General features: G+C 35.7%; 10 protein-coding genes and 1 non-coding gene across 20 annotated transcripts; 5 read left to right on the forward strand and 6 right to left on the reverse strand.

The window, feature by feature from the left end:
• Positions 1-14,965: 14,965 nt before the first annotated feature.
• On the forward strand, positions 14,966-21,577 carry LOC108206254 (serine/threonine-protein kinase BSK2). Its single transcript, XM_017376493.2, has 10 exons — positions 14,966-15,379; positions 15,710-15,945; positions 16,198-16,333; positions 17,054-17,187; positions 18,401-18,506; positions 19,110-19,195; positions 19,483-19,671; positions 19,766-19,924; positions 20,120-20,233; positions 21,011-21,577. The coding sequence occupies exons 1-10, from the start codon at positions 15,313-15,315 to the stop codon at positions 21,260-21,262; spliced, it is 1,479 nt and encodes a 492-aa protein (XP_017231982.1). The 5' UTR covers positions 14,966-15,312; the 3' UTR covers positions 21,263-21,577.
• Positions 21,578-23,439: 1,862 nt separating this feature from the next.
• On the forward strand, positions 23,440-26,960 carry LOC108206454 (ent-kaurenoic acid oxidase 1). The gene is made up of 8 exons (XM_064087149.1): positions 23,440-23,835; positions 24,915-25,395; positions 25,488-25,748; positions 25,830-25,919; positions 26,055-26,133; positions 26,238-26,344; positions 26,452-26,576; positions 26,700-26,960. Exons 1-8 carry the CDS (start codon positions 23,591-23,593, stop codon positions 26,797-26,799), a joined length of 1,488 nt encoding a protein of 495 aa, XP_063943219.1. The 5' UTR covers positions 23,440-23,590; the 3' UTR covers positions 26,800-26,960.
• Positions 26,961-27,099: 139 nt separating this feature from the next.
• LOC108206455 (glycine cleavage system H protein, mitochondrial) lies at positions 27,100-29,665 on the reverse strand. The gene is made up of 4 exons (XM_017376758.2): positions 29,388-29,665; positions 29,219-29,307; positions 27,487-27,657; positions 27,100-27,392 (listed from the first exon to the last, which is right to left on the reverse strand). The coding sequence occupies exons 1-4, from the start codon at positions 29,476-29,478 to the stop codon at positions 27,264-27,266; spliced, it is 480 nt and encodes a 159-aa protein (XP_017232247.1). The 5' UTR covers positions 29,479-29,665; the 3' UTR covers positions 27,100-27,263.
• A 13,003-nt stretch (positions 29,666-42,668) lies between these two features.
• On the reverse strand, positions 42,669-48,291 carry LOC108208423 (uncharacterized). 2 transcript variants are annotated; one of them, XM_064087150.1, is made up of 5 exons: positions 47,947-48,291; positions 47,826-47,858; positions 47,180-47,690; positions 46,862-47,087; positions 46,141-46,780 (listed from the first exon to the last, which is right to left on the reverse strand). In XM_064087150.1, the coding sequence occupies exons 1-5, from the start codon at positions 47,949-47,951 to the stop codon at positions 46,308-46,310; spliced, it is 1,248 nt and encodes a 415-aa protein (XP_063943220.1). In that variant the 5' UTR covers positions 47,952-48,291; the 3' UTR covers positions 46,141-46,307. The 2 variants fall into 2 exon arrangements, with proteins under 2 accessions (XP_017234445.1, XP_063943220.1); XM_017378956.2 differs by lacking the exons at positions 46,141-46,780; positions 46,862-47,087; positions 47,180-47,690 and adding exons at positions 42,669-43,255; positions 44,747-45,125 and having other exon boundaries at positions 47,947-48,290.
• A 1,943-nt stretch (positions 48,292-50,234) lies between these two features.
• Positions 50,235-56,003, forward strand: LOC108205725 (protein phosphatase 2C 29). The gene is made up of 4 exons (XM_017375764.2): positions 50,235-52,191; positions 52,354-52,467; positions 54,225-54,489; positions 55,471-56,003. Exons 1-4 carry the CDS (start codon positions 50,380-50,382, stop codon positions 55,596-55,598), a joined length of 2,319 nt encoding a protein of 772 aa, XP_017231253.1. The 5' UTR covers positions 50,235-50,379; the 3' UTR covers positions 55,599-56,003.
• Positions 56,004-58,025: 2,022 nt separating this feature from the next.
• TRNAM-CAU (transfer RNA methionine (anticodon CAU)) lies at positions 58,026-58,110 on the reverse strand. The gene is given in 2 exon segments: positions 58,026-58,061; positions 58,073-58,110. It is a non-coding gene; the product is annotated as a tRNA-Met (tRNA).
• Positions 58,111-58,669: 559 nt separating this feature from the next.
• LOC108207344 (uncharacterized) lies at positions 58,670-64,746 on the forward strand. The gene is made up of 12 exons (XM_064086824.1): positions 58,670-58,811; positions 58,927-58,981; positions 59,116-59,289; positions 59,365-59,595; positions 59,704-59,763; positions 59,869-59,925; positions 60,012-60,962; positions 61,061-61,519; positions 61,607-61,859; positions 61,961-62,093; positions 62,175-62,979; positions 63,104-64,746. Exons 1-12 carry the CDS (start codon positions 58,803-58,805, stop codon positions 64,744-64,746), a joined length of 4,830 nt encoding a protein of 1,609 aa, XP_063942894.1. The 5' UTR covers positions 58,670-58,802.
• Positions 64,747-66,968: 2,222 nt separating this feature from the next.
• On the reverse strand, positions 66,969-69,455 carry LOC108208511 (uncharacterized). The gene is made up of 9 exons (XM_017379046.2): positions 69,315-69,455; positions 69,148-69,227; positions 68,646-69,065; positions 68,269-68,530; positions 68,122-68,195; positions 67,729-68,047; positions 67,581-67,622; positions 67,401-67,498; positions 66,969-67,332 (listed from the first exon to the last, which is right to left on the reverse strand). Exons 1-9 carry the CDS (start codon positions 69,370-69,372, stop codon positions 67,102-67,104), a joined length of 1,584 nt encoding a protein of 527 aa, XP_017234535.1. The 5' UTR covers positions 69,373-69,455; the 3' UTR covers positions 66,969-67,101.
• Positions 69,456-103,991: 34,536 nt separating this feature from the next.
• On the reverse strand, positions 103,992-111,065 carry LOC135150612 (uncharacterized). Of its 5 annotated transcripts, none has more exons than XM_064087151.1 (11): positions 110,946-111,065; positions 109,905-109,998; positions 106,602-107,033; positions 105,744-106,013; positions 105,343-105,658; positions 105,079-105,258; positions 104,889-104,993; positions 104,723-104,801; positions 104,535-104,636; positions 104,360-104,450; positions 103,992-104,253 (listed from the first exon to the last, which is right to left on the reverse strand). In XM_064087151.1, exons 5-10 carry the CDS (start codon positions 105,381-105,383, stop codon positions 104,364-104,366), a joined length of 594 nt encoding a protein of 197 aa, XP_063943221.1. In that variant the 5' UTR covers positions 105,384-105,658; positions 105,744-106,013; positions 106,602-107,033; positions 109,905-109,998; positions 110,946-111,065; the 3' UTR covers positions 103,992-104,253; positions 104,360-104,363. The 5 variants fall into 4 exon arrangements, 2 of the variants coding, with proteins under 2 accessions (XP_063943221.1, XP_063943222.1); XR_010288771.1 differs by lacking the exon at positions 110,946-111,065 and adding an exon at positions 110,587-110,939; XR_010288773.1 differs by lacking the exon at positions 110,946-111,065 and adding an exon at positions 110,859-110,902.
• Positions 111,066-118,077: 7,012 nt separating this feature from the next.
• Positions 118,078-125,149, reverse strand: LOC108204030 (uncharacterized). Of its 5 annotated transcripts, none has more exons than XM_064087153.1 (11): positions 125,034-125,149; positions 123,993-124,086; positions 120,688-121,119; positions 119,830-120,099; positions 119,429-119,744; positions 119,165-119,344; positions 118,975-119,079; positions 118,809-118,887; positions 118,621-118,722; positions 118,446-118,536; positions 118,078-118,339 (listed from the first exon to the last, which is right to left on the reverse strand). In XM_064087153.1, exons 5-10 carry the CDS (start codon positions 119,467-119,469, stop codon positions 118,450-118,452), a joined length of 594 nt encoding a protein of 197 aa, XP_063943223.1. In that variant the 5' UTR covers positions 119,470-119,744; positions 119,830-120,099; positions 120,688-121,119; positions 123,993-124,086; positions 125,034-125,149; the 3' UTR covers positions 118,078-118,339; positions 118,446-118,449. The 5 variants fall into 4 exon arrangements, 2 of the variants coding, with proteins under 2 accessions (XP_063943223.1, XP_063943224.1); XR_010288774.1 differs by lacking the exon at positions 125,034-125,149 and adding an exon at positions 124,675-125,027; XR_010288776.1 differs by lacking the exon at positions 125,034-125,149 and adding an exon at positions 124,947-124,991.
• Positions 125,150-133,914: 8,765 nt separating this feature from the next.
• LOC108207346 (protein FAR1-RELATED SEQUENCE 5-like) lies at positions 133,915-136,441 on the forward strand. The gene is made up of 4 exons (XM_064086825.1): positions 133,915-133,957; positions 134,074-135,111; positions 135,327-135,766; positions 136,079-136,441. The coding sequence occupies exons 1-4, from the start codon at positions 133,915-133,917 to the stop codon at positions 136,439-136,441; spliced, it is 1,884 nt and encodes a 627-aa protein (XP_063942895.1).
• Positions 136,442-144,179: the final 7,738 nt, after the last annotated feature.

Raw genomic sequence — 144,179 nt, forward strand, 5'->3', positions numbered from 1 at the left:
TAAGAAGTCCGGGGTGAAGCCCCTATATGAACTGCGCTTTCGCTCAAAGGAGTGTGGTCTGGGAACCGGGTTTGTGAGCCCGGTTATGCATCAAAGTTCACTGAAGGGCTGGAACGGTGAGGTCCTCATGCTGAAGGGCCTAGACCTGGGTTTCATGCCTTATATAGAGGTAGATGATAAGGAGGTGAAGACGGACTCTGGGGCGCCCGGAGCTACTGGGGAGTTCCGGGCTCAGTTGGTCGAGTTTTGTAATTGTCTCGGGTTTCAGCTGACCCGGGATACGTTTATGCAGCACAACAAATTGCATGAGGGCGGCTGTGAGTTGCATCTCTTCCTTAGTCTTTTATTTCACTTTTGTAGTCTTGTCCGGGTCTTCTTCGTCTTACGTCTGCTCCTGTTTTGTCCGGGTCTTCTAGTTGGTAATCTTGTGTTGCTGTATTGTCCGGGTCTCTTTGCTTGTGATGTGTATGTCCCTTAGATAATTTTTGTTGCCATATTTCTTTGTATTGACCCGGGTTCTTTGGTTCTTTGGCAGGTCTTCCCTACTTCGACCCGGATCTCTGGAAAGATATGTCTGCTAACGACTCCTTTGCTGCCGCTTTGAGGAACTTGGGGGGAGTTCATACCCTTCCCAAGCCTCAGCCGAAGGATAAGTCGGCAAAAAAGAAGAAGAGGGCTGTGAAGAGGGGGGAGTCCGGGTCCTCTCGTCAGGAGACGGAGGGGACTGGCAACTCGAGTGCAACTCCGGATCCAGAGCTGCAGGTGAGGGACCCGGAGTTGGATTCTGAAGCCCTGGAGGTGGAGAGTCCGGTCCTGGAGCCAAAGAGGAAGAAGAAGAAGACTGATTCTTCTCAGAAGCAAGTGATTGATATGACGGGAGGGGATCCGGGAAAGTCTGCGATGGAGGTGGTGGACTTGGGGGTCGAACTCGAGGGTGGTTCCCGCCCGGCGCCCAAGTTTGGGAAATATCCGGTCAAGAAAGTGATTGGATTGATGTCCGAGCTCCCCTCTGACCGAGATTGGGAGATGATGGAAGATCAGGGTCTGGTCGAGAATTTCAAGGAAATCGGGGACCTGTGGGGCCAGGTAATTTTCCTATCCGGGTTCAGTTTCCTTTCGTACTTTGCTTTGTCTTCCTTGTTTTTTATAATTCTGGTTTTGCTGACCCGGGTCCGATGTTTCTCTGTTAGCTCGGTGGTCGCTTAGCCGGGTTTAACACCCATGCTTTGGCAAACTTGAAGAAGGAGAGAGATTTCTCTATTGCTAACCACGCCAAAGCAGTGAAGTTGGAGAAAGACCTTGACATTGAGAGGTCGGCCCGGGAGGCGTTGGAATCGAGTTTGGCTACCAAAGTCAAGGAGGCTGAAGTTCGTAAGGAAGCTGAGCTCGGGCAGAGAGTCAAAGACGCTGAGACCCGGGCGGATGCGGCTGACAAAAAGGTGTCCGGGTTGGAGAAGGAGATTGCGGATCTGAAGTTGCAGCTGGAGACCCGGAAGGCTCCTGAAGAGGTCATTGCCGAGTTTCAGGAATCCACAGCCTATGCAGATGCTTTGGCGAAGGCTGCAGCCGCCGAAGTCATGCGCTGTTGGACTGTGGCTGAAAAGCATATCAAGACCGACCCGGGTGCCAATGCCCAGAGTTTCATCGACCTTTACATCGCTGCGAAGAATAAGATTTCTGCAGGCGGGGGGGAGCCCGAACCCTATGTGGACCCGGATCAGGAGGTGGACTCTGATTCCTCTGCCGACTCGGAACCCCTGGCCGATGAGACTCCTGCCAATGATCCTCCTGTTGATGATGTTCCTTCGGCTTAGTTTCTTTTTTCTTGTTTTGAAGTACAATCATTTGTAAGGCTGAATTTGTTTCTGCTTGGATTTGGATATTTGTCCGGGGTCTATGTAGACCCGGGTTTATGGATGGTTGCTTTTGCTGTTTCCTAACAAATATTTCCTTGTCATATTTGCCTGTGAATGCTTTCGTTTGCTTTACATGATTGCTAGGATATGTTTGCACTTAGAAAATTTCTATAAGTAAATAAGAATAGATGGACCCGGGTAACATCTACTCGGGTTGACTGCTGTAACATGTTTGCACTTAGAAATTTTTCTAAGTAAATAAGAATAGATGGACCCGGGTAACATCTACCCGGGTTGACTGCTTGACTGTATTTGCCTTCAGAATTTTTCCCAAGTACATGAAATGGATGGACCCGGGCAACCTCTACCCGGATTGATTGCTTTAATGCGTTTGTATTTAGAAAATTTTTCGATGTAAATGAAATGGATGGACCCGGGTTGATTGCTTTAATGAGTTTTTGGTTGCCTTAGAAATTTTCTAAGTAAATGAAATGGATGGACCCGGGTAGATCTTTCCCGGGTTGATTGCTTTATATGTTTTTGGTTGCCTTAGAAATTTTCTAAGTAAATGGGATGGATAGACCCGGGTTTATCTTTCCCGGGTTGATTGCTTTATATGTTTTTGGTTGCCTTAGAAATTTTCTAAGTAGATGAGATGGGTGGACCCGGGTAGATCTTTCCCGGGTTGATTGCTTTATTTAGCTTTTATGCTTAGAAATTTTTTCCGAGTGATGGTATGGGTGGACCCGGGTATGCTTTCATTTGCTTTTTATACTTAGAAATTTTTCCAAGTTAGTGATGGTATGGATGGACCCGGGTATGCCATGCCCGGGTTGTATGCTTTCATTTGCTTTCTATACTTAGAAATTTTTCCAAGTTGAATGATTGCATGGATGGACCCGGGTAGATCCTTCCCGGGTTGGTTGTTGATATTGCTTGGTTGCCTTAGAAATTTTCTAAGTAAATAATAACATAGATTCATCGGCAGCAAAGACTTCATTGATATTAAAACTATTACACAGCTTTAGAACGATCAAAATACATGATTGCTTTTAGGGATATGTAGCTGTCTTCTAGGATCCTTGTCCTTCTTCCTCATTCTACTGGTAGAATTTTCTTAATCTGAGTCCGTGCCAGGTGTTAGATACTTCTGACCCGTCCATATGCTCCAATTTGTAGGTGCCCGGCCTTAGGACTTCTTTGACTTTGTAGGGGCCTTCCCACTTAGGCATCAGCTTGCCAGTGTTGGTTGGATCAGAGGCTTCGGTGTCTCGTAGGACCAGGTCTCCTGCTTGAAAATTTCTAACCCGGGATTTTTTGCTGAAGTGATCCCGGGTCTTCTCTTTGTATTTTTCCATCCTTGCGATTGCCTGGTCTCGGACCTCATCTACCAAGTCCAGGTTGACCCGGAGTCCTTCCTCATTCGCAATTTCATCAAAGTTGATTGCTCTGTAGGAAGGTGACCCGACTTCGATTGGGAGCATTGCCTCCGTTCCATAGGCCAATTTGAAGGGAGTTTCTCCGGTGCTTGTCCGAGGACTAGTTCGGTATGACCAGAGGACATGGGGTAGTTCTTCTGGCCACTTGCTCTTGCTTTCTTCAAGTCTTTTCTCAATTCCTCTCAGGAGGATCCGGTTGGTGACCTCGACCTGGCCATTTCCTTGAGGATAGGCGACTGAAGACTTCTTGTGCTTGATGCCTCTTTCAGCCAGGTAGCTTTCAAAGTCCGACCCTATGAACTGGGGTCCATTATCTGAGACCAGGACTCTTGGTAGCCCGAATCTCATCAGGATGTTGTCCATGAACCGGATGACATCTTGCTGATTGATCGTCCGCATTGCCTTGGCTGCAACCCACTTGGTCATATAATCAATGGAAACAAGCAAGTATCTGAGGTCTCCTTTAGCCCGGGGAAAGGGTCCCATGATGTCTATCCCCCATACAGCAAAGGGGATCGGGGATAAGACCGAGGAAGGTAGGACAGGGCTTACCCGGGGCACGTTGCTGAACAGTTTGCAATTTTTGCACTTCTTAACGAACTCGACGGCGTCTTGATGAATTGTTGGCCAGTAGTAGCCTTGCCGGATGATTTTATATGCCAGGCCTTTTGCTGACATGTGATCTCCACAGATCCCTTCGTGAACTTCTCTCAGACAATATTCGGCTTCCTCCGGACCTATGCATTTCAGGATTGGGGATGAGTAGGTCCGGCGAAAGAGTGTTCCTTCTTTGACAAAAAACTTGGCCGCCTTAGCTTTCAGCCGTTGTGCTTTTCCCTTGTCTTCAGGTAACTCTCCCCTCTCTATGTAGTTGATCAGGGGAGTCATCCAGGTAGGGTTGTTGTTGATTTCGAAAATTTCTTCATGATCTATTGTTGGCTTGTGCAATTCCTCGAAATAGACCGAGCTATCCAGGTCTGCTGAATTTTGGACCAACCTGGAGAGGTTGTCCGCTTCAGCATTTTCTTCCCTGTTGACTTGCAAGATCCTGCATCCGGGGATCAGAGTGAGGTAGCCTTTTACCAAGGCCTGATACTTGGTCAGGATCGGGTCTTTGGCAAGGTACTCCCCATTGGTCTGTCTGACCACGATCTGGGAATCACTGTAGATGGTGAGGTTCCGGATTGACAAGGTCCGGACCAACTTTAATCCCGCTAATAGGGCTTCATACTCTGCTTGATTGTTGGTTGCTGGGAAGTTGAAAGAGATTGCTGTTTTGATGGTGAACCCATCCGGGCTCTTCAGGATTAGCCCGGCTCCTGACCTTTCGGTTGTTGAGGAGCCGTCAACATGGAGTATCCAAGACTCCGGGTTGGGTTCTACTGGAGCTTCCGGTTCGGTTTCCATAGGAGTTGACTGGTTTTCTGGGAAGTTGCATTCCACTACAAAGTCTGCCAGGACCTGGGCTTTGACTGCTGTCCGGGGTAGGAAGGTTAGGCTGAACTGGCTAAGTTCGATCGCCCAGTTTACTAGTCTCCCGGAGATGTCTGGCTTGTGAATGATTTTCCTCAAAGGTTGGTCTGTGACGATCCTGATTTCTCTTCCTTGGAAGTAATGTCTGAGCTTTCTGGATGCGGTGATCAGTGCGAAAGCAAATTTCTCTAAGTTGGGGTATCTGGTCTCCGCATCTTTGAGGACCTGGCTGACATAGTAGACAGGCTTCTGCTGCCCGGCTTCTTCCCTGATCAGGGCTGCCCCAACGGCCAGAGGTCCGGCTGACAGGTATAGATAGAGAGGTTCTCCGGGTAAGGCTTTTGTCAGGATCGGGGGTTTGGACAGGTATGCTTTTATTTCGTCGAGAGCTCTTTGGCAATCCGGGCTCCATTCTACCAACTTCTGATTTTTTGCCCCTTTTAACAACTCAAAGAACGGTAGACATCTTTCAGCGAGTTTGGAGACAAATCTCCGAAGTGCTGCTAAAGACCCTGCTAGCTTTTGGACTTCTCTCTGAGTCCGAGGTGGTTGCATCTCTTGTACAGCTTTGATCTTCTCCGGGTTAGCCTCGATACCCCGGTTGCTTACCATGAAACCCAAAAACTTTCCAGCCTCTACCCCGAAGGTGCACTTGTCCGGATTGAGCTTTAGTTTAGTTCTTCTCATGTTCTCAAAACACTCTCTGAGATCTGAAATGTGACCCGGGACTGATGTAGATTTGGAGATGATGTCGTCGACGTAGCATTCCAAATTTCTTCCAAGTTGGTCCTTGAAAATCTCGTTCATTGCCTTCTGGTAAGTAGACCCGGCGTTCCTTAACCCGAAAGGCATCAGCTTGTAGGCATAGACTGCTCGGTGGGTTATGAAGGCTGTTTTGGCTATGTCCGCTGGGTTCATCTTGACCTGGTTGTACCCGGAGAAAGCGTCCATGAAACTTAGCATCAGGTGTCCGGATGTGGCATCGATAAGCTGGTCAATGCTTGGTAGAGGATAAGGGTCCTTGGGGCATGCCGCATTCAGATCCGTGTAGTCGACACACATCCTCCACTTTCCATTTGCTTTCTTGACCATGACTACGTTAGCTAGCCACTCCGGGTATTTGATCTCGCAGATGATATCCGCCTTCATCAATTTGCCAACTTCCTCGTCTATTGCCTTCTGCCTTTCTGGTGCGAAATTTCTTCGTTTTTGTTTGACTGGTTTCTTCTTGGGGTCCACATCCAGGCTGTGCATTGCTAGTGACTCGTCCAACCCGGGCATGTCGTCCGGGCTCCAGGCAAAGACATCTGCGTAGCTCCGAAGTAATTGGATGAGTTCTTCTTTAAAAACGGTATCCAAGCCTTTTCCAATTTTGATTTTTCTTGTCGGGTTGTCTTTTTCGATCAGGACCGACTCGGTCTCTACCGCAGCTTCGACCTTGGTTAGTTCTTGTGCTGAGATCATTTGCTGGATTCGGGCGTCAGTGTTCTTTTCCACGAAATCTTGAGCTGAGCTCATGGTTGCTTTTTGGTTGCTCTTTCTGGGATCAGGGTTGGTTGCTCCCGGGTTGATGTTACCCGGGTCGAGTTCGATCACCTGGACTTCTCCTTTGGGGTTTGTTTTCTGGTGAGGCCGATGTTTTTTGTTACTTCTCTGTTTTTGGAAGACGGTAGCCTTTCTCTTGTTGTCCATGTGGGTTTCCGCCATAACTAAGGCTTGGCTGTAACACACCCCGGCTGTTTCCGAATCTCCTTTGACTTCGCCTACCCCGAACGGAGTTGGGAATTTGAACTTCAGGTGCGTGACAGAGGTGATGGCTTCGATTTTGTTTAGGCCCGGGCGGCCAATAATCACATTGTAAGAGGAAGGAGTGTCTGTAACATAGAATTTGATCATATGGACGACCTGGGTTGGTGCTGTTCCAAAACGAACCGGGAGGTAAAGGGTGCCTAGGACCGGGACAATGCTGTTCCCGAATCCGTATAAGGGGTCCTCCCTGTAGTCGTTCATCCGGATGTTCCCTAGTTGCATTCGGTCCATGGTATGCTTGAACAAGATGTTTGCTGAAGAGCCGTTGTCAACTAGGATCCGTCTGACCTCATTCTCGGCTATATCCAAGGTTACCACCAGGGCTTGATTGTGACCCCGGGTGACACCCTCGAAATCCTTGCTGCTGAAGGAGATGACTTGTTCGGGGAAGGCTTGGATGGACATGACTTCTTGACAGGAGTCCGGGCTGGGAGGAGGGGAACAGGATCCGCCCAGTACTACGTTGACAATGTTCTTTTGTTTCCCCGAACCATCTCCCTTGTTTGCTGTATTCCGGGCTATATATTGCCCCATGTTTCCTTTGCTGATCTGTTCTTCAATGAAGTACTTGAGGGATATGCAATTTTCAGTTTTATGACCATGGGTACCATGGTAATCACAGTGCCTGTTGGTAGGTCTGCTTTCAGGAGGAGTTTGCATGGGTTTTGGTGGGTAGTAGAAGGGTTTATCCCGGACTTCTTTGAGTATGTCCTCGCGGGATCTGTTTAGAGGAGTCCACTCGGGCTCTGGTTTTGGTTCTCTGGTTGCTTTGTTTGGACCGGGGTCACTTCTGGACCCGGATCCCTGTTGGCTGGTTCTCTTAGAACCTGATTGCTGGATGAAGTTTGTTTGTCTGTCTGGCTTGAACTTCTTATCCTGATGATATTCTTTTCTGGGTCTATCTTCGACCTGTTTCCCTCTTGAGCTACCCTGTCTGGTCATTCTCATTGCTTGTAGCACATCGGTTTCCTTAATGAATTTTGCAGCCATGGCGTAAGCAGCTGCCAGGCTCTGGGGTTCTTTGTTGATCAGCTCGACCACATATCTCTCATTTTGTTCCGGGTCCAGGTTCCTTCGGAATATGCTCAGAGCTTCGCGCTCATCCAGGTTGGAAATTTTGTTGATTGCTTCCTGGAAACGTTTCATGTAGTCCGCGAGTGCCTCATTGTCATATTGGCGAACCGTTTCCAGGTGACACATATGGAGTTCGTGTGTCTTGTTTGCTCGAAACCTTCTGAGGAAGGCTTCCCTGAAATCTTTCCAGGACCCGATGCTCCGGGAGGGGATCCGGCTGAACCATCTTTGTGCCCCTCCCTTGAATGTGGAAGCGAAGAAACGGCACTTGGTCAGATCATTGTAGTAGTAGATCTGGGCTATCTGTTCGAAGTAGTGCAGGTGTTCTTCCGGGTCTCCCAGTCCATTGAAGGATTCAAAGTTGTAGTGCTTCATGCCTTTTTGTCGGGGGATGGACTCCAGGGAGTGGCTGAAAGGAGTCAGGGTTCCCCCAATTTCAAGCCCGGCGTCATTTCCGATTTTCCGGTTGAGCTCATTGATCATGTCTCTCAGGTTGGTCTCCCCGTGCTCATTATTTTCATCGTCAGAGATGAGCTCGGGTGTTGGTTCCTTTCGGTACCGCTTGGATCGGGATCCCTTTATCAATTTCTCTTCTTCGAGTTGCATCCGGATGGCAATTTTTTGTTCAAGTTTTTCCTCTTCCTCTTTTCGGATCTGTTCTTTTCTTTCAGCTAAGATTCTTAGCCGGGTTTCCTCACTATCCTTCTGTTTCTTTTTCTTGGCTTTGTCTCCGATCCGGTCGAAGACGGAACCCCGGGATTGACGGCTGTTCCCGGAGTCTTCGGACTCACCGATGTCCTCAAGTCTACGGTTGCTTTCCCGGCGATCATGGTACTGCCGGATGGCTTCAGCCAGCTCTACATTGGTGAGTTGGGATAGGTGGAGGGTGGTGACCGGGACATCGGTGTACTTGTATTGGTTTGCTTCGATCGTGACCCGGGCATCATTGGGGTTGATTGTTTGGTTCTCGTCTGGGTTCACATGGGTGAAAAGGGGTCCTGAGGCATGATCCTGGTTCGGGTTGTCCTGGTCTGTCTGAGGGTTGTCCGGGTTCTGGGGAAGACCCAGGTGGGAGCGTGTCCTTTTCGCCATGGTTTCAAGAACTCACACAGGGTATATGGTTGCTGTTTAGGTGGTAGTGCCCACAAATAGTGTAGATAGTGACAGGGTGACAGAAATAGTGTGTACAGGTAGTCAACTTACTATTTTCAGAAATACTATAAGTAGTTAAGTGACAAAATGTGACCAGGTGTGAGACAAAAAGATTTTATGTGCTACAGACAAGATTAGGGTTTTGCTCAGGCAGGGTTTGCTATCATGCACACATCAAGAAAAACCATGGCTGAAGGTTTTGAGGAGCTGGGTGTTTTATGAAAGCTTACTGGTGTGATTCGGACCCCCGTTTCGGGGGTTTGTTGAAGAAGACGAGTCCAGTGGCACCGTGACCACAGGACAGAGGACACCTTCCCCTCCTTCTAGCGCCAAATGATAACGCCAATCTCCGATCCCGGTCCTTCCTCCGCCGTGACTGGTGGTTCCGTGGTGTAGCTGCTGGATGGGAGCCTACAAAACAACGCCGGCGGGGGGGTTTTGCCCCAAAGCGCCTCCGGCGTGAGAGTAAGCGTGGGTTTCGGAAGGATAAAGAGTAGAGAAAGTGCTATCTATGTGTGGTGGGTGAAGGTGTTTGGCTGGTGGTTGCTGATGGTTGGTGGCTGAGAGTGTTTGAATATGTGCTGAGTGCAAGTATGTGTGAGAATGAGTGTAAAAAGAGTGTAACCCTTAAGCCCTTGGTCCTTGGTCTATTTATAGGCCAAGGATTAGGGTTTAGGGACGCGTACCTGGATCCTGGTCCTACACGTGTAGAGGTTTGATCCCCTGCACGTGTCCAGGTGTCAGCGTAGGAGTAGTATTTTGGAATGTTCCTTGGCTTGTCTCTATCGCCAGTAGTTGACCGTTATGTTTGTCCTATTGTATCAGTCTGCGCCTTGTGCAGTAAGTGTCGGCTGGTACACGTTTGGACCCCGGTCGAGGGGTGTGGTTAGAGGGTACCCGGGTCCGATTCCTATCCCGGGTGATGTACTCAAGTAGGGTCCGAGATGCTGTGCTTTTCGAGGACCATGGTCCTAGAGTGGACCCCGGGTCCGGGGAACCCGGGTCATTCCATATCATGTGACATCTTTTCCAAACGATTAACCAATGTTTTTGGCTAAAAGCAGGTGACACACCATATGGTCCCGGTAATTTATCCAGGTGCATCTGGAATAACGCTCTCTTGACTTCCTCGTCCTCAACTGTCTTTAAGAGAATATCATTATGTGCCTCTGTAACTGTATGCTGGACACATTCGACCATATCCTCCCAATCAGTATTTGAGGCTTGAAACAACTCAGTGTAATATCCCGTGATTAGATCACCTAAACCATCATGCCACTCGAGCCACTAACCTGCAGCATTTTGAATTTTATTAATTTGGTTGGTATGCCTTCTGGAACTAGCCGATATGTGAAAAAATTTATTGTTTTGGTGTCCTGATTCAAATCACAATTGTTTCGATCTTTGACGCCAGAAAATTAACTGTAGTTTCTTCTTCGTCTCCTTATAAGCTATCTGAGACGGGATAGCTAGCTTGCTTCGAAGGCCTTTAAGTTTTTTCCTTTCATTGGTTTATGCGAGTACTAAAGCTCTCAGTTATTTCTTTCCCCCAAATTGACAACATATCACTACAAGTTTTGACTTGTTGTTGAATATCAACACATTTACCTCATGTCCAACCTTATTTGACAATTTGTTTACACATCGGTTTAGTTAACCAAGCATTTTCAAATCTAAACCGATAAACTACACCATTTTGCTCCACCTTCTTTGGAATTTAGAATATCATATTGTGATCTGACGATGACCCCTCTACATTATAGTGCCTTGCCTTTGAAAATATTGCCAACCAAGAGCAGACATAAGTGATCTATCAAGTCTGACCTCTATCCAATCTGCCGTACCTCTGCCTCTTTCCCACATATATTGGGAACCCATAATTTCCATATATATCAGCCCAGTGTCAACGAGTATCGTTAAAGCCATCAATAAGCCATCTCATATATTGTTTTCCTCCACGCTTTATTGTTGTGATGTTATGTTATTCGTGTCCTTAATCACGCACCATGGTAAATTTGAGTCATGAGCTAAGTACCTCAATAAATCTCGTGTTTTCTTTCGTTGTGCCCGGTTTGGCTCGCCATACATACCTCTCAGCCTCCAGTTAGTCATTCCTCCTATACTCACCTCCATTTTGATATGATGTCTGAGGTCTGAGATTTGGCTCGCCATACATACCTGCACCTATTTATTCTCTGAAGATGTCTGAGGTTGGCATGGAAGCTAGCTGGGTTGCTGAGGTGAGGTGATTAGGAGAGCTTGAAGAGAGAAAAGTGCACCTATTTTGTATGGTATTAATACAAGCACATTGTTGTTGCTCTAAATTTTATGGTTATTGACTAGACATTTTTATATGCAATGTGATACTACTGAATCATAGACAGAGTCAGCTTCTGTTCCAATGTATTCCCGGAAAAGTTTTGAATTTGCTGTTCTTAATCGATGTTAAAACAAGAAAAATAGAACAAGTTTATAAGATTAAATAAATCAAGCTACACTGTAACCGATAAAAATGACAATGCTGATGACACTCAGACTTTTGGGTTTGGGCCCCAAATAACCAAATTTGAGGTGGAAATGCCCCAAATATCAAAATACCCGGAAATTGGCCCTCACTGACCAATAGAGACGCGGCTGGTGTAGCGTCTTTATTAAAAGATGTAAGACGCTACATCGTGTAGCGTTTAGGTCATTTGATTTTTATAAAATCAGGAAGACGCTACTTGATATCACGTTCAACCTGAATTCATTTGCTGCTTTATATTTGATGGGCCTTTGTAATGGGCTTCTTTTATCTGCCAAAACGTTATACACAATAGCGTTTAATGCATGTTTTATTGTTTTGGGGTTTTTGTTAAGATCAAACGCCACCTCATGTGACGTTTCTCTTTTATTATAAATTAAAACGTTAATTCCCTTGGCGTTTGTTTTGTTTTTTTGTTCTCAAATATTAATTTTTCTAAAATCAGTCCTAAACTCTAACCGTCAGTCAATTTAATTTAAAATATAAATTAATTATTCTAAAAACCCAAACATAAACCCTAAATGTTAACGACTGTTAATTTATTTTTTAAACTGGTTTCTCGGCTTTAGGGCCTTCGGCCCTGCAGCCTCGCATTAATTAGGGTTTAGGCTCGAGGGAGTAGGGCCTACCGGCCCTACACCCTCCATCCTAAACCCTAACCGTCGGCCAATTTAATATACAGTACGAATAAATCATTCTGCACCCCAAACCTAAACCCTAAATGTTAACGGTTGTAAATTTATTTATTCCGCCGGCGTCTCGGCTTCAGGGCCTTCGGCCCTTCAGCCTCGCTTAATTAGGGTTTAGGCTCGAGGGAGTAGGGCCTACCTGCCCTACACCCTCAATCCTAAACCCTAACCGTCGGCCAATTTAATATACAGTACGAATTAATCATTCTGCAACCCAAACCTAAACCCTAAATGTTAACAGTTGTAAATTTATTTATTCCGCCGGCGTCTCGGCTTCAGGGCCTTCGGCCCTTCAGCCTCGCTTAATTAAGGTTTAGGCTCGAGGGAGTAGGGCCTACCGGCCCTACACCCTCAATCCTAAACCCTAAGCGTCGGCCAATTTAATATACAGTACGAATTAATCATTCTGCAACCCACCCTAAATGTTAACGGTTGTAAATTTATTTATTTCGCCGGTTTCTCGGCTTTAGAGCCTTCGGCCCTGCAGCCTCGCATTAATTAGGGTTTAGGCTCGAGGGAGTAGGATCTACCGGCCCTACACCCTCAATCATAAACCCTAACTGTCAGTCAATTTAATTTAATGTTTAAATTAATCATTTTAAAATCCAAATATAAACCCTAAATGTTAACGACTATAAATTTGTTGTTAATTTTATTTATAAATAAACATATAATAAAAAGTTTATAAACACTACTTCAAGTAGCGTCTTCTCTTTTGTTAAAAGTAGAAGACGCTACACGAAGTAGCGTGTTTTTATTATATAAAAACGCTACTTCCTGCACGTCTCTTATGGTCATTCACGACCATTTTATCAAATTGAGGTAATCTGGGCCTTACTTTTCATATTTTGGTTATTACGGGCCATCTTTCCAGACTTTTATCATTGTTTTATTAGAAACAAAATTAACATGTATTTTGAATGAGATTTTGAATGATTTTATTAGACTTTTATGTGAATAATTTTGAATGAAATTTATAACTAATTCTTTTCATGTATACTATGTTTTTATATTTTTCTAACATATATGATATACTTTTATAAAGATTTTTATACTTTTTTGTTACGGATACATGTGGAAAAAAAACCCAATATTTAAAATTGGTCAATTACGATATATAATATGATTTTAACCATCAATAATAAAATACTGAAAAGGTATATGTGAACATAAGTAGTGACATATAGATATTTTAAAGGTCTTAGCACAAATAATGTGAGCTTCATTCCCTGTTTTTTTTTTAAAAATGTGTTAAAAAATATAAAAATAATTTAATACTTTTCTGGAATAAAAAAATAACAATTTTTTATGTAGTCAATCCTTCTAATATTACTCTTAAATTTAGATTATCATTATTTAAAAATTATAAGTCCGATAATTAATGACATATTTCTTAAAAATGGTTCATTCGTATCTATCTAAGGTAGTAGATATATGTTATTTTGACTTATTATATTAAAAATGCACATCAATCAAACATTCACCAAATGTACATGATATTGGTAATATTCAAAAACAAATATTAAAGTGTTGGTAAGATTGAATTTCTAAAATCGTATCCCAAATAATTAAATTTCAATGATGCAGTACCAGTGAATATACATAATATATTAAATAAAGATTAAAAACCTAATATTAATATTGGTTTAATTTATTTTCCGACCTCATTTTAATGAAAATTTTAATAATTTACCCGCACGCGAAGCGCGGGCATAATTCCCTAGTTTATTTTAAAGAGTAAAAAGATTACTTTTCGCCACAAATATTAACCAGAGTAGCATACGGTCAAAGCTGTAATTCGAGTCGGGCGCCTGGCGAGCTCGCCCGGCTCGAACTCGTTTAACTGGGTTCGGCTCAACTCGACTTGTTAAACGAGCCGAATTCAGGCAAAGGTTCCGGCTCTTTTAATTAAACGAGCCCGCTTGACTCGACTCGTGAAATTAAACGAGCCGAGTTCGGGTAGAAGTTTAGACTCGATTAAGTGTAAAATTATACGAGCTGGCTTGCTCGACTCGTTAAAACCGGCTCGTTTAGCTAAACGAGCCAGCTCCACTCCACTCGTGAAATTAAACGAGTCGGCTCGACTCGATTAAATTTGGCTCGAATTAGACTCGGCCAGGTCCGGCTCGAATTACAGCTTGGTTCAACTAGTTAAAAGAGGGGACTTGTATCATCTTGGTCACATGTTCGACTCTCGAAGAGAGGAGAATTTGTAATTATGCCTCTCGAGCCAGAGCCTGTCGCTTAAGTATAGTTTACTTTGGTTCACGTGATTTGCAGGTTATCACGTGACCTCGTGCTTTTACTCGGTACGCACCCAAAAGGTGGCGGCAGCAGGTTCTTACGCTGAAAAAAACACGTGTGGCATCACGCAGTTATCATTTCGTATTTGCGTTATTTCCATCTCAATTTGCTTTTGCTGTTTAAAATACTCAACTTGCTCGTTTTCTACGATATGTTTGTCTTAACTCTTAATATATAAAAATACACATTTTGTTTATATTAGGCTATAGCTTATAAACAAATGTTAGACAGCCATAATACAAATGATTTATGATTTAAATTTGTACGAGGCATAGCAAGATTGATGCCGATAGTCGATAGACATGGAATGTTGAAGGTCATGGCAATGAACAACGAAGAACAAGGAATTAAGGACCAATATATATGTTGTGTTCTAAAAGTCCGTTATTCATTTGTCTAACTGATTAAATATTTTATTATTTAATTAATTATTTTATTAATCTTCGATCAATTTAATTAATCTCTGATTAATTCATATTCCGTATTCTTATTAATTAAATCTGAATTTCATTTTATTCCATACTCATATAGATACGATTTTAAAATACAAGAATAATTTTAAATAATTGTGACTTTATACAAAAGTTACAAGGAAACCTTCCGAGTTCCGAGTGTTAACAAAGGCAATAAAAGTGTTGAAACAGTGTCCTCCCACTCCATTGTCCCTTGTTTTCCTCTCTCACAACCTGTCACTTTTCACAGATTTACTCCCCTACATCTTTTGTTCGCAGCCTTTTCAGTTGCTTTCTCCCCCATAACATCTCTCTCTCTCTCTCTCTCTCTCTCTCTCTCTCTTTCATACACAAACACACATTTGCTAATTACTACTGCAGCTACATCTCTCCATACTCTCTCCCAAGTTTCTGTTTGCGCCCAGGAAAACACAACTCCAGTTTTTAAGTATTTATTTAATAATAAAAACTCAGCTACTACACTTTCTGCTGGGAATGTCAATGCTTATTTAAAATAACTCATACATTTTATTCAGTAATATGGGTTGTTTCAGCTCCAAAACTGCTCACCTCCCTTCTCCAGATAACCCCTCTAAACCTGAATCAGGTAATCTTAAATAATTATTCATATTAAGTTTTTGGATAAAGCTTCATAAAATGTAATGTAATCAAGAAAATACTAATTGGGTTATTGCATTTTGATGTTCTTATGTCCAAAGATTTAATCTTTTTTTTAGAAAGTAGATTTGAGCTTTCTTGAGTTTACTGATTAGTTTTGACATGAATCTTCGTAAAATAAAATTTAATCATTAAAACACCAACTGGGTTCTTGCATTTAGATGTAGTTTAGTCCAAGGATTTGAACTTCTTCAACTATTTTCTTTACTTCTTGATTAACATATATTGACTTTGTTTTGATATGTATATGTATATGTAGTGAATGGAGATGAATGTGTGATTGAAGAAGTTGAAGTGAATCAAGTTCAAGTTTTTAAAGAGTATGAACTGAACGAGCTTAGAAAAGCTACAAATGGATTCAGCAGTGAATGTATTGTCTCTGAGAGTGGTGAAAGAGCTCCAAATGTTGTTTATAGAGCTAAGCTTGAGAACAATCACTTTGTTGCTGTTAAGCGTTTTTCCAGACAATCTTGGCCTGATCCCCAACAGTTTTTGGTATGAATTATCAATTTTAACTTCTAAATATTTACTTTGAGATTGACAAAAAGGGTTAGTTTTGAAAGCAAGGTTAACATTGATTGCATTAGTTTATTATCATTAATTATAAGATATTGGAAATATGAAATTGTCCAGATGAGGGTTTAGGGTTACTAGTTGCTGGTCCGCTGGATATTGATGTAGTAGCAAATGCAATGTAGTGGGTTTTAGATTCTAAATTGATGTTTTTTAATTGAATTTGATAACCAGGCGGAAGCAGCTGGAGTAGGGAAGCTTAGGCATAAAAGACTGGTGAATTTGATTGGGGCTTGTGCCGAAGGCGATGAGAGACTGTTGGTGGCTGAGTATATGCCAAATGATACTCTGTCTAAACACCTCTTCCACTGTATGATACTCTTTTACATTGTTTACCCCTTTTTGTTTTGTTTATCTGTGAATTAAAAGGACAGTTATTAGTTAAGATATATATATTTTTGGTAATTATGTTATACTTAGAAGAGTTACTTACACATTTGCCTCTATCTTGTTATTATATTTAGTTAAATTCTGATGTACATCTTTTGCGATTTGAATGTTATCTGGCTTATTAAAGTACCCAGCCTCCAGTTCTAGTTGGCACCTTAATTCAGTCTTCATTTAAGAGTTTATCTTAAACTTTTTGAATGTTATTATTAAATACACACACACACACACACACAAAAGTTACTTATTATATTGGTCCAGTTCACATCTATTATTAGTTTCTTGTCTATTTGAAGACAGGTCCTGTGACTCTTATCTAGTTACTATTTTTCTCTGTTGTATTGTCTCAAACCACAGGCGATAATTGCTGACATTGCAGCTTTGTTTGTTGCATACTGATATTTTGTGCTAAAAATGTCTACTTTCTGTTACAGATACAAATTATTGTTCTTGTTCTGATATATGAACTCATGTAAACTCTATTATGATACATTTATACCTATGCACACAAGATATTCCCAACTGTAAAAAATTGCTATATTGCATGCACCAAATTAGACGTGAAAAAATATCTATGTTCCCATGCTTTAGACTTTATTAAAATCAACTTTGTTTGACAAAAATTCAATTTTATTTTTTTTAGGGGATAAACAGCCATTGCCATGGGAAATGCGTGTACGAGTAGCATATCATATTGCACAAGCACTTGATCATTGCAATATGGAAGACCGGAAGATCTATCATGATTTGAATGCATATAGAGTTCTTTTTGATGAGGTATAATGGATAATAGACATGCAAACATTTCAGTTACAACTTTATCTAACTTCTGAAGGGGTTGTTATATATCTTTCTGTTATTTGTGAGGCAGTGGGGACAGGAAGGAACCAGTTGCATGAGAAAAATGATTAAAGTGTGGTGGAAGATGTTAATTAAATGAGCAGTAACTGAATTGTACAGAATTAGTGCAAAAATTAATCATGCAGGGGATGCACCACTTGCTAACTAATTATTTTGGAGTTAATTTAAAATGTAATTCACAATTATAAATATATAAATTTGTTGAGTGAACTCATTGAGAGCTACACATGTTGGATGAGTAAATGAAAATAATAAGTCCTGAGATATAGCTTTCATGAGATAATAGAGAATCACAGAACCAGGACAAATACATGTGTCATAGTCTTGCTGTAGTGATAGAAAATTATAGAACCAGGACAATACTTGTTCCATAGTCATATATTACATACCAATATACCATAGACCCACCCAGCTTTTACTTTTAAAAAATTAATCATTTGTCCTAGGAAATTACCACATATACTATTGTTCTTCTTTCTTTACCTTTTGTTCTTTTCTTATATTGATAAACTTGCATGTTCAAACGCACAGGTTGCGTAAACTATTTTTTTTTTAAAAGCCCCCTTGTTTATGAAACAAAAAATTTCCGAAACAATATTAACAACTGTAACTAATATGTGAGGATTAACTATTTTGATACAGGTATGTTTGAAATACCCCTTTACTGTTTCCAAATTAAATACAAAGATTGTTCTAGTGATGCTCATTGTTACATACCCTTTCCACGAGTCAAATTGGAGAGCAGGAAAGTAGTCAAAGATAAAGGATGGAAGAATATGTTTGTTGTTGTGATCAACGTGATTTTATACACTGTATTAAAGTTATTTCTGCTGCAGAATGTAACACTTCATGCCAAAACAAAATATAAAATCATACTTTTTCTTAGATACCATCGAATATGATCTAGACGCTGCACATATTGTACTTGCAGCACTGTCCCTAAGCAATGTACTTCTTAGATACAGATATGAATTCGAAGGAAAATTATCCGTTGTGATTGCCCAATTTCTAGGATGTATATACACAATTATACTCGGATGATATGTACATCTTGTCGTAATCCTGGTATCATAGTACATCCATACTGAAATCTGGCATGCATATTAAATTGTCTTTGCACATCTGGCAGGATGGTGAGCCTTGTTTGTCAAGTTTCGGCCTCATGAAAAATAGTCGTGATGGGAAGAGCTACAGCACTAACTTGGCTTATACACCACCTGAATTTTTGCGGACTGGTAATATTTCCGTAGGCTGCTTATCTGTTATGCAGCCACTTTTCTTTTACTTTTTTCAACTTCGCCCTTGGATGCCTGCTCAATATATTCTCTGGAATTTGGAGCAATGTATATAATAATGTAGTAGATTTTAATGAAGGCTTTAAAGTTCACTATAGTGAGAAAATAGTCAAACACACGATAAACTTCAGTATGATATAAAGGGATGCTAAATTATATACTTCCCTGTTCCTGAGATTCCTGTGCTTGGACCTTCTTTGTTAAAGTGCACTTAATAGTTTCTTGATTCACCGTAGCGAACTCTTCTAAAATTGGAAGTCCATAAATATATTCCTCTCGTAGAGGGTATATTCTTGAGGAAAGTGTTGCTACGTATATTCATCTACTTTTGCTGTTTAATAACTTTGCAACATAAATGTAAGGTATATTTTAGTTTTTTTTTTTGCGTTCTCTAAGGCTTATATGAAGTAAATAGTAAATAAAGTATCCATACGGATATCTGGTCTTTCCTCGACTCACCATAGTCTCTATCATTGACTATACTTCCCATATTTTGCTTGGCTTCATGGGGTTCATAGAAAATTAAAAATCCTTGCTTTGCAGGCCGGGTCATCCCTGAAAGTGTTATCTACAGCTACGGAACAGTTCTTCTTGATCTTCTTAGTGGGAAGCATATCCCTCCAAGCCATGTATGAATACTCAATTCTAGAATCAAATATTAATTACTAAATTGTTTCTTATTTTTAGCTTCAGTTGTGTTCTACTGGTCATCTGAACTGCATATACATTTTCTGATTATATGAGGATGAATGTCAGAAGTATACTATATGCAAATGCCCATTAGACTTGTGCCCTGTGCACTGTTATGCCCTGCTGTTCATCTTTTCTAAGTTAAAGGAAGTAATCCTACTTTTAATCTTCTTTCCTTAATACTGTAGTATATTATGGACAACTGTTCCAACAAATTCTTTTACAGGCACTGGACTTGATAAGGGGAAAGAATGTTTTACTCTTAATGGACTCGTCAATGGAAGGGCAGTATGCCAATGATGATGCTACTAAATTTGTTGAACTTGCTTCAAAATGTCTCCAGGCTGAGGCTAGGGACCGACCTGATAGCAAATTTCTTCTAACTGCAGTTTCCCCATTGCAAAAGCAGAAAGAGGTTAAAAATATTTGTACTAGAAAGTTTCTTTACTCAACAGTGGCCATACAATTTTTCATATCCATAATTTCAAATTATTGATATGCGTGTTCAGGTGGCATCTCATGTTCTAATGGGGCTTACAAAAACTGCACCAGTAGTCCCAACCATTCTCTCTCCTCTTGGAAAGGCTTGTGTGAGGATGGATCTTACTGCTGTGCATGATATACTGCTTAAAACTGGTTACAAGGATGAAGAGGGTGCAGAAAATGAGGTACATTAGCTCTAATTGCATATATTTTAATAAAAAAAATTCCTTGCTATACACACTTTCCTAGTTATACGAATCACGAACACATGTGATGATACCATATTGGTAAAATCTGGCTATTGAGTTTTTTCCTTGGCCTTTCAAGTCTTCTCACGTAGGTTCATTTACCATCTTTAATAAATTAATCTTTTGATGTAGCTGTCATTTCAAGAATGGACGCAGCAAGTGCAGGACATGTTAAACACAAAAAAGTTTGGAGATATTGCATTTAGGGACAAGGATTTTAAGAGTGCAATTGATTACTATTCAAAGGTATAAATCCTATTTTCTCTTCAACTCTTCTCTACACATTACCTTGAGAGTACTATATTAATCAGTTGTATGAGTCAACTAGTCTGTTGACTTTTTTATTTACCCTTGCACAGTAAGACCTGTCCAAACTCCAAAGTTCATATTAGTGATATGCAAATGTTGTTGCATGATGCTAAAACTTGATCTAGTATGTGACCTCGCTTTATAAACTTCAACTGTGCGACTTAGCTCAGTCTGATGTTTATATTCTTTTGTTTATGAATATGCACCTGTATGCAACAAAAAGCCTCCGAACATCTTAAAGTGCGTGACTGCAATGGATAAACCTTCTGTGGTTTGTATTGGTTTCCCTTAATATTAAGGCCCGTGGGAGTTTTAAGATATATATCATCTACCTCAGTATTATTTAAGACGTGATGCTACAAAATGAAACTTCAGTTGTAAATATCCATTTCTGAGAACTTCCCTTTATATGAATACTGAAACTTCTTGTTCACTTTCGCCTTCTTTTGGCACATAGTAACAATAGTACTTGTCAAAGTTTCACATATTGACCAGTTGCACAGGCTTTTAACATCGACTTGATAATATATTTTATGTACCCACTACCCAGGCAAACTTTATTTACAAGTTTGCTGCAACCTGACTTGTTAACTTTAGACGTATAAACCATTATTCTTTACTTCCGTGCTGCTTATCAATCTGGACACCTCGCCTATTTGATATTTGCTATTTACTAAAACGAATCTCTTTTTATTTTTTCCCGTTAATAAACAGCTGGTAGTGATGATGCCTGCTCCCTCTGCAACCGTCTTCGCACGAAGAGCTCTTTCCTATTTGATGAATGACCAGGCGGAACTTGCACTACGAGATGCAATGCAGGCTCAGGTTTGCATACAAGAGTGGCCAACTGCATTTTATCTGCAGGCTCTTGCACTCTCCAAGCTTGGCATGGAAACCGATGCTCAGGATATGCTTAACGATGGAGCAGCATTTGACTCGAAGAAGCAGAACAGTTGGCGGAACTGAGACAGAGATATACATTTCAAAACTGATAAACCTTCCTTTCATCTTGTCAAATTAACTAGTATTAAACACCAGTCGAATCAGGTCACTGCTAATGGTAGGTGCAAGATACATTATCTAATCTTTACAAGAAAAGTCATGCCCCTGTAAGGGTTTTGACCAGTATACAAGTAATAAGTTATCAAGCCTTTATCGGAGCTGTGATGGCTATAAATAGGCTTCGAATGCTCACTTGTATGACGGGATATTATGGAAGAACTAATTTTGCAAGAATATACTACCAAAGAAAACTAGGCTTGTCGAGATATATTCACGAGAGATTTACATGTTATCTTGTTGCTGGTGTTGCTAATAGCCATGCTTAAATTGCAAATGTATAACCTATAAGTTTCTGCTGTCTTCTAGCATTATTTTATCATTGAAGTGATATTCCAAGAGGTCAGTATCATACAAGAATCCTGTGTTATGAATTTTTTTTTTTTAAAGACGGTCAGTATCAGAACCAGGTCAATAGACAATAATGCTAGGTCAACAGACAATAATGCTAATACTGGTACTACGAGAGTGTCCTCCACGAAGCAGGTCATTTTTACAAGGTCAAACACTATATACAAAATCTCATAGATGACAAGCCGAATGACAGTAAAGAGAGTGCTCCATGAAATAAGTAGTTTTTACAAGTTCAAACACATTAGAGTAAAATGTTACACGGAAATAGGTCTTCAACATAGGCCAATATAATGGAAGAATCTGCATTCGATGTGCCGAAATGGACAATAACATCAATCTACAAATGCTAATTTAATAACGTTTTTTCCTATGGTGTGCTCATGGGCACATATTAAGTGCTAAAATGTATGGATTTAGAAATTTTTGATCGGCTTACACCCTCTAATAATGATGGAACCCTTTGCATTTACAACAACCACACCAATCAAAATCATCCAAATTTATAGAATTTAGTGATTAGTATGTGCTAATGAGCACACACTAGACAAACCCATTTAATAAAAAGATAGAATTTGATTACTCCGTCGGTCCCTCTCATCTTTTTATAGTTTTTTATATTGCTTGACACACATTTGAGGGCACATGTGAAACATAGTTTCATAACTTATTTTGAAAAAAAATTGTATAAAAATTTAAAAATTAAACTTTTAATTGAAAAAAAGTTCAAATTAAATATTAATATGTGCGCCGAGTTTCTATCGTTCAGGTAAACAATAGAGGGGGACGGAAGGAGTACAAAAGTAGCAAGGGAGTAATATTCTACATAACAGGCAGTACTTTTTCGTAAAATTTTAAGTCATACAAGAATCCCTTGTCATGAAATTTCTTTTAAAGGCAGTCAGTATCAGAACCAGGTCAATAATGCTGATAATAGTACCACTAGAGAGAAAGTCCTCGACGAAGCTGGTCATTTTTGCAAGGTCAAACACTATATACAAAATCTCATAGATGACAAGCCGAGTAACAACAAAGAGAGTGCTCCATGATATAGGCCAATATAATGAAAGTATCTGCATTCGTTGTGCCGAAATGGACAATAATATCAATCTGTAAATGCTCATGTAATGAGCAATAATATCAATCTATAAATGCTAATTCAATGAAGACAGAATTTGATTACTCCCTCCCTCTCATTTTTTACGGTTTTTTTACATTTTTTGGCACGTATTTAAAGGCATATATAAAATATAATTTCATAACTTATTTTTGAAAATTTTATTTTTATAGTATTTTAAACATTAAATTTATTCAGAAGAAAAAAAATTAAAAATAATTTATTAAATTATATATTATAAGAATATTGATATACGTGCCGAGTTCCCGTCTACAATTGAGTGGAACGGAGGGATCAGAGTCGAACAACTTTTTCATATTAAAGGAGTAATACTTTCGGGAAATAGAAATGCAGAATGCGCCAACATCTTTCAGCGTTTTCTCTTGTTCTGTTTCTGATTACCAGTTCAGAGAATTCATTTTTTTTGACATCAAACATTTAAATTGTAAATATCGTCTCATATCGGATATCAATGCACGGTTAATACGTTCAAGGGCGGCGAGCGAATAAGAATATTACAGTGCGGCTCGGTTGACGAGCATCTAACATTGATCAAGAACAAACAAACCTGATCCAACAATAGATTAATAGCGCATATATAAATAGTTACGGATCAAGTGTTCCTCTGCCACACCGCTGTGAACTAAACTAGGCAACCACTTAACATATATTATCCATCCATGTCTATGACTATGTGCATGTCTGATTAGATAGGATAAGAATAAACCTACATTGTGTTCTAATACTCTACTTGGTGGTGCTTGTGAATGGAGTTTCGTGACAGCTACGATTTGCGGTTCGGGGTGATCACAGTCCTGGTTGGGATGGTTGTTGCAACATTTGGGTTAATGAGATGGGGAAATGAATGGTATTATGAGAGAAAATTGGGTGGAATCAGACAGTTTCTTCCTCCGGGTGACATGGGGTGGCCTTTGATTGGGAACATGTTGTCTTTTGCCGTTTCTTTCAAGAAGGGCCATCCTGATTCCTTCATCGAAACTCTTCATACCAGGTACCTTCATACTTCCTCTGTCCCATTTAATTTTATACGTTTCTTTTTCACTGCTCGACACACATTTTAATGTTTTCATAAAGTATAGTTTTATTGAGAAAATGAAAATCTTAAAAATAATTTGATGAAGTATACTTTATAGGAGCATTAGAGTGTGTGCTGGGTCTCGTCTCTCAATGTATACTATCTAGGGGTACGGTGGAAGTATTTTCCTATCACCTTTTATTCTTTGCATGCTTGATAAGTGCATAAAATTGTTTTCTAGTATCATTCTAGGATGTCTGCAACTCCATAGTCCATAGATGTGCGGTGATGGTTTCAGTTTACGTCTGTTTGGAGGAATATGCTAGTTCATATCCGAGTAGCAGATATTAGGGTATGTCGTAGTTTACAAGATGGCGAGGCACCTTTTATTTTTAAAATCAAAAAAAAAAAAAAAAACTGAGGTTAGGGTTCCTTAAATTAATAATTTTCCTTAAAACATATTTTGTCATATGACTGTTCTAAACTATTTGATACAGGCTATCTAGTTGACTACACCAAACTACAAACTATATAACCAAAATTTTATATTTGGATCGGATGATGGGAGTTTTTGGCTAAAGCTTAAAAGTCCGGCTTCTGCGTTTATAAGTTGGAAGCACTTATTCGTACCGTTTGTGTAAAAAGTCAAGCATTACTTAAAATAAGTTAAGAATAATAACTTTGTTTCATGTCTTCTACTTCTTTCCCAAATACTTTAATCACTTATAAGTCTTACCTTGATTCTGACTTCTACTTCACTTTTTTACTTTAATCAAAAAACACATATTTTAACCTCACCCGAACGGCCCGATATCATTTCAAATGATGGATACTGTTAGATACCCTGTAAAATTATAATAAGAAGAAATCAGATATACAATTGTTCAATTTCATGACATGCAATTATAAACTTTGGTTCCGGACTTTGAAATGACAACTCGGATAATTAATTTGAAATTCGTCATTCGTGATGAATTTTGTAGTCCTAAACTAAATCTTAACGTATTCTGAACTTTTGGAACTCTGGCATTAACATTACATTTGAAATATAACAGGTTCAATCGGACACATATTTACAAGTCTCACATGTTTGGAAGCCCAAGTGTGATTGTCACATCTCCGGAAGCATGTAGAAAAGTGTTGATGGACAATGAAACCTTCGGCCCTGGTTGGCCAAAAGCAGTTACAATACTACTAGGAGATAAGGGTTTCCATGGCATCACAAACGAGGAACACAGGCGTCTTCGCCGCCTCACGGCTGGATCATTATCTGGTCAAGAGGCCCTGTCTTTCTACATTGAGTATATCAAAGACATAGCCGTGACTTCTTTGAAAGATTTGTCCGAAAAGGAGAAGCCCATTGAGCTGTTAACTGAAATGAGAAAAAATGCTTTCAATATTATCATGTACATTATATTGGGCATTGAGACGAGTCCTGAGTTGGAAAAGCTGGAAAAAGAGTACCATCTCTTAACTCATGCACTTAAGGCCATGCGTATTAATCTGCCCGGGTTTGCTTATCACCGCGGCCTTCGGGTGTTTGTGCCCTTTCTGGCGTTTCTTATCATTGTTTTTATCATTTCTTCTCATTGCTGAAATGTTATTTGTTAATATCTTGGTGCTGACAGGCTCGGAAAAAGCTGATAAAAAAGTTTGGAAGTCTAGTAGAACAACGGAGGGTATCATTGGAAAATAAGCAGACAAAAGGAAAGAGATTTATGGTGGACTTACTGATGGAAACAGAAGAAGATGGGAAGAAACTGAGTAACCAGGAAATTGTTGATCTGATAATTATATATTTACTAGCTGGACATGAATCCTTTGCTCATGCTTCAACTTGGGTACTGATTAATCTACTTGAACATCCACAATATTACCAACTAGCCAAGGTAAGCACTGATGAACAGCCACGAGTTAAAATTTTAGTTTTAATTTGTGCATTTCTCAGGTTTTACTAATTAATTCTGTAGGATGAGCAAGAGAAGATTGTAAAGAAAAGAGTGTCTGTAGAAGATTCACTTAACCTTGCAGAAATTAAACAAATGGAGTATCTGTCGAAGGTATAATTTTGTAGATTTTACATCGGATTCACATTACTCTGCCAATGTGAGGAGGCACTTGTGCATTGTAAACGCGACCTACAAATGAGATACAATTTTGTAATTGACTCAATGTCTTTGCATTGTATGTTCAAGGTGATCGATGAAACATTGCGGTTGGCTAATCTTTCATTCACACTATTTCGTGAAGCAAAGACAGATGTTCATATGAATGGTTAGTCCTTCCTTGCCACAGTTTATTTTTAACTTTTAAGTAAATGTTTCAATTGAGATAAGAAACTGGATATCAGAAAAAGAAATAACGTCTAACTAATTTAGGTTACACGATACCCAAGGGATGGAAGGTTTTGCCATGGATTAGGAGTGTACACATGGATTCTCAGAATTACAAGAACCCGAATGTGTTCAATCCTTCTCGATCTGAAGTAAGTTTTACATGGTTTCGATAAAGATCTATTGAAAAGTTTCAGTAATGTCTTCATTGAGTCTTGAATCATCAACGTCTAATTTCTGATGTGGTGAATATACTTAGGACAATACAAGCAAGGGAGCAGGAATGTTTATGCCTTTTGGAGCAGGAAGTAGACTGTGTCCTGGAATGAATTTGGCAAAGCTTGAAATCTGCATCTTTCTTCATTATTTTCTCCTTCACTACAAGTGAGCACATAGAGCCTGGTTTTCTTCTTTTTGCCCCTTGCAATCTTTATAATTTTCTTTCTACTCTTGTATCAATGAGCCCTGTTTTACTCCTGGTACGTGTTTCTTTTTCCATTGTTGCAGGCTAGAACGTCTTACTCCATATGGAAAGGTGGCATATATACCAATCACACGACCTTCTGATAATTGCATTGCAAGAATCCAGAAGCTGAGTTCCATATAGTACCACTTTGAGTCTGTGAAATTTGGTGCCATATATTTACTCTATCCATGTATTATAATTACAAAATGGGATGAAGGAAAAGTTGCCAGGGATAGAGGTAGACTGAGATTTCATATTATACTTCCATGAAAACGTTTTTGACATTGCTTGCACAATTCACATCTGGAAAACATCTTTTCAACAGATTATATATATATGGCAAACAGTGTGATACAATACTTGTAACATAAAAAAACACGATTAGCGTCATTTTAGTAGCATATGTGAGGTTCTAAACAGGTAGTCGAAAGACTGCTCGCATCAAAGTAATAATAGGACTGCCATTAAGAGCGGAAAATGAGGAAGCAAATGAGAGTAGGAACAAAATAAGAAAGTTAAATTTGAGGTTTCCATTTGTTGTAACAGTTGAACATAACCAGTTCAACCAGTTAATTCAAGCAAATAAACAGAGCATAATGCAAATTCTAGTGTGCAGCATCTTCCTCTTCACAGAATTTTGTGTACTCTTTTGGTCCCATCAAGGATTCTAATTCGGATGGATTGCTTGGCTTCACCTTGATCATCCATCCATTTTCATATGGGCTCGAGTTGATCTTAATCCAAAAAAGTAGAAGATAGAATAGTTATGCGTGTGAATACTTCTTCATTAACTGATATATGCAAACTTGAATCTAGTTAGGAAGTTACCAGTCCAGGTGTTTCAGTGAGCTTTGTGTTGACCTCGACAATCTCTCCAGAGATTGGGGAATTAACATCACTGGTGGCCTTTACACTTTCCACAGCTCCAAAGCCACTGGCTTGTGTAACGGCGCCACCAGGTTCTGGCAGCTCCACAAATACAACTTCTCCGAGATGGTCCTGTATTTTTAACATTTATGTCAACTCTTCTACCAGAAATTCCCTACATCTTTATATTACACATAATCACAATTAAATCACTGTAAACACACGAAGAGCTAGAATCTATCCATCTGATATCAAAACTCAAAGTGACAGGCACAGCTCAAATTATGCTTGCTATTTAAGTTGTTGTACAGGATAAATATGAAGGGCAGAAATCTCTCAACATTGTACACAAACACAAGTCAAGAGCTACATTCAAGCATGACCAGAAGCAGTCTTGAAATTCGAAAACAGTAACAAGCACAGCACAAGCTTAGTAACTTACTGCACATATGACATAACTACATAGGTGCCAGCATACATCCAATCCTTGTCAAACTCAAAAACATATAAGAGCATCTCCATAGGTTGGTTATAAATTATAGGCTTAATGACCTTTTAGTCTTCGAAGTTTGGATGGATGTTCTGGTGCGGCCTCGATGTTTGAAGTCGTTCGATTCAACCCTTAAAGTTTCACTATAGTACCTTTTAGCCTTTTTTTCAAATAACGGTATATAACAGGGGGGTAAACTTGACAGTTTATATTCAAGGTAAAGTTTGGGCGTACCTTTTAACCCCTAAAGTATACATCTCGTTCCTTTTATCCCTTAAAGAATACATTAAAATACATTAGAAGTTCCTTTTAACCCTCGATGTTTAATGCCCTTTTTAACCCTCACGTGTGAAATGTCAACTTTGTCCACCCCGTTATATACCAGTATACTCCATAAGGGCTAAAAGGTACATTCGGAAAACTTGGAGGGTCGAATCGAACGACTTTATACTTCGAGGCTGCATCGGAACTTTCACCCATACTTCGAAGGCTAAAAGGTCATTAAGCCTAAATTATAATGGTCTAAATTCAACCTGCAAGACATTATTGCTTTGATAGTATTGGATATATTTTAAAAATAGTATGTTATTATTATTTTAAATTGTTATAAATAGAATGTATTATCTTAATTTTTTTTTTTTTGACAAATATGGCTTATAGCCTTACAAATGAGTTTTAAATTGTTATAAATAGAATGTATTATCTTCATTTATTTTTTTTTGACAAATATGGCTTATAGCCTTACAAATGAGTATCTGTTCTACGAAACTCTCGGGGTGAGCCAAGGTCGAACCCAGGACCTGGGACGACAGAGGATAAGCTCTTTACCAGTGAGCTATCCAACCAATGACGTGACATTTATCTTAATAGGTAACCAATGACGTGACATTTAATATAAATCTGCAATGATTCAACAAATATAGTCATCCATATGAGCTTGACTATAATTATAGACAAGGGGAAAGTATACTAAGGGATTATCTATATTTTTTATTTTTAGTATGTCAACTCATTCATTTTCTGGAGCTAAAGATTTTTCATATCTGGATTTGCTTTAAGGTTAGAATGTATCACATCTAAGTGTCTATCTTATAGATAGAACTCCAGGAGCAATGAAGAGAACTTATTAAGCAACAAACACACACAAACACAAAGTTTTATCTAAATATGTTAGGCATTACATTTTTAGCAATAAGATAATACCTGAGCATGTTCAGTTATGCCAATAGTAGCCACTGACCCTTCATGCTTCACCCATTCATGTGAAGTTGCATACTTGAGTCCATCCAAGACTGCATACACAGAAACAAATTAATGCGCAATTATATATAGAGAAATAAATGGAAAACAGGTAGTTCATAGTTGCTAGTACCAGTGGAGAAGCATCTGGAGAGAGGGAAGGGTGGTGCAGAGGAGAGTCTAAGTGCATTGGCAGCTGAAGAAGCCCACACCCTTAGAGCCATTTCAACTGTTTTAGTTTTTTTACACACTTAGTTTTGGTTGATATACTAGGAAAACAAGGGCTTCTTATTTTGAACAATGTGCTTGCTTGCTCTCTGTTATCTTTGATGAATGGTGCACATACAAAGCCTCATCCTCCTCTCCCACTCCCTCACACTTTAAACTTACAGTACCAAACTCATTTGTGTGCCATCATTACGCTCTTTTTTTTCTTCTATTTTTATAATTAGCCCGGATGTTCCTTTTAAATGTCTCGATAGATATTCTTTTTGAATAATTTGACTTTTTTTATTAGAAAAATAATTTAATAATTAAATAAAAGCCATACAAAATCTAAAAAAATAGTCACGTCGAACAAATACAAAACGGAAATACATAAAACAGAAATAAACTCTAATAATCCATTCTTCCTAGATTTACGCGATTTGTTCAAGATGAGATATTTACAAGTACTATCAGTTGGAATTAATCATGTTTGTTTGAGTTATCAATCATGATTGTAATCCGTTAATAATTTTATCATTAAATTAAAAATGATACTTTGACAAACAAAGGAGAGAAATAACACAAATTCTCATCAAATGAGAGAAACAACTTACCTCTCACCAAAGAGGGCTACACCAAATCAATATAATAAAAAGATAAATAAACTTTAGATCTAAGCAGAATCATAAAAACAAGAGAAATGTATATAACTAATATACAAACAATGTTTTAAATAAAAGTTATTTTACTTTGAAATTAACTGTTTTATTTATGTTTTTTGATTAAACTATTTCAAAGCCACGGATGATTAATGAAATATGGCTTTACCACTGAGTCACTCTCAACCCATAACTGTTTTATTTATGCTGCTATTAAAATAATAAAATTTTTATATGCTATCATAAGAAAGTTGGGAAATGCAAAGGATCAGAGGAAAATAGCTTGAGGAAACTTACATAATGGGCCTTCATTAAAAGTTTGGATCTCAACTATAAGTTAAACTTATGCTTGGCCCATGGAAATATTTTCTTCACTACTTGTCCAATCTCGAGGTACAATTTCAGTTGTCCTTATGAGTAAGTCAATTGCGATGCTACTATGTTCACAACTCATATAGGTTGGATTGTTCGAGATTTGATTGTAATACTTTTTAGTATAAAGAATTTAAATATTCTATCTGTTAAACGATCTGAAAACAAAGCGGCTATATGTTTAGCTCGTTTTTTGTTTCTTAATCAGGTTGTAATTGACAGTTCGAGGGTTTGTCTCGGCTGGGTTTCAGTTATCTATTAAAATTTTTTGCTTTTCGTCAAAAAAAAGAAAGAAAAATATATATAGATCATATTTGGAAGTCAAAGTTTTGAATAAAAATTCTTTAACAAAAAGATTTTTAATAACAATATAAGATATGTAGATAAAATTAATGATTTTATCAGATATATTATTTGGTATAAATTTAATAGAATATCAAATAATTTTCAAAGTCAATTATTGAAAATTATTTATATATTTATCTATTTGAAATATAGAAATATAATTTGATAAGTATTAAACAAAAATCTCATTCGTAGAAAATTCAATAACAAATATGAGAAAATTCGTTTTAAAATCCAGTAAACATATTTTAAATTTTAGACATCTATTTTAGATGAAGATACAAATTTATTTTTTCATATAAAATACTAGGATATTTGATCTGGTTTTTAATAAGCAACTAGATATTTCCGAACAAGAACCTTTGATGCGTGTGTTATAAAAAAAACTATTTCTAGTATTTTTTTGTATGTCAAAAATTATCAACGGACTCCGACTGATACTTTTTCATAAATATTTTGTATGATTTAGGGTTTAAGATTTCATCTACTATAAATAATCTAACAATTAAAGTCTAAGAGAAAGTTCTATAAAGTTATTATAATTTAGAGATTATGAGACGGTTTGACTTTAAAAAAGTGCTTATTATTTATGCAATAAAATTTAATTATAAGTGAGAAGTAATTTTATTTTATGTATTTGGTAAATTTTTCGATATTTATAACTTGTATATAAAAATTATTGTTATAATAATAAATAATTAAAGAGTATCTTTTAAAATGGTCATGTACGATTCAAATTTCAAAAATAAAAAATAATTAATTAAAAGAGATAGAATTTTAATCTTTGACTTATAAATCGATGATTAATTTATAAATTTATTTTACAGTACGAATATGGTGCCTGCGACTTAAATACAAGTCTACAATGATAAGACTCATAAATTTTTAAGACGTTCAATTCAGTAAAAATTAGAAGGGAAATGTTTTAAAGCTATCGTCACCTATTTTGAGACTACGATTCTGTCGCGTATATAAGATTGGCAAGTGGCATATCCTTTTATAAAACAAGACAATCTTCTTCCTTTGTTATAATTTTGTGAAGAGACTTTCGTCAACTTTAATGGTGGTTAGTTAGATTGAAATATTGCTGTGATCATCATTCAAATTAAACTAATAAAAAAACAACTCAATTGCTTAACTTCGCAAAACACTTTTTAAGAACATTGACTATCACTTAAATTTGTCTGCCAGGAGTAAATCCAAAAGTTAGACTAATAAAGATAATCAATAATAATAGTAATCTGAAACACAGACTGCAAGAAAAGGATATAAAATTTATTTTGTAATGCAATATTTGTCGGGAGATGGCGACATGGTGAGCGTTATGGTTAGTTTTTCCGGATCCCATATCACAAAAGTCATGTCACGCGCAGTGTTGTATGATTTTTCTTCCAAGACCAGTGGCCGTAGTTTGAGTCTTTGAGATGCAAAATATTCTTATTCATAACATAAATTGAATACCATGGAAAGATTGTACTTACTGTACATATTTATATTAAAATGATAAGACGCATTAAATAATGGAGCCGTTTGGATGAGTTTAAGATAAGTGCTTGTTTTTAAAGTAAAATAAAGTGGAAGATAGAAGCAAAATAAGACTTATAAGTGATTAAAATGTTTAGGAAAGAAGTAGATGTCATGCAACAAAAACTAGTATTCTCTATTTTTAAGTAATTTTTGACTTTTTACATACACAGTACAAATAAGTGTTTTAACTTATAAAACCAGAAGCCTAGCTTTTAAACCCCGGCCAAACACCCCAATATATAGTTGAGATCAGAAATGTTTGTATGTATACTAGGACTATTCGAGTTATTTTTAACATTTACATTATAATATTATAATTCTATTTTAAAGATAAATATATGTGTTTGTGTGTGAGAACAGAACAAGAACGAAAGAGACAGATTAAACAGAAGAATATGAAGAAAATCTGAATACAGTGCGAAACTGTTTCCTTAAAGCGTATTCGCCACCGTATGTGTCGAACGAAGGCTTCTCAGGATAAAACGGATTGCGATGCAGTGCAGCATCTTCAGCGAGCAAGAACAGGCAAGAAACTATCACCGACAGAAAACGAGAAAGAGGATTGGTTTTTTATGTGCGGTTGTGTGTGATTATTACCCTAATGACTCTATAAAATTGTATTTATAAAGACGCTGGAGGGTTCTAGAACACTTGTGCGCTACTCTTCATAATTAATTAAACGCGCATGCGGAAAAGCCCAAAGCGCGCACGTAGGAGATGAAGCATAAGAGCATCTCCAACCATTGAAAACCTTTAAGTAAAATGTGAGTTAGTATATCAAAATCAAAAAATATAGCCAACCTTGCTAAGCCCTCACACTCCAACCACATTGACTCCTTGTCTATAATTTTAGCCAAATCTCCTATGTATGACTAAATGTGTCGAACGTCACTGGAGATGTGCTAACATATTAAACACAAGTAAACATCACATCGGTGTTTAACTATATAAAGGCAAGAAGAGCTCGTATCCTTTTCAATGTGAGATATGAGTTCCAAACTACATTTTCCACTTTTAAGAGATTCACTTTAGATAAATCTATCTCATTCATCTTTTCTATCTCATTTATCATTAAGTTATTTTGAATGATTCAAAATATCTCGGAAAGATCTCTAAAAAAAAACACATTCCAATGCTCACTTAAACAATGTGACTCAAAATCGACACAACAATGTGGGACTTAAACCCACATTTCCCAACATCATGCATATAAAGAAACCTAAAAAAAACTATGAAAAAAATGAATATCGGAAGATAATAGAATGAATGGTCGAAATTGTACTCCAAAACCCGAGCAAAAGTATGAGTTAATCTCCCTGTCTAAACTTAAAATTTCTGTATCCAAAAAAAAAAAGTCCTCAAAATTAATAAAACTAGATTTCATTGTGGTCCAAACAAAAATAGATATTAATTTGCATCAATTGTATACCAGATCCTTCGATCGGTTTAAATTAGACAAATCATCAATAATGTAATATTTTAAACGTCAGCTGAGTCATAAAATAAGAAACGATTTTGACACATGCTCAAACTCTAGTCGAGTTATATAAGATTCAACAATGCATATTATTTAAACTATATATATTTGATCTTTAATAAGTAGTATCAATTATTAATTTAAATTCATTAGAATCTTGAATTATAATTGTGCAAACTATTAATAGTGTCTTTTATTTCGTAGATTTAGTTCACCAAAACAAAGGGGCGTGTGTTTGCATATATAGTTGGAGCAGATAATCGTGCACCTCGTAACTTTTGATATAATGGGTGAGAAAGTGGGGAGTAGTTGACCTTGATTAATAAGAGATTGAATGTGTAAGAATACTATATAATTATTGTTTGTTTAACAAATAGTATATTTGAAACTAAAGTTTTCATAAAAGATGGAGCCATTTCATCTACTACACACACAAGTAGTTAGTGGATGGATTAGTTTTGTCTATGTTTTAGTTTAAAACTACAATATTGTTTTTTCTCTTTATTGGTAAAAGTTGAACAAGAATTGAGTTCCACGTCCGAGAAAATTACAAAAAACAAATACAAGTGGCACTGGTTGTTACATCGCCAATCGTTGACGGCACGTAAGAAACTTGGTAACCTCTTGACGTTATTCATATAGATTATGTACAATAGTCAACCGTCATGTCCACCCTCTACGTATATATACCCGCATATATATATTTCTTTTGATGCACGAGCTTATGTTAATATTTAAAATAGTCTTATTTATATTCTATTTAATAATATGGTGTCATTTTTAAAATGAAATATCAACATTAACATTAGATTTAATTTTGATTTTGAGATATTTGGTCAAAAGTTGAATTGATCGACTTATTTTTTAATTTTCATTTAAAATATAAGTCGATTGATACTTATATTTTCTTCTTAAATATTTTTATCTCTATCATGTGAGTATGTAACTATGTAATGCGTTAAGACAACAAATGTTTTTTTAGAGAAATCTAATTAAAATATAATGAAATATTATTAATTATTTTATAATTTAAGAAGAGAAAATATGAAAAGATGTTTGGGAAGAATTTAAAATGGTCATTAGCTGATGATGAGTAAATATTTTAAACATCGTCCGGTCCATTATCTTCGTTTCCTCCCGTCCGACTAATCCCGATCCAATCGGCGTCTTGTTCAAAAGGAGAATTCGTATTTTTTTCAAATACAAGAAGGGGATCGGAAAAAATTCTATAAAAAAATGCGGGGATCGGGGATTGTTTTGAGATTAGTTTCTTCTCATCCCGATTCACATTGAAACTCCCCATAATATAAATATTATATAACACTATATTAAATATTAATTATACTTATATATATATTTACTTTAAATAATCTAAATTATTTTATTATTTAAATATTTTCATATTATAATACAAACTAATTATAATAAATATAGTTTTATTTTCTAATTGTATTATAAATAAGTATTAATTTGAATTAAAATTTATATGTTATATAAAAGTAGAAAAATATTATATATAGTGACTTATTAATAAAATTTTAATTCATATATATATATATATTATTATAATATATTATAATTCAAAAAATTAATGAATTTCTCGACTCCTCGTAGGATCGGGGAGAAAATGAATCTCCCGTCTGGGGATAGGGGCAAGTTCAGGGATTAGTTTGAAGTTTGGCGATGGGGATGGGCATAACATTTTCCCATACGGAAGTGACCTGACGCCCTGTTAGTGTGTGCGTCGTAGAGATAACACTAGATTATGAATTTCTGTTTAAAGACATGATTATGTATATTGTTCTATTGATTATTTCTTTTATAATTTATTATATTTTTATTTACTGCGATATAAATGTAAGATTAATTAATGTTCTTGGGATATAATATGAATTCTATATCTCTAAATATGTGACTTAGAAATGAGATTATAAGAATAGTATTGATATTCCTAAATATCCCTAGTCGAGTATTATTATTAGAGACGATGATAATACACTAAGACTAGTTTGTTTGTTGACTGATGACCACATCTCATTGGTCATAGGTATGTTGATACTAAAGTCAAAAACATAAGTGCATATACCCATACATGGTACTGGAATTACCCACAGTGAGATTTTACATGTTAATAAGTGTCATTAACATACTTGAAATCATACTCTGACTTGAAATCATTATATTTCTACACGAGAATTAACATACTTTCATTACACCCAAAGTTACCTTTAGTCGGGTGATGATAAAGGTGGAAATTGGGTATGTTATGAATCGTATGAGAAATATGAATGATAGATATAGGATTTAACCCTCCTATTTTAGGAGTGATATTATTGGCCTCTTGATTGAGTGAGTCTATTAAATGCATGGCCGTGCTCAAATATTGATTTGTTTAATAGTCCACTCATTGATCAAGGAAATCCGGATTAAACGTTAAAGAGGATAACACAATGCATGCTTCGAACTTGATCTATAATATAAAGTTAAAGGGATTATATTACATTCTACATTATTCACGAAAGGTTTAACTGGATCACCAATTATTATTATTACTTGGGTAGCAATGATGTATTACTAGATGCCGCTCATTGTTTATAATTTTATTATTGGATATTAAAATTATTGCCAACGTAATAATAACCTAAAGGGTCACACACTTAGAACGTTTGAAAGGAGTTTTAATTTAAATTTAATGATTAAGTTCGAAACAAATTGTTTAATTGAGCTGGTCTTAATTAAATAAATAGAATTTCCAATTTACTATTAAAACCAAAATCGGATTGGCTTTTGAGAAGTCCAAAACCAATTTGGGTTAGGCCCGTATCTCTCCCTCCCCTATAAATACATAATAATGTATTATTTTAGGGTTAAGGCTTTATAAAAAAACCCTAGCCGCTCTACACAAGGAGAGGCTAGAAAAGATAGAGATTGAGAGACAAGATTTCAGCTAGTTACGGCTCCGGTGATCGTTCGACGATCAAGCGTTCGTGTGGACTATTTGATGACGCAACTCTTGGATCAAGGGTTGTGTGGTAATTTCATCCTCCGGACCTCCATCTTCCAGATTACGTAAACCTTCTCAAGGTAAAAATCCGAACTACGACTTAAATATTGTTATTCACATAGATCCTGCGGTGGGTTATGAAAATTATGAACTTTTTACCTTTTTAAATTATTGTTTCCGCTGTGTTTTATGCCTCGAAACCCAACACGCCCCTCCCTAGTCTAGTCTCTCACCATAAATCATATAAACTAGACTTTTAGACAATTATTATTCTATTATAGAATAATGTTCAAATATTACATAATTATCAATTAATTTTGGTATAAAAAAAAAATTCTATTTTAGTTTTCAATTTACTAATTAAAATATGGAAAATTTTTCATAAAAAATGATAAATATATGTATTTTGTATATTTTTATGTTAGTATATCAAAGAATTCCATATAAGAGATTATTCTCTTGAGTGTTTGGCCCCCAATTCACCTCCGGTATGAAATCAGTTAAGAAACTACAAGTGTTGGGTGTGTAAGTACTTAGTTGAAGTGAATGAACCTGTATTGATCTTTATATTGAATGAATACCGGTATCCTCGGTTGTGACCGAGAGAAGCACGAAGGTGGGCGAACTACTCCACGAAAGCAGCATAGTGGACATTGCAAGCTCAACGCCTAGTCCAACCTAGGTGACGGAACAGTTCGGGCTTGGGCTTCGGACCCTGGGTGCCTATCATTATCATTTGGCCCATAACCTTCACCATGGGATAAGGCCTTGAGGCCCACTACCAATATATATATATAGACACACACACACACACACACAATTGTTCAAATACACACCACCAAAATAAAAACTAAAATACAAACCAAGAGAAACTATCTTAAAAGACATAACCCACCCGCTATATGTCATCACCCACCCTCTATCTGTCATCACACACCTAGGGCCCATCCTCACCCCCCGACCCAATCCACCTCGAGCCCGTTAGAGCCTCGCCAGCACAGGCCCTCGACAGGCTGTAGACAGCCTAAGAGCCAAACCTTGGCCCCACCATGGTCCACTGGGCCCCACCCCGAATTTACTAGACCCCGCTTAGACCCCGTTTAGACCCATCTCGGGATCCATTCCCGGTCCCAAAATCCTTCATATTTTACTTAATCGCATTGATTTGTATCTAATTTGTATTTTGGTAGTTTATATTGGAATAGAATCCTATATATATATGTAGCTAATGTTGGTCGCAACAGTTAGTGACCGAATCCTGTAGCTAATGACAGTTGCAACAGTTAGTGATCGAATTCTGTAGCTAATATCGGTTGCTAATACCGCGGTCACTAAAAGTCATCACTGAAATGTGGTCGCTGATATACAGTCGTTAATAAGCCTTTTTCTTGTAGCAAATTTGGTTAGTTTTGTAGAACATATTTGGAAATTTGGTTATTAGTGATACTTCTTATCGAAGTTGAGCTATTGTAATAATATTGGGTAGTTTTATTTCTGGTTTCAAGACTATAACATATATGTGATCATGTTTTTAGGGTGATGTTTATTGTATTCATTGAGGTTTATATTATCTTAGTGTTAGTGACATCCTATCTTGACCTCGAATTTAGGGATTGTCATAGTTGGGACCAGAGTCACAAGTAATAAGTTATTAAACCTAGAATGTAGTTGAAAGTTAGGTTCATAAAAGAAAATAAATTGCAACCTCACTTAGAAAAAGTTAAAGCTGTTGGATATAACCATCACCAATATGATATGGATTTAGTTAGAATATTAAATCTAAGTATCCTATATTGTATATTATAATTTTTTAGTGCAAGTTGTAGTCAATCTGTATAATAAGCCAACATGAGTATAATTTGTAGTCCAATTTTTTAGTTATAATTTTTGATTTGGTACTCTCCCCTTCTAGCTACAAGTCTACCACACGTAGAGATCTATTATTCTTGCATTGTTAAACAGTTTCAAATACTAAAAACACTCATGATAATGTATTATCATATAATATGTCATAAAAAAATTTATAATGATGTTAAAAATAAAATTATAAATATATAATTTTAAATATAATCTGTTGGTCAATATAATATAATTAAAATTTAATTCATTAATATTAAAATACTAATAAAATAATATTAAATTTTAATTATAAATAATAATTTACGAACTATATTACCGCCTGTGCTTCACACGGGTTAAAGGCTAGTATTAAATAGAACACCAACATATTCTAGTCACTAGTACAAAAAGGGCCTGTAGCGTCGGTCAACACATACTTTTAGCGTCGGTCAAGTGGCATAGTATATACAAACGACACTGAAGGTATGGACATGTTATGTCAGTTATTTAGGCGACGCTTAAAATTATCATAAGTATCGGTTATCTGAAACACCGACGCTATTGGATGAGCATAAGCGTCGGTTACCTAAAACGCCGACGCTATAGATATAGGCATAAGCGTCGGGTATCTATACTACCTACGCTATAGGTGTAAGAATAAGCGTCGGTTACTACAAATGTCGACGCGACAAGTGTAGGAATAAGCGTCGATTATCACAAATGCCGACTCTGTAGGTATAGACCTGGTGGCTTCGGTTAACAAGAACGCCGACGCTTATAGTTTTTCTTTAAAAAAATACTTTTTTTGTTTTATTGGCAACCTTAACTTGTCCAGAACATAAATGTAATCTATTTGAGTATTTGTATAAATAATTATATGAATTCCTTTTATTTATAGATAATTAAAATAATCATTTTTAATATAATTTTAAATATTTTTTATTTGTTTAAATTACCTGCTCAGATAGAAAATAAATAATTAAATGCATATAATATGGCATGTCATATTGTTATTCACATAATAATATAATTAATACTACCTCCGTCCCATTTTATGTGAATGGGTTTGACTTTCACGGAGATTAAGAAAAAGGTAGTAAATGTAGTTGAAAAGTGGGTAAAGTGGTGGGACCTATCAATATTTAATAATAGATTTGAGATAGTGGAGAAAAGTAGTGGGTGTAATAGTGTTTATTTAATAATAAGAGAGTATAAAATATAGAGTTAGTGGGTGTAATAGTGAAAAGTAGTGTTCAAAAATAGTAAGTATTCTAGGTTCATTCTTTTTGGGACGTCCCAAAAAGGAAATGAAGTCACATAAAATGGGACGGAGGGAGTAATATCTTTAAAGGAAAATGAAAGATTGCGGACTACCATCCAACCTTGGGTAAAGTATAGTTAGTGTTATCCTGAACATCTCGCCAATATCGAGCCCGGCACAGATGAGTATGTGATGATTTTGCAAGTATGCCTAGACAATCTCTTACACTTCATAAATACAGATTAGGAAGGACAAAAAATGAAGAAATGTAAAATATGTGGGAAAATGGCTCTTTATAAACATTATTTTCAAACATACACATCTTCAGCTGGACCTCTAACTCAAATAACCATTATACGGTTCAAAAACAACATGGTCCCAATTCAAGGAGTGATCTACTTCTCTGTGCTATTCAATACTTTCTTAAAAGAACACTCTCAAAATGTGAAGTTCTACGTTATAATACAGGAAAAGTCCATATTCACCAAGCTAACCACAATCACATCTACACCCCAACGAAAGTATCAATTCCCCACCCTATATGGAGTCGAAGAAGTAAAAAGGAGATAACAAGATCCTAGAAAAATTTAGCTTTCTTTAATAATTTTAATACTTTTAGCGTCAGTCAAATATAAGGCTACGCTAAGGGTCAGTTTAGGCGGTTGAATAAAAACCGACACTAAAGGGTTCGTGTTATGCGTCGGTTGTTTATGACCGACACTACAAGGTCACTTAAGCGTCGGTTGAGTAAAGACCGGCGCTAAAGGGCCTATTTAGGCGTCGGTGGAGTAAAAACCGACACTATAGGGTCAGTTTTAGGCGTTGGTTATTTATGACCGACGCTAGAGGTCCGTTTTAAGCGTCGGTTTAGTAAAGACCGACGCTAATGAGTTAGTTTTAGGCATCGGTTGTTTCATGACCGACGCTAAAGGTCCACCACAAATGATATTAAGTGTCGGTTAAGCTAGCAACCTACACCTAAAGTATGTATAAGTCACGTCTCTTTATATAACTGACGCTAAAAGTGTGATGCTAACAGACAAACTTGTACAAGTGAGTTCATTTGAGCCCTAGTGTGATTTACCTGAGGTAGAGCCCACACAAGAGAGCCAAAGACACTTTTCCCTGAGTCACTACCTATGGATCCCCCAAGACTTTCGAGAATCTCCGACTATATCAACTAGGGGAGAGCGGGTGCGGTTTCGGTGCGGTTTTTGGATAAAACCGCACCCGGAACCGCATGCCCTCGGTTTTAAAACTAAAAAACCGCAACCGCAACCTCATTGTCGGTTTCGGTTTCGGTTTCAAAACCTCGGATTCGGTTTTTGTCGGTTCGGTTTCGGTTAAAAAACCGCATCAAAGAAAAAGAAACATTATACATAAAATTTAAATAAAAATGACAGTATTTAAAATTAGATTACTTTTTAAAAGGTGTGAAAATCAACCAAAAATATGCAGATGCCAGTAGATGTGCATGAAAATAACTGTGAAGTCATAAGAATGGTAATATATCTGCAGTTTAAAGATACAAGCAAGGCATCTTTTGACAAGAAACAAAATGTGATTTTATTGGTCAGACTCAAAGGATCCAGAGCTATAATGCAGGATTTTTTTTAACATGCAATCCAGTAGGTGTGCATCAGAGTTCAGAGTTCAGGACTACATGATTAACGTTAATTTGCAAGACTTGGTAATTCATTCAGAAGCATAAAGCCATGGAAAATGAAACCAAAAGGCTAAAATGAGTTCTTTTTTTATGAAACATTAAATTTAAATGGAACATCTCAACATCTGCAAGTTCTCAACATTTTTATATGGATCCACATGTGTTTATAGCAAGAAAATACAGATATTTTGATATAAATTCTAAAAATCGGATCGGTTCGGTTTTTCCCGGATCGGTTCCTAGCTATAACCGGAACCGAATAATCGGTTTCGGGTTCGGTTTTTGAAATTTCGGTTTCGGTTTCGGTTCGGTTTTATGCGGTTCGGTTTTGAGCGGTTTTTAGCGGTTTCGGTTTCGGTTTCGGATTTATTCGTTTTTTTGCTCACCCCTAATATCAACTACTTCTCGTGCACTGCCTTGAGAGCCACATACCGTCCTATATCAAGTATATGCATTTTTGCTAGAGAGTGCGACTTCAAGTGGTTGGAATAAGGAGTTGCAATGTTTAGTGGATGGAGGACTTACAGGGTAGCGGTATGAGCTTCGACGTCAGGGGTATTTGAGTCATTGAAGTAGAGAAAGTGGCCAAGTGACACCTCGTCGGCAAGGACGGAGGCAGTGGGGGTACTTGCCCCATCAACTTTCATAATATATGCATATATCTCTTACACTTTAAATAAATAATTCTATTTCGCCCCCATTATTTGGAGCCTAACCTTCCCAATGAAGATACAAGTTTGAACCTAACGTGTGGAGTTGTTTTGACAACAATTTTTTTTTGCCCCCACTAGGCTAAAATCCTAGCTCTGTGCCTGTCATCGGCCCCTCATCTCTTCCAGTAGAGGCATCTGAATCTTAGAGGATCCTATCTCATGTTGCAATGCTTACTATATGAACTACGAACCATCGAAGGAAATTCATGGGAACATGACTGACGAAAACCATAAGAGTGCGTTTGGATTCATATATTTCATTTCAAATAATGAATTTTAATTCCTAGATTTCAAATCCAGAATTTCAAATTCAAATATCCTGTTTGGTAAGTACAAGAATTTCAAATCCTGAATTTCAAATTCCAATGGTGTTTGGGAATTACTAGAATTTCATTTGAAAATTCAAATTAAAAATACATCAAATTAGTACTATTCAATGAAATAGTCTTTTACACAATTTTAAAAATACGCCTAAATACTATGAGTCACTAATAAGCAACATGATCCAGCTTCGCTTTTTCTCATTATCCGGCAAATTTTTAAGCATTTCAAACTCATCAACTTTGCCATTCACGAATCTCTTGACAGCCCTCATAGCTTGATCATCCGTAATACCAATAACTTCAGATACGACCTCATATATTTCTTTGCACGTGGGTCTTGGAGGCTCTTTTGCTTTGCTCACATATTCTTTAAATGACTCTGCGAAACTGGTAACAGCATCAGCTAAACGATCTCTTTTCTGTCTCTTGTTTGATTCTCCCGAACCCGTCTCAGCAGTGCTAATGTCATTTTCTAGCTCCATGGCAGTAGCTGACTCCTCAAACTGCTCTGCACCATCACCAGTGGCTCTATCGGAGGCAAATAAAGTACATATGTCATCCCAATTCTGAATGCACTTGTTCTGGTATGCAGAAGCATCTGGACATCCCTGTCCAAGTTCAGAGTTGATCTATATTAGATTTTTAACACTGATATACACCAAAAGAAACAACATGCAGAAGGTCTGTATTACTGCATAGATTAGCATCTACATTCTCTTCACCAAGAACTTCAGTGGATGTCATTCTACCTCACTAATGATATTTTGTATCTTTCATGCTACCAAAAAAAGCAACAGAAAGAAATTGCTCATCAAAAGCCAGATGGCATGGCCAAGTGATAAAACACAAAGAGAAAACACCTCACAGATACTAGGAACATAATAAAACCACACTAGTGTACAACTTCACATATGGATGCACTGTTAGGGAGGTACACAAGAAAGAAAGCACCAGTAGACGAAGAACCAAACCTCAAAGCAATCAGAACCAAAAAATATGTTGTATGTTGTACTCGTATGCATATGTATATATGCAAGAGTAGTGCACAGGATGAATTTTCATCATTCCCCAGATACTACAATGAAGTGATATAGAAGGTAATTACAAATGGAACTATAATATTCCACGAACAGCTGATAGATGGCCAAGCAATCCAAGCCAAACCTCAAAGCAACATGTAAAGATTTACACAACTTTCAAAAGAGACGAGACAACATAACTACTAATGATAATCAAAGTAAGATTTTTAGAGAGATCCTCTGTGTTGCCAGAATATTACCAACTCAAAATTGTTACATAATCAGCTAATGACAATGCTAGTCATAAGCAACACTTGCAATATTTAGCCGTTAGCAAATATCAAGATTGGAATACACCTAATCTCATACCAGAATGTGAACAGATGACCACATTTCGGATCCAGCCTAAATCTCAAATGAGCAAAAAACTTCAGTAAGGAGCATTTGTAAGTGGCTTATTATAGAAAAATTATACTATTTCAATGTAAAAGAATATTAGGCATTTAAGTGAAAGGCATGCTCTGAGCAAGGAACAAAATTAAGTCCACTGCTTTACTCACCTCTAATCACAGCCATATGTACTGAAGTACTCAGTCTGAAAATTAGATCAGGGATATAATAGAATTTAAACTTACAGTGCTGTCAAAGAATATTCATGCAATCAAACCTGATGTGCAAATTCAACTTAATATGCAGTCAGCACCTGAAGTGATGAGGATGGGGCTGAAATAGAGTTTTGGGCACAAAACCAGGGAAAATTCTCATGGCAAACATAATACAATCTCCATATTTTCAATATTTAAAATCTGCTTATTACTAGATAACTAATCACTACATATACTAAAACATAATACTAATCACTCTTTGGAATCGAACGTAGGGCTACTAAAGCAGTAAAAGTGGTGGTAATCTCTGCCATTCTGGTGCTTGTTTTAACTATAAAGCCCCTGAGGATGTATAACGCTAAAGGTTGTTCTCTAGTATATATATATTCTGATGACATTAACAGTACTCATAGATGACCCGCTGTTACACATAAAATCAGATGTAAAAATATTTAATAGGGAAAAATTAATTTACCTCACAATAAGCTTTCCATTCTACAAGATCTTCTATCGGTATTACTAGCATCTTCTTTTCTTCGTCCCAATTGAATTTGGTATAATTTCGAATATCAGAAATCACACCATAATGTTTCTTCCAAATCTTAATCCGGTGCTTCACATGTTCCACAGTAACTAACATACTCTTTTCAATCCGCAGCTTATCAACCACAGCCTGGTAAGCTTGACTTTTAAAATTTCCGTCACCCTTATTTCCTTCATTAATTTGATCATACAGTGTTGATGTTAATATGCTGTCCATCTCAGGGGTCCATGCTAAATATCCCCTTTTCTGAGCAGGTACGGTTGGCTGATCAGCTGGTGGAGCCATAGGCTGTTTTCCTTGTCTTCGGGACCTGGAAAAGAAAAGCAGAGACATCTCAGGGATCCAAGAATTAACAAAAATTGCCAAGTTTGTAACTAAAATCAGAGGTTCATAAAATCAGGCTTCATACCACTAGCAGGAAAGTCATTCTGTAAGCTTCTGAGTCCTGATTAGAGCATATAGATCCATAAATGGATTTCAAGTTATGCTAATATTTCACCAGATGACGCGCAACAAACATACAGTACCAACAAGTGTCTAGTTGACAGGAATCAATATGTAATCAACAAGTGTCTAGTTAACAGGAATCAATACGTAAACATGAGTATATGGCGAGTTAATCACATCATTTTAAAGGTATCTTAATATCCTCACAAAGTGCTACCAAGTATTAAGATCCAGGCTAATTTAACCATTATGTTACAATGGTCACTCAAGCGATCAGCAGCTTATATTTGCCGGGACACTGCAGTTACAGCTTACAAGGGAATATCTGTGTCAGTCAGAAACTAAAGCCAAAATCATCACATAATAACATCCATGCAAGTTAAGAGTCAAGTCCACTACACATGCACACAAGTTAGTTTGAGCAAAAAGCAAAGCATCTTGTAGCAAATAGAATCTTCCACCACAATAGATAAACCAACCCAAAATGTTTGCTACAAGAATACATTCAAGCAAACTAGAATACATAAAAAAGAAGAGATCAAACATGTTGAGATCTTCGCAGGCCAACACACAAGCGAATTGCCTACTTTAATTTTCAGTTTCAAGATAAATATAAAAACACCCAGACAAGCCTTCAAGCAAATAAATCTGCTTGACTGCTTTAGACCTTATAAAATGCTATAAAGCTCTTAAAATTGTGGAATGCATTTTAGTTTCAAAATCTAGATCCAAAAAGATCAACAAAGATTATAGCTCAAAATCTATATCCACATTGCTGCTCCTAAACTACACAATCTTCCCCAACGCCAAATTTCAATTCAGTGGTATATCCTATAGATCTTTTCAATAGGGGATCATAAAATTATTGACTATAAAACACTAACAGAATCAGCCAAAAGTCAGCCAAGTAAAAACAGTGAATTCAATAATCAACATGAAATTAACAAGTTGGATCCAAGAATTAACAAAAATTGCCAAGTTTGTAACTAAAATTCCAGAGTATACTACAGAACATATTGCTGATTAGATAAAACTGATAAAACATTTATATAGCTCTAGTCCGTCCAACATATTCTTCAAACATTTTCTTTGCAAGATCATCTCTAAATTCGTTCCATTCGTTTGTTGATCTAGCGGTGGATATGTAATCATCTTCGTCATCTTCCACATCAATTCCTTCCATCCTATCCAAGTCTCTTTCTACTTCTTGCATAAAGACTCTTTCTTCCATTTTTTCCTCCCTCAAAAAGTTATGGAGAATAAAACATGCATTAATGATTCTAACTTGAATTTTTTTTGGATAAAAGCTAGCATCTCTCAATATAGCCCAACGCTTCTTCAACAATCCAAAAGCCCTCTCAATGGTATTGCGAGCGGACGAGTGTCTCAAGTTGAAAAGCTCTTTGTGATTAGTAGGAGTGTTTCCTCGCCACAAATTCAAATGGTATCGAGTCCCCTTATAAGGAGATAGGAATCCTTCGCTGTTAGTAAAGCCCAAATCCACAAGAAAATACTTTTCTGCATCATGTAAGTTAAGCATTTTAATAATTAAGTGTTGAGAAGTGGTAGACCAAAATTAAAGAATGAGCAAATTCTTACTTCTAGGCACTTTCAAGCCATTAGATCTACGGAGGGCATCACGAAGAACACGAGGATCCGATGCTGATCCTTCCCAACCAGGCAAGACATATGTAAAACACAAGTCTGGATCACACGTGGCTAGAACATTAGTGCTAATATCCCCTTTTCTATCTCTATAGCGAGGCCGATCCTCAACAGGGACAGTCATTTTGATGTGTGTCCCATCAAGGGCTCCAACAGCACCCTAAATATATGTTTAGTTCTTGTTCAATAATATATTTCTTATGATTTTAACTACATAATTAGCAATTGAATTTGAATTTGCTTTTATATTACCTCAAACCACTTCCATTGGTTATCATGGACATAACTAGTGGCATGGTCTACTTTTCTTATGTAATCCTTCCCCAACTTGAGTACTGATCCAAGTACTATATGAAATTGTCGACTCACTGTCTCTCCAGAACGTGCAAACACAGCTTGTATAGTTCTATTTTTCAAATCATGTGCTAGAGTGTGAAGAAACAATGCGACAACTTCTTTCACAGTGACATGTTTCGTAGTTACTAATCCGCCTTTAGTTTCCAAAAGATGACATAACTTCTCGAACCGTCGTATATCAAGACGCAATTGTTCACGACAAATTCTATCAATCTTTAATGTATTCATCCAAGTAGCTCTAATTTGAGAGCGATCATAATTATTCCAAGTCAACCCCTTCGACCTATGATTCTTACCGTAACAAGCTGCCACTACTACGTGAATGAAACCTATAACTAACATTACAAACTCCATTTCCTCATCCTCCCTTGAACGCTTTTGTGAAACATTCGAGACATTTAAATTTCTGTGATTCAGTTGGGGGAAAAATATACAATTATCAACATAATCACTATTAAGTTACGAATTTCTAATATATACAAAAACAAGAGCAGAATTAAACATCTGTAAATTAATAAACAGTAGTGTTCGGAATTCTTACCCATGAGATGAATGAGCTGAATTACCCCTTGAACTGCAACATAAAACCAACGAAAATGAGAAACTTGCTGATAGGATCTCATCTGTGCGAAAGTTTTGAATCAATTGAGTGTTAAACATACCTCATTAGAGTAATCAGAGCGAGAATGGACGAGGAGAGCGATGGGGGATCGAGAGGGAGGAGGAGAGCGAGAGCACGCGAGAGAGATGCGAGAGTCCCAGCAGAGAGACGCGAGAGTCCCAGTGAGAGCGGAGAGACTCGCGAGAGAGAGAGATTTCGACCTGGTTTCTATGGGCTTTCTGTTATTACAAATGACACCAAATAAAAAGTTATTTCCAAATGCTATACTGGGCTTGTATTTTAATTAGCTGAGATTTGGGCCAAATCCAAATTCAAATATTTTATTTATCCAAACAAGGTATTTGGTTCAAATTCAGCATTTCAAATGAAATGCTCCTATCCAAACAGGCCATAAGATCATTTATAATGTTGACAACATATTTACTCAGGTAAGTTAAACAATACTTCACTTAAATTTTGACAACAAAATCTTTGGAATCGAATCTATAGTTATAGAATTTAATAAAACTTGAAATTGTTGTTATGAAACTTTAGTCAAGTTATACAACTATGTTCAAGAAACATATTCTTCTTCAAGTCACATATGCATGATTAGTGATTTATACAGTTCTACAAGACGACAACAACTACTAAAGAGATATGAGACAAAAGATATATTCTTAAGGAGCATGAATGAATAACACGAGGAGCTAGTTTAACCTTAAAATGAAATGTATTACTATTCCTTTAAATTTAAGGTTATCACGTGTAAGTAAAAATATTGTACCTCAAGTATATAATAACATCCTCACACATTTACGAACTGACCTAGTGATTCATACATTTGTATTCAATCAAGCAAAATTTGTTGATGGAAACTTATTTTTAAATTATTGTAGCATTTAAAATTATTGAAATATTAATTTTAGAAAAAATTGTTCAGGATCGGTTCCTTTCGTTTTTTTATAAATTGTTATAACTTAAATATTAATCGAGTGTTGTTCGTCGAGAAAATTTCAAATACAAAAGTTTACATCCAACCATCTCTTTCGACAAACATGACCTAACAAGTAATATTGAGTAAATTAATACAAACTATCACTATTTCAAAAAAAAAGAGTTAATACTCATAAAATTAAGAAAGTATATTTTTAAAAATGATCATTAATGTGTATTATGTTGTTTGGGTATACTGTAAATTACAGTGTCAAATAGATATTTTGTGTAAATTTAAAATTGGTTGATGGAACATGATATATAGTTTCGTAATTTCAAAGAATTTTAGATTAGTGTATGTTGAATTAAAAGACAAACTTGCACTTCATTTTGATTGTTTTGACGATACCAAACTTACCAGACTTTTCAGTTATTGTACTAGATGTTAATTGTTATTCTTCAATGGGTTGGGCCTTTAATAAATTTATTATGTTATTTTTTAATAGTAAATACACAAATATGACAGATAACCAGCTCTGTAATTTATTCCATGGTTCGGATGTTAAAAGTGTTGGGCCCTTAATATGCTTATTATGTTATTTTTAGATTAAATGTACGAATACGACAAATAATTGATTTTATAATTATTTTCGGATCCGAATGTTAATATTGTGGGGCCTTTAATAAGTTTATTATATTAAATGTACGAATACGACAAATAAACGGCTTGTTAATTTATAACACCGAGTTCCAGATATTAAAATTATAAATGAAATAGAAACGTCTCTGTGTATACACACACATATATATATAATTCTGATTTAGAAATCTTTTGGATATTCACGTGTTCAATCAAATTTAATGCGATACATAGATAAAACATACATTTTTAAAACTATTTAGATCCGTTAATTGATTGAAATGTTTACAAATATAATATCATTATTTTTAAGTGATTGTATGCTCAAATTTTTTATAAGATAAAAATTAATATTATTTTCTTTTTCCTCATCAATCTATAAGATTCGGCATTTAAGTTCACTTCATATAAATTATAGAACATATAACAATTAATATCTTTAAATATCATATAAAATGCTAAATTAAAACATAAAAAGATATATAATCCCATGCATGTGTAGAAATAAGTTTCGAAAATGAAAACAAAAGGTGGAGTGTAAAAGTATTCACCAAATCAAGAAGGATAACAAAGTTACTTATTTACCACTGCAACATAAAAAAAGTGGGGTTCAAAAAAACGATGTGTTGAAATTCAAAACCAAAAATATAAAAAGTGAATTGACATAAACGAGGAGGAGGGGGGTTGAAATTCAAAAGAAAAATAGTTGAAAAGCAAAGCAAGTACTGCTAGTGTAGTGTATAAACAATCTTCTCTCTCTAGGAAAAAAACACAACACACTTTCTCTCTCTATCTCCATCTTCCCTTTTACTTTCATCAACTCTTCTTACATTGTACTAGAAACATATTACAAAACACAAACTCAAACTCAAACTCACTCTATATATCAAACATACACACACAGATACATATAATGCGATGGGAAGTGGATTCTCGCAGCTCTTTCCTTGTATCAACCCGAACCGGAACGAACCGGAGCTAAATTTAACCGAGCCGCTAGACGAAACATTGGGGCATTCTTTTTGCTATGTTCGTTCGTCGGCTCGCTTTGTTTCGCCAACTCAGTCTGATCGGTTTATTTCTCCTTCTCAGTCTTTTCGGCTCTCTCCTTCTCATGAGCCGGTCCGGTCTAGACCGGCCGGTTCACATGAAACCGGTTTCAAAGCCATTTCTGGAGCTTCTGTAAGTGCCAACACTTCGACCCCCAGAACTGTCCTTCAACTTGAGAATATTTACGATGATGCCACTGATTCTGTTGGGAATGGTGTCAAGTCGAGTATTGTTAATGGGTTTGAGAGTACGGCGTCGTTCAGTTCACTGCCGCTGCAGCCTTTGCCGAGAGGTGGAAGTGAACCGGCGTCTGGGTTTTTTATGTCCGGTCCGATTGAGCGTGGGGCGATGTCCGGTCCGATTGAACCGGGTAGTGTTGGGGATGGTGGAAATGGTTCTAGGGTTCCCTTTTCTGCACCACTGGGTGGACTTTATGTCAAGAAGAGGAGGAAGAAGGGTATTAATGGAATTAAGAAAGCGTTTTCGAGGAATTTTTCGACTAAAAATAGGCCTTGGGTTGTGCCAGTTAGACACAAGGAAGAGTGTAATAGTAATAGTAATGGGAATGAGGGGTTGGAGAATGTCAGGAGAGGGGAATGTGATGATGTACAATGGGCTTTAGGTAAAGCAGGGGAAGATAGAGTTCATGTAGTTGTTTCGGAGGAGCATGGTTGGTTGTTTGTAGGGATTTATGATGGTTTTAATGGCCCGGATGCGCCTGAGTTCTTGATGGGAAATTTGTATAAGGCTGTTTTTCGAGAACTGGAAGGGTTGTTTTGGGATTGCGTGGAAAGTGAAAATGTGGAAGGGTTGGGAAATGGGGATGGTTTAAGTGGGAATGTTGGGGAAGAATTGATGATTGGGAAAGATTTGGGTGTGAACACCGGGGGTGATAATAGGACTGTTGCTGAGGGTGATAATGTTAATGTTGCGGTGAAGAAGGTAACTTTTGAGTCTGATGAGGTTGTGGTTAGGAGGAAGAGATTATGGGAGTTTTTAGCTGAGGAGGATCCAGAAGATGGGCTTGATCTTTCAGGCTCGGAGAGATTTGCGTTTTCTGTTGATGATGCACTTAGTGTGAGCAATGCTGGGTCGGGGGTTAGTAAACGGTCGTTGCTGTTGTCGAGATTGAAAAGTGGGCTGATTAGGAATAAGGATAGTGGGAAGTTGTTTTCTTGGAGATTTGGATTGGAGGGTAAAGGAGGGAAGGGGGAATCAGAGGAGAATGTTAGAATGGGTGAGGAGAGAAGTGGGGTTACAAGAAGTGGGAGAAAACGGAAGGTGGGTCCTGTTGATCATGAGTTGGTTTTAAGGGCATTGTCGAGAGCTCTTGAAAAGACTGAGGTTGCCTATTTGGAAATGACTCACAAGGTTCTTGACAGGTATCCAGAGCTTGCGTTGATGGGTTCTTGTTTATTGGTTGTGCTGATGAGGGATGAGGATGTGTATGTAATGAATTTGGGAGATAGTAGAGCTATTGTGGCACATTATGAATCTCAAGAAGGTTCAAGTACAGAACCAAAGGGTCCGGGTGATAGTGAGTCAGCTGCAGAAGATATAGTTGAGGAGTCCATAGGTGGCAGTATGAGGGCAAAAGAGATGTCAAATGAGGTTGCTGCTGAAGCTCTGAGATTGACTGCACTACAGTTGTCTACCGATCATAGCACAAGCATTGAAGAAGTAAGTTGGATAATCATAAACTAATATATACTTCATGATTTAATCTTTAGCATTGATTCCTTCATAGCATAACTTGTCCATCAGATGTTTCTTTCTGTTATATAATAGCATATTCTTATACAATTGCCGATACTAATTCAAATTACAACCAATTTATTGCAGGAAGTTATAAGGATTAAGAATGAACATCCGGATGATAAGAATTGCATCGTCAATGATAGGGTGAAAGGTCGTCTTAAAGTTACCCGTGCATTTGGAGCTGGATTTCTGAAACAGGTTAATTTGCTATTTTGTTTTTCGTTTTAGCAGAAGATGTTTCTAGAAAGCATATAGACATGTATAGAGTTCCATCTACTGTATGCTATGTTTCCCTTGTGCAACTACAAGGCATTTGTTTAGAGAACTAGTCAAGTTCTGGTCACTGCAAGACTGAAGTTCATATATACTTGCTGCAAATCAGTAATTTTTTAATTTAAAACTAGATGCAATGCCACCTTCGTTAGTAATATTATAAAATTTAGATAACATTAATATGCCATGTCATATATTTTGTTATTATGTACTCATATTTTGTACTTATTTTACATTTCAATGTTGTGATTTGTATTTTGCATGATCTAAGCTGGAATAAGCTAATAGATCACTGGCTGTATGATGAATCTCATGTTACTTCGACATGTTTACTTGTCTGTGTTGTCTTTTATAATGGCAGACCTATGTTGGGTGCAATATGGTGCATATCATTTAGTATTATAAAAGTTTGCAGCATCTGCTAAATATTTTAGTAAAGTTTTAATCTAGTGCTGGATCCCTAATACAAGTGTATGACTATGCCCAGGCTAAGTTTCAATACAATTTTACGTCTTTAATTCAATGCAATTAAATCTGTTTTTAAGTATGTGTTCTGTCTAGGAGTATTACCAATTTTGATGTCAAGGCAAAAATTTAATTGATGAAACTCAATGGCTGAATTTAATTTGAAAGGCTATTTTTATTTTACGTAGTTGATAAGCCTCTAGGATACAAGGATACTAAAATTCGGCATATCTAAAATTAATGGGATTCAGGTGCACAGGGCTCTGACAAATATTAAAACATGAAAATATATAATGTATATATCTCAACTGTCACATTTATATTTTAACTAAATAGTCATATTAACTTATTGATAAATAGTTACTGAATAACACAAATATTTCATTATAAGATAGTAAACTGAAAGTAATCTTCTAATTATGTTAAGAAGAATCCCTGAGAATTGCCACACCCCCAAGAATCCCCACGAATTGAGTGCTCGGTGGCTTTCATTGGAGGCAGATAAGGGGATCTTTTTATCTTTTTAAATTATTTTCTTTGATGAAGTATGCAGAGTGTGCACTGATAGTTGAGCTTGAGTTTCAGCAAGTTCTCTTATACTGCTGTATATAGAAAATCCAATTTTTGAAAGACTTGCTACATAAACGTCAAATTAAGAGCGGTATCTAAATTGGTTGGGCAGAATTTTCCTTGCCAACTTTTCCTAGTCATTTTATTGTCCTAAAATGTATGTGTGCATGGTAATCCCTAAAAGTCCTTATTTGGTGGCCACCTTATGTACTTGATGAAAGCATTGTAACCTTGATTGTACTTGACTTGTGCTCTAATATGATAATTATCTTGACTCTTGAGTTGCCATCTTGCTATGATATTTTGGTTTTTGAACATGATTAAGGCCACTTTTATTAGCCCATGACAAATATGATTGGTCTAGAACAAAACAAAGCAGTACGGGTCTTTACGCTTCTCTAAATTTCGGCTGTAGGCGTCTTATGAGGATTTTGTTCTATAACTTTTCTTGTTCCTTTACATCAATCTGATAGGTGTATATGTTTTGTTATGAGGTCAATGTTAAGGTTCATTTGAGCTAATCTCTGTTGCTTCTTATTAGCTTCTTGAACAAACATCAAGGCTTTATTGGTCCCTTGGCTAGCTAGCCAAGTGCTTGCTTAATTATTGATGTATTTAACTCATTTTTTCTTGATTTATCTTTGCAGCCCGAGTTGAATGATGCTCTTTTGGAAATGTTTCGGAATGAATATATTGGTACTGTACCATATCTATCATGTTCTCCTTCTCTGTGTCATCACAAGCTCCGTACACCAGATCAGTTTCTAGTGCTCTCATCTGATGGCCTCTATCAGTACTTGACCAATCAGGAAGTGGTTTCTCATGTCGAATGTTTCATCGAGAAGTTTCCGGAAGGGGACCCTGCTCAGCACCTAATAGAAGAGCTGCTTATTCGTGCAGCCAAAAAAGCTGGTAAGTTCGCAATGTCTTCATTATTATGGCAGAGGTTGTCTTGTGAACTATATCTGGACGTGCTTGTGAGTTGTTTTAAATGTCAGAGGCTAATTTTCTTGTTTTTTTTTTCCAGATGTGTGTGGTGTGTGTGGGTGTTGGGGGGGGGGGGGGGGTTTGGCGGCAGCGCATGACATGTCATTTATTGCAGTATTTTTAAATTACATGTTCTTACCCTGCACTTCTGATTAGGTACTATGTGTATCATCCCCTAATAGGGGTGAGCAAACAACCGAATAAATCCGAAACTGCTAAAAACTAAAACCGAAAGTTTAAATTCGGTTCCGGTTATAGCTAGGAACCGATATAAACCTCTTCATTGCACTTCAAATTTTGTCTCTTTCCTATCAATATTGTTTCCAACAGAAGCTGAGGCTGACTTTTTCATTATGTTGATAGGTTTTGCACATAGCCTTTAGTTTATCACACATTTCCAGAGAACTGCTAATATAATAATCATATTTCATTTTAACATGTGAAGGTATACACACTCTTGTTGCCACTTGATGTAGGGAACTTATTCTCCCAAAGGGTACCAAAGCTTTTTACTCCATGGAGTTTCATGGCATCTCTGTGTGAATTGGCTTTAAAATGGAGCTCAATTTTTTTTCAAACATCTCCTAATCAGACTTGGGTTTAGTCAGATTCTAACAAAAGTCAGTCTCGTCAGTCTTGTATTTTTTACTTGTGGATTATATAACAGCACTAAGCCTAAGTGCGGAGCAATCATCGGTTATAGTTTCTGAGCTTAAGCTATTCAAGCCATTTAATTATCAGTCAAGATCACTACTGCTAAGCATATTTTGTCAGTCAAAAATATCTCATCAGTAAATATATGGCATATCTACTTTGGTTATGACATTGCTTTAGTGGTATGTAGCTGCCAATCACATTTCTTCCACATCTTTCTCCTGATTAAAAAGCGGCTTGTTTTACCTGCAGGAATGGATTTGCATGAATTATTGGACATACCACAAGGAGATCGTAGAAAGTATCATGATGATGTTACTGTTATGGTGATATCGCTTGAAGGTGGAAGAATCTGGAAGTCTTCGGGAAAATACCTGTAAGATTCTGAGCATGAAACTCTTATACTGAAAAAGCTCCGCATATCCACCAGTGCTGCACACCGTTGTGGGAGCTCTTCAGTTTTCTTGGATCTGTAACCATGCATCATGATGGTCAAAATTAACCTGTTCAACCCAGATTCCAAAAATTAAAAAAAAAATAGTTTCTGAATGGAAAAACAGATTTTTTGTAGTTGGGAGTTATTGGTTTCTGAAACTGACTAGGAACTAAGAACACAAAGAAAAGCTGAGATCATTTTCTCTTTAGAGTTGATATAGGCAGAGAAATTTTCTCATATTTTTATTTTCACAGCCGAAACAGGCTTGTAATTTGGTGGGGGTGTTAATATCTTTACAAAAGTTTAGCATTTTCACATGACGATGAAAATCTCTGAATTTGATAGCGAATGTCTCCCATGCAGATTGCAGAAGTTAGATTCACATACAACATAATCTACTTATGTATATATGTCTTTTCTGTGTTGAAAACAAATACCAAAAGTAATATGAAACCTTAGAGACAACATTTTCTTTAGCCACATAACAAGCTTTGAAAAAACACCACAAATTTTCTTTAGCAGAAGAGACAACATCGTTTAGTTTGAATTTGTTAGTAGCTTGGATTAATTAACACCTGGGTTACTTTTAGATTGCTAGAAAGCCACTCAAGAAATGCAGTCTACTGATTTAGAGAGACAATGAAGCTTGAATATTTGCAGTAACATTGAATGTTTAGCTTACAAATGTTCAACATCTCCTAACAATACATAAAAACTTCTTCCTATAATCACAATAAAATTCTGAGTCCATCCATAAACTCTACAGCTCTGCTAGGATCAAGAGAAGTTGCTTTTTTGGTCAGCTTTAAACACCTTAAAAATCTAGTTAAAGCAATACCAATCCGAAGCTTGTTTCCTCAGGCTAGGATCTGGGCCATCTGGCACTGCCAGATTGTTTCAGATGCTTTTCACTTTAAAACTGAAAATAATGGGCTCCCAGTCCCAGGGACTTTTCAATTTCCTGGGCTTAACTCAATTTTCAATGTAATGTTGTGTTTGGTTGGGGAGAATGGAATGGAATAGAATGAAATGAGTAAAATTACTTGAAACTAATAGAGATAGGAGGGAAGTTTTGAAATAAATTTAAGTGAGTGCAAAATTGCTATGATGAGATTTGAGAAGAAATTGAGGGTATGAGAGAATAGAGCATTCCATCTAAAATTGAAGATATGATCTCTAGCACATAATGTAAGGAATAGAATGGAAGAAAGAATAAAATTTGTTAACAATTGCCAATAATATAGTTCATTTTTCATTCCAATCCTTCCGGAATCATTCACCCCAACCAAACACAACATAAAGACGCAGATCTATGGACTAAGCGTGCCCATGTATCTACAAATATACCCCAATCTCTACAGTAACATATATTTCTATCCCAGGCTACTCTGTAAGGTCATCCCTCACTCCTCAGGTCCTAACCAAAAAGTGAATTTTATTAGGGTTTTTTAGTGTATGGTTGACACACACTAGCGAATTTTGTTAGGGTTTTTCTCGTGTATGGTTGACACACTAACAACTACTTTTAAATTTACTGGGTGAAGATGACATCATTAATTAATGAGATGAGAACCAATACAAATTCACTAACTTAAAAATGGTTATACAAAGGCTGAATTTTTGCTTTTCATCATCATCGGTACTAAAATTGTTGCAAACCAAACAATTGTTACGGAACCCATAATGTGCCGTCCTCGAGAGCATAGCTTGGTTAGGATTATTGTGTTTCTAGATTTCTACGATTTCTTATGTAGTTGCACAATGTTATTTTTTTTGTTCTACTCCCTCCGTCTCAATTCATAGGTCCCTTTTGGAATAAACACGCATATTAAGAGAAAATTTTGTTAGATATAATTTTATCTCATATATCATTAATTAGTGCATTGATAAGTGAGAATAAAGTTGAGTTTCAAAAAAATCACAATAAATAAAGAAATTTACTGCATTGAAAAATGAGAATAATGTTGAGTTTTCAAAAAAGTCACAATTAATATAGAAATATATTTGTATTGAAAGAAGAGAGGGACAAGTATTTTGGGACATATTTTTTTTTCCAAAATGAACTTATAAATTGAGACGGAGGGATATGTGAGTTCTTGTTTTTGCATCATGATCTGTTATCACCTCTATGCAATGCTATGATGTTGAAATACTGAGTTTAATATTACCTGACTGTTATTTAAAATTTGAGCTACTTGGTAAGCTTACATTCAAGAACAAGACATTTATAACCGATGAGTGATATAAAACATTGAGCTAATTTTTTCGATAACAGTGTGACCCTATAGATTTCTTGTCCAAATATCATGATGAGAACTCCGTGGTTTGTTCAATGCAACAATAGCAAAGGGGAAAGAGGGAAAAACAGAAATGGGGTGAGAGAGGCTCGAACTCTCGACCTCAGGATTTCTCTAATGCTATGAGACCTACGCGCTAGCCAACTGCGCCACCACCCCAGTCGTTTAAAATATGGCGAAGAGATTTAGGTCACATAGGACACTTGTTTAACCAGAAATTGGAGTACAAGTTAGAAAATATAGACCCTGTGAATAAAAAAAGGGTTCTAGGACTGACAAAGTGGCATTAACAAGAAGAATTCACTTCATTGGTTATATTGAAGAGAAGTTTCTCTTATATCAATGTATATTATAGTTGCTGATGCCTCTTATGCACAGTACTAAAACTCTGCTTTGAAAGTAGCCTCAAAAACTCTTATATTTACAGCTGCTGCCACTCAGGTTTCCTCATTCTGCAGTCGACACGTGGTTTCCGCACGTGCTGAACTAATGTTAGCTGACATGAGTCCATGACTCAGCACATTTGTTTCATTGTTTGTTAGTTTTATTACTATTCCAGCACCGTAAAACATGCTTCTTTTTTACAGTAAAAAAACAAGATGGGTTGATGAAAGATTGCAGAGGAAGTTTCAGGGTTCAATCTCACAGCAAGCTTCTTCATCAAGCCTTAGGTGCGCCTCCTTTTCGAAATCACCAAGCTGTACTTTCTTGATAAACTTGATATTTTTAAATTTTCAAATTTTAAATTGGACTCTACAACAATGCTTACTACCTGTTTATTTTTATGTTTGAGATAATTTTCTACCTCTCACTTCCAGAGCATCCACATCAATTTCATAGATTTTTCAACAATGTCTAATGTATTTCGTCTTGCATTATATAAGATTTTAATTTGTTATTTTGTTGTTCTTTGCATACGTTTTGTTTTTCTTATAAGCCTCTGTTTGTTGAATTTGTTATATCTGCTCTTTGCAGGACGATAGCTCAGGTAAGTCGTGGCATCTGTTTACATCTGAAGATTTGATACAAGGTATTAGCTTGACAACGAATTGTTTTATGATATGTATACTGCTATGCTATTTTTCTTTCATCTTTGGTTTCCTGATCATGTTGCTTCTGCTGATATTAGAGTATGTATAACTGTTGTCGCTTTGTAATAATCAGGCTATAAACCAAAGTCTGTAAGGAAACGCAAGAATAGTGCTGAGAAAGAGAATATTCGCGGGAATTCTAATAAAAGGTTTACGTACCCATTGAGTCCACTCACGCCTACTTCTCTTCACTCTGATATTTCTAACTGTAATGAGGCAGGTCGTCAACCCATCATCTCACCTACAGGTTGTTGCTTTATGTGATCTTTGAAAAATGTCGCCTTTTTATAAGTCCTAACTTCAGTAATGTATTTTTCCTAAGATATAAGCAACAGGAGTACTGCCTATAAAACAGCAGACCAAAAAGTTTTCTTGCCATCAAGGACTCCGCTATCTAACATCACTAACAAATTGGAAGAGAGTACTAAAAGAGACGGAAGGCCATATGGTGGTATTTCAAAATTCAAGGCACCTGAAACCACTAGGAATTTGTTTGCACCCGAAGATCCTCCTTCTGCTGATACTCAGAAGTACTTGCAGGATGATGAGAATGGTATTCCTTAATTTCCGCATTTCGTTTCAATTGTGCACTATATTTGCATAATCGAAATAAATAATATTATTGTAATAATTAATATGAATTTCATCATGTTAAATGCAGAGTGCTCTACTATTGCTGACCCTGTTTTTTCTGATTCTTCAGATAGTGATTACTTAAGTGGTAAATTGTATTTCAGCCTCACCTATATCTATATATCTCAAACAATTCCATGGCATCATGCGGTTGTTGTAATTGCAGTCTGCAATGACTTTATAAATATTTCAGGTTATTCGAGTACTGATGACGACTACATACCTGGTGTGGAATTAGATTCTGACTCTGGTGAGCACTTTTCATTTCCTATTACAGTAGCTTTGAAATGTATTTACATTGGTACTCACAATTTGACTGAGAGTATGCCTCTTCAGACAATGAACAACGGTTAAATTCACCAAAGGAAAAGCCAATACCTGAAGAGTATGACACACTTGGTGCTCCCGAAGCCATATGTTCAAAATGCAATGCGAGGTTGTGGAAAGAAGAACGCACAAACAAAAATGTGACGAAAGGAATTCCAATTTTCTCAATTTATTGCAAGAAGGGTAATGTTGTGCTTCCACCAACTCCACCAACTCCTGCTTACTTAATGCATTTATATTCGAGCAAGGAATGCGGTCCTGAATTTAACCGTAGCATCAGACTATACAATGCCATGTTTGCTTTTACTTCCAGTGGTGGCAATGTTGATCATTCTATCAACTGTGGTCGAGGTCCTTATATCTACAGACTCAATGGTCAGAATCACCATGTGTTTGGGCAGTTAATACCGGATGATGGGAAAGAGCCGGCATACTGTCAGCTCTATATTTATGATACAGCTAATGAAGTCAATAATAGGCTACGCTGGGTTAATGTTGCTGATCAGCAGAGTGTTGACACAGATGTCATTCAAGGACTGATACAAATGTTGGATGAGACCAATGAATTGGTTGCAAAATTTCGTACAGCTAGAGATCGCTGGGAGGCAAATGACCTGGTGGACCTAAAGGTAGAGCTGAAGATTTGTAGATCACAAAGTGGAAGAGAGAACCATATTTCACCATCTGATGAAGTTGCCGGTATAATGGTTGCTAGCTGTGGTAATACCACAGCTGAACGTGATATAATTGTGGAGAAGAAATTTGGCGGATTACAAAGAATATCATATATTCATCCGAAACTCATGGCTCTACAATATCCGCTTCTTTTTCCTACTGGCGAGGATGGTTACCACAATAGGATACCTTTTCAAAGTGCCGAAGTAGGTTCAAACAAGGAGAAAGATATGATCTCCATGAAAGATTATTATTCGTATCGATTCCAAGTGAGAGACAATGAAGGTAAGCATTACTAATCATATTGTAAAATCTTTTTTTAGAAATGCAAAATGATGGCTGTCATTGCTAATGTATGTACTACATTCCACAAATCGTAACAGGTTTAACTCCAAGGCTCGGTGGCAGACTATTTCAGCAGTATATGGTCGATGCTTTCTCTTCTATAGAGCAGACCAGATTGTGGTGGTTCCGCACACATCAAACTGTGCTGCGGAATGAGCTTTATACCCACATATGTGACTCAGTTAGAAATGGTGATGGACAGTCTAGCAATGTTGGTAAAGGTGTAATTCTGCCTGCTGGATATGTTGGCTCCAAGCGTTACATGCAGCAGAATTTTCAAGACGCACTAGCAGTATGTCGGCACGTTGGACATCCGGATGTGTTTCTGACTATGACCTGTAATTCATGGTGGGATGAAATCCAGAAGATGATGCCTTATGTACCAGGATGCATTCCTTCCAATAGCCCAGATATTATTTCAAGAGTATTCCGATTGAAGCTAGAACAATTAACCAATGATGTTAAGAAGAAATCTCAGTTTGGCAAATGCGTTGCAGGTAATTTACCTAAACAAATGTAATGATTATCTTAGGTTGGTGAAATTAAAACCCATTCTAACTGCTAGAACTAATCATATTTTTCAGTCATGTACGTTGTTGAATTCCAAAAGAGAGGCTTGCCACATGTACATATGTTGATTTGGCTTGACGCTCCTTCTAAAAAGTATTTAAAAGAAAATGTCGACAAGTTTGTGTCAGCGGAAATTCCGGATCCTGACATTGATCCTGTTGGTTATGCTGCTGTCAAAGCTTACATGATGCATGGCCCATGTGGACTACAGAACCCGAAGTCTCCATGCATGAAAAATTTCAAGTGCATTCGTCATTTTCCAAAGAAGTGAGCTATCTATTTCGCATCAACATGTTATCTTTTGTCTCTTATTTACCGACTAATGTAATTGCATGTTGCATATTATGCCTTTTCCAATGTAAATGCAGGTACTGTCCAAGAACTATCTTTGATGATAGTGGATTCCCGGTGTATATGCGTCGAAAGCAGAAAATAACAGTCCACGTCCACAAAGCAGATCTGGACAATCAATGGGTGGTCCCATATAACCGGGATTTATTGGTAAAATACCAATGCCACATGAATATTGAGATTTGTTGTCATGCCCGTAGCATCAAATATTTGTTTAAATATTGTCTCAAGGGCCATGACACAGCCACAGTTCAAATAACTGGGAAACGGAGAAGACATCAAAATCTCAATGCTGATCAGCCGATTGATGAAATTCAAGCTTACTTTGATGGGAGATACGTTTGTGGTGCTGAGGCTGCCTACAGGATTTTTGGATTTCCTATACATCATAGGACTTTGTCTGTAGAAAGGCTGCCATTCCATTTACCTGGCCTGAAAAATTGTACATTTCATGCTAGCGAACCTCTTCACAGAGTCCTTGAGCGAGAGAAAGACAGGCCAAGCAAACTGGAGGCATTTTTCATTCTAAATAGGTTTGATCCTACAGCCCGTAAATACACATATGACGAAATTCCGCAGCATTTTGTCTGGAATGATAGTCTAAGGAAGTGGACTCCCAGGAAAAGAGGCATGCAGATAGGACGTCTTTCTTACACACATCATAGCAGTGGCGAAGTATGGTACCTGCGAATGCTCCTTACAAAAGTACGAGGTCCGACTTCTTTTGAAGACTTAAAAACTGTCGATGGTGTACTATTACAATCTTTCCGTGATGCGTGTAAGGAATATGGCCTGCTTGACGATGACAAAGAATGGCATGATGTTTTAAATCAATGTTCAGTTGGTGGATTGGCGCCACAGATACGCCAGCTTTTTGTGCATATCATTGTGAACTGTAAGGTCACTGATATCGCTACCCTTTGGACCAACCACTGGAAGCAGATGGTCGATGATATTCTGCTCCAGAGACGATTGTTGAGTGAAAATCATAACCTACAACTGAATGATTTGCAGCTACAGTTCTATGCTCTGGCAGGTGAACCATTCATCCTTCCTAGCTCATTATTTATTTTGTTACATGTTTTATAAGTGTCTTTTGAAAATAAATGAAGATTAAAAGGTAAGAACATTTTAAATGACTATTTTATTTTGGAATTCAGAAATTGATGACTTGCTTCGCGCTATTGGTAAAAGCCTTAAAACTTACTCTCAGCTTCCACAGCCACCATTAAGTTACCTGCATCATGGTACAAATAACCTCATCATCGAAGAAACAAATTATAATCTGGCTGACCTGAAAGCTGAGCATGAAAATCTGATATCAAAGTGCAATGAAGAGCAACTCAATGTCTATGGGAAAGTGCTGGACTCTGTTAAATCTAATGAAGGTGGTTTGTTCTTTGTTTATGGCAGTGGAGGATGTGGTAAGACTTTCCTCTGGAGAACTCTAATAGCCAAATTACGTTCTGAAGGTGATATTGTTCTTCCTGTTGCCTCTTCTGGAATTGCTGCAACTCTCCTACCTGGTGGTCGAACAGCTCATTCGCGCTTCAAAATTCCCATAGTGCTTGATGATTTTTCTCTTTGCAATATAGGTCATAATTCAGATATAGCCGAGCTTATTCGTCAGACAAAACTAATAATTTGGGATGAGGCTCCAATGCAGCATAGATATGCTTTTGAATGTTTAGATAGGTCACTGAGGGACATTATGAAGAGTGTAGATCCTGTTCGGGCGACATTACCATTTGGTGGAATTACAGTGGTTCTTGGAGGTGATTTCAGACAGATATTACCGGTAATAACACAAGGAGACAGAGGTGAAATTGTGTCCGCATGTATCACTCGCTCTCGCCTGTGGTCGATTTGCACCATTTTCTTGCTGTCCAAGAACATGCGACTTAATCAAGGACAATCTCAGGAGGAAATTGACGAGCTTATAAAGTTTGCACAATGGGTACTTGATGCAGGTGATGGAAAGTTGCCTTCTCCGGACAAGTTATTATTCTCTACTGTCAAGGAGGATGACATTTTGATCCCGTCTCAATTCTGTGATGTTGAGAAAGTTAACACTGTGGAGAATATGATATCAAGTACTTTCCCGGACTTTGCTCAGAAAGGCACAGATCCAAGATACCTCAGTGAGAGAGCAATTTTAACTCCTACAAATCAAACTGTAAGTAGTTTGAATTCACTAATCGTACAGAAGTTGCCAGGCCAGTCTGTTTCATACTTCAGCGTAGACAAGGCGGAAGAATTTGGAGGAACTGAAGCTGAGATGAATTCAGCATTCCCAACTGAATACCTTAATTCTATAAACCTTCCAGGCATGCCTCCTCACGATTTGAAGTTAAAAGTCGGAGTAGTTGTTATGTTGATGCGGAATCTCAATCAGACTCTAGGATTATGCAATGGTACAAGAATGATAATCACCAAGTGTCTGAAATTTTGTGTTGAGTGTGAGGTTATATGTGGTTCTTTTGTTGGAACCAAACATTACATCCCACGTATGGAATTATGTCCAAGTGATACTCGCATGCCATATAAGCTCATTAGGAAACAACTGCCTTTACAGATATGCTATGCAATGACTATAAACAAAGCTCAAGGTCAGTCACTTGAAAAAGTTGGATTATTTCTTCCAAAATCAGTATTTACTCATGGACAATTCTACGTCGCAGTTAGCAGAGTTACATCTCCTCAAGGCTTACAAATATTCATTGACAATGAGAGTGGTGAGCCCACAAATGTTACACAAAATGTGGTCTACAAAGAAATCTTCTACTCATTACCAAAGTGTTAGACTGTTATTTATGCATAGCACAGAAATATGTGGATTGTGTTTATGTGTTGAACAAAGTTCTGGATTTGAAATATTACTAATTTCGAGGTTCTTATGCATTATTGTTGTTTAATTTGTTGCTATTAAAATAGTAAATCCGCATTATAGTTTGAGAGTATTTGTAAATTAGTTGTCACATTAACAACATTACAGGTTAACATTTGTTGGATATCACAGTATTTTGGTACGAAGACAAGTCTTCAAGAAAACAGTGATCTCATACACAAACAGAGGTACTGCCAGAGGAGGTCAAACTTGAAGCAATGGAATCAACTTTGCAGACCACTGAGCCATAAAGAAATAATGTAGTCTCAATTATGCATCCAAAGCCTACAAACTTGCTGGCTAACAAAGTTTTGTTCAGGGTCAAATAAAAAATCTGCCAGAAGCCTAAGACTACTGAGTTAAAGTAACAAGATTCCAAGCACAAATTGCTACCAGCCAAAGATCAAACAGTCCTGACCACTAAGGCAACATGATCAAAGCAATAACATGTGCCTATAAATTCATGTATGCTTTAGACAAGAAATCACACACAAAAATGGAGAACTTCCCATACCAAATGATATCAAATCTACGACCTCAGACAACCATTCAATGGAAGCTTAAGGTCCGAGTAACAAGAATGTGGCGAAGGATGGATCGTTATGGACAAACATCAGGCCTTAACATGATTTTCGTCGATGAATTAGTAAGTTAAAGTGTTTTATGGGATATATGTAGATTTCGTCATAGCCTATCACGATACTAAATTTATTTTTCTGTTGCAAGGGAGGAAGAATTCATGCATGGATTCCAGCACAGAACATGAACATGGTTGAGAATATGATTACTGAAGGACAAAGCTATCATATTCGTAATTTTGTTGTCCGCCAATATGTGCCTATGCAAACTGAAAGATGTTTTAGAAACGATATCTACATCCAATTGTATAACATGACTGAGATAGTCGTAACTGGAGCTGTGGAATTCATCCCGCAACATGTTTTCCAATTTACGGCGTTGTCGGAAATAATCAATGCTGCGTTGGAAGACAACTACTTGATAGGTCAGTAATGTTGGACACTGTGTGCTTCATTTCTTTGTAAGGCAAAGCCAATGAACCTAGCTGCTGAACAATTTTCTAACTTTTTGCTAAATTATGCAGACGTTGTTGGCAAAGTGGTACAAGTCCATCCAATCAGGAACTTCACAAACAAATATAATCAGCAAAAATCAAGCATTACCTTTACAATCAATGATATCACGTCTGCATTTCTCCTCTAAACAAGATTCGTTAGAACAATTTCATAGGTTTAAAAATTCATATATTTTATACATTTTTTGACAGTGGCCTAGCAGAAGTTACATTTCACGATGAACTAGCTCACTCTTTTCAGCAAGGACTGAATAATGCTAATCAACATCCAATAATTGTTATCATTTCAAGTTGTAAATCCAATTTCATTGAAGGTAGCGTTCATTAAATTTCTCTTTGCAATCTAATATCTTTATAAATCTTAATCAAATTTCGTAACCGTTTTTTTTTTAGGTGAGCCAAAGTTGACAAACCGCTCAGCAACAAGGTTTTTTATAAACCATGATCATGAGGCAGTAGAGGATTTGAGAAACGCAATAAGGTATATATTAATTAATTATTTGAAACAGTAATTGTGAACTTTGTTGTTAAATAAATAAGCATGGATATAGGTTGGCAAATTGGCATTACCAGTGAAATCTCACACAACAATGCAAGAAGAGGACTCAAGGCCCATAGAGTCTTTCTACCCGATATAGCTATTCCTGTTAATCTGTCCTGTCTTTTATTTTTTGTATCCCACTGTTCTATGTATGCACCTCAACACTCTAAAGCTTTCGTTCAAGCCTCCGCATATTTGTAATGTGTACCAGGATGTTTTCTATCTTTATTTCCGTTAAGATCTTTTGTTAATGACAAGTTTAACTTTCGACTTTACTGTATTATGTTCATAACATTACCACAGTTAAAGTGCAACCCAAACTTTAATTCCTTCCGCAAGAACTTTAATTCCTTCGACAAGAGACTTTCTTCATATATTTGCTTTCTCCAACATCGAACGAAAAGTACATCTCCGCAAAATGTATTATACTTTGTTAAGAATTGCATTGCCAAGAAAAATATACAACGTAGACGGAATAGAGTCTATTTGGCAAGCCCAAAAAATTAAACATCCATATCATTGTATCATATTGCACTCAACCATGAATCGAATGGCTCCGACAAAATAAGAAGAGTTTGGGCAAATTCGCAGAGTTTAATAACTGCTAAAAGTGCTTTCAAAATACAGAAGTTATCATCTACTGCACAATAGTAACTAGAAAAGTCAGGTTGTCGACATAGGTGAGCTGGATGACTTGGCCTTCCAAGAGTTTGTTCTCCACTGTGAACTCGGACCAACCCTTCCCAAACCTGCATACTTTCCCGGAACGTAATACTGAAACCATTGAAATTGCAGCACCACATATTAACCTTATCATGGTTGAAGCGCTCCACAATTGATAAGTGGGGTACATACTTGGAGGAAAATACTACAACCAAATCATAATTCATTTTAGTACCAAAACAAAAAATTACAAAAGTAATATAAAAAACTTACCACTCCATGCTGTCTTTTGTCAACATGGGAAGGCTTCAGAGTGACTTTGAAACTGATAGGGTGAATAGGCATTCCACCATTATCCACTTCAGCATTCACTGACAGTTTGTTATTAATCAGTATTACTCGCATATTTGGTGAAGAACATATTTCTAGGAAATAAAAAGAGATTACATTTACCAGCAGCATCCGTAGCATTCTCCAATTCAACTCCTTCTAAATCTGCAAATGATAATTATATATGTAAAATTTTGTACTGAAGCAGAGTAAAGAATAAAATCAGACCACATAAATCTAAATTGCAGCAATGCGAAATGAACTTCATTACTGGCTTGAGCATTATTCCTAATTTGTTCGGAAACGCTGTTGACTACAGTCTCAGCACCATATCTTTCAGCCACAATGTACTTTGACTCCATACCAGATATCTTAAAGAGAGAAACAACAAATGTGCAGTTGTTGGATAATGAGAAAATCATCACATCTGTTGCTCTTATTGAATATTTGCGTATCATTTCCGTCATTCCAAAGAGGAGATTTCTCTCTGGACTGTACTTAGCTATCAGTGTCTGCCCGTCACACGTCACCAAATTTACAATTGGCGGAATGCGGAAGCCGGGAAGCTTTGTAAACACCCGTGGTATTTCCTGTATGAATCAAAACAAAATTCACATTCAAATTCATTTTATTTACATGACAAAACAGTTCAAACATTACCAACCATTTCTCCTGTGGAGATGAATTGTAAGTCTGCAATTTTAAACCAATCCATAATTCCATTCTTTTGCCCGACACCTGTATATAGTTCCATCAGCAAATCAAAATTGTCAACAGGTGCAAGTAGAAAATTCAAATTACAAATCCTTACCTGCCAAATTACATTTGCCCAATAAATCTTTTTCAAAAACACATATTGCATACTTCTGAGGTATCTCCGTCTTCTGAAATGCAATAGTATCTCCTGCCTGCAAATTACCCGCGCTGGCAAAACTATACCAATTGCGGCCCATGTATAGCTTCCCATTCTGCCAATGCAACTTTACCACCCAGCTGCGACTTTTGTAACTTAGCTTTACCGAATCCATTGATTCCACAAGTCCTAGACTTTCCCATCCTTGCTTTTCGAAAACCTAAAACAAATTTTGCAACAAAGACAAGAAATAATAAATGTTAGATACGTTGTACAACAATATATCTGAAATAATCAGACCATAAGTATTATAAGATACTCTCGACGCCACTTACAGCATAGCCTGCACTCTTACGCAAATCCTTCTTCTGTACAACCACATCGCAAATTCCTTTACAGCTTTCGTAAGCATTAAAAGACAATGTTCCACAAAGTTTTTCTTCTTCAACGCCAGACGTTGTCAACAGTTTTTTATCTATTTCTACTCCACTATGAGTTCGATTCTCAATATGATAACTAATCTCCACCCCATAAGGATTAAATATCTTTATATAAAAAATATGACCACCATGATATTCAAAGAGAACCAGATGATAAGCTTTTATAGAATACGAACTCATCATTTTCTCTAATCCTTCAATGCAGAATGTATCATTCCTATACAAACCTTTCCATAACACGCGTGGTGGTACATTTAACAGAACCCTCTCAGGGATGCTACTACTATTCTCCACACAAAACTCTCTTGGTAATTTCTACATAATAAAAGGAAAAATATTAAACATACTTGCATGAAATTCATCAGAAACCCAATTAACCCTGACAAACTTTTCTTACCAGCACTCCGGGTATATAGTCTGTAGCAAAATTAGGACAGATAAACCTAATTGCTTCATCTTTATGCATCTCCAACATTCCTTTAAATAACATATCATTGCAGAAGCAAATGGAAATTACAATTAAACACTAGAAAAAAACTTTTCAAATTTCATAATATTTCATACCTTTATTTTGAAAGTTTTCCGAATTGGAAGCCATCATCGAAGTACCTGAAGCAGCCATGCACTTATCCAATGAAGAACAAGTCCAGAAAACAGAGTGAAGCCGATTGATTTCTAAAAATCCACTTATTGCCTTAACAATGAAATAACTCTGTGGACACGTCAAATCAGTTTTTTGGGGCTCTATAAACTGAAGTAATGATGGCCCATCCCACCATCTACTCAATGTTCTACTACGTATTTGTCCCATTTTAACTGATATTTGAATTTCTAGCACGTATATTGACCTGTAAAAAAACAATATCTACACTAAATATAAAATTCAATTTTTATATCAAATAAAAGTTTAGTTTCTAATCTTTTATTTGATATAAATTTTCTAAAAATTTTTTATGTTTACATAGGATTTTTTTAACATCTATAAATACGTGTCAAAATGGCAGAAGCAGTTAAAAAGAGACGGAGGGAGTACTACTTTTCTAACTTGCGTTACTTATTTTTTCCACATCATATATGAAAAAAAAAAACCTTTTTTCCGAACATACCTCATAATCTGTATAAAATAATTATCTGGATTAATTTCAAAGTATACGGAATGGGAAAATACCTCCGGTTTGGTTATGTTGTTCAAATCATATATTTTAATATTCATGAAAATCTTAGAAATAAATAATGTATTATATATTTTAAAAGGACTTTTTATAACCTTCTAAATTCTTCATTTTAATATTTTCCAATTATAATTCATATTTAATCCAGAAATGTATACACAATCCTTCTTTGTCTGGAAAAATGTGTAGCTACTCATAGAAGTTTATCAGGTTTAGCCTTCAATCTTAAATCATTGCAAGTGGGGCTTATAAACATTTGTAAAATTACTATTATAATTTTTAAAATTTTTTATATAATTTATTAATATTTGAAATATAATTTCTTTTTTGTGAATGCAAAAATTAGAGATATATTCGTTTACATAACATATCTAAAGCCGCCATGCACCATATACTCAATGTTCTACTGCTCAGTACTCCATTCGGCCTATTTTAACTGAGGTTAGACCTTCTAGCACGTTTATTGAGTTGTAAATAACAATATCTACAGTTAATAAATTAATTCAATTCTTATATCAGATAAAACTTTAGCTTCTAACCTAATAGTTGATATAAATTGTATAAATAATTATTATGTTTAGATAGGAATTTTGGAACATCTAAAAATACGTGTAAAAAAGTTAAAAACAGTTACAATGGGACTAAAGGAGTAGTACTCTTCCAACTTTTGGATATTATTTTCCCACATCATATATGAAATAAAAAACCCCTTTTTGGGAATAAACCTCATAATCTCTATAAAATAATTTTGTGGCTTAATTTCAAAATGTACGAATAGGGTAAAAATATCGATATGCGGTTTGGTGATATTGTTCAAACCATATATTTTAATATTTATGAAAACTTTAGAAATAAATAATGTTTTCTAAACTTTAAAAGGACTTTTTATAACCTCCTAAATTCTTACTTTTAATATATTCCAAGTTTAATTCATATTTAATCCTAAATTCTATACACACTCCTTATTTGTCTCGAAGAATGTGTAGCTTCTCCCGGAAGTTTATCATATGTAGCCTTCAATCTTAAATCACTGCAATTGGGCCTTATAAACAGTTGTAAAATAATAATTAAAACTATAAGACAATTTTATATGATTTATTAATATTTTAAATATAATTTCTTTTTTTTGTTGTGAATGCAAACATTAGAGACATAATTGGTTCCAAAATTATTAAAATTATTAATTTATAAGTACAGTACAAACTATTAAACTTATGTCCACAAAAGTGAACCGACTAATAAATTCAAACAAAATGATTATTAAATGACTATTTCGAGTAACAAAATACAATGTACTTATTGAACATTGGATCGTGCTAATGTTTATTTTAATTAATTAAGTTAAATTTCAAACTCATAAACATTTGTTTACGTAAGCAAGATCGTTGGAAAACTACAATTACACCACAGTGCCAAAATACCCTGGACTTATTAAATCTTCATATTATTAGGCTTTTACACAGAATAATAATTTCAAAATTAGACCCACATTAGTACAAACAACAAATACTTATTTACCAGTTACTTAAATTATCGGCTATTTTGGAAACAAACAAAACTCCCAGTTGTATGACTTAAACAATAAAACTACAAAACAATAATGACAAAACCAAAACGGAAAAATACTTATCGAAATATCAAATATATCAGAACTAAAGTTTTTCTCATACCACAAAAAATAATTGAATATCCATAAACCAAAATCAAAGAAGAATACTGCAAACCATCAGATTAACATACAAAGCTCACAGTAATAGTACAAATCTGAAGTTTTACTGTCACCAAATTCAGGTAACTATCATGCACTTCTACATTAAGGGGATTATACAAATACACATGACATGCCCACCCAATCAAACTGCAAACTGAGTTCCACAGTCAATATCATCATCTCCCAAAAGATCAGTCTAGAACATATTACAGACCAAAAACAATGTAGCAACCAACTTTCAATAGCTAAGCACACTCCAGAATTTATACAATTTCAACTTGAAATGTTAGATGGTCGATATAGTTTAGCTGAAGAATATCACCTTCCGACAGTTCATTTGCTGTTGTAAACTCAGACCAGCCTCTTCCAAATCGGCACACCTTACCAGTACGCAGCACCGAGACAAAGCATACTTTAGCACCACATATGAGGCGTATATTTGTCATGTTTGTCCACCTCTTATAAGTAGAGTACAATGACGAAGGAAAATACTGCATATTTCCACACAAAAAAGGCATTCAGATTTGATCACATATGTCAGTACAACTTAAATCACAAGCACGTACCACTCCATGTTGTCTTTTGTCCACATGAGACGGCTTCAGTGTAACTCTGAAGCTAACATTTGCTTCAGGCATTTCATCCGCTTCTTCTCCAATGCCTTCTGCCAAAGAATGAGTCACACGTATTAAGAAGAAAAGCCAATAGAAGCATAAAGCATTAGTAAAGAAATAATGGCAACAAACCTCCTTCCTCTTCAGCATCCTGTTCCTGCTCCACAGCCATTCCTGTGAATAAGTAACAACAACAGCAATTAAAATGTAATCAACACTTTCAACGGCAAAAATACATTCACAATGTTTATCTTTTTAGATTTACCTTCTTCACTGTTATCAGAGTCTGAGAGGATAATGATATCCTCCAAGCAGACTTTTTTCATCGCCTCAGTCTTACAAACTTCAACAGCATTGTACTCTGACTCCATGCCATAGAATTTGAATATAGACAGCACAAACGTGGACTGTCTAACCAAAGTGAAGACCATCACATCTGTAGACTCAATTGAATACAGTCTCACCAAATTCCTCATCCCAAACAAGAAATTACTTTCAGAACAGAACTTCACAGAAATTGTTTCTCCATCTCGAAGAATTAATTTCACTGTTTCATCCAACTTAAACTGGCTAAGATTTGTAAACACTCTTGGTATTTCCTACATATTTAACATAAAATACAGTTACAAATATGTATGAATAAAATCAACGAAATTACTTTTTATGACAGACAGACCATTTCTCCAGTGCAAATGAAGGTTGGACTCGCCATTTTGAACCACTCCATCACACCATCCCGCTGTCCAACACCTGCCAATAGAACAGTAAGAGTAAGCATTTCAAATATTAACAGAACATTAGTAACCACATTATAACCGTTACCTGAAACATTACACTTGCTTAACACCTCATTTTCAAAAACAGTTGCAATAAATTTCTGAGGCCAGTCAGTCTTATGAAATACCACAGCATCACCTATACCAAACTTTCCCGCCTTGGCAAACTTATACCAACCTCTGTCAAAATACAGCTTCCCATTTCTCCAAACTAACTTCACCAACCAGGTAATATTTCTGAAAGATAATCTAACCGATTCCATAGATTCTACAATTCCCAGACTTTCCCAATCAGATCTTTTTAAAACCTAACAGAGGTGACACACAATGTCAAGATAGGAAAGGATAATCATTTTAAGAAACATGGAGAGGAAATTACCTTATATACTTCAGTCTTACGTATATGTTTGTTCCCAAGAACAACTTCACAAATGCTTCTACCACTGTGGTAGACGTTATACGACAATGTTCCACCAAGTTTGTCAACTTCAATTTCTGAAGGATTAAGAATACATCCTTCCAAACCTGTTGGTGTGTCAGAGTTCTTAAAAAAGTTGTAGTTAATCTCCACACCGTATGGATTAAAAATTTTCAGATTAAAGCTTGGGCCACCAATGTAGTCAAATACGATTAAATGATATGGTTTTATACAATAAAAGCTCATCATTTTTTCTACCCCTTCGATCGACTGCCGTCCTTTTCTATAAATACCGTTCCAGACCACACCGGGTGGAACGTGTAATAGTAGCCTTTCCGGCAAATCCTGACCTTTTCCAACACAAAACTCTTCCGGTAGTTTCTACAGCACGAGAATACCAACAGTCAACAGAGTTCCATGCAATACAGAAATCAAATTAAGCAAAAATAAAGCAAAATACATACCAATACGCCAAAGATATAGTCCGACACAAAGTTCGGGCATACAAATCTAACTTCTTCATCAATATCCATCAGTGATGATCCTTTTAACATAAAAATTTTCAACACAACAAAAACCCTAAGGACAGGAAAGTAGGAAAAAAAAAGAATGAGGCGTTAAAGTTAAGCTTCTAACCTGGAACTGTTTTCACGCCGGAAGTAGAACCGAGAACAGATCCCGCCGATGCAGCCATGCAGTTTATAACAGAAGCTTTTTTTCAGTAATGTCAAATGAAACTGAAACGAAAGTACAATAACTACAAAAAGACACCAACCGAAGTGAGATGGTGTCTAATCAATTTTTATGGGCTCAAAAATTTTTTAATGAACACCTAAGCTGCAACTTGAAATGTAGCCACGTACTTCGTTACAAAAAAATGAAAAAAATGAAATTTAAGGTATCCAATAAAATACATAAAACATTTCTCTTTTGGTTTAATATTTTTACAATATTCAAATATTGTACAAGACAATATAAATTTCAAAAAATTGTAGACCCACCACAAAGAAGTTCAAAACCAATTTAGTTCGAATAAAAATAAACAAATGAATTAGTTGTAAAAGGATACTTTCACTGATAAACGTATATAAGTGTTTCGAAACACGTCCAAATTCGCCCAAGTTGTAAATAATTTCATTAACACCATAACAATTCTTTGAAAATTTAGGTCATTACTCTTAATTTGTGCAGAAATAAAAAAATTGTAACTTACCGACCAAGTTCGTCAAAAATGGTTCTCCCTTCGTCCTGGTGAATTTTATACAATTTACTTTTTCCGACGTCCCATTAATTGTATACATTCCAAAAGTATAACACTTTTATAATATAAAATATCATTACACCAATTACTTTCCTCCACTGTCTTCATTTTCTAACAATATAAACACTATTGCACCTACTACTTTCCTCCATTATCTCAAAGCTATTATTAAATATAAATGGTTCACACCATTATACCCACTTTTCATCAAACTAGAATGGAAGGGGTACTTTGCAAGTTAAAGTAACAAAAGTTTCTATATATAGACAAACAAATATATCGCTTAAAAAAAACATAAAATAAGGTAACCGGAAATATTTTTAACTACACTTTAAGATGTTAAGTTCAGTTATGCAAATATTTAACAAATGACTTATACTATTAACAAAAATAACAAATATTCGTGTGTTGAAAAGAAATATTAATGTGACATTTAAAAAATGATGGAGTACTTACTATATAGCAAATACATTTATTCAAACTAGGCTTCTTCTATCACTTATAATCAATATATATCCAAACACTTTTAATCACTTATAAGTCCCGTCCAACTTTTCATTTATAGTCTACTTCTTTATTTTAATCAATAAGTCACTTCTATTAAGTTCAGCCAAACGGCCCATATATCACGAAAAATAAGTTATAATCTACTTTAAGATGTAACATTCGTTTTTTAAAAATGATCAAATAATCACTTATAATCTTTGTTCAAAATTTAGTAAATTTGACCAACAAAATTACATACTATGTGACAACTAAAATGCGACGGACAAATGAGTACAATAAAATTTCATTTTTTTATGTACATTTTCTACAAACAACAGGTCACTCGCAATACAGTACAACAATTAAGGCTAGAATGGGAAGCATAAGGTACTGATTCCTTCTCAAAGAAGCTTGCATTAGCTAGGTCACAGGGGTACATCATACATCACCTAGAACTTCCTTTCAGTTTTAAAACTATCGAGCACATCTGCAGACCACAGTTCGCCGCCTTACAGCATTCAACACCCCTCATAAATTCTCAACTCTCAAGCAAACAGAAATCAGGTCAGTCATTTCAAGCTTTAAATTTCTAAGGTTAGTAATTGGATGTTACAGTTAACTGTATGAACTTGATATCTAACACCGTGTCGACATTAGGTCTTCAAAATGGAACTTAACAAGTATGATTCCATCAAAGATTTAACCCCAACGCGCTTCGATTGGATATGTAGACTTCGTTTACAAACAAAATGGACATCGGTCGACAAAAAAACCAAAGAGATTTGGGGTTTAAATATGATGCTCATCGATGACTCAGTTAGATTTCTTAACCAAATTCAATATTGTTTTTAGAAACTTTTCAATGGTTTGCTAAATTATTTGGTTTTCATTTGCTATGTGTTCAGAACTACCGCATTCATGCTTTCGCAAGTACAAAATTCTGTAAAGAATTGATTAACCAAATGAAAGAAGGAACAATATATGTTCTAGCTAATTTCAAAGTTAAAGATTATGTGGGAGATGAGACTTCACGTCCTGTTCGAAACAACAAACATATTTATTTCACAACACACACAAAATGTGAGAAGGACGTTGGAGTTGGCTTGCGAATTGAACAACATGCTTTTGATTTGTTCTACTTTGGAGAAATGCTAAAACTGGCTCAAGACAATCGGTTTTTAATAGGTAACCACTGAAATTTATTCCAAAAGTTTAAAAGCAGATCATTTTTTGACTTGCTTCGAATATAGATGTTGTTGGACAGGTTCGAAATGTTAGAGGAAATATAAAATCAACCAAGACTGACAGTGAGAAGATCCTCACAAAATTTGAACTGTTTGACGGAAGGTATAATTCTTGCATTTTGTGAACAAAATCTTTTTTGTAAATAAAGAAAAATAACTATTCTTATTATATGTTCCACAGACAAACTCTGGATGTCACATTCTTTGATGCGTTTGGAGTGGAATTTGAACAAAAAATGAGATTGGCTAAGCAACAGGAAGTCGTCGTTGTGATTTGTGCAGCCAAAATCTCACTGTATGAAGGTATGTGACAGTTATTGCAGTTTTACAAATGTGTTTTGCTAACAACTACTTTTTCCTTAACACAGGAGTACCTAATTTGACAAACTATCCAGCCACACGCATACACTACAACCCTTCACATTATTGTATGAAAACACTAGAGAAGAGGTACATCGACATTAACATCTGTCATATGTTTTTCACATTGGAATATGGAAATTATACTTTAACATACTGCAGGCTCCAAGAGCCAGCAAGTGAAAAAGTTATGTCGCCAGTTGCAGAAGATGTAAACTACCCGACTATGACAGTGACACAGATAACAACATTGGCAAAAGACTCAAGCGAGGTTTTATATGTCCTCATTCTACTTGGATAACATATAACCATTATATTTTACAATATAAACTCAATTTTACAGTGCAAGGTTAAGTGTAAAGTGAAGGTCACAAAAGTTGAAGAAGGTGCATCATGGTTTTATGCTGTATGTACTAAATGCCCAAAGGAAATTTTGAAAGAACAAGGCATTTTCAGATGCACAGACTGTAACAGAATCATACCATATCCTGACAAAAGGTTTGATCTCTACATTCAGCAAACACATTGTAGTACTCTCACAAGTACATTCAGTACTAATTTTTTTATAAAAAATTAGGTTTCGGATTTGCACTTTGTGCAGCGATAACACAGGGTCAATTGCGATAATATTTCATGATGATGAAGTTTGTAGGATTCTTGAGAAGACTGTATTCGACATTGAGGCAGAGGCTATACAGGTGTTTTATAAACCATGGTCATATCCTTTTTCAAATAGTAAACGTTACTAAATAGTTTTTCTACTTTTCAAAGGCCAAGATGGAGGAAAAATACCCAGCACTATTGAAAAGTTTTGAAAATAAGGTTTTCATCATCACTCTCCAAATTAGCTGCAACAACCTTAAAAAAGGTTCCAGGGTCTATGATGCTTACGAAATTGCTGACAAAATTGAAAGCGGAGCAAATTTTGACCCAGAGGAACAAATGCCTTCAGACTTACCTTCAGCAAGTACAGTTAACGTGAGCTACTATCTCAATTTTTCTCTACGAATAATTATTTCCGCACAAAATTTAACAATTTATTCTTGGTCCTGCAGTTGAAAGAGGATGGTGGAAATACACCAAATACTGGAGTGTCTTCAACCAAAACAAGAGGAAGGGTCAATCTTGAAGCTGTGGCATTTGATGCAGTGGGAGAAATGCCGCCAAAACACCAGCGTACAGAGTAGTCAGGTCTGGCATAATCATAACAAACTCTAAAACAGAAATGAAAACTATAAACTAACAGTTGTTTCAACTCTACGCAGGACAGACTTTGGAAACAAATCTTTTGCAAGTGGAAACAGGATTCATTAATGCTTCTTCTTAAATATCCAGACCATCGACTTTATTCAAATCCTGTTACTGGAACTATTTATTCTTATTCGGTTATAACTCTCCTGTAATGTATTGAAACTTATGTACCAGGATACTATATCGTTCTGCAAGTCTGTATTAACTTTGTTCTACCAAACTTATTCCGTAAAGACTTGAATGCCTACCTAAAACTCAAGTCTTCCACAGAAGCTCATTATGACATTAATGCTGTATTAATACAATATATGCCTTTAAAATAACCTGGGTATATACTACAAGTCCTCTCATTTCAACTTCAAATTGCATATTCTCTAACTTTGTCTGCAGATAATGGCACAGCGGTATGCAGCACTCTCAACACTCAAGCCAGAAACAAATGAATGCAGGCTAAAAATCAAGGCAAGAATAACAAGGTTGTGGCGCGGAATATCAAAAACTGGAGAAGAATTCACATGTTTCAACATTTTGCTGCAAGATGACAAGGTATGGCTTCAAACTGTTTTTCAAATGCAAGAAAATAAATTTACCCTACTTCTCATTATCTGTTTGCAGAACAATCAAATGCATGCTTTCATTCCGGCTGTCTGTGCTCATGATCTAGAAAGGAAAATTATTGTTGGAGGTGTTTACGTTATATCAGTTTTCACCGTACAAGCATACCCGAGTACTGATAAATTCAGATGTGTTCGTTCTCCAAACCAGTTGCTATTCTCCAAGAACACTAAAATAATTAAGATTGAAGAAACTGGATCAAAAATAGCAGCAGAGTTCTTTGACTTTTATGATCACAGTGAACTGAAACCACTTGCTAACCAGACCACATACATGATAGGTGGTGTTCGTTTCCTTTTTTTATGAATTATTTTACAATTGCTGACATATTCATAGTTTCTCTAACGACTTCATGATAACAGATGTTGTCGGGATAATAAGAGATCATAAAATCCTACTGAACGACATAACTAATCGTTTAGGACAGCATCAACAGCAAGCAAAGTTCGCAATAACAGATGGGAGGTCAGATCTAAACTGAAGTATTACTTTTACATTTGCCTTTTTTACCTTTCAGTTTTGAGACATTAACAAACTTGACACAGATCTAACATCAATGTCACATTCTGGGACAACTTTGCTGAACAATTTGTTAACGCCATCTGGGAACAGAAGGAAACCCCAGTCATTATCATCATTGCAGCCTGTCGAGTACAGATTTGGAACAGTAAGAAATTGCTTCACTGTTTGCCATTACTTATTCAATGATAGTTTTATACTTTCTAGCAGCTTATATATATGTATGGCACAAACCAGATGAACCAAAGATAGGAAATGTGTCAGGCACAAAATACTACCTCAACTATAATCATCACAGCGTGAATCAACTACGAAGAATGTAAGATTTAATTACAAATATGGTAACTCAAACCTCAGGTTTACCTAACTTGAACTATTAACAAATTACTCATTCCATAATAGGTTAGCTGACCCTGAGTTTCTCAAAAAAGTTATGAACTCTACAAAATCAAGAACAGCAGAGCTGTACACTGTCGAGGCAATTAAGTCCTTGGATAAAGAATTTGTTGAGGTCAGTAAGCAACTTAAGCTTATACATGACAACATAGTATAAGTATATTTCAAATCATTTTCCCATTTTTGCACATATAGGAACAAGTACTTGCACACGTGAACATCGTCCAGATCGACACAAGTCAAAAATGGTTTATCCGAGTGTGTACTTCATGTGACTCTGAAACTGAACCATTTGAGGGTATGGAATGCTGCACAATCTGTCAGAGGATTGTCCCATATCCAGAGCTAAGGTCAGGAACCAAAAATCCTCACAGTTCTCTTTGCTAATTATATTGTATTCCATTCAGTTTAGAATTTACTTAACACCCGCAGATTTCGAATGGTTGTTCTGGCTTCCGATGCTACTGGCTCTCTTCAAATCATACTACGTGATCGGGAGATAAGAAGCCTGATTGGGAAAAGAGCGAGGGACATTGTACCTCAGGTTAGTTTTTAAACTATACATCTCTGATAACCAGGACTATAATTCTAATTCATAAAAATTAGCAGGATCAGAGTTCAGCACACTTGCCACAATGCTTCAAGAATCTGGCAGGCAGACAATTCACTTTCAAACTCGAGATAACAACTGCAAACATCGGGAACCATAGTGCATTGTACTGGGCGACAAATGTTTGCAACGGTTTCCAGATGGAGGTCACACAACCAGAGCAGCAGCAAACAACAACACAAGACACACAAGCAACAACATCAAACTTTCAGCAACCTTCTGATCTTAACCCAGGATCATCTACCATCACCAAAAACTAAAGAAGTATCAGACAAATCTGGATAACATATTACGAGTTTTCCCAACCAATCAACTGTTATATTTTTGCTATTACTATTTCTTAACAGTTGCAACTAATTATGTTATGTTAACAATCTATATTACAATGCTTTCTTTTGGTTGTAAACAACACTATTCGTATGTTAATGCTTTCCTTTATCAGTTCATTTTTTTTTAATTTTAAAGCCCTGCAACGCGGGCATCAATACTAGTACTCAATATGGCACCTCGGGTTGACATCTAATGATAATCTTAATATATTTTTAATTTTTGAAATATCATGGCAATATATTTTTTAAGATGCATATCAATGTCCTGAATCCTGATCCTTTTAACCAAATGCAGTTACTTATATTAAGAGATAAATATAGAGTAGGTCACTCGTTTCGTCCAAATGTATCAATTGAGTCACTGATTCCCAAATCGACTCAAATGAGACATTTATTAGAAAAATTGGTAGTGATATCGTTAGTCGAAATTTCGAAAGTATTATATATTGAGTTCCGCACATTTTTTTATGAATGGTATTACATCCAAATGAAAGATTCCGAGTTCTACTATTTTCACTAATATTTTTAGATTTTTAAAAATTTATCTCCTATTTATTTTTATTTAAATCAAATAAAACAATCAAACAATTAAAATAAATAGTTGATAAAATTTTAAAAATCTGGAAATATTATCAAAAATAGTAGAAATCGGAATCTTTCATTTGGATGTAATACCATTCATAAAAAATATGCGAAACTCAATATATAATACTTTCAAAATTTCGACTAACGATAGACTAATATTTTTGATACAAATTTATCTAATGAGTGTCTCATTTGAGTCAATTTGGGAATCAGTGACTCAATTGGCACATTTGGACGAAACGAGTGACCTACTTGATATTTATCTCCTTATATTAATTATACTATAAAGTTTTTACAAGTGAATTTATAATCCGATATATAACAAAAAATAAATGGCGTAGTCTTTACTATTTTGACGAAGATGTAATATTAACTACTATGAAATATTAACTATGTATAAATTCCTAACTAATTAACCATCATTGATGTTAAGGGCGTGTATTCGATTGAGATTTTAATTGATTGTTTTTACTCTATGGATTTTAATGGATTATATATGATTTTGATTTTGTGCGGATTCTTGTTAAAATGTTGTAGAGTTGATATAGATTTTTTGAGATTTAGAGGGTGTATTCGATTGGGATTTTAAAACATTTTTTTTTCATTCATGAAACCCGAGAGTATTCGATTGGGAATGTTTGAAGTCCATTAAAATTTTGGGATATTCAATTGGGATTTTAAATTATGCTACAAAATCTGGTGGTATGATATTCAATTAGGATTTTAAATTCTGTTTAAAAATATGATGGTATCTAATTGAGATTATTTAAAATCCATTAAAATCTGATGGTATTCAAATGTAGATGGATTTTATAAAATAATGAATTTTGTGGGATTTTGTAGTGTATTTTAAGTTTTTTGAAATCCCACCAAAATTCACGAGATTAATTTTTGAAGCATCCTGCTTAAATTCTAAGGAATCTATATCAACTCTGCGACATTCTATCAAGAATCCGCACAAAATCAGAATCACATATAATCCATTAAAATCCATAAATTAATAACAATCCATTAAAATCCCAATCAAATACACGCACACTTCGAAATCTCATGAATTTTGGTGGGATTTCAAAAAACTTAAAATACACTCAGGAATCACACAAAATCCATCATTTCATGAAATCCAAAAAAATCCATTAGCATTTTAATACCATCAGATTCTAATGGATTTTAAACAATCCCAATTGAATATCATCGTATTTTTAAGCAAAATCTAAAATCCTCATTGAATACCACTAGATTTTGTAGCATATTTAAAATCACAATTGAATTCTCCAAGATTTTAATGGATCAATTTTAAACAATTCCAATTGAATACCCTCACACTTCAAAAATGAAAAAAAATTCTTTAAACTCCCAATCCAATACACCCCTATAAATGTAACATTAAATATTTTACTAATTTTGATAGTGTGTTATATTTTAAAATTAATTAATTATATCTTATAAATTTAATTTGACTGGGAAGGTAATTGGACGATGTTGAAAATCTTCTACTTGTACATCCATTTTGTTGTTAATTAAATTTGAAATTATAATATAAAAGAATATGTTTCAAGGATTTTTGTTATCTAAAAGAAGATAAAATAGGAGAAGGCAAATAAAAAAGTTCCTGAAAATATAATTTTAAGCTATTTTTAATTTTTCTTACTTTCTTACTCTCAAGTATCTAATATGAATATAATAATTTAACTAAAACATGCAAAAATTTGAAGTCGAATAAAATATCTTATACTAAATTTGTATATATTTTTAAATTTATTCTATAGAAACTAAATTATTGTATTAAAGTTTTTATATAAACTCTATATAATAATGGTTATTAATATTAACAATATACAAGTTATTAGTTAATTTGTTAATAATCACCGAATATTAATATTACAATTAATTTATGATCATACAACATTGTTTTTATATTATTCTAATATCATATTAAATCAAACACTACTAGAAAACCGCTCATTTCCGACCGCCAAAACCGATCGATCAACGTATTCAGCGAAAAAAGTTCATTCCTGACCGACTTACCGACCAAACGAGGTCGGTCAAAAAAGAGTGACTCATTTTCGACGGACGGTAGTTGTTTTTATGTCTATCCACGTGTATGACACGTCACAGGCGGGGCCAACTTCTAAGAAAATGGCAAAACATTTTCGTCCAAAGACAGCGGTTGGTTATAAGTCTCATTTCTAACCGATCTGTTATTTACAACCAGAGACCAACGTGATTGGTCGGTTGGTGGTTGATTATGACATGAAAACCGATCAATTTTGTTTATTGCAGACCAAATAGGGCGGTCGAAAATGTCCGCTTTTCTTGTAATTACACGAAACGAGTCTTATGTTATAATAACATCTAATAGTATAAAAAATATATCATAACTAAGAGCATATCATATTGGAAGCGGCGAATTCTTTTAATTTTTCAAATAATATTAATTAAAAAAAGAGGTTGTCCTTCTGAAAGTTGGCGAACACAATAAACTCTTAAAACAACAAGTAGCCTTAAAGCTTAAGATCTAAATCTAGTGCATTTTCTTCTTCATCCTTATTGTAGTTGTCAAGCACTATAGGACGACTGCTTCCTTCTCCATGAGCAATAGAAGGCCCAAAAAAGTCCTGCACTCCGAAGAACCTAGTCCCCGTTTTGATGGAAGGAGGAGCCTCTAGAGAGATTTTTGGAGGGGGATTCAAAGAGGCTGGTGGAGGAGGAGCCAAAGATGTTGATACATCATGATACTGAGGGATAGGCGCAGGAAGAGGATATGTAGGGACTGGCATCACAGGAGCTAGAGCCATCGGTGCAGGAGAAGCCGGAGTGGCTGATGGAAGAAGAGGCATAGCAGCATAAGAATATGACCCACCACAAATCACCGAAAAAGGATTTTCATGGTGGGTTTCAGCCCACCGCATTTCTGCCCCCCACGGCTCTATGGGGGCATGTAGAATGGGTCCCACCAGGGCCATTGTTTGGTTGCAACGAGGACAAGAATAGATCCATGCCCTTGATGATGTGTTATTCATGGAGGAAGACATAAAATGGATGATGAGAAGAGTTGGCTGAGATTTTTATGAGTTTGCTATGATTTGTGACAAATAATACAATCAGGCTCCCTTTATATAGATATTATTGTGGGCTAGATATTAAATTATTAATATTACATATGAAAATCTGTGTATTAAATTTTTACTTTTTAATCTAAAAAAAATTATATCTGAAGATATTAAAATATCTTTCAAAATATCTAAAAATATCTGGGAGATAATATCGATTTTCTAATAAATGTAGCATTTTTAAGAATCTAATTTAATACCGGATATGATGTTTTCAAAACTACGTACCGGCTCTCCAGATATCAGATCATTGAAATTATGGCAAAATCTGTTGAATTCTTTTAAGCAAATGCTAATCAAATTTTGGAGAACATCTATGTCAGTTTTAAACTTTTACCAAGTATTTCAGCTTATTGTTTTTCAATTATAGTAGTAGTGAAAACAGTATAGTGCAAAAATGTAAATGAGACACACGCAATTTTAGCTAGGTTCGACCCCTATATCTAATGGTCTACGTCTTGGTCCCTTACCAACTTGGTAAGAGAATATATTATTACTGAAAATATCAACAATTACAGAATAATAATATATCTTCCCCCTTTCCGAGTCACTGAAATAGCTTGATGTTATCCCTTAATTAACCTTGAGTTGTCTGCAATTAACTCCCCACTAACTTCTCCCAGCAATCCGTTCCTTGAACTTCTGAATTCTTGAGCTTCCTCTCCTTGAATTCCTTTGTTCCTAAACCAACGAGACTAATTACCTATCTTTCCCGTTCTAAACTCTAAGAATCCTTTGCTAATATTCTTGACTGCTGTCCAGTGACCTTCACCTGGATTAGACTGATATCTGCTCGTCATGCTCAAAGCATTCGAGACATCAGGGCGAGTACATACCATTGCATACATGATAGATCCTATTGCTGAAGCATATGGAACTTTATTCATGCGGTCCTTCTCATCCAATGATTTCGGACACTAGTCCTTAGAGATCTCTATCCCTTGAGACACGGGGACATATCCCCTTTTTGCATTTTGCATTCCAAAACGATGCAAAACTTTATCAATGTATGTGCTCTGACTTAGACCGATCATTCTGCTAGATCTTTCTCTATAGATCCTCATTCCTAGAATGTAGGAAGCATCTCCTAAGTCTTTCATAGAGAAATGGCTCCCTAACCAAGTCTTAACAGCCTTTAGAGAAGGTATGTCATTCCCCATTAGTAGTATGTCATCAACATACAGTACTATGAATGCCACTTGGATCCCACTAACCTTCTTGTAAACACATGGTTCATCTTCGTTTTGAACAAAGCCATATTCTGTGACTATTTCATCAAAACAGATATTCCATCTCCTAGAGGATTGCTTCAATCCATATATGGATCGACGCAATTTACATACCTTGCCAACATTCCTTGGATCGACAAAACCCTCAGGTTGTGTCATGTACACATCCTCTTCAAGGCTTCCATTAAGGAAGGCTGTTTTGACATCCATTTGCCAGATTTCATAATCATGGAATGCTGCAATGGTAAGCAAAATCCTTATAGACTTGACCATAGCCACTGGTGAGAAAGTTTCATCATAGTCAATACCATGAATTTGTTTGCAACCTTTTGCAACCAGCCTAGCTTTATAGGTCTGAACATTTCCATCCATGTCTCTTTTCTTCTTAAAAACCCATCTGCACCCTATGGGTTTTACCCCTTCAGGTGGATCAACCAAAGTCCATACTTGGTTTTCGTACATGGAATCTATCTCGGATTTCATGGCTTCAAGCCATCTCTTAGAGTCTGGACTGTTCATAGCATCTTGGTATGCGAGAGGCTCATCTTCATCTATGAGCATCAAATCACCACACTGAGTCAAGAGAAATCCATATCTCTCTGGCTCGTGGCGAATTCTACCAGATCTACGAACAACCTGTGTTTATTGAGCATTATCATTACTCTGCTCTTGTTCCACTTCAGGTTCAATGCTATTTTGTGGTTCTCGATCTTCATCGAGATCTATAGTTCTCCCACTGTTTCTTTTGGAAACAAAATCTCTTTCCATGAAGACAGCATCTCGAGCAATAAACACTTTCTGCTCAGAAGGACTATAAAAATAATACGCCTTTGTTTCATTAGGGTATCCCACAAAAACGCACTCTTCGGATTTAGGTCCAAGCTTGTCAGATGCTTGACGTTTTACAAACGCCTTACATCCCCAAACTTTCATAAAGTTCATGCCTGACCATTTCTTCTTCCATATCTCATATGGAGTCTTTTGAACCTTCTTAGTAGGAACACGGTTAAGTGTGAAAGCCGCCGTTTCTAGAGCGTAACCCCAGAAACTTATTGAAAGATCTGCATGACTCATCATCGATCGCACCATGTCCAACAAGGTGCGGTTTCTCCTCTCTGAAACTCCATTCCATTGAGGTGTACCTGGCGGAGTGAGTTGTGATACAATACCACACTCTTTTAAATTTGGTGCTTAAGTATCCACCCCCACGATCGGATCGTAAGATCTTAATATTTGCACCTCCGCCAATTTGCTTCTCTACTTCAACCTTGTATTCTTTAAATTTTTCAAAAGAATCGGATTTGTTCTTCATAAGATATGCATATCCATATCTACTGAAATCATCAGTAAATGTTATGAAGTAGTAGTAGCCTCCTCTAGCCATCACATGCATTGGGCCACATACATCACTATGTATTAGCTCTAGAGGTTTAGTGGCCCTTTGACCCTTACCAGTGAAAGGGGCTTTAGTCATCTTACCAAGCAAACAAGATTCGCATTCTTGGTATGATTCAAAATCAAACTTATCCAAGTATCCATCTTTATGTAATTTGGATATGCGTTTCTCATTTATGTGGCCAAGACAACAATGCCAAAGGTATGTTTGATTTGAGTCATTCATTTTAAGTTGTTTGTTTTCTATGTTACAGACAGGATTATCTAAATCAAGAACATATAAACCATTAAATAAACGCGTAACACCATAGGTCAAACCATTTAAAGCAAAAGAGCAACTGCTGTTCTTTATTGTAAATGAAAAACCTTTCTTGTCTAAACAAGAAACAGAAATAATGTTTCTGCGAATCGTAGGCACGTAATAACAGTCATCTACTTCTAAAACAAGCCCAGAGGGCATAGATAAATAATAAGTCCCTACAGCTAAAGCAGCAACTTTTGCTACATTGCCTACTCTTAGGTCCACTTCTCCCTTAGCCAAAGTCCTACTTCTCTACAAGCCCTGCACATTAATACAAATGTGAGAAGCACATCCAGTATCAAATACCCAAGATGTAGAAATAGACAAATTGACTTCTATAACATAAATACCTGATCCAGAAATCTGAACTGCCTTCATTTTCTTTAGATCCTCCAAATAAGTTGGACAGTTTCTCTTCCAGTGACCAGCTTTCTTGCAGTAGTGACATTCACCCTTGGCAACACCACCTTTAGGCTTTAAAGCCTGTTTGGGACCAGACTTTGGCTTGGGTGTAGAATCAGATCCAATCTTCTTCTTACCCTTCCACCCTTTGGCCTTACCTTTATTGCCCACCATCAGTATGGGAGCAGGTTCAGCTATCTTCATGTTGGTCACATATGTTCTCAACATATGCAACAATTCAGTAGGTTTTTTGTCAAATTCATTCATATTATAGTTCACAACAAACTGAGTGAATTTGTTGTTCAAAGAATTCATGATTAGATCAATACCAGTTTCCGGACTAATCGGGAAACCCAAAGTTTCAAGGTACTCAAGGTAACCAATCATCTTCAGAACATGTGGGCCAACTGGTTCACTTGCCCCTTGTTTGTAATTAAAGAGTGACTTACTCGTGTTGAACTTTTCTTGACGAGTTTGGCTTGCAAACATGCTTTGCAAGTACTCATTGATAGTATATGCATCCATATGCACATGCTGTCTTTGAAGCTCAGCACTCATAGTTGCCAACATAAGACATGCAACATCATTTGCATCATTCTCATCCCTTATGTGTGCTGCTCGTTCATCAGCAGTAGCACCCTCAGGGAGGGGGCCTGAAGGAGGAATATCAATGACATGAAGCTTGCGCTCCTGCCTGAGGACAATCCTCAAATTCCTCTTCCAGTCTAGGAAGTTGTTTCCTCCTGTCAATTTTTCCTTCTCAAGGACTGATCGTACGGATAGTGTGTTTGTGTTGTTTGCCATTATTCAGTATCTACAATGATAAAAGTGCAAAATAAACATTAGATTGTCTGAGTTAAATATATATGTGCATATGATATATTCATAATATATCTCCCACTATTTTTATCAAATTAATAGCCCTAACTATTAATTCGGAAAGTATATCGCATAAATCTTTCTAGTGAGCCAAGATCCATATTTCGTCATGTCCTAAGTCAACCACTGGTAGTCCTTAAAACATGATTATTTAGGTAGACAACGGTTGTCAATTATATCATATATAATTCTTGGATAGTTTGGTGAACAACAATTGATCTTATCAATCTAATAGATTTTTAACCAAACTCTATGCTTCTAAGTTCATAATAGTTGAATATAACCGTTTATATTCACCTTATTATTATAACTTAGTTAAGTTAGACCCAATGATACAACGTCCGAATATAACCGTTTATATTCGTCACATTTCACCATGATAGATAGGAGTCCCCTGCCACTGACAGCCCTTCCCCGTATCGATCTAGGATTCAATGAGTATTCATTCATCGGAAAGCATCTGATTGAAACTTAATATTTTACTTAAAGATATTAATTAAGAACGATCATGATCCCATCATAAAGAGATTCTCAATTTTTCCTTGAATTAAATATTTCAAATCAATACTCTTTTATTGGTTGAAAACCCGACTTGAGGTGTTGGCACAACGGCTATACTTAAAAACCCCAAATCCGATGGAATCTTCCTCTCATTGAATACAGAAAATCCATAATTAATTCCGTGTTTCATAAACACAAGAATCTCATGATCGTTGTAATTTTAAAATCTTAAATCGTTACAGATTTTATCTTGTTTAGCAGGCATGGCATGGGTGTCGTATCTAATACATTCATCCTTAATCTAATTAAGCATGCATAATTATCACTACTCTATACATACATTCTTCACATGGCATATATATGTAAAGTGCAATAAAGTAAATGTGTTTGGTTATGGGCCCCTTCCTATGTGATCTTTATCAAGCTCATGATAAAGATCAAGGTCATCTAATGTGGTGATGGAAGTAAATAAAACTACTTATTACATAAGTCTTCTTCCTTGTTGGGACTCCTTATATGTCTCAACTTCTTCTTCGTTGGGACTCGTTGTATGTCTCAACTTCTTCTTTGTTAAGACTCCTTGTATGTCTCAACTTCTTCTTTGTTGGGACACCTCCATGGAATCTTCAATTACATCACATGATTGAAAAACAAAACTAATATAATGAACTTACAAGATAACTCGAGTTACATTCGAGATTTATGATTACAAAGATTGACGACATGCAAGTCGTATTTAAAACCAAAACCATTACACTAAGGTCGAAGGGCCATAGCCAAACACCATGCTCATATAACAATTAAAGAACATGTAAAATCATATCAAGTATATGTTATAAGCAAAGATTAAAACAAAGCCCTAAACACGCCATAGCATACATTAAACTGCCAACTACAGACACATATGGAACTTTGGCAATATATTCCTTGTCTTCATCCGTTTTAGGTGACTGCTTCTTTGTAAGATTAAAGTGAGTCGCCAATGGTGTACTTCTGGTCTTCGCATCCTGGATATTGAATTTGTCCAACAATTTCCTGATATACTTCTCTTCGGATAATTTTAATGTACCTTCAGATCTATCCTTCATGATACTCATACCAAGTATCTGTTTTGCTGCACTCATATCTTTCATCTCAAACTCTTCAAACATCTGTCTCTTTAGCTTGTTAATTTCTCTCATGTTCAATCCTGCTATTAACATGTCATCAACATACAACAACAATATGATATACGTGTTGGGTTCCGAGGCACAAAACGCAGCGGAGATACGTAAATAAAACGAAAATTTCGAAACCCAAGAACAGGATCCATGTATCATTATGGGCAGATTATGGAGATAACGAATCATACCTTTCAAAAGCTTGACTTTCACGAACTCAACGGAGATCCTAGCTATCACGGTTTGTGTCTACCTTTCGGAAAACACCTCTATGGTATCCACACGAGCACCGACGGATGGACGTACTAGCCTCCTTCGCGACGATCGGAACTGCCTTGCCTCTCTTTGCTGCTAGGGTTTTTCTCAAAAAACCGTAACGACCTCCTCAAGCATCATTATGTATTTATAATGACTGAATGAAAGGCCCGTAACAGCAAAGCCCAACCCTAGTAGGTATAAGATTAAATAATAAAACGAATTTCTATTATTTAATTAATAACTAAGTCATACTTAATTATTATGGGCAAAAGCATTCCCTTTAATTCGAATTTATATTATCTTAATTAAGTCTCACTTAATTATAATAAAATTCAAATAATCATCAGTTAATTTAAATCAATAATTTAAATTAACTATTCCATTAAGTGCTCTATTTGTGTGACCCTATAGGCTATCATTTAATCGACAATAATTTTATTCTCTAATAAAATTATAAACAATGAGCGATATCTAGTAATACATCATTGTTACTCAATTAAACAATAATTAAATCGTGATTAGATAAAAGCTTTCGTGCCTAATGTTTTTCATGTAATATAATCCCTTTAACCTTACATATTATAGATTAAACTCGAGGCATGTATTTAGTCATCCTCTTCAACATTTAATCCGGGTTTACTTGATCCGTGAGTAGACTATCAAGACAAATCATTATTTGAGCATGACCATTCTTTTATAGTCCTACTCAATCAAGAGGCCAATAATATCTCTCCTCTTTAGAGGAGAGTTAAATTCTTTATCTATCATTCATATTTCTCATACGACTCATGATATACCCGATGTCCACTTTTATCATCACCCGGTCAAAGGTAACTTTTAATGTAGTCAAAGTATATTAATCCTCGCATAGAAATATAATGATTTCAAGTCAAAGGATCTGTACACCATTATCACTGTGAGTCTTTCTTATGACTTTATTAAACATGAAGAATCTCACTGTGGGTCTGTCCAGTACCATGTACTCTTACATGTACCTATGTATTGACTTTAGTATCCCCATACTTATAACCAATGAGATGTGGTTATCTTGTCAAACAACATACTAGTCTATCTAGGTATTATTATCATCCTATATAATAATACTCGACTAGAGACCTTTAAGAATATGATATATTATATAATCTCAAGTTCAAGTCATGTACTTAAACTATATAATGTGTATCATGATTCTAAGGAGATTTATTATGCTAATAAAATATCGCAATAATTTAGATCATAATAAATACATTTATTGAATGAACAACTGACATAAATGTTTAAAAGAATAATGTATTGCCTCTAGGGCACCTACACTAACAGTACGATGAGTCAAACTGTTTAAAGTAACAAAAATGATCCATTGCACTCCTTGTATAACTATTCCACTCATAAAGTTGTCAAACTTCAAGTACCATTGTCGTGGTGCTTGCTTTAAACCATACAAACTTTTTATAAGCTTGCAAACAACGTTTTCTTTCCCAGCTATCTGAAAACCCTCTAGCTGTACCATGTAGATGTCTTCATCAATATCACCATGTAAGAACGCGTTTTTAACATCTAGTTGCTCTAGATGTAATTCCTCAGCAACCACAATACTTAACACAATTCTGATAGTAGTCATCTTAACAACCGAAGAATATATATTAGTGTAGTCAATACCTTTTTTCTATTGATAACCCTAGACTACTAACTTTGCTTTGTACCTCTTGCTTCCATCAGTTTCATCTTTGATCCTGAACACCCACTTATATTCTGTAAAGCTTTCTTCCCTGTTGGTAATTTCGTTAAACACCAAGTATTATTCTTCTCAAGAGAATTCATCTGTTTTTCCATGGCTGATTTCCACTTAACTGAATCATCCACCTGAACTGCCTCGGAATAACATTGAAACTCTCCATCCTCGGTCAATAACATATAATATGCTGAAGGTGAAAATATGTGTGGTGGCTTCACAATTCTGCTAGATCTTCTTACCTCAGCCTATGGAGTAACTAGAACATTATCTGAACTCCCACTATATCTTGCAAGATCTTTTTCTGTAATATCATCAAGCACTATGTTCTCTTTTTCATGTTGTTTCTTTGTAAATTTAGAATCAACTGTGAGCTTATCCTTTTATACTACATTCTAGTTAAAAGTAACATCTCTAATTCTAACAACGTTCTTCATGTGTTCATCCTAGAAAGGATAACCCATATCATCTGATCCACAACCAATAAAGATACACTTCTTCGCTTTTGGATGAAGCTTGTCCCTTCTATAATCTTTAACGCGCACAGAAGAAACACACCCAAATACTCGCAAGTGTGAAAAATTTACCTCTTTTCCCTGCCACTCTTCTTCAAGAATCTTGAACCCCAAGGGAACTGGAGGTCCCCTATTTATGAGATACACTGTTGTGCTAACTGCATCTGCCCAAAAAATCTTTGGCAACCTTGCATGTAATCCCATACTCTTGGCCCTCTCATTCAAGGTTCTATTCATGCGCTCCGCAACCCCATTCTGTTGTGTTGTCTCTGGAATAGTTTGAATAAATCTAATCCAATATTCCGAGCAATAGCTTTTAAAATCATCAGTACTATACTTACCACGAGTATCTGAAATCAAACTCTTAACCTTCATACCAGTATGATTTTCAACTTCGGTCTTCCACTTCTTAAAAGTAACAAATACATTTGATTTACTTCTCAGAAAATAAACCCATACCTTTCTAGTGGGATCATCAATGAAAGTGACATAATAGCGAGATCCTCCTAGTGACACAACTGTTGTTGGAACATATACATATGTATGTATTAGCTCTAACTTCTCCACCTGGTTGTCCTCCCTGATATTGTAAAAGTAACCCGTTTCTGCTTTCCAAGAACACATGGCTCGCAGAAACCAACTTCCACATTCTTCAGCTCTAGAATTTTCCCATTGGAAGCTAACAGCTTCATACCCTTTTCACTCATATGTCCAACCCTTTGGTGCCACAAAGTTGAAGAACCAATCTCATCTGCAACTAAATTTACTTCACAGCTAGATTGTTCAACCATATACAACGTCCCCTTTTTCTCTCCGCAAGCGACAACAAGATTCCCCTTTATAACCTTCCATCGCCCGTCTCCGAAAGTAACCCGATACCTTTCCTTATCTAACTGACCCACAAATAACAACATCTTCTTCAGTCCAAGAATGTACCTTACATCTTGAAACGTCCAATAAGTTCCCAAAGAGGTTTTGAGATTAATATCTCTCATTCCCACAATATCAAAGTCTCATCATCAGCGAGACGAACTTTACCAAAATTTTCAACTCTGAAATTTAATATCAGCTTTTCAAGGGTAGCATGGAATGATGCACCAGAATCCATAACCCATGATTCAACAAAACATTCAACAGAGCAAATCAACGCATCGTCATTAACCACTTCTTCAACTACATTAGTCGAATCATCCTCTTTCTTCTTTCTTTTAGGAGCTGTGGGAGCCATACACTGATTTATGAAGTGACCCTTCTTTGGACAATTCTAACAAACAATATTCTTGCGATCTTTGGATTTTCCTATCTTCTGTGACTATGATATGTGACGATCCTGATTCTGCCCCCTTTCGATCTTTGTGCCTCTACCCTTAGCACTGAACAAGGAACCTGACAACTTTCCCGAGTTTCTCCTACGAATATTTTCTCCAAGAATCGAATATCGAACCCCATCAAAAGTCTTCTTACCACCCCCAGATCAATTACAAATTGTAGTGACAAATCCTGACCAACTATCAGGTAAAGAGGATACCAATGATAAAGCTTGTACTTCATCATCGAATTTAATATGTACAGATGTTAGATTTGATAGGATAGAATTAAATTCGTTAACATGATCACCAACACAATCACCTTCATTCAATTTCGTGGCAAATAACAAGCGATTCAGGTATACCTTATTTGAAGTAAACGGCTTCTCAAACATATTTGATAAAGCCTTGATCAACCCGTAAGTTGTCGTTTCCTTGACAATATTGTAAGCAACGTTCTTCGCCAAAGTCAATCTGACACCACTCAGAGCTTGCATGTCCGATAACTTCCATGATGTCTCATCCATTGAAGCTGGATTCTTCTCTTCTAGCAGTTCATGTAGCTTTTTCTGATATAAATAATCTTCTCTATCTGCATCTTCTAGAACCCAAAATCTCTTCCATCAAATTTGTCGATCTTTACTTTCCCCTCTTCTTCCATCTCTCCCACTTGCCTGAAAACCTCGGCTCTTGATACCAGTTGTTGTGTATACAACAACGAAAGCAAAACCCAAAAGAGAATAAAAAAGAACAAGAAAATAAATGACAATCACACAAGACAAAAATTTACGTGGTTCGAAAAATCGTATTCCACAAGCCACACTAATTTTATTGATCTCTCACGTTGTGTTGTTATTTTACAATTACATGGGAGTATCTAGAAGATAATAAACTGGCCTAACCAAAATAAGAGTCTAACTTTGAAATAATTAACTCTAGTTGGAGTCCAATATTTCTAACCAAATCATAATCCTATTCTGAATCTGACTCCACAAACCCAACAATAGATATCTCGAATCAAAATCTGGGTAGTGTTATATGCAAAATTATGGGGAATCATCATACTGGCTAAGCCCACAAAAGAACGTATTTGGACCGTAGCAAGAGAGACTGAGACAACTTCGAAGAAGGCCTGTTAGAAGACAGGGCGCGCCCTATCATTAGGCGCGCCCACTTGCTGAGGATAGTTTGGTCCACTGTAATTTAGAAGGGCAGAAGGAGATGCTTCTTGCTTAGGGGGACGCTGTTAGGTCCAGATATGATTGTAGAAGGGGGGGGGGGTTGAATACAATCAATACCAAATCGTCGCGGAAGTGAATCTGATTGAATATGATTTGTTAATCAGATTATAATTAATTAATATAACAATGTTTGAAGTCGTTATATAATTAAAATGGTTCTGTTTTAATGTCCACTAAAGTTCGTAGAATAAATTCGACAGGGTATATTCTAGATTTAGTGATTAAAACAACCGGGTTATCAAAGCACAGAAAACTGTGGATATAACGATCAAGCAAGTTACGAACAACTTGAAAGCTTTACAAATGCTTTGATTTACAAAGTGATGAACACTTTCAAATGAAGAATGAATGCCATATTTATAGGCAAAGCATTGTACATGCAAGACAAACACAAGACAAGACAAATACTAAGAGGGTATGACAATCTAGGCTTGGGCAAGACAAATCAAGGCAAGGAAAGACAATCACAGATTGTCTACCAAGCTTTAATCAAGTCAGAAAGACAATTAGAAGGGAAGGTATGACAATCTCTTTGTCAGAAAGACAAACACTACAAACGGCAAGACAATTGGAGATTGTCTTGCACACCTCCTTGCATTCGGCAAGACAAGACAACTGGATTGTCTTGCAGAAAGTGAGACTCTCGGCAAGACAAGACAACAGGATTGTCTTGCTGCCACACAAGTCCTTCGGCAAGACAATTCAGTTGAATTGTCTTGCACACCACTGAAACACTCGGCAAGACAAGACAATTGGATTGTCTTGCACACTGATTTCAATCCAAGTGGGCAGTTCGGCAAGACAATCACAGATTGTCTTGCAGGGCTGTTTTGGTGATAAAAAAGTAATAATATAGTAAATATAAAATAGAAAATTATTCACTTAATTAAGTTAATCATATAAATTCATAAATTAAATTAATTCGAGAGTGAATGAATTTGATAAATAAATTACATAATTAATATAACTATTTGAGAAGTGAAATAATAGTCTATTAAATATTTAATCACCCAATCTTCAGTAGAACTGCTTCCTGTCTTCTTTAAACTTTAATAACTTCTTCTTGATTTGTCGAACGAACGAACTACCACTTCTGCTTGACTTCAAATATTTAATTTGAATAACTGATACACAGATGTACTGTCTGGTTCATCTGTATCTAGTTAAATCAAATATTCTTCGTCAAATAAACAATAAGAATTTGGTTAGTTCGTCGAGTCTTCGTCTTGTACGTACATCTTCATTAACTGAAATCTTCTGATGAAATAAAGTATAGAAACTTTATGTCTTCTGAACTCCTGGACGTGCCACAAAAGATTATTTGTGCACTGAGGCTTGAACATACAAATGAAGTTCTTTCAGTGGCGTGCAGCAGCATCCTGGAACATATCTGACATATGATTTCCATAAATCATTTGACGTTCTTCGTACTGATTCCGATGACTTGCTATTTACTGAGCTTTCTGATCATATGCCTTTCAATCTCCCCCTATTTGTTTGTTAACATAACATGCAAATTTTCTAGAGGATAACTCAACTAATAGATAAGACAAAGATTTAAACAATGGAATGTAAATAGCAAAAGTTTATGGCTTGCATTAAACATTAAACCATGATCATAAATAGATTACAAAAGGATGTTCCTTGAACATATCTAACAAATATCCTAATCAATCTATTCACTCAGAACGAGTGACTTCTCCTTCTTCAGCATCAGAATAGTGAATAATTGGAGTAGAAGGCTCATTCTGAGTAGGCTCTTCAGCTGCAGTGGATTCTCCACGCTTCTTTATTTCACGAGCCAGAGCTAGCTGGTGAAGTACTTCTAGTTCCACAGGGTCTTCACGGAAGTCAGATGGCTGAGATTTTGTTACACCCTTCATCCTCCGAAAGTATTGAGAAATGTTTCTTCGAGTGCAGTAGGATGAGATTACATTATCAGCATCAGACTTGGCTTTAGATGCGAAGCCCTTGGTCCTTAGTAAGGTGGATGCTAGAGCCAGACGTTTGGCAGGGTACTTTGGCAAAGCCTCTTCATTTAGATAGACAGTGCAGAGGATTTCCAAGTGAACAAACTTGACACAGTATGGGTTCTTAACAACCTGAGGACTGTTGAAAACAGCACAATCCAACAGTTTGTCACGAAGAAGTTCATTCAAGTTTGAGCAACGCTTGACTTTGTTGCGAAGTACCCAGAGCTCAGATACAGAGAATGATTTGAGAAATTCGACAGATAGTCTGAATGAACCATTCCTCTGTGTGTAGACAATCAGCTCCCATTCTTCTAGCAGTCCCCTAACAGCAACAGTTACATATTCCAGTTCTAAGGCAAAGGCATGCATAAAAACATCCTCATCAGGGTTCACCTCTCGAAGATCATAGATTAGAGATAAGAACTTCCTATCATTGAAAGTTTTCCTTTGAGGTCCATTGAATATTCTTCTAGCAATGTCCCAGGCTTTTCCTTCTTTTCTTTTAATCTCAAGATTCTTCTGCTTGATCGCAGCATCATAGATTTTCTGCTTTTCAATCTTGATTTGTTCCTCTGTGATCAACTTGTCTTCCAGAAGTTTCTGATAATCACGAAGCTTACGCTTCCTGGCTTCATTTTCTGCTTTGAACTTCCTGACATTCTCCTCGTGTTCAGTATCAGCAGGTTCTTCCTGAAACAAATAGCTTTCATCAAATTTACCTTCTTCTTCAGCCTGACGATAGGTAGCATCGAATACGTCATCATCATCCATGTCTTTGGGATAATCATCATAATTGTCAGTGTTGAAGACATTTTCAGATTGATGTAGTGGTTCTTTGCCTTTAGACCTTTTATAGCTTTTATCAGCTTCAGAAGATTCTTTGCCACTTGCTCTTTCTCCACCCTTGTCACTCCTGTCAGCATCATCCTTATCACTCCTATCATCAGCATCAGCATTGCTGTGATCATCTTTGTCATCCTTATCCTTCTCCCCTTTAGTTGAGGGATCCTCTGGAGTAGACTGAGCTGTTGACGGATTAAGCTTTAAGTGATGAATAACTTGAGCCAGAGTTTGCTCCAAGTTTCCAAGCTTTGTCAGACAGAGCTCCTGAGATTGATCAAACTTGTCCATCCTAGAGTGAATACCCTTGACATGAGCATCTAATTCCTGCTTGAGAGAAGAAAATGAAGGATTCACAACCTTTTCCTGTAGAGTCACCAACTCTCCACTTCTGAATCTGGCATTCTCAACATTCAACCTTGAAATCTCAGCTTTCAGAGCAGCCAATTGTTCCTGTAACAGATCAGTGTTGGTGTGTGCACTCACCTCACGAACACTCAAAGATTTATCACTATCCTCTCGTGCATGTGTTTCGCTCGGTGTTTGCCTGATTTCACTCGTGTTTGTCACACCGTCACCAGTACCTGTATAGACAACCATAGTTCCTTGAGATGGAACTGTAGGTTGTGAAGGAACAAATTGTCCTTCAGATGCCTGTGAAGGCTGATGTACTTGCAGGTTGCCAAGTATAGCCTGATCCAAAAAGAAAGAGTGATCAGAAAGTTTTTCATATGACAATTTTTGAATATCTGTGCTCTCTCTAAGTGAAGAATTAAAAGACAAAGGTTCAACTAGCGTGAGTGCTAGTTGCGTGCTTGACTCTTTATAGGATACCGCGGTCGGACGGCCAATTTCAATAAATGCATTCTGTGGAGAGAATGAATCTAGAGACTGTATATTTACCATGTCAGTGTCCAAATCCTTTTGGGAGGAAATGGATGCGGCTGCAGTTGTCTCCGGTTCTGCCACCCTTTGCTTCTTATGAGACAGAGCTGCGGGTTCTCTCAGAATTGCACTACCACTCCGTTTCCGGGCTACCTTTCGAACAACTGGTGTATGAGTAGTGTCGGTTGATGTGTTTGATGAAGAATCAGTTGTTGAAACGAAAACGTCAGCTTGGTTATGAACCTGGGTGTTTACAGGTTCAATGCTGGGAGTCTGGAAATCAAATCCAATATCACAATCAAAATCTGCAATATCAATATTAAAGGTATCAGTGAGATTAGAAAGTACCTGAGCTACCTGTAAATCTGTCCTGAAGTGTAGCTCTGGATTGATAGCAGAATCAGCAGGCAGAGGCTGAGAGGTGGATTGTGGTGGAGGAATGGTATGTAGATGTGTAGGTGAAGGTGTTGGTTCAGACTGAGAAGGAATGATGGAGGCTTGTTGGTCTGGGAAGAAGTTGTAATGTGGAGTGGATTGGTTTGGAGATAGTTGAGGAGAGTTGTATGATGATTGGTGAGGTGATTGTTGTGGTGAGTTGTAAGGAGGGTTGTATGGAGAGTATTGTGAGGATTGGCTGGATGATTGATAGTCTTGAAGGAGTTGAAGTGGTTGGAAGTTATGAGGAGGGGATTGTTCTTGATGTTGTCCTTCTTGAAGGTCAGGTTGAGCTGGTTGTTGTTGATCAGGTTGATATTGTTGTTGTTGTAGAGGCTGAGGAACTTGGACAGGTTGAAAGGGAACATTAAACTGTTCCAACATGTACGGAGTCACAACAAGAGGCACACTCTCATGCTTCTTTTGATTAGCAAGCCTTGATTGAATCTTGGTGCAAGTTCTTAGAATGGGCACCACTGCAGAATCAACGTACATGGCTCTATCTGCATCATTCATTTTGTCACTTAAGAATAGCATTAAGAACCTCGGAAAGTGACACTCAACCTTGTCATTGTCCTGAATGGATCTCTGAGAGACAGAACCCATTTTTCTGATAATCTCCTTGAGTAATATCTTCCCGAAGTTAATTCGACGATTATAAGCTACAGAGAATCCAAAGATTTGTAGCATGGAAGATATATTGTGAAAATTCTGTCTTGTAGTTGGAGCAAATACCTTTGCCAAGGTATCGAAGAAGACATCCCATTCAGCCTTCACTTTGCTTTTAGACATTCTAGGGAGAAAAATCTTTCCCTGGTAGTGGATGTCTTGGAAGAATTGAGTTATCTCAGCACTGGTTGGTTCCACTTGAAAGTTATTCCTTGGAAACCCTAGAATCCGGTTCACATCATCGACAGTTATAACAATCCTTCGTCCATTTGGCAGATCACCAATCAACTTATAATTCTCGAGAGTTGTTGAGTTGACGGCATTAGAGTAGAAGTCGAAGAGTGGTTGCACTTGTATGGGAATATCAGCGGTTAGAGCAGTACTGACAAGGCTTTGTTGAGTCAGGAAACGGATCCACTTCTTGAATCGATCAGAACAATCCTCGAAATTCAGATTAGCACAATAATTGGTCTCAGCAATCTCAAATTCTCCGGCCATTTTTTTTAGTAATTAAAAATTGAATTAAGCGAGAAATTTTCAAATAAAATATTAATTCTCAATTATCTCGCAAAGTTTAATTAATAATTAAAATTGATTAATTAATTATTAATTGGAAATATTAAAATAATATCGAATTAAAAGTTAATTAATTAGAATGGCACTTAGTCAATTAATCCAACTCAGAATTTCACAAGCCAAACGAGTCCTTAATATCAAAAACCCCAAAATTAACACAAACCCTAACTCCAAATTCGATTAACTCAGTTCGAAGAACACACAATCAACACAGAGTACTCAAACCCTAGGCTAGTCACAGCGCAAACTTAGTAGAAAAACCTTGAAAACGGACTAAAAACCGACGAGAATCAGACGAAAATCCGGCAGAGGTTCGGCTGAAATCCGGCGATTTGAACCAAACCAGCAAGCAAACGCTTGATAAGATGTAAACCAGCAAGTTTTTGATGAAAAACTTGAAAAACAAAGGTCGGAAACCGTGTGTGTATAGATGTGCAGATGGAGAAGACGAAGTGTGATCAGCAAGACAATCGAAATTGTCTTGTTGAGTTTGTGGTCGAGAGTATAAGTAGGGAAGACAAAAACAATTGTCTTGACAGCCTATGGTAGTCTCGGTAAGACAATTTTGAATTGTCTTGCCGAGATTACACACTTAGCAGACAAAGGTTATGTCAGTAAGACAATAGGATTGTCTTACTGAGACACGCGGAGGCTTAGCAGACTCGGTAAGACAATGTAATTGTCTTGCCGAGTTTGATAGAAGGACAAGAAACGAAACCGGTTCAGTAAGACAAAAATAATTGTCTTACCGAGCCAAACAGAAGACAAATACATTGTCTTGCAGAGAAAAAGTAATAATAATATGATTTTTGATTATTTTTTTTTTTAAGAGATAAAACATTTTGCAATTAAAATCAAAAATCTATAATAAAAACAATACTATAAATTACACAAATATTTTGTAAATTTCAACTTTAATTAAGTATAAATACTTATGACTTTAACTTTAATTCAAAAAGATGAATTAACTTAAAATCAAATATTTATGCTTAATTAATTTTGAAAAATACAAAATAATTACAAATAATTATCTAAATGCTTAAAGAATATTACAAGGGAGTGTATGAGCACTTAGAAAATTACTGATTAATATACAAGCATGCATAACTACTCAGAATATTATCAGATAATATACAGAACATCATATAAAATCTAATAATATAGAAATAATTACATAGAAAATTCACAAAAAATATATAAAAACATATAGTACAAATGAAAACTATATACAAGAGAACTATGTCATATTTAACATCCCTAACTCACAAACCAGCTTAGAGAAAGTGGATTCATCCAGTGGTTTCGTGAAGATGTCAGCAATTTGCTCAGTCGTGGGTACAAAATGTAACACCACTGTACCATTCATGACATGTTCTCGTATGAAATGATACCTGATATCAATGTGCTTGGTTCTTGAATGTTGAACCGGATTGTTGGAAATGGCTATGGCACTTGTATTATCACAAAATATAGGAATTTTGTTTACTACAACACCATAATCATTCAGTTGATTCTTGATCCACAAGATCTGAGCACAGCAGCTTCCAGCAGCTATATACTCAGCTTCAGCAGTAGAAGTAGACACGGAGTGCTGCTTCTTGCTATACCAGGAAACCAACCGACGTCCTAGAAATTGACAGCTTCCAGACGTACTCTTCCTATCAATCCTGCATCCTGCATAATCAGAATCTGTATAGCCGGTTAAGTCAAAACCAGTATTCTTAGGGTATCAAATACCTAAACCAGGTGTACCCTTAAGATATCTAAAGATTCTTTTGACGGCTATAAGATGTGATTCTTTAGGATCAGCTTGGAACCTAGCACACAAACATGTTGCAAACATGATATCTGGTCTACTTGTAGTAAGATAAAGTAAAGAGCCAATCATACCTCGATAGCTTGTTATATCAACTTTCTTACCAGATTTATCCTGGTCAAGCTTTGTGGCAGTGGCCATGGGTGTCTTTGCCGGTGAAGAGTCTTCCAGATTGAACTTTCGAAGAAGATCTCTGACATACTTGGATTGGCAAATGAATATTCCATCTTCCTTTTGGCTTACTTGAAGACCAAGGAAGTAGGACAGCTCACCCATCATACTCATCTCATAGTTACTCTGCATCAACTTAGCAAATCTCTTGCACAAGTTATCGTTAGTAGAACCAAATATAATATCATCAACATATATTTGTACAAATATCATATCCTTATCATGCAATTTGTAAAAGAGAGTTTTGTCTATGACACCTCTAGTAAAATTGTTTTCAATTAAAAACTCGGAGAGAGTGTCATACCATGTCCTTGGTGACTGCTTGAGTCCATAGACAGCTTTGAATAGGAAGTATACAAAATCAGCAAACTCTGGATTTTCAAAGCCAGGGGGCTATTCTAGATATACTTCTTCTTCTAGCTTTCCATTCAGAAATGCACTTTTCACATCCATTTGATATACCTTGAAGTTGGAGTGTGCAGCAAATGCAAGAAATATTTTGATGGCTTCAAGACGAGCAACTGGAGCATAGGTTTCATCGTAATCAATTCCTTCTTCTTGTGAATAACCTTTTGCAACCAGTCTGGCTTTGTTTCTTACAACAATGCCATCACCATCTAACTTGTTACGGAAGACCCATCTAGCTCCAATGGTAGATTTTCCTTTTGGTCTTGGAACCAGGGCCCAGACTTCTTGTCTCTCAAATTGATTGAGTTCTTCTTGCATGGCAAGAACCCAATCAGGATCAGCAAGTGCTTCTTCTATTTTCTTTGGTTTTAGTTGAGATAGAAAACCAGAGAATAGACATTCATTTGTCGTAGCACTTCTAGTCCTTACACCAACATCAGGATCACCAATAATTAAATCAAAGGGATACACTACTACAAACTGGACTTTCAGCGTCGGTTAAATAACCCCTAAGGCGTCGGTTAAATGGCGAAGCAAATGTGGGAGACGCTATAGGTATAGGCTTATAGCGTCGGTTAAACTGGCGACGCAAATCATCTCTAGCGTCGGTTAAAGAGCAATGCAAAAGGGCCAGCAACCGACGCTTTTGGTCATATATTAGCATCGCTGCACAAGAACGCCGACGCTGAAAGTATTGCATTAGCGTCGGCGGTCAACAACGCCGACGCTTAAAGTACTACAAAAGCGTCGGCGGCAACAACGCCGACGCTTAAAGTACTACAAAAAGCGTCGGTGGTCAACAACGCCGACGCGTAAAGTATTACAATTAGCGTGGGTGGTCAAAAACGCCGACGCCTAAAGTAATACAAAAGCGTCGGTGGTCAACGCGCTGACGCTTAAAGACCTCACCTCTTGCGTCGGTCATAAAACTGCCGACGCTGTAGATCCTGACCTCTTGCGTTGGTCATATAAAATGCCGACGCTTTTGCTTATATATATATTTTTTAATATTTCTTAAATATCTTTGTGACCTGTTCCATTATACTAAAACAACCAATATTATACCAATACAATACACCCAACAATTAAATCCCAAAACAACTTAAACAATTATATCAAGAATTAATTATGTCCTAGTTTACACTTGAAAGAAACATTACACATTAAATGCCACAAAAAAACCTTCATGATATCAGATTGTTACAAATGAATCCAAACACACTGTCTCTAGCAAGAAGTTCAAGATCTTCAAGGACCAGTGATTGTATATCACAGTACTGCAGCAGGCAAGAACTTAAATGCTTGAACTGTAAGGACTTCAAACGACAAGGCCGATGACAAGATTACCTACACATTCCCATCACTATTATACAATACACACCAATAAAATAATAAAACTATCTACCAAGTACTGAGAGCACAAAAAGGGGAGCAAAAAGTTTCAAAAAGTTACCTTATTATAGACATTCTAAAGAGAAAAATTTTGCCCACAATTCTCGAACCTCATTGATTTCCTTTCTTGTATAGTTTCTTGAACCAAGACCCTTAAGAATATAAAAGACAACATATAAAAATAATTATTTAGTTCGATAATAACTGTAAAACAATATTTTAGTTAAATCTCTTACCACTTTCCAGTTCATGTCGGGTTGTTTCTGAGAAAGCATGACTATATCATACATGTATCTCATAACAAAAAAACCAGAATCCATATCTCCTTGTTGCGGACACTACATAAAACCCAACAAGATGTATTAAATATAAGTAAATAAACGAGCAAAAAATTAATGCAAAATCATATCAGTTATACGTATACCTTAACCTCGGTGTGATGCCAAAGAAATTCTTTTTTGTTATTCCTCTGTCCACCTTGAGATACGTATAATTTAAATGCCCTGTAAGATGCAAATGTCATAACATCTCTTGCGAAACTAGGATAGATACATTACACCACATGAAATTTGAATTCATATTTAACTTACATTCTTGCAGGTGTTTTTAACCGTATTGTCCTATCTTTTTTCAATGGATCAAACACGTAGATAGCACTTTCATGGAGACAAAAAAGGAGCAACATCCAGTGGTCCCTACAATAATAATGACATATTACTAATAGCAAAGATTATAATTTATAACAATACAATTATTAACAGAAACTTATTTTATTCTTACTCTTGGATGTACGGTGCCAAAATATAACGCTTATTTCTATTGGCAACCAAAAAATCTGACAAATAGTCTATTGCTTCATCTTGTCGTTGCTGGTGACATTTATGTGGCATGGCTAATCTGGATGGCAACATGAATGCAAATGTATCATCCTTCAACTGTTTACACAACGTGCTAACGTACCTGTAAAAATCACTCATCACAATAAACATGTGTATTTAAAATGCTTTAAAGTAAATTAATTAGAAAAAGGAGACTTGGTCTTACTTCAGGAAAATTTCAATTATTGGAGTATTTAACCATCTCATTTTCAAAAACTGATCAACATCTTCGGGTGTAATGTGTATCAGATCTTCTCCATTTTCTTCATACGTAAAGACATCACCTTTTTTATTAGGGGCCTTTTTTTGAGCAAGAAACTTAAACCTGCACAATGCTCACTTAAACTTATGTCATCAACAATTACTGGCCGGTTTTTCTTCACGGGAGTCACAGACCCTTTACTTTCAACCTTTTCTGAGTCATGTACTTTTGCTTTTGGTGTCATCTTATGGCTTTTTTTCTTCTCCAATGATATAGGATCCTAGTCAAAGACATATATAAATGATTGATATACTGCAGTTAAATTGCAAGAAAATATAGCTTCCATTAAACCTCAAAAGAAATACCTGCCCTAATGTCACAAGGTCCTTTGGCCATTGAACAAAACTGCCCGCTGCATTTCCTATATTATCATGTTCATCACATGACACAGGAAGTGGAGTAAGTTGATATTCAGGTACAACATCATCAATTGATACTCTAACATTGTGTGATGCCATCGGAATATTATGAATCATATTAACACCCTGACTATTTGACGGGAATACAGTCCCCCTTGCCACAACAACTCTTCCTTTCTCTACGTGTATCACCCAAAGACAACAAAGTGTTGGATTCTGCATTAAGTTCAAGCCAAAGATATTACTCACAATCCATATACATAGTTATATATATGCAGGTTAGAGTGAGTTACCAATTCAGGATACCATTTTCATTTACCATCCGTACAACCATACATGTGTTTCACGAATTGTTACAAAGTAAACTAGCTTACCATCATTATCTGCCTAAGTATTCATATATGGAGTAATAACTATTATACAAATAGGAGTCAAAGCAAAGCTTTTACAAGCTAACGTATTGTATCCTAAACAAATGCATCAGAATTAAACTATGAAATATACATCAGCCTTAAATCTGATATTTACCCTGACTATTAAGGTGTAACCAGAACAATGTTCTACTTCAAAAGGCTGGAATACTTCATGATTGCTATTTAATAAATAGCTGATGATGAAGTTTTAAATCAAATCTTAACATTTGTCTACATATTTACAAGTTTATATATAACAGCTAAGAACCCTTTAGGCTAGTCATACATGAGGAATTGATGATTGAATAGCATATTCATCTAGAGGTATACCAATAACATGTCAGTAGGGTAAGAAAGGTAGTGCAAAAAACAGTAGTTTTATGTTATATACCTTGACATTTGTGAAATGATCTTCCCGATATACCGACTGGCAACTGCTTCGAACATTTTCATTGTTCGGTGTACCAACATCATTTAAAAAATGATCATCAGGGATTTTCACACCCATCTGGTTCAACTGATTAAATATACTTTCTAGCTTTAAATTCACCATTTCATTCTTCCTCACCATTTCATTCATCCTCTCCTCGCACTCCTTCTGAACTTTCTTAGTGATTTCTTGTGTAATCGTGGCCAACTCATCCACCGAAACAACGCCACTATGTTTGCTTTTTCCCGATCCAAATACATCCTTAAGTTTGGCTCCACCACCGACCCCTCTGACACGTCCTCCATGCTCTTTACTGCCAAGTGCACGGGTCAATACGTCATCGTGGCCTTTTGGAGTCCATGACCCATCTGATACTTGCCTCTGCAACTCCTCCTGTTCATAAGAGAAAGAAATATTAACAGCCTTGATAAGAAATATTAACAGCCTTGATAAATTCACACTATAACATATTAATGCACTTATTCTCTGATTGCTAATCATGTGCTGGTTTCATCTCTTAGTATTTAAACAGAACGTGGACAGTGAGATGGCATATGCATGTTTAGACAGTTTGGCTACTTTCTTTGCTATACATAAATATACATAAATATGGTGCTAAATTGTCAGGAACTCAGACTACAATAATTCAAATTATTTTAAGTTCAGATTATAGTCTACAAGGACAAATAACTTCAAATATTACAACAATAATATGATAAAATCTATAAGACTATTTAGCAAAAAAAAAAAAAAAAATCTATAAGACAATGAGAAACTAAATCGAGAAAATTAGTGGATAATGGGTAAAACTTTTAAAATTTAATATTATCTCTAGACATAATTGACCATCTCTGTGCTTGGAAAATTTATATAACATATATTAAGGAGCACCTACGTATAAGCTTTTGAAACAAACAATAAGAAAGAAATAGAATAATTCGATTTTAACTAAAGCAAAGGAGTTGGAGTACTTTAGGAGAGTAAGCTGAGGTTGTCGTATAATAATCAGTAATAATATTCATGATAATAGTTGATAACTAAAAGAAGTAGAAAAGGAAGAGAGTCTTAATAATATAATAAGGGTGAGAATAAAATGTACATTGTCGCTTGCATCTTTTTAATTAGCTAGGAAATAAACAACATAGGAATATTGCATGCAGAAGACACAGTAGCTTAATATACTTTTATAATCATTGTACCCTTCATTTCTATCTGGATATATCCTCTTTATGCATCTTACCATTTGAGAGCCACGTACACACACATGTATTGTCCTTTTAATTCTTCTTAATTTAAGTACAGATGTTATGTTGGAATATATTGTAGTGATAGGGTTTAATTCAGTATGTTTCATAAGCAGCACGTATTATTCTGCACTATATTATTCTGCCCAAAGAAGAAGCCTAATCTTGTGTTTACATTAGGCAGGATACTCTGTTAATAGAGTTGTACTAGCTAGCTCTTAATTATATATAAGCTTATAAATATTGATGTTACTCATTTCAGATAATCACAAAATTTTATCTAATAAAACTTAACTAAATTTTATCAAATAAGAGCTAAATAACAATTTTACTAATTTCCAAAAATTTCAGCATGGGTTAAATATATTACAAAACTTTCCGAAGGTCAACTGTGGCTACAACATAGACCAGCATCTCTCATAACACAATATAATACAAACCTTGGACTAAACAGTATGGCTACAAAACAGCCAGTAAGTACATATACAGACCAAAAGGAAAATCTAAAGTTATATAAACAATCAACACTTCTAACTCTCTTCTAGGAACACAAACAGACAACTTGAATAGCCAGGAAAAACCAGTATAATGATTCACCTTAAGAACTATGATAAGAAGTACCATACTGAAACATACTATTTACATGGACTATGTCCTAGTACAAACAACATCACGTTACTGTACAAGCTTACGGAATTCACTTAGAACAATAATCTACTTTGTAATTCCATCTCCTGCAGGGATAAATAATTTAGAACTTTTACCAGTTCTTCTTGAAGTTATCTGCAGTTCAAACAGTCAAAAATGTAGTTTAAGTTCACCTAAGCTGACACCACATGCAGCATCGCTGATGATTATTAATGTTTTAATCACTACATGTGATTATGCAACAAACAACAGGCACTTGGAGGCAATCAGTTCAACAGGGAGTACTATGTGGACTACTAAACGCACCAAAGCAAGATAATCTACAATACTTCATCTCTTTGGTTGCGGCTGTTGTTAGATGTATGCGATTTGCTGGCAAAATCCCATTACTAATACTTCATCAAAGAATTAAAAAAATACATCAGGGGTAGTGTACAGCAACACTGTTAACCTGCTAAGCTTAAAAAGAGATTTAATTTTATTAATTCTGATTCTGGTAATTAATCTCAATTTATATACAATTTATATACATCTGTTATTAACAGTAAACTCGGCTCAGTTAACTAATCTATATGTAAGAGCCTCGACTTGGTTTGGCTCTAGTAGACTTGGTTTGGCTCGAGTTGAATACAATATAAAGGATCCCTGTTCTCATTAAGTTATGAAGATTAACATTTTAATTATGCTTTGACACAGATTGTTTAGAAAAAGATTGATCAAAAGATCAATAAGCAAGAAAATGACTTGGATAAACACAAGTAATTTATTAAAAATACTTCACTAAAAATTTAAAATCAAGATGCAACAAAGCAGAAAATCCCACACATATATTTGCCTCAGAGAACCTAGACAAGATAATTAGCCAAGTACAGAAAATTGATATCTATGTGATTAATAATTACCCAATACAATCTACGTGATTTTATCTACTGATTTCATGTTATTAACTATGCTCGTCGCTGTTTACCATTCAACCAGTGCAGTTAATCTAAAAACCAGATGTCAAAGTCGCGAAATACAAAACAATATGCAAATTTCCTTTTTCAAATTTATTGAGACCACATTATTCTCACTTCTCACCATGCAGTGGTTCGGTTTTCCCATTCTCTGGTGGCAAACAACCTTTCATAGTTACTGTATTGCTAGCTTATATTCTGAAAACTAAATTCAAATACAAGTTAAGACCCAAAAGGACCAGCAATGCTGCTCGAACCTATGGAAATATAATACAATGATAAACTATGAACGAACAAAGATATCACATTTCACATGCGTATTTTTGGTAAAAATGACATTCTCCATAAATCATTCACAATAGATAATATAAGTCTCTTCAGCAGCTAAAAATAGAAATGAAAATAACTATATTTACCTCACACGGAAGTCTGGCTACAACTCTGATAACTCTGATGTCAGGATGCAGCAGAGCACAAAATCCCACACAACTATATTTGCCTTAAGAGAACCTAGAAAAGAAAATTAGCACTTATTTTAGTGTCTAGCATTAATGTTTTCATCACCAATATATTTAACTTTAAAATAAATAAAAACTCGAGGAGCTGCAAGAAGTCATATAGTTACAAGTACGGCAAAAACAATTGAAAGAAGCTAATGGCGCAAAATATAAATCCTTAAAAACACTACGATATGTAACGCTAGACATATTATATAATAACACCATGACTAAACAAATCTACAAACATCAAATTGACAGAGGCAATCACAATCATATGTTGAATATTGTAACTTGGGATCACTTGATTCATCAAACACTCAAAATTTTGATAGCAGCAATAGCTACTGTACAGTCAAATCAAAAGTGCATCATCAACTACAGTACTAGTTTAAACCAACTCAAATTCACAGCATTGATGTTACAGAACTGAACATACTAGACCAAAAAACCAACAAAAAACTGAAAGAAGCTAATGGCGCAAAATACTAACAAAAAACTAATACTAAAAAACACTGCAATATGTAAAGCTAAACATTTTATATAATCACATCATGACTAAACAAAGCTACAAACATCAAATTGACATCAAATTAAGTACCCAGCAAGGACTTTGTACTCAAAATTAAGTGCCCACAACCAAAATTATGTACCCAATAACCAGCCCCCAACACCTAGCAAAATAACTCAAACACCCATCACCGAGCAATGAATCAAACACCTGGAATGCAGTAACAAAATTAAGTATATGGGTAGTAACAAACTTAAGTGCCCAGCAAAGGCTTTCTACTGAAAATTCAGTACCCAACAACCAGCCCAACACCTAGCGAGAAATCATACACCCAAATAACTCGAAACGGAAAAGAAAGAGACCTCGATCCCTCGACAACTAGACAGGAAAAAGAGACGAGAATGGAAATGTGAGAAGAGAATGGAGATGGGAGAAAGTGAGATTGACACCTGCAATGATTAATCGAACGAGACGGAAGAGAAGTCGAGAACGAAGTCCAGAGTCGTGTCCGGAGTCTTTTCGCGCACAACTGCTTTTCGCGCACAACTTCTTTTCTTTTCCTTTTATGTTCTGGGTTATATTTTGATATTAACTGTACTAGCGGTTATATAATTTTAAATTTATCATATATAATTTAAATTTTAACATCATTTTATTCCTGCTTTTATATTAATGAATTTAAATTTTTATTAAATTATATTAACAAATTGACATATTCACTTTAAAATTGAGTTTTTGCAATATTTTTTTATATTTTCTATTATAAGTTACGCATCTATTAATAGTTAATTATTATATAATAGTAATATATATTAATGATAGTAAATTTACTTTTTTATTTTTTAACTAATTATAAATTATATTTAAAAGTATAATAGTGTAATTTTTATCTTGTAGCATATAAAACTGTTTAGAGATGTAGCAGACTTTTAGTTATAAAGTGAATCACCAAACCAACATGACCAAACCAAAATTTTGTACGACTACAAAATATACCCATGTTGGCTTATTATAGTATAGTATATAATTTTAAATATATCATATATAATTTAAATTTTAACATCATTTTATTCGTGTTTTTATATTAATGAATTTAAATTTTTATTAAATTATATTAACAAATTGGTTATATTCACTTTAAAATTGAGCTTTTGCAATATTTTTTTATATTTTCTATTATAATTAAGTTACGCATCTATTAATAATTATTATATAATAGTAATATATATTAATGATAGTAAATTTACTTTTTTTATTTTTTAACTAATTATAAATTATATTTAAAAGTATAATAGTGTAATTTTTATCTTGTAGTATATAAAACTGTTTAGAGATGTAAGACTATGAGAAACTCTACGTGTAGCAGACTTTTAGTTATAAAGTGAATCACCAAACCAACATGACCAAACCAAAATTTTGTACGACTACAAAATATACCCATGTTGGCTGATTAGACTACAAAATATACCTATGTTGGCTTATTATAGTATAGTATAGATTTATATATTTTTTATTTACTTCACCTAAGGCGTCGGCGTTCCACAAAGACGATGCTGGCACTTTAGGCGTCGGCATTCTGAAGCACGACGCAAAAGCTCCAGTCCAACCGCACTTCTATAGCGTTGGCGTTTCAATACCCGATGCTATAACTACCCTAAGGCGTCGGCATTTTGAAGCCCGACGCATAAAATGGTTTAAGGCGTCGGTTAACTGTGAAACCGACGCAGAAAGTCCAGAGAAATTGTCAATATGCGTCGGTTAAATTATCACCCGACGCATAAAGATGTCTAAGGCATCGCCTCCCTATAAAACCGACGCCTAAAGTGCGACGCATAAAATCATTTCTGTACTAGTGATAATCTCTGCTCCAAATCCTTTCCCTTGGAAGATGTGTCCTTGATGATTCAGCAGTATTATCATTGAGCTGAAATGTGTGACTAGTTGATCCATCTGCTCCCCCTGAGTTGTTGCCAGGTTGACTTGATGATCCACCACTGGCACTAGTGGAATCTCCAGTGTTTCCACCATTTCCTCCACCATTGCCTGGATCATTACCATCATTGTTGTCATCTCCTGTTGCAACCTCAGGTGGTATATCATCATCTGAATCAGAATCTGGATAGTTGTCAAACTTCAGAGATTCAGATGGATCAGCAGATTGTAAACTTAGGAGTTTAGTGTCATCAAATGTAACATTGACACTAACTTTCATTGACAGAGTATCAATTACAAAAACTCTATAAGCACTTATTGTATAACCAACAAAAATTGCTTCAGATGCCTTGGGCTCAAACTTGTTCAAGTTCTCTTCACCATCCTTGAGAACAAAACACTTGGCTCCAAAAACATGAAGATGTTTGACATATGGTTTCTTGTCTTTATATAAATGAAATGGAGTTTTCATATGATCCTTGTTGATCAAAGTTCTATTCTGGGTATAGCAGGCAATAGACACAGCTTCAGCCCAAAAGTACAGAGGAAGCTTTGCTTCAGCAATCATAGTCCTTGCAGCTTCGATCATTGTACGATTCTTTCTTTCGACGACTCCATTCTGCTGAGGAGTCCTTGGTGCTGAATACACCCTTCTAATTCCCTTCTCAGAGTAAAAGTTGATTAGAGTTTGATTCTTGAATTCCGTGCCATTATCTGACCTTACAGCTTTCACTGGCACACCCTTTTCTAATTCAACTGACTTTATATGATCAATCACTGTCATCGGGGTTTCATCCTTAGAAGCTAGGAAGTAAACCCAGGTAAATTTCGAGAAGTCATCCATAATGACTAAGGCATATCTTCCTCCATCAATTGATGCAACATTCACAGGACCAAACAAATCCATATGCAGTAAGTGAAGTGGATTTGTAATGGTATTGATGGTCTTGCCTTTGTGAGATGCTCTCTTCGCTTTTCCTTTCTGACAAGCTTCACAAAGATCATCAGATGAGAATTCCAGGGAAGGCAAACCTCTCACTAGATCTCTCTTGACTAGAGAGTTCATTGTTTTGAAGTTGAGGTGTGAGAGTTTCTTATGCCATAACCAACTATCTTCAGCAGACGCTTTGGCGTAGAAACAGTGAACTTCGTTTCCAGGTCCTGAAGACAAATCAGCTACGAATATATTGCCTTTCCTTATGCCACATAGTGAAGGACGTTTATCCTTGATATGTTTAATGATACATATCTCCTTTTCAAAATGAACATAATATCCCTTGTCACAAAACTGACTAACACTCAGGAGATTATGTTGAAGTCCTTCCACTATAGCAATTTCTTCTATGATGATCTTTCCAATTTTGTACTTGCCATATCCCACAGTACGACCTTTGCTATTATCAGCAAAGCTCACTGTTGGGCCAGCTCCTTCTCTTATGTCTTCCAGCAGGGATCTATTGCCAGTCATGTGCATTGACGCTCCACTGTCAAGCACCCAGGTAACACGAACAATTCCACTGGCACCCTTCAAAAGACAGCTTGATTAAACATTCTTTGGGACCCACACTTGATTGGGTCCAGCAAACTTAAAGAACTGATTTCTATCAGGTGTAACAACAGAGCCTCTTGGACTGATACTTGGTTCAGACTTGACTGAACTTACTTCCTTAACAACAGCCTTATAAACCTTAGTTTTAGGCTTTGGAACATAAGTCTCCTTCCTAACATGAGTAGGACTAGCAGTCTTTGATCTAGCATGCTTGTTGTTTGTGTGTTGTCTAGGTGATGTGTTTTCATTTTTAGCATGCAAATTTTTAAAATAAGCAGACATCAAATTGAAAGCACAAGTCATACAATTATCAACACTACAAGATTTATGACATGCATCAAAAGCAGGAACAACAGAAGTATCAGTCATAGTAGTAGGAACATCAATAGATTCTACTCTAACCTTGTTATCAGATTTAAAGTTCTCAGTAGAATGACACCTATTGTTCTTGTTCTTACTATTAACAAAATTATTGGGCTTGTTGAATTTAGTTCTCTCAGAGTTGACACCTAAACAAGCTTTAGGCAACCTAACATTGCCTTTCACTTTGATTGGTTTCAGTGATGTCAAGATCTCATCTCTCTTCTCATTACTCTCTTTCAATTTAAGGTCTTCCTGTTTGAGTTCATATCTAATGACAACAGGAGTCTCTAAAAGAGGTTCAGCTTCTGAGGTTTTAAACAAAGGTTTAAGGGAATCTTTCAAAACAAAAGGAATCCCTCTTTCCTCAGCACTCTTCTTAAAAGGAGTAATGTTACTAGCCTTACCTACGGATTTGTTATAGTCAAAACCTATTCCAACAGTTCTCTTGATCTCTTGTTTATCATTAAGTTCTTTGACTATAGTGGAGGCATCCTTAAAGGCTTTACACTTAACTTTCTCTTCGTCTAGCTGAAGTCTTAACGCAATCTTACCTTTCTCTATAACTTTGACTTTAGCACATTGTAATCCTAAATCCATAGTCAATTGTTCTATTTTAGGTTTTAATACTTTCATCTCATTCATCTTATAAGCATGAATTTCTAAGACTAAAGTATCAATTTTAAGATTGGCAGCTTTCATCTTTTTAATAGCATCATCTCTTTCAAGTCCTAATTGCATAAACAGTTTAGGGCATGTAGGATCTACCTGAAAGCTTCCAGCAGGAGGAGGTGAAGATGATCCAGCATTAGCCATGAGAGCAACATTCCCAATCTGCTCTTCTTCATCACTATCTGTATCATCCCAGCTTTTCCCTTCTGCTAGATATGATTTGCTCTTGAAGCTTTGACTTCCAGAAGTACCATGATGCTTTCTTACTAAGGCATCATACTTCAGCTTCAGCTCATCATACGAATCCTTTCTCTTTCCTTGAACCTTGGGCTGCTTGCACTCAGTTGCAAAGTGTCCAGGTTCACCACAGTTGAAACATTTAAATTTACTTCTGACCACCATCCCAGTCTTGTATCCTCCTTTGCTTGTTGAAGATGAATAGCCTCCCTTCTGAAACTTACTAACAGTAGGTTTGTATTTATAGGAAGGGTTCTTCCGGAATCTCATGTTTCCAAACTTCTTGGCAAACAGTGATAGAGATTGATCTTCTAACTGTTCAAGCTCTTCCATTGTATAGAACTCTTCATCACCACTGGAAGAAGCAGTCTGACCCATCTCAGGTACAACAAATTCCTGAGTAGTCTTAGAAGGAACAACAACATCCTTCTTTTCTTCCGGTGCAGGTGACTCAACAACTAGAGCTCTCGAATGGTTCTGTGTTTTACCCCAGCCATATCTCTGTTTACTCTGAACTTGCTCCAGTTCATACGTTTTCAAAACTCCGTAGAGTCTTTCCAGAGAAATCTCATTCAGATCTCTGCTTTCCCTGATGGCAGTGATTCTGTGTTCCAGATGTTCAGGAAGTGTTAAGAGAAACTTCATGTTGACCTCTTTCTTGTCATAGAATTTCCCATTCAGATTTAAATTATTTATCAAATTATTAAGTCTGATAAACACTTCTGAAATCCCTTCTCCGGGATTGGAACCAAACTGTTCATACTGAGTCATCAGTATCTCTTTCTTGTTTTCCCTAACTTCCTCTGAGCCTTCATTGATAATCTCTAATGTATCCCAGATTTGCTTGGCGTTCGTACAATTTACAACAGCATTGTACATCACTGGATTTAGAGATTCAACCAAGATTAGTTGAAGAGCGTCATCTAAGTTCATCTGTTCACTCTCTTCATCTGTGTACTCAGAAAGTTCTTTCGGAATGACCTGATGAGGTATTAACACACCATCCTCTTCGTGTGCTAATATGACATTCATCGGAGTAGTAACACCTTTGTCTAAAATCCCGATGTATTTTCTGTTCGCTGTTCGGAGGAATAGGAACATGTGCCTTTTCCATAGGCCAAAGTGTTCCTGGATGAACGGTGGGATTTTAATGCTACTGATCTTTTGCGTACTCATTTTTTTTAAGAATTTAAAGTGAATAGTGTTTGGAGAGATTTGGATTTTTGAAAGAAAAATATTTTAAATCAAAATTAATTTTTTTAAAAAAAAAATTAATTCGAATTAAAAAATATTTGGACGTTACAGAGTTTGTATAGGATCTGATACGGTAAAATGGTATCAACCGCTCTGATGCCAATTGTTAGGTCCAGATATGATTGTAGAAGGGGGGGTTGAATACAATCAATACCAAATCGTCGCGGAAGTGAATCTGATTGAATATGATTTGTTAATCAGATTATAATTAATTAATATAACAATGTTTGAAGTCGTTATATAATTAAAATGGTTCAGTTTTAATGTCCACTAAAGTTCGTAGAATAAATTCGACAGGGTATATTCTAGATTTAGTGATTAAAACAACCGGGTTATCAAAGCACAGAAAACTGTGGATATAACGATCAAGCAAGTTACGAACAACTTGAAAGCTTTACAAATGCTTTGATTTACAAAGTGATGAACACTTTCAAATGAAGAATGAATGCCATATTTATAGGCAAAGCATTGTACATGCAAGACAAACACAAGACAAGACAAATACTAAGAAGGTATGACAATCTAGGCTTGGGCAAGACAAATCAAGGCAAGGAAAGACAATCACAGATTGTCTACCAAGCTTTAATCAAGTCAGAAAGACAATTAGAAGGGAAGGTATGACAATCTCTTTGTCAGAAAGACAAACACTACAAACGGCAAGACAATTGGAGATTGTCTTGCACACCTCCTTGCATTCGGCAAGACAAGACAACTGGATTGTCTTGCAGAAAGTGAGACTCTCGGCAAGACAAGACAACAGGATTGTCTTGCTGCCACACAAGTCCTTCGGCAAGACAATTCAGTTGAATTGTCTTGCACACCACTGAAACACTCGGCAAGACAAGACAATTGGATTGTCTTGCACACTGATTTCAATCCAAGTGGGCAGTTCGGCAAGACAATCACAGATTGTCTTGCAGGGCTGTTTTGGTGATAAAAAAGTAATAATATAGTAAATATCACTACTACAAACTGGACTTTCAGCGTCGGTTAAATAACCCCTAAGGCGTCGGTTAAATGGCGAAGCAAATGTGGGAGACGCTATAGGTATAGGCTTATAGCGTCGGTTAAACTGGCGACGCAAATCATCTCTAGCGTCGGTTAAAGAGCAATGCAAAAGGGCCAGCAACCGACGCTTTTGGTCATATATTAGCATCGCTGCACAAGAACGCCGACGCTGAAAGTATTGCATTAGCGTCGGCGGTCAACAACGCCGACGCTTAAAGTACTACAAAAGCGTCGGCGGCAACAACGCCGACGCTTAAAGTACTACAAAAAGCGTCGGTGGTCAACAACGCCGACGCGTAAAGTATTACAATTAGCGTGGGTGGTCAAAAACGCCGACGCCTAAAGTAATACAAAAGCGTCGGTGGTCAACGCGCTGACGCTTAAAGACCTCACCTCTTGCGTCGGTCATAAAACTGCCGACGCTGTAGATCCTGACCTCTTGCGTTGGTCATATAAAATGCCGACGCTTTTGCTTATATATATATTTTTTAATATTTCTTAAATATCTTTGTGACCTGTTCCATTATACTAAAACAACCAATATTATACCAATACAATACACCCAACAATTAAATCCCAAAACAACTTAAACAATTATATCAAGAATTAATTATGTCCTAGTTTACACTTGAAAGAAACATTACACATTAAATGCCACAAAAAAACCTTCATGATATCAGATTGTTACAAATGAATCCAAACACACTGTCTCTAGCAAGAAGTTCAAGATCTTCAAGGACCAGTGATTGTATATCACAGTACTGCAGCAGGCAAGAACTTAAATGCTTGAACTGTAAGGACTTCAAACGACAAGGCCGATGACAAGATTACCTACACATTCCCATCACTATTATACAATACACACCAATAAAATAATAAAACTATCTACCAAGTACTGAGAGCACAAAAAGGGGAGCAAAAAGTTTCAAAAAGTTACCTTATTATAGACATTCTAAAGAGAAAAATTTTGCCCACAATTCTCGAACCTCATTGATTTCCTTTCTTGTATAGTTTCTTGAACCAAGACCCTTAAGAATATAAAAGACAACATATAAAAATAATTATTTAGTTCGATAATAACTGTAAAACAATATTTTAGTTAAATCTCTTACCACTTTCCAGTTCATGTCGGGTTGTTTCTGAGAAAGCATGACTATATCATACATGTATCTCATAACAAAAAAACCAGAATCCATATCTCCTTGTTGCGGACACTACATAAAACCCAACAAGATGTATTAAATATAAGTAAATAAACGAGCAAAAAATTAATGCAAAATCATATCAGTTATACGTATACCTTAACCTCGGTGTGATGCCAAAGAAATTCTTTTTTGTTATTCCTCTGTCCACCTTGAGATACGTATAATTTAAATGCCCTGTAAGATGCAAATGTCATAACATCTCTTGCGAAACTAGGATAGATACATTACACCACATGAAATTTGAATTCATATTTAACTTACATTCTTGCAGGTGTTTTTAACCGTATTGTCCTATCTTTTTTCAATGGATCAAACACGTAGATAGCACTTTCATGGAGACAAAAAAGGAGCAACATCCAGTGGTCCCTACAATAATAATGACATATTACTAATAGCAAAGATTATAATTTATAACAATACAATTATTAACAGAAACTTATTTTATTCTTACTCTTGGATGTACGGTGCCAAAATATAACGCTTATTTCTATTGGCAACCAAAAAATCTGACAAATAGTCTATTGCTTCATCTTGTCGTTGCTGGTGACATTTATGTGGCATGGCTAATCTGGATGGCAACATGAATGCAAATGTATCATCCTTCAACTGTTTACACAACGTGCTAACGTACCTGTAAAAATCACTCATCACAATAAACATGTGTATTTAAAATGCTTTAAAGTAAATTAATTAGAAAAAGGAGACTTGGTCTTACTTCAGGAAAATTTCAATTATTGGAGTATTTAACCATCTCATTTTCAAAAACTGATCAACATCTTCGGGTGTAATGTGTATCAGATCTTCTCCATTTTCTTCATACGTAAAGACATCACCTTTTTTATTAGGGGCCTTTTTTTGAGCAAGAAACTTAAACCTGCACAATGCTCACTTAAACTTATGTCATCAACAATTACTGGCCGGTTTTTCTTCACGGGAGTCACAGACCCTTTACTTTCAACCTTTTCTGAGTCATGTACTTTTGCTTTTGGTGTCATCTTATGGCTTTTTTTCTTCTCCAATGATATAGGATCCTAGTCAAAGACATATATAAATGATTGATATACTGCAGTTAAATTGCAAGAAAATATAGCTTCCATTAAACCTCAAAAGAAATACCTGCCCTAATGTCACAAGGTCCTTTGGCCATTGAACAAAACTGCCCGCTGCATTTCCTATATTATCATGTTCATCACATGACACAGGAAGTGGAGTAAGTTGATATTCAGGTACAACATCATCAATTGATACTCTAACATTGTGTGATGCCATCGGAATATTATGAATCATATTAACACCCTGACTATTTGACGGGAATACAGTCCCCCTTGCCACAACAACTCTTCCTTTCTCTACGTGTATCACCCAAAGACAACAAAGTGTTGGATTCTGCATTAAGTTCAAGCCAAAGATATTACTCACAATCCATATACATAGTTATATATATGCAGGTTAGAGTGAGTTACCAATTCAGGATACCATTTTCATTTACCATCCGTACAACCATACATGTGTTTCACGAATTGTTACAAAGTAAACTAGCTTACCATCATTATCTGCCTAAGTATTCATATATGGAGTAATAACTATTATACAAATAGGAGTCAAAGCAAAGCTTTTACAAGCTAACGTATTGTATCCTAAACAAATGCATCAGAATTAAACTATGAAATATACATCAGCCTTAAATCTGATATTTACCCTGACTATTAAGGTGTAACCAGAACAATGTTCTACTTCAAAAGGCTGGAATACTTCATGATTGCTATTTAATAAATAGCTGATGATGAAGTTTTAAATCAAATCTTAACATTTGTCTACATATTTACAAGTTTATATATAACAGCTAAGAACCCTTTAGGCTAGTCATACATGAGGAATTGATGATTGAATAGCATATTCATCTAGAGGTATACCAATAACATGTCAGTAGGGTAAGAAAGGTAGTGCAAAAAACAGTAGTTTTATGTTATATACCTTGACATTTGTGAAATGATCTTCCCGATATACCGACTGGCAACTGCTTCGAACATTTTCATTGTTCGGTGTACCAACATCATTTAAAAAATGATCATCAGGGATTTTCACACCCATCTGGTTCAACTGATTAAATATACTTTCTAGCTTTAAATTCACCATTTCATTCTTCCTCACCATTTCATTCATCCTCTCCTCGCACTCCTTCTGAACTTTCTTAGTGATTTCTTGTGTAATCGTGGCCAACTCATCCACCGAAACAACGCCACTATGTTTGCTTTTTCCCGATCCAAATACATCCTTAAGTTTGGCTCCACCACCGACCCCTCTGACACGTCCTCCATGCTCTTTACTGCCAAGTGCACGGGTCAATACGTCATCGTGGCCTTTTGGAGTCCATGACCCATCTGATACTTGCCTCTGCAACTCCTCCTGTTCATAAGAGAAAGAAATATTAACAGCCTTGATAAGAAATATTAACAGCCTTGATAAATTCACACTATAACATATTAATGCACTTATTCTCTGATTGCTAATCATGTGCTGGTTTCATCTCTTAGTATTTAAACAGAACGTGGACAGTGAGATGGCATATGCATGTTTAGACAGTTTGGCTACTTTCTTTGCTATACATAAATATACATAAATATGGTGCTAAATTGTCAGGAACTCAGACTACAATAATTCAAATTATTTTAAGTTCAGATTATAGTCTACAAGGACAAATAACTTCAAATATTACAACAATAATATGATAAAATCTATAAGACTATTTAGCAAAAAAAAAAAAAAAAAATCTATAAGACAATGAGAAACTAAATCGAGAAAATTAGTGGATAATGGGTAAAACTTTTAAAATTTAATATTATCTCTAGACATAATTGACCATCTCTGTGCTTGGAAAATTTATATAACATATATTAAGGAGCACCTACGTATAAGCTTTTGAAACAAACAATAAGAAAGAAATAGAATAATTCGATTTTAACTAAAGCAAAGGAGTTGGAGTACTTTAGGAGAGTAAGCTGAGGTTGTCGTATAATAATCAGTAATAATATTCATGATAATAGTTGATAACTAAAAGAAGTAGAAAAGGAAGAGAGTCTTAATAATATAATAAGGGTGAGAATAAAATGTACATTGTCGCTTGCATCTTTTTAATTAGCTAGGAAATAAACAACATAGGAATATTGCATGCAGAAGACACAGTAGCTTAATATACTTTTATAATCATTGTACCCTTCATTTCTATCTGGATATATCCTCTTTATGCATCTTACCATTTGAGAGCCACGTACACACACATGTATTGTCCTTTTAATTCTTCTTAATTTAAGTACAGATGTTATGTTGGAATATATTGTAGTGATAGGGTTTAATTCAGTATGTTTCATAAGCAGCACGTATTATTCTGCACTATATTATTCTGCCCAAAGAAGAAGCCTAATCTTGTGTTTACATTAGGCAGGATACTCTGTTAATAGAGTTGTACTAGCTAGCTCTTAATTATATATAAGCTTATAAATATTGATGTTACTCATTTCAGATAATCACAAAATTTTATCTAATAAAACTTAACTAAATTTTATCAAATAAGAGCTAAATAACAATTTTACTAATTTCCAAAAATTTCAGCATGGGTTAAATATATTACAAAACTTTCCGAAGGTCAACTGTGGCTACAACATAGACCAGCATCTCTCATAACACAATATAATACAAACCTTGGACTAAACAGTATGGCTACAAAACAGCCAGTAAGTACATATACAGACCAAAAGGAAAATCTAAAGTTATATAAACAATCAACACTTCTAACTCTCTTCTAGGAACACAAACAGACAACTTGAATAGCCAGGAAAAACCAGTATAATGATTCACCTTAAGAACTATGATAAGAAGTACCATACTGAAACATACTATTTACATGGACTATGTCCTAGTACAAACAACATCACGTTACTGTACAAGCTTACGGAATTCACTTAGAACAATAATCTACTTTGTAATTCCATCTCCTGCAGGGATAAATAATTTAGAACTTTTACCAGTTCTTCTTGAAGTTATCTGCAGTTCAAACAGTCAAAAATGTAGTTTAAGTTCACCTAAGCTGACACCACATGCAGCATCGCTGATGATTATTAATGTTTTAATCACTACATGTGATTATGCAACAAACAACAGGCACTTGGAGGCAATCAGTTCAACAGGGAGTACTATGTGGACTACTAAACGCACCAAAGCAAGATAATCTACAATACTTCATCTCTTTGGTTGCGGCTGTTGTTAGATGTATGCGATTTGCTGGCAAAATCCCATTACTAATACTTCATCAAAGAATTAAAAAAAATACATCAGGGGTAGTGTACAGCAACACTGTTAACCTGCTAAGCTTAAAAAGAGATTTAATTTTATTAATTCTGATTCTGGTAATTAATCTCAATTTATATACAATTTATATACATCTGTTATTAACAGTAAACTCGGCTCAGTTAACTAATCTATATGTAAGAGCCTCGACTTGGTTTGGCTCTAGTAGACTTGGTTTGGCTCGAGTTGAATACAATATAAAGGATCCCTGTTCTCATTAAGTTATGAAGATTAACATTTTAATTATGCTTTGACACAGATTGTTTAGAAAAAGATTGATCAAAAGATCAATAAGCAAGAAAATGACTTGGATAAACACAAGTAATTTATTAAAAATACTTCACTAAAAATTTAAAATCAAGATGCAACAAAGCAGAAAATCCCACACATATATTTGCCTCAGAGAACCTAGACAAGATAATTAGCCAAGTACAGAAAATTGATATCTATGTGATTAATAATTACCCAATACAATCTACGTGATTTTATCTACTGATTTCATGTTATTAACTATGCTCGTCGCTGTTTACCATTCAACCAGTGCAGTTAATCTAAAAACCAGATGTCAAAGTCGCGAAATACAAAACAATATGCAAATTTCCTTTTTCAAATTTATTGAGACCACATTATTCTCACTTCTCACCATGCAGTGGTTCGGTTTTCCCATTCTCTGGTGGCAAACAACCTTTCATAGTTACTGTATTGCTAGCTTATATTCTGAAAACTAAATTCAAATACAAGTTAAGACCCAAAAGGACCAGCAATGCTGCTCGAACCTATGGAAATATAATACAATGATAAACTATGAACGAACAAAGATATCACATTTCACATGCGTATTTTTGGTAAAAATGACATTCTCCATAAATCATTCACAATAGATAATATAAGTCTCTTCAGCAGCTAAAAATAGAAATGAAAATAACTATATTTACCTCACACGGAAGTCTGGCTACAACTCTGATAACTCTGATGTCAGGATGCAGCAGAGCACAAAATCCCACACAACTATATTTGCCTTAAGAGAACCTAGAAAAGAAAATTAGCACTTATTTTAGTGTCTAGCATTAATGTTTTCATCACCAATATATTTAACTTTAAAATAAATAAAAACTCGAGGAGCTGCAAGAAGTCATATAGTTACAAGTACGGCAAAAACAATTGAAAGAAGCTAATGGCGCAAAATATAAATCCTTAAAAACACTACGATATGTAACGCTAGACATATTATATAATAACACCATGACTAAACAAATCTACAAACATCAAATTGACAGAGGCAATCACAATCATATGTTGAATATTGTAACTTGGGATCACTTGATTCATCAAACACTCAAAATTTTGATAGCAGCAATAGCTACTGTACAGTCAAATCAAAAGTGCATCATCAACTACAGTACTAGTTTAAACCAACTCAAATTCACAGCATTGATGTTACAGAACTGAACATACTAGACCAAAAAACCAACAAAAAACTGAAAGAAGCTAATGGCGCAAAATACTAACAAAAAACTAATACTAAAAAACACTGCAATATGTAAAGCTAAACATTTTATATAATCACATCATGACTAAACAAAGCTACAAACATCAAATTGACATCAAATTAAGTACCCAGCAAGGACTTTGTACTCAAAATTAAGTGCCCACAACCAAAATTATGTACCCAATAACCAGCCCCCAACACCTAGCAAAATAACTCAAACACCCATCACCGAGCAATGAATCAAACACCTGGAATGCAGTAACAAAATTAAGTATATGGGTAGTAACAAACTTAAGTGCCCAGCAAAGGCTTTCTACTGAAAATTCAGTACCCAACAACCAGCCCAACACCTAGCGAGAAATCATACACCCAAATAACTCGAAACGGAAAAGAAAGAGACCTCGATCCCTCGACAACTAGACAGGAAAAAGAGACGAGAATGGAAATGTGAGAAGAGAATGGAGATGGGAGAAAGTGAGATTGACACCTGCAATGATTAATCGAACGAGACGGAAGAGAAGTCGAGAACGAAGTCCAGAGTCGTGTCCGGAGTCTTTTCGCGCACAACTGCTTTTCGCGCACAACTTCTTTTCTTTTCCTTTTATGTTCTGGGTTATATTTTGATATTAACTGTACTAGCGGTTATATAATTTTAAATTTATCATATATAATTTAAATTTTAACATCATTTTATTCCTGCTTTTATATTAATGAATTTAAATTTTTATTAAATTATATTAACAAATTGACATATTCACTTTAAAATTGAGTTTTTGCAATATTTTTTTATATTTTCTATTATAAGTTACGCATCTATTAATAGTTAATTATTATATAATAGTAATATATATTAATGATAGTAAATTTACTTTTTTATTTTTTAACTAATTATAAATTATATTTAAAAGTATAATAGTGTAATTTTTATCTTGTAGCATATAAAACTGTTTAGAGATGTAGCAGACTTTTAGTTATAAAGTGAATCACCAAACCAACATGACCAAACCAAAATTTTGTACGACTACAAAATATACCCATGTTGGCTTATTATAGTATAGTATATAATTTTAAATATATCATATATAATTTAAATTTTAACATCATTTTATTCGTGTTTTTATATTAATGAATTTAAATTTTTATTAAATTATATTAACAAATTGGTTATATTCACTTTAAAATTGAGCTTTTGCAATATTTTTTTATATTTTCTATTATAATTAAGTTACGCATCTATTAATAATTATTATATAATAGTAATATATATTAATGATAGTAAATTTACTTTTTTTATTTTTTAACTAATTATAAATTATATTTAAAAGTATAATAGTGTAATTTTTATCTTGTAGTATATAAAACTGTTTAGAGATGTAAGACTATGAGAAACTCTACGTGTAGCAGACTTTTAGTTATAAAGTGAATCACCAAACCAACATGACCAAACCAAAATTTTGTACGACTACAAAATATACCCATGTTGGCTGATTAGACTACAAAATATACCTATGTTGGCTTATTATAGTATAGTATAGATTTATATATTTTTTATTTACTTCACCTAAGGCGTCGGCGTTCCACAAAGACGATGCTGGCACTTTAGGCGTCGGCATTCTGAAGCACGACGCAAAAGCTCCAGTCCAACCGCACTTCTATAGCGTTGGCGTTTCAATACCCGATGCTATAACTACCCTAAGGCGTCGGCATTTTGAAGCCCGACGCATAAAATGGTTTAAGGCGTCGGTTAACTGTGAAACCGACGCAGAAAGTCCAGAGAAATTGTCAATATGCGTCGGTTAAATTATCACCCGACGCATAAAGATGTCTAAGGCATCGCCTCCCTATAAAACCGACGCCTAAAGTGCGACGCATAAAATCATTTCTGTACTAGTGTATAAAATAGAAAATTATTCACTTAATTAAGTTAATCATATAAATTCATAAATTAAATTAATTCGAGAGTGAATTAATTTGATAAATAAATTACATAATTAATATAACTATTTGAGAAGTGAAATAATAGTCTATTAAATATTTAATCACCCAATCTTCAGTAGAACTGCTTCCTGTCTTCTTTAAACTTTAATAACTTCTTCTTGATTTGTCGAACGAACGAACTACCACTTCTGCTTGACTTCAAATATTTAATTTGAATAACTGATACACAGATGTACTGTCTGGTTCATCTGTATCTAGTTAAATCAAATATTCTTCGTCAAATAAACAATAAGAATTTGGTTAGTTCGTCGAGTCTTCGTCTTGTACATACATCTTCATTAACTGAAATCTTCTGATGAAATAAAGTATAGAAACTTTATGTCTTCTGAACTCCTGGACGTGCCACAAAAGATTATTTGTGCACTGAGGCTTGAACATACAAATGAACTTCTTTCAGTGGCGTGCAGCAGCATCCTGGAACATATCTGACATATGATTTCCATAAATCATTTGACGTTCTTCGTACTGATTCCGATGACTTGCTATTTACTGAGCTTTCTGATCTGAGTTGAGTTGTACCTCTTTAAATACAAATAGGCTGAACATATGCCTTTCAGACGCCCTTAAGCATAAGTAGATCCTACTGTTGAAATAACGAAGGCCCTACCTTGTAGTCTGAGGGGTTGTCCTCCTTGGGAGGTAGAGGATAAAGAGAAGACACACCCTGAAAGGTCCTATCTCTGTAGTCTGGCGGGTTATCCCTGTCGGGGAGTAGGGTAGTGTCCATGCATTTGGGGTAAGCTCTAAGGCTAGGCCTCATCGTATTGGGCCCCTTTTGGGAGGAAGATTCTAGAAGGGGAGGCCCAGCCCACATGGGTCTCTTAGGAGAAAGAACTACGTCCCGGCTTGATCCCCTATAAATAGGGGTACGTAGGCAGATTGTAGGCATCGATCATTCTTGAGAGCTATTTCAGTTAGCAATCTCGAACCCTTTGCTTACAATTGCAGCCGCCTCCATAACAAACAACCAACCGCTTCCTACATTCTCGCCAACAAGAATCTTGATACACGCCGCGAACCTCATCTTTGTTAACTTACCAGTTTTCTCCGTTAACAGGTAGAATCCAACTTTTGTTCAATCTCTGTATAGCTTGTTGTTATCACATAATAGCTTGTTACTATGCTAATAAATTAACTTCCTGCAAAACTAAGTTAGAACTTGTAATATAATAGGTTGTTATGAGTAGCATATATCAAAGCAATCTAGGATAGTAAAGTGGCTTGCTATTATTTGTGATGATCAAAATTTGGGATTTACAACAACTCTTCAAATTTTATTACAGACACCTTACCAAAATCTATTCAGTTCTAAATGTAAAACGTCAAACAAATTTCAGAAAACAACCCTTCTAAATTTAGATTTGAGTTTTTTCTAAATTTTTGTATATCATAATTGTTAAAAAAGTTTAAAAAAATCAAAGGTAAAGTCAAAAAACTGTAACTAAAAGAAAACATTTTTGGACCAAATCTTGTTCTATCATGTATTTTGGTATTTGACAATTCATAGATTTCCAACTATGCTACAATAATTATTAGAATATAATATTTAATTTTTTACCTGCGGATAATCTTATTAAAGATTTCCATCCTATATTTTTCAAAATATTTATGATTCTTTTTTCGAGAATCATAATTATAGTATGCTAGTCAGGCTCATTATAATAGTATGGGTTTAAATGCCTAATAATTGTATGTGCATATATAATTTGATTATTTGGTATTTTTTTGTGGTGGTCATTTTTTTATGATGCCTAAATTATTATTATTTAAAAAAGAAAAATAAAAAATATAATATTAAAAACTCTCCATTTATAAGTCTACAATACATGGAGTTCCCTTAGTCTTATGTCATAACAGTTTCAAATACAAAAAATAATTTTCATATAATATAAGACAAAAACTCCATAATTACAACGGAAAAATATAATCTATCAGTTAATATATTTTTATCAAATTTACTTTATTAATATTAACATATCAACAATGATATTAAAATTTAAATTACAAATAATAAATTTTAGATTATATAATCGCCCGTGTTTGAGTTTAAGACTAGTAATTATTATAAAAGATTTGTCTTGGACAATAAGCAAGGGGATATTATTGTTCGGTTAACCTATTAAGAATTGGATTTTGATTTGAGTTAGAAATTTCAGAATTAGATGTGATTTAGCTAAGTTTGAGATAATTATTTATACATAGTCATATCATGTTTGCTAAAGATGTAGACTTAGATATCATTTGAAGAGTGGATACTTGAGTATTGTTTTACTTGATTATCAAATTTTGGTTAATTATATTATTGATAATCATTTTGATTAATAATACATGCGGGGACATGGATTTTCGCATTATATATTTTTATGTGCAATAATTTGAAGGTGAATCTCATTTTTTTATCCCGAAAAAGTGGTATTAGAGCCAAGATCAGGTTCGTGATGGATGAGGTTGGAAGAAAATTTGAGATTTAATTGGTGTAGTTGAGTACTATGAAGGATTTTCTGACAAGAAATCTATGAAAGCGGAAAGAGACAAAGTTACGAGTGATATGTCGGTTGACTGTTAATTGCACCGTGGATCAATCATGAGAGAATCGAGATGGAAGAAGATGAAAGGGGTCATCGTAATTGTTTCAATGATTTAATCAACTAGGTGAATTATTTGATGATACAGGTGATGTTCTTCTTGAGGATGAAGGATTGAGAAAGCAATGGTCGGGTGACTCATCAGATGGAAGGGAACACATGGTTAATGCTCATGATTTTAAGATGGATATTTCTTTATGATGAAGAACGGTGGTATAGACTTCACTTGTGTGGAATTTAGCGACACTCAAAATTTGAAACAATGAGACATGGAGATTCTTTTTAAGGAGAGGCATTGGAAGATAGACGTTTCTCTCTCGATGATGACCGTTAATTTGGTTATGAAATTATATTGGGGTGAAGTGGAGGATTGTTACGTATTAGTCCATTATAATGGTATTGACTTAGTGATCTAATATATATGTGAATAATAATTGTTTGTTTAGAGGTCGCTAAGTATGCGGATCATTGTTGGTATCAACCCAATAGGACTTGGATTGAGTTAAAATTTTTTGAATTAGATTTCATTTAGCTAAGTTTGAGATGGCTATATACACACAGTCATATCTTTTTTGTTATGAATGCTCAAGATGTAGAATTATGTACCGTTGGAGAGCGTATATAGAGTATACTTAGGGTCGAGTAATACTCGACGAGTATCATAGTTTGGTTGATGGTATTAATAACAAATTAACAATAATTTTGATTAATAATAATACAAGTTGGAACGTAGATTTTGCATTAGAAGCTAAATCTCTCTTTTTATACCTAACATCATTATAAGGCCCGTGCTTATGCTGTGATCTTAATTTTAAACAATACTTTGATTTTGTGACGTAGTAATGTTTTTAGGCAAAATATGAATTTTCTTGAAAATTTACATATCCAATGACAATGACTATATGTAAGCGATTGTTTGGAAAGTAAGGGTTAAAAAGGATGAAAGATAGTGACCCTCTCATCTCATAATTACCCAATGATAACAATTAAGCATGATCCGTCATAATTAACTTTATGTTGACGATATTGTCTTTCTCGTAAAAGTGATGATAGTTCCATAACAATAATCAAAATCATAAGCATATTTGATGAGAAAATATTCTCTCATATATAGGTTGAATACACTATTTTTTATTATATATATTTTAATCTTACCGTCGAGTCATATGTTTCAATAATACATGTTAATTAGGTCACATGTTGGTGTTACAAATACTGATTCAGTGATGGTCATGATATGGAAATGACTGATCAGGATTTGATGATATTACAATGTCACTATCTTCACAAAGTCATCAGGATTTGAGTTTGGCGATGAAGCATAGTTGATCAAATCTAAGCTCGTCAGGACTAGAAGATTATCAATATTTCATTGAATATCAACCATTTTTTAAAACCAGGATGAAGAATGGTTTGTTTATTGCTGATTTAAAGGATCGTAGCTATTTGTTAGTATATGTATAGAAACATACAGTATTTGATTAGAACATATCTTATAATTAATAGATTAGTTGTGTACTATAAAAAGATATGATAAATTTACATAATTGTAATCACTTACTCAAGTATTGCATATAAAGTAGCAGCTCTTAAGAAGATTAGAATTTCTTGAGAGAGTTTTGTAATTGTTTTTATTATAAAATATCAATAAAAATTGTATTATATTTCATATTTGTGTTCATTGTTTTAGTTAAAGTCGAAAATTATACATAATTGGTATTAGAGTAGACTCATAACGTACTATTGAAAAATATTGAATATATGTTGACAAACAATTATAAAAGCATCGGAATTCCAGTTTTGAAGAAAGCTGAGTATATTTCATGCCCTTAAGGTGTGAGGAGGACGGCATATTACATATGATGAGAAGAGTTGACTGAGATATATGAGTTCGCTATGATCAATGACTTTGTGACACATAATACAATTGAGCTCCCTTTAAATATATTTTATTGTGAGCTATATATCAAATTTCCAATATTACATATGGAAAATCTGTGCACATAAATTTATACTCTTTAATCTAAAAAATTGTTATGTCTAAAGATATGAAAATATTTTTCATAATATCTAAAAAGATCTAGATAATATCAATTTTCAAATAATGGTCACATTTTTAGGAATATAATTTAATACTGGATATGATATTCAAAAATACTTATACGCTATAAAGATATAAATTTAATTAAATCGTAACCAATGCTTATAAAAATCTATTAAATTCATTAAGTACAATGCTAAATTTTTTTACAGAACAACCCTTCTACTAGGTCCAATCAGACTAGACGATAATCAAACGAGATAGTTGGGGGTAATTTATCGTTCAACATATTAACCTTGCGGGTGCTATAAATCCAATGTGTAAGTCAGCTACAAGACTACGTCTCACACTCTAAAAATAATCTCGTCGAGTTTAATGATTACAACTCTAAGCTCTGAGAGAATATTTATTATAGTGTGCGCACTTCACAATTGTGTATAGTTACATAGCTTCAAACAATGAAGCCTGTCTTCTTTATTTATAGGCTTTAAATTTAACCATGGTTAAGAGGACCTGGTTCTTCAATTATCTTCATTGTGCTTGGCTGTGTAAACTTCACTTGGCACTTCACTTGTTAGGGAGGAGTCACTGGGTGCCTGCACAAGGGAATAGGTGTAGGGGCAGGTCCGTTATTTTCTTAGCCATTTATCCATGAAGGCATCACTTGGTGCCATATACAGGAGCTTGTATGTGACAGGCACCAAGTAACTACTTGACTTAGCCAATATTGTTACAAGGTTTACTTGTCTCTTCTGCAATGCATTAGCTCTAGTAGTTCAGGCGCAAGGTGAGTTGCCCCTTAGAAGAATATCCAACAAATACTTTGGTTATCAACTAGGGCTCCTTCACACATAGAGGGTCAAGAGTAAAGGCACCATGTGCTACACTTAGAATATTTTCACTTAATCTTGCACCTTGCGCCCCATATACATATATGTACACTATATATGGCGCCAGGTGCATGACTTAGTGAATTTCAACTAAGAAATACACTTGGTTCCATACATACATACATATATACATATATATATATATATATATATATATATATATATATATATATATATATATATATATATATATATAGAGAGAGAGAGAGAGAGAGAGAGTCATGCTCTAGTGAGAACCAATGTTATTGTGAGATATGGGATCTAATCTCAGCCACACAATTTATACCTTATATCAATATCTCATCACACTTTAATTTTTAATTTTTAAATATTTTATCACCATTTTCATTCTAATTCCACCACCTGCCACCTCCAACCACCGTCGACCACCGTTTCCGGCCACCACCATCTCCGACGACCACCGGAAAATCACCACCGGAAAATATAAAATCACCACAGTCAAACCGAAAATCACCATCGGAAAACTAAAAATCACTGCTGGAAAAATGAAAATCACTTTCAGAAAACGAAAATCACCACATCACCACCATCTACAAACCACCACCACTATCTGCAAACCCCCAAATCTGAAAAATTACCAACTACAAAGTAAAATCAGCTCCAAAAAACAAAAATCACCACCGTAAAACAAAAAATACCACCAGTAAAGGAAAAAATCGACACTAGAAAAATAAATCACCAACGCCAAAATAGATCCAACAATAGCGTCTCCGGCGACACAGCGACAACACCCACTTCAACCCATCTCCACCTTCAAACACCACCCCTCCACCACCGATTAACTCTTTCTTCCCTTGTCTCCTCCTTCGCCTCCGATCTTGTCTTCTCCTTCTTCATCTTCGTTGACTTCAACTCCACCTCATTCTCCTCCACCGGATCCTTCATCGTCATTGCCAAGAAGCTTCACACCAATACAACTGCTGATTAGCCTGATTGTGTCATTGGGGAAGGCAGCGGCGTCTTCACCTATGGCGGATTGTGTCACTGGAAAGGCGGCGAAGTTTTCACCGCTGGTGGATGGGTCGAGGGAGGTAGAAGGAGACGGAAGGGATAAAGATGACGGGAGAGGGAGATGGAAAGCACAGTGGATGGGATAGACATGTATGATTGAAGATTGATGTCGAAGGTGAAGAACAATGTTATCGACGGCAAAAAAGTGGTGGTGTGGGAATTGGGGATTAAATGAGAAGATAAGTAGTCAAGCACGTGGTTGGGAGAGAAAAAATGTGAGATTGTGATTAAAAGTTGTATTATAAATAAAGGGCTGAGATTAGATCTCATATCTCACATGAGCTGGGGTTTTCATTTGAGCACTTGCCTATATATATATATATATACACATATATATATATATATACATATATATATATACACATATATATATATACAAATATATATATACAAATACATATATATATATATACACATATATATTTATATATATATATATCTATATATATATATGTATATATATATATATATGTATATATATATATATGGGAAGGTTCAAAAGAGACGAGGCATAAGCGAGAGACGCGAGAGACGTGAATGCTGACCGTTGGATCAGTCTTGATCTTGTAATCTAACCAAATACTATACATACTGTATAAATACAATTAAATCATCCATAAGGGCAGTATGCGGAAGCTTTTAAAACAAAAAATTTTTCTACGTATATTTGTTTGTATCGGTTTAAGATTTATTACAAAGCTTACCTTTAATACTCTCCTTGATTGACTCTCACCTCGAAATAATCTATTTCCTTTTCTGGTCGTTATAGTTGTTTGTGTAAAATCGTCTCTTTGCTTGCTCTCAAACGGAAGCTCTTCAGCGATGGAGAACACTAGCCGGAACACTGAATTCCAGTCGAATTCTGGTTTGATTTCTTTTTCTCGAAAGTTTTGAACTATGTATCCTGATAAAAGATTACTTTCTTCTGAATTCTTGTCTACGAGATTAGACCTTTACGTTTCATTCTTTTATTGTTTACAGATGCTTGTAGCAATACTGTGTTTGATCACCATAGGTTTGATGAAAATTTTGATGTGCAAGAGTTTGGTAGAGATTGGATCCCTGAATGTTCTGAGGGATTGAAACCTTACATTGATCAGCGTTTTAGTGATCTTGATCAAGCTTTTATTTTCTACAAGGAATACGGTAGATCATCTGGAGTTGATGTACGTCGGTCCACTGAAAAGAGTGATAGGGATGGTAATACTATAGAGAAGTATTTTGTTTGCTCAAGATCAGGTCGTCCTGACGACAAAAATGTTGATAAAAAACTCCAAAAGCGGAGGAGAACGGTTTCAACAAAGTGTGAATGCCATGTAGACCTTGTGCTTGCTTCATATCAACTCAGTGGTTTTTATGTGAAAAAGTTCACAGAATCGCACATTCACCCTTTTGCAGGTAAGGGAGGAATGCAATTCCTAAGGTGTGGTAGGTCTCTAACCGAGTTCCATAAAAGATTTATCTTTGATGCTTCCAAATCAAACATTGGTGCTTCACGAGCGTATACCATTTTTAAATCAATGATCGGTTCATATGAAGATGTGGGAGCTACTGTTGTGGATTTTAAAAACTTTTCCAAGGATATTAAACAACACATTGGGAAGCACGACGCTGATATGATTGTTCAGAAATTCAGGGACATACAAGAATCTTCAGACCCCAGTTTTAAATTTGAATATAGAACCGACTCGGCAAATCATCTCACTCAATTATTCTGGGCAGATGGCGAAAGAAGGAAAAACTATGAAGTATTTGGTGATGCTGTTTCTTTTGATGCAACGTATAGGACGAACAGGTATGTGATGGTTTTCATTCCTCTTGTAGGAATAGACAATCATTGGAAAAGTTTGACCTTTGGGGCGATTTTGCTTGAACGGGAAGACAACGGAAACTATATATGGGCATGCGAATCTTTCAAGAAGGTGTTTGGTAAGGATCCCAAATGTATTATTACAGATCAAGATCTTGTAATGAAAGCTGCTCTTCAGATTTCCTTCCCACTTGTTAAGCATCGGCTTTGTATGTGGCATATAATGAAAAAATTTCCTTCTTAGGTAAATAACATATTGGATTTTGTTCATTTAATCTCATGTATTCTTAAAAGTATTTGGATAATAAAACAGTGCATCTGTATAATAAATGTCTGAGTTGTTTGCTAGGTTGTTAATAAAAGAAGTTAATTATTCTACAATTCTTTTTTCCGCAGCTAGGTACTGTTTTCTTTGCGGAATCAGGCTTCATGGAAAAAATTGGACGAGTAATTTGGGTAGATCATACAACACCGGAAGAATTTGAGCATGGATGGTTAGATGCTGTTGATGAATTTGACTTGAACGAAAATGTCTGGCTAAAAGAAATGTTTGATATGAGATCTTTGTGGATTCCAGCATACTTTAATGACGATCCAATGGTAGGCCTCTTGCGGACAACATCGAGGTCAGAAAGTTCTAATTTTTATTTTGGAAATTACGTTCAGAGAGGTGATACACTTTCAGAGTTTTACATATGCTATCAAAGTGCAATTGAAAAACAAAGGATCAACAACGCCAAGAAACTGACACACTATGATGACTTCACACCAAAAACAATTACAGATAGAGAAATTGAAAAAGATGCACTTAGACTTTATACACAAGGGCTTTTTTCTACAAAGTTCAGGAAGAGATTAGAGCTGGTAATATGGATATTGTTCTTTTGGGCTTGACTGTTCTGAATAATATCAAAACAATAAAGATCGAGGATCCAGTAAACAAATCTAGGATTTTTGAGGTTAGTACATATTTATTCTAGGATTAAATGTTATTAAAGTAGGAATATACACTTATAAAACTTCTTTATGGGGGTGGGGGTGGGGCGAGGGATCATATCAAGGAATCTTAAGTTACATGAGTACTTTTTATATTTCGTGAATCCAAAGTTTGAGTTGAACCTATATATTCCTGACCAAAACTATTGTTATTCTCTAAGTTAATACATTTTCTTTTAGGGGGAAGTTAACATGGATACACATAACATTGATTGTTCATGCAAACTGTTCACCAGAGTTGGCTATCTATGCTCTCATGCTTTTTTCTGCCTTGGAATATGTGGTATTAGAATTATAACAAGACAATATGTTTCAAACATATGGTTGAAGAATGCAGTTGTGCGTTTCAGCACACTTGAACTTGGGGAAATATCTGATAGGAGTACCACAAATTTATCCAACCATATGCAGACCCAAGAATGTTGGTTTGAATTTCAAGGATGCCTCAGCGACGCATCTAGTAATGCTGATATTCTGGAGTATATTAAAAATGGGCTTTCTAGTATGAGGAAGCACATAACAACAACAATGAAGAAGCCATGAACTCGCTTGAATTCAGAACAGATTGAAGAATTAATAGATTCTCGTGTTGTTGACGAGATCACAATACAGAATCCTAACAAAAGCAACAACAAAGGTAGCGGGAAAAGGATTATATTAGGCGCAGAAAAATCTATTGGGTGTAATTAGAGAAAAAAGAGAAAATGTGCAACCTTCCAAGAATACGCTTTCCATGACTCAAGAACCTGTCCTGAAAAGAATTGACTATAATTTTGCCAGATAAAAACACTCTGTGGATTTTTGTTTGAGTTGTGAACAAAATTAACTCAGTTAAGACTACAATTTACTCAGTTAAGACTACAATCCGCTTTACTGAAGAGTTCTACGGATTTCCATAAAGCAAGTTTAATATACAACTCCAGACATCGATAATAGATGTCAATACCATTTCTCCAGAATTTAGAGACTGAAAATCTAACTTGCATGCAAACACTGACCTCCATTTTTAAAATATCACACTGTAAACAAATTTTAAAAAATTGTCATTAAGTTATATACAACCAATCTCATCTAAGAATTACGTCATATAACAGTTCTTACTTGTCATCTTCTTTATCAGAATTCACCAGACTCCACATTAATGTGGACTGCTTCTTGAAACCAACAGATTTTTCATCATTTTTTGCTGATAGTGAATTTTCTTTCTTCAAATCCCCATGGATTATGTTTTTGAACAGGAAACCAGTTGCTTTTTCATTAATCTCAATGAACCTAGTTTTCATCAACCGAATAATCTCACTCTCTGGGTATTGTTCATAAATGTAGATTAAGTTCTTCATGCAGTTCTCTAATTTTGAACTATAATCCTCCAACGCTTCTTTAAGATTTGAGATCAGAATCTATTTTAAAAATCACACAAGGTTAAAAGTTTTACAGAATTAAACTAAATACATATGAATCAAGGAAAAAACATTCGGTGGTAACCTGAGGTGTCGCATTAAGATCACCCTCGAATTCCTTCCTAATGTCTTCACATACAGCGCGAATTATCCCATTGTCCTAAAAAATTATCCTCTACATTGTCCTAAAAAATGTAAAAACAAATTAAATAGTTGATAGTCATAGTGACCTACTTGATATTTATCTCCTTATATTAATTATACTATAAAGTTTTTACAAGTGAATTTATAATCTGATATATAACAAAAAATAAATGGCGTAGTCTTTACTATTTTGACGAAGATGTAATATTAACTACTATGAAATATTAACTATGTATAAATTCCTAACTAATTAACCATCATTGATGTTAAGGGCGTGCATTCGATTGAGATTTTAATTGATTGTTTTTAATCTATGGATTTTAATGGATTATATATGATTTTTATTTTGTGCGGATTCTTGTTAAAATGTTGTAGAGTTGATATAGATTTTTTGAGATTTAGAGGATGTATTCGATTGAGATTTTAAAACATTTTTTTTTCATTCATGAAACCCGAGAGTATTCGATTGGGAATGTTTGAAGTCCATTAAAATTTTGGGATATTCAATTGGGATTTTAAATTATGCTACAAAATCTGGTGGTATGATATTCAATTAGGATTTTAAATTTTGTTTAAAAATATGATGGTATCCAATTGAGATTATTTAAAATCCATTAAAATCTGATGGTATTCAAATGTAGATGGATTTTTTTGGATTTTATAAAATAATGAATTTTGTGGGATTTTGTAGTGTATTTTAAGTTTTTTGAAATCCCGCCAAAATTCACGAGATTAATTTTTGAAGCATTCTGCTTAAATTCTAAGGAATCTATATCAACTCTGCGACATTCTATCAAGAATCAGCATAAAATCAGAATCACATATAATCCATAAATTAATAACAATCCATTAAAATCCCAATCAAATACACGCACACTTCGAAATCTCATGAATTTTGGTGGGATTTCAAAAAACTTAAAATACACTCAGGATTCACACAAAATCCATCATTTCATGAAATCCAAAAAAATCCATTAGCATTTGAATACCATCAGATTTTAATGGATTTTAAACAATCCCAATTGAATACCATCGTATTTTTAAGCATAATCTAAAATCCTCATTGAATACCACTAGATTTTGTAGCATATTTAAAATCACAATTGAATTCTCCAAGATTTTAATGGATCAATTTTAAACAATTCCAATTGAATACCCTTACACTTCAAAAATGAAAAAAAAATTCTTTAAACTCCCAATCCAATACACCCCTATAAATGTAACATTAAATATTTTACTAATTTTGATAGTGTGTTATATTTTAAAATTAATTAATTATATCTTTTAAATTTAATTTGAGAGGGAAGGTAATTGGACGATGTTAAAAATCTTCTACTTGTACATCCATTTTGTTGTTAATTAAATTTGAAATTATAATATAAAAGAATATGTTTCAAGGATTTTTGTTATCTAAAAGAAGATAAAATAGGAGAAGGCAAATAAAAAAGTTCCTGAAAATATAATTTCAAGCTATTTTTAATTTTTCTTACTTTCTTACTCTCAAGTATCTAATATGAATATCATAATTTAACTAAAACATGCAAAAATTTGAAGTCGAATAGAATATCTTATACTAAATTTGTATATATTTGTAGATTTATTCTATAGAAACTAAATTATTGTATTAAAGTTTTTATATAAACTCTATATAATAATGGTTATTAATATTAACAATATACAAGTTATTAGTTAATTTGTTAATAATCACTGAATATTAATATTACAATTAATTTATGATCATATAACATTGTTTTTATATTATTTTAATATCATATTAAATCAAACACTACTAGAAAACCGCTCATTTCCGACCGCCAAAACCGATCGATCAACGTATTCGGCGAAAAAAGTTCATTCCTGACCGACTTACCGACGAAACGAGGTCGGTCAAAAAAGAGTGACTCATTTTTGACCGGCGGTAGTTGTTTTTATGTCTATCCACGTGTATGACACGTCACAGGTGGGGCCAACTTCTGAGAAAATGGCAAAACATTTCCGTCCAAAGACAGCGGTCGGTTATAAGTCTCATTTCTAACCGATCTGTTATTTACAACCAGAGACCACCGTGATTGGTGGGTTGGTGGTTGATTATGACATGAAAACCAATCTATTTTGTTTATTGCAGACCAAATAGGGCGGTCGAAAATGTCCGCTTTTCTTGTAATTACACGAAACGAGTCTTATGTTATAATAACATCTAATAGTATAAAAATTATATCATAACTAAGAGCATATCATATCGGAAGCGGCGAATTCTTTTAATTTTTCAAATAATATTAATTAAAAAGAGGTTGTCCTTCAGAAAGTTGGCGAACACAATAAACTCTTAAAAGAGCAAGTAGCCTTAAAGCTTAAGATCTAAATCTAGTGGATTTTCTTCTTCATCCTTATTGTAGTTGTCAAGCACTATAGGACGACTACTTCCTTCTCCATGAGCAATAGAAGGCCCAAAAAAGTCCTGCACTCCGAAGAACCTAGTTCCCGTTTTGATGGAAGGAGGAGCCTCTAGAGAAATTTTTGGAGGGGGATTCAAAGAGGCTGGTGGAGGAGGAGCCAAAGATGTTGATACATCATGATACTGAGGGATAGGCGCAGGAAGAGGATATGTAGGGACTGGCGTCACAGGAGCCAGAGCCATCGGTGCAGGAGAAGCGAGAGTGGCTGATGGAAGAAGAGGCATAGCAGCATAAGAATATGACCCACCATAAATCACCGAAAAAGGATTTTCATGGTGGGTTTCAGCCCACCGCATTTCTGCCCCCCACGCCTCTATGGGGGCATGTAGAATGGGTCCCACCAGGCCCATTGTTTGGTTGCAACGAGGACAAGAATAGATCCATGCCCTTGATGATGTGTTATTCATGGAGGAAGACATAAAATGGATGATGAGAAGAGTTGACTGAGATTTTTATGAGTTTGCTATGATTTGTGACAAATAATACAATCAGGCTCCCTTTATATAGATATTATTGTGGGCTAGATATTAAATTATTAATATTACATATGAAAATCTGTGTATTAAATTTTTACTTTTTAATCTAAAAAAATTATATCTGAAGATATTAAAAAATCTTTCAAAATATCTAAAAATATCTGGGAGATAATATCGATTTTCTAATAAACGTAGCATTTTTAAGAATCTAATTTAATACCGGATATGATGTTTTCAAAACTGCGTACCGGCTCTCCAGATATCAGATCATTGAAATTATGGCAAAATCTGTTGAATTCTTTTAAGCAAATGCTAATCAAATTTTGGAGAACAACTATGTCAGTTTTAAACTTTTACCAAGTATTTTAGCTTATTGTTTTTCAATTATAGTAGTAGTGAAAACAGTATAGTGCAAAAATTTAAATGAGACACACGCAATTTTTGCTAGGTTCGACCCCTATATCTAATGGTCTACGTCTTGGTCCCTTACCAACTTGGTAAGAGAATATATTATTATTGAAAATATCAACAATTAGAGAATAATAATATATCTTCCCCCTTTCCGAGTCACTGAAATAGCTTGATGTTATCACTTAATTAACCTTGAGTTGTCTGCAATTAACTCCCCACTAACTTCTCCCAGCAATCCGTTCCTTGAACTTCTGAATTATTGAGCTTCCTCTCCTTGAATTCCTTTGTTCCTAAACCAACGAGACTAATTACCTATCTTTCCCGTTCTAAACTCTAAGAATCCTTTGCTAATTTCAGCGACTAATCACAACAACCAATTACAAAAATAATGATTACAACTCAAAACATATTCTCTAATTAATATATGAATGTCGTGAACACTTAAGCTCGTGTTTAGAGAAATTGTTTTGCTTTTCAAGTGTGTGTTGTGTAGCCTGTATTAAAAGCATATGAACCGTATATATACTGAAGAAATATAACGGCTATAATCTGATGTCTTCGATTAACATTCACATGAACGTTGCTATGAACATTAAAGAAAGTCAGAAGCATAAGTATAGGAGTTTTGGTATATGAAAAATGTTTATAAATCTTCTCCTATAATTATGGGATAAGGTAGAAATTGTTAAGTGATAAAAAATTTGAATACTTCTCAACTTCTTCCTATGTTTTAGAAAACGTTTTATTGATTTTAATATGAGCTTAAACGTTAACTAAAACCATATACTATACAGAGACTTTACAATCAAGAAGTCTTAACCCTTGTAGATGTTGAGTATACAACAACGAAAGCAAAACCCAAAAGTGAATAAACAAGAATAAGAAAATAAACGACAATCACATAAGACAGAGATTTACGTGGTTCGGAAAATACTACTCCACAAGCCACACTAAATTTATTGATCTCCTACAATAATATTGTGTTGTGATTTTACAACTACATGGGAGTATTTATAAGAGAAGAAACTGACCTAACCAAAATAGGAGTCTAACTTTGAAATACCTAACTCTAATTGGAGTCCAAAATTTCTAACCAAATCATAATACTATTCTGAATCTGACCACACAAACCCAACAATCTCCCACTTGGAGTCTGACCTCATCTTCATTTCACTCTTGTAAATCTAGTAAAATCCACTACTTCAATAAATAACTCAAACTAGTATAACGACTTTTCATCAATCAATTCTAAATTAAGGCTAGTTCAAGCTATGAAAAGCTTCAAATTTTCACTGGTAATTAACCACCTTAGTCAACATATTTGCAGGATTCTTTGAACCAAGGATTTTCTCAAGGACAAAGTATCATTACTAATCAACTCTCTTGTAAAGTGATATCTTAGCTGAATATGCTTTGTCCTAGATAAACACATGATTCTTCGCAAGGTGAATATATAGCACTCTGACTGTCGCTATACAAAGCAATGTCCACTTGTTTCTTACCCAACTCCTTAAGAAAATTCTTCAACCAAATCATCTCCTTGCTAGCTTCAGACACAGCCATATGTTCTGCTTTTGTAGTTTAAAGAGTAACACTCTTTTAAAGTCGAGACATCCAACTAACTGATTTGCCACCCAAAGTGAAAATATATCCCGTAGCACTCTTTCTTGTATCCAAACATCCACCCAAATCTGCATCAGAGAACCCTTCTAAGATAACATCTCTCTTTTTGTAACATAATGCAATCTTGGATGTACCTTTCAAGTAGCGTAACAACCACTTGATTGCTTCCCAATGCCCTTTCCCTGGATTAGACATGAACCTGCTAACAACTGCCACTTCATGAACAATGTCTGGCCTTGTACATGTTCGCACAAAATCACGCAAGCGTACGTGGTAACAAGTAATATAGAATTTGAATTAAGTTCGTTCCCACAGAGACTGGTGTATCAAGAATATGGACTTATGCAACAATGTATGGCTATTATTCAATGCTCGGACAAATAACAAGTTGGTTGGTTTTTATCTAAATTAATTAATTAAAGTCTAATTATACTAAGTGATTAAAATCAAATTACTGATGAGAATAAAACATGGGGTTCTAGCTTCATTAACAACTTCATTCAGAGTTATGCCTATATTCAATTAATGCGAGAGTTGATAACTAATCAGATAACACGAAGCTGATACACACCATCTTTCGATATACGTGTACCGTACTACTCCACATCCACAATCAAGATAGAAGTTGAGTAGACACCAATTATGCTTAGACCCTATATGTGTACAGAATTTGAAAACATAACGGTTTACGAACAAGTTATCTCTCGAGATTACATAGAGCGATGCAAGATGGTTAAAATCACACCACAAGTCATGTTATCAAACACAAAACCTATGCTCGCATGGCACGTTCTAAATCTAAATATCCATTGTCGCTTCAATAAAGATTAACAAGACAACTTAGATGTTAGCTACGCATCCAAGAAGAATAAGCACAAACAATATGAGGAAACCGAACCATCACATCTGAATAAGACAAATTAATTACTGAAATCCATCGATAAATCCACTAAAACCCCATGACAACGATTAGTTCATAATCGAACCACTCGTCATCATGGGAATAAGAATAAACATGGTAGTGAATAGTCTAGACAATATGAAAGTATTAAAACAAGAGTTACGAAACAAATCCGAAACGAGCATCCAAAGTTACGCCCACTTCGAAGAATTACAAAAGTAAAAACAATGAAACTCGATCTCGATATTCTCCATAGCTATCGCGTGCTCCTTGGAATGTTTATAGGTTATGTTTTAGGTTCCCCATGCCTTTCTTTAACTTGCCCAGCGAACGGGCCTTCAAACGGATCAAAAACAAACCAAAGGGGCCTTTTTTTCGGTCCAGAGTATGAGGCGGGCGCCCCATGTGTGAGGCGGGCGCCTCACACTGGTGCGGGCGCCTCACAAGTGAGGCGGGCGCCTCACTTCATCAGCCCGCGCAGCCAGCGCTTCCGAGTCCATAACTCTCTCCTCGTGCATCCGATTGCTTCGCCGTTTTTTTCCACTTAAAGCTATGAATCTCCTCTCCATCCTCCTGTCAAGAAACCTACACAACACAACACTAAAACATATGAAAAACATCAAGAACTTGAGGCCAGATCATCAATTTAAGTCAAAACGAAAGCTTCCAAGTGGATATGAAATCCACTTATCAGTACACACCATAGCATACATTAAACTGCCAACTACAGACACATATGGAACTTTGGCAATATATTCCTTGTCTTCATCCGTTTTAGGTGACTGCTTCTTTGTAAGATTAAAGTGAGTCGCCAACGGTGTACTTCTGGTCTTCGCATCCTGGATATTGAATTTGTCCAACAATTTCCCG

Source organism: Daucus carota, chromosome 2, assembly GCF_001625215.2.
Source record: "Daucus carota subsp. sativus chromosome 2, DH1 v3.0, whole genome shotgun sequence".
Classification (NCBI taxonomy): Eukaryota; Viridiplantae; Streptophyta; class Magnoliopsida; order Apiales; family Apiaceae; genus Daucus; species Daucus carota.

Bases quoted from the DNA above. Each gene is read 5' to 3' on its own strand.
- LOC108206254 (XM_017376493.2), top strand. From the start codon at position 15,313: ATGGGTTGTTTCAGCTCCAAAACTGCTCACCTCCCTTCTCCAGATAAC. The intron at 18,507-19,109 runs GTAATATTTCCG...CTTGCTTTGCAG, and splicing joins ACCTGAATTTTTGCGGACTG to GCCGGGTCATCCCTGAAAGT. The intron at 19,196-19,482 runs GTATGAATACTC...ATTCTTTTACAG, and splicing joins AGCATATCCCTCCAAGCCAT to GCACTGGACTTGATAAGGGG.
- LOC108206454 (XM_064087149.1), top strand. From the start codon at position 23,591: ATGGAGTTTCGTGACAGCTACGATTTGCGGTTCGGGGTGATCACAGTC. The intron at 23,836-24,914 runs GTACCTTCATAC...GAAATATAACAG, and splicing joins ATCGAAACTCTTCATACCAG to GTTCAATCGGACACATATTT. The intron at 26,134-26,237 runs GTTAGTCCTTCC...TAACTAATTTAG, and splicing joins GACAGATGTTCATATGAATG to GTTACACGATACCCAAGGGA.
- LOC108206455 (XM_017376758.2), bottom strand. From the start codon at position 29,478: ATGGCTCTAAGGGTGTGGGCTTCTTCAGCTGCCAATGCACTTAGACTC. The intron at 29,308-29,387 runs GTACTAGCAACT...CTGTGTATGCAG, and splicing joins CTCCAGATGCTTCTCCACTG to TCTTGGATGGACTCAAGTAT. The intron at 27,658-29,218 runs GTATTATCTTAT...TTAAAAATACAG, and splicing joins GCATAACTGAACATGCTCAG to GACCATCTCGGAGAAGTTGT.
- LOC108208423 (XM_064087150.1), bottom strand. The intron at 47,691-47,825 runs GTAAGAATTCCG...ACTGAATCACAG, and splicing joins TCAGCTCATTCATCTCATGG to AAATTTAAATGTCTCGAATG. The intron at 46,781-46,861 runs GTAAGAATTTGC...TACATGATGCAG, and splicing joins TGGCTTGAAAGTGCCTAGAA to AAAAGTATTTTCTTGTGGAT.
- LOC108205725 (XM_017375764.2), top strand. From the start codon at position 50,380: ATGGGAAGTGGATTCTCGCAGCTCTTTCCTTGTATCAACCCGAACCGG. The intron at 52,468-54,224 runs GTTAATTTGCTA...TTATCTTTGCAG, and splicing joins GAGCTGGATTTCTGAAACAG to CCCGAGTTGAATGATGCTCT. The intron at 54,490-55,470 runs GTAAGTTCGCAA...TTTTACCTGCAG, and splicing joins TCGTGCAGCCAAAAAAGCTG to GAATGGATTTGCATGAATTA.
- LOC108207344 (XM_064086824.1), top strand. The intron at 60,963-61,060 runs GTAAGCATTACT...AAATCGTAACAG, and splicing joins CCAAGTGAGAGACAATGAAG to GTTTAACTCCAAGGCTCGGT. The intron at 61,860-61,960 runs GTGAGCTATCTA...ATGTAAATGCAG, and splicing joins ATTCGTCATTTTCCAAAGAA to GTACTGTCCAAGAACTATCT.
- LOC108208511 (XM_017379046.2), bottom strand. From the start codon at position 69,372: ATGGCTGCTTCAGGTACTTCGATGATGGCTTCCAATTCGGAAAACTTT. The intron at 68,531-68,645 runs GTAAGTGGCGTC...AATTTGTTTTAG, and splicing joins GTAAGAGTGCAGGCTATGCT to GTTTTCGAAAAGCAAGGATG. The intron at 67,333-67,400 runs GTAAGTTTTTTA...ATTTGGTTGTAG, and splicing joins ACAAAAGACAGCATGGAGTG to TATTTTCCTCCAAGTATGTA.
- LOC135150612 (XM_064087151.1), bottom strand. From the start codon at position 105,383: ATGAGATGGTTAAATACTCCAATAATTGAAATTTTCCTGAA. The intron at 105,259-105,342 runs GTAAGACCAAGT...TGATTTTTACAG, and splicing joins ATAATTGAAATTTTCCTGAA to GTACGTTAGCACGTTGTGTA. The intron at 104,802-104,888 runs GTAAGTTAAATA...TGCATCTTACAG, and splicing joins TTAAAAACACCTGCAAGAAT to GGCATTTAAATTATACGTAT.
- LOC108204030 (XM_064087153.1), bottom strand. From the start codon at position 119,469: ATGAGATGGTTAAATACTCCAATAATTGAAATTTTCCTGAA. The intron at 119,345-119,428 runs GTAAGACCAAGT...TGATTTTTACAG, and splicing joins ATAATTGAAATTTTCCTGAA to GTACGTTAGCACGTTGTGTA. The intron at 119,080-119,164 runs GTAAGAATAAAA...TTATTATTGTAG, and splicing joins TTGGCACCGTACATCCAAGA to GGACCACTGGATGTTGCTCC.
- LOC108207346 (XM_064086825.1), top strand. From the start codon at position 133,915: ATGGAGAACACTAGCCGGAACACTGAATTCCAGTCGAATTCTG. The intron at 135,112-135,326 runs GTATGTGGCATA...TTGCGGAATCAG, and splicing joins ACTTGTTAAGCATCGGCTTT to GCTTCATGGAAAAAATTGGA. The intron at 135,767-136,078 runs GTAATATGGATA...ATTTTCTTTTAG, and splicing joins TCAGGAAGAGATTAGAGCTG to GGGGAAGTTAACATGGATAC.